This window comes from Gadus chalcogrammus, chromosome 9 (genome assembly GCF_026213295.1).
Source record: "Gadus chalcogrammus isolate NIFS_2021 chromosome 9, NIFS_Gcha_1.0, whole genome shotgun sequence".
In the NCBI taxonomy this organism is placed as follows: domain Eukaryota; kingdom Metazoa; phylum Chordata; class Actinopteri; order Gadiformes; family Gadidae; genus Gadus; species Gadus chalcogrammus.
The window spans coordinates 5404678-5548140 of NC_079420.1; the positions used below are offsets into that span (position 1 = coordinate 5404678).

General features: G+C 44.6%; 8 protein-coding genes across 12 annotated transcripts in view; 2 read left to right on the forward strand and 6 right to left on the reverse strand.

Annotated features, from left to right (window-relative positions):
- The window catches only part of LOC130388688 (transmembrane protein 168-like), a 6039-nt gene extending 5959 nt beyond the window's left edge, over positions 1-80 (reverse strand). The window contains exon 1 of the mRNA XM_056598154.1: positions 1-80. This exon is cut by the window's left edge and continues 1216 nt beyond it. The gene's annotated coding sequence lies outside the window, so the exon portion shown is untranslated.
- Positions 81-2130: 2050 nt separating this feature from the next.
- LOC130388689 (transmembrane protein 168-like) lies at positions 2131-7743 on the reverse strand. Its single transcript, XM_056598155.1, has 4 exons — positions 6592-7743; positions 6148-6290; positions 4148-4425; positions 2131-3443 (listed from the first exon to the last, which is right to left on the reverse strand). Exons 1-4 carry the CDS (start codon positions 7669-7671, stop codon positions 2893-2895), a joined length of 2052 nt encoding a protein of 683 aa, XP_056454130.1. The 5' UTR covers positions 7672-7743; the 3' UTR covers positions 2131-2892.
- Positions 7744-17533: 9790 nt separating this feature from the next.
- LOC130388687 (transmembrane protein 168-like) lies at positions 17534-24879 on the reverse strand. Its single transcript, XM_056598153.1, has 4 exons — positions 23382-24879; positions 22937-23079; positions 22288-22562; positions 17534-20954 (listed from the first exon to the last, which is right to left on the reverse strand). Exons 1-4 carry the CDS (start codon positions 24510-24512, stop codon positions 20389-20391), a joined length of 2115 nt encoding a protein of 704 aa, XP_056454128.1. The 5' UTR covers positions 24513-24879; the 3' UTR covers positions 17534-20388.
- Positions 24880-25547: 668 nt separating this feature from the next.
- Positions 25548-34506, reverse strand: bmt2 (base methyltransferase of 25S rRNA 2 homolog). Its single transcript, XM_056598162.1, has 5 exons — positions 34256-34506; positions 30968-31109; positions 30230-30358; positions 29352-29466; positions 25548-28328 (listed from the first exon to the last, which is right to left on the reverse strand). The coding sequence occupies exons 1-5, from the start codon at positions 34413-34415 to the stop codon at positions 27675-27677; spliced, it is 1200 nt and encodes a 399-aa protein (XP_056454137.1). The 5' UTR covers positions 34416-34506; the 3' UTR covers positions 25548-27674.
- A 781-nt stretch (positions 34507-35287) lies between these two features.
- Positions 35288-51425, reverse strand: ppp1r3ab (protein phosphatase 1, regulatory subunit 3Ab). The gene is made up of 4 exons (XM_056598148.1): positions 50422-51425; positions 40833-40903; positions 40666-40745; positions 35288-40126 (listed from the first exon to the last, which is right to left on the reverse strand). The coding sequence occupies exons 1-4, from the start codon at positions 51225-51227 to the stop codon at positions 36992-36994; spliced, it is 4092 nt and encodes a 1363-aa protein (XP_056454123.1). The 5' UTR covers positions 51228-51425; the 3' UTR covers positions 35288-36991.
- Positions 41755-49144, forward strand: LOC130388686 (uncharacterized). Of its 4 annotated transcripts, XM_056598152.1 has the most exons (6): positions 41755-42600; positions 44155-44287; positions 45855-46090; positions 46189-47265; positions 47374-47542; positions 48062-49144. In XM_056598152.1, exons 3-6 carry the CDS (start codon positions 45880-45882, stop codon positions 48192-48194), a joined length of 1590 nt encoding a protein of 529 aa, XP_056454127.1. In that variant the 5' UTR covers positions 41755-42600; positions 44155-44287; positions 45855-45879; the 3' UTR covers positions 48195-49144. The 4 variants fall into 4 exon arrangements, 3 of the variants coding, with proteins under 3 accessions (XP_056454127.1, XP_056454124.1, XP_056454125.1); XM_056598149.1 differs by having other exon boundaries at positions 44155-46090; XM_056598150.1 differs by lacking the exon at positions 44155-44287.
- Positions 51426-54031: 2606 nt separating the features above from the next.
- LOC130389278 (forkhead box protein P2-like) lies at positions 54032-64761 on the forward strand. Of its 2 annotated transcripts, XM_056598983.1 has the most exons (15): positions 54032-54115; positions 57250-57334; positions 57539-57598; positions 58296-58404; positions 58867-59017; positions 59603-59698; positions 59922-60009; positions 60976-61113; positions 61923-62100; positions 62285-62355; positions 62467-62568; positions 62811-62932; positions 63696-63765; positions 64200-64306; positions 64429-64761. In XM_056598983.1, the coding sequence occupies exons 2-15, from the start codon at positions 57251-57253 to the stop codon at positions 64505-64507; spliced, it is 1455 nt and encodes a 484-aa protein (XP_056454958.1). In that variant the 5' UTR covers positions 54032-54115; position 57250; the 3' UTR covers positions 64508-64761. The 2 variants fall into 2 exon arrangements, with proteins under 2 accessions (XP_056454958.1, XP_056454959.1); XM_056598984.1 differs by lacking the exon at positions 57539-57598.
- A 10553-nt stretch (positions 64762-75314) lies between these two features.
- si:ch211-272n13.3 (protein piccolo) lies at positions 75315-110068 on the reverse strand. The gene is made up of 43 exons (XM_056598731.1): positions 110003-110068; positions 108530-108842; positions 107703-107817; positions 107072-107245; positions 106697-106803; positions 106013-106150; positions 105635-105795; positions 104851-104887; positions 104676-104748; positions 104501-104558; positions 104214-104398; positions 101288-101477; positions 100722-100783; positions 100538-100628; positions 100172-100480; positions 99185-99252; positions 99036-99102; positions 98896-98940; positions 97614-98171; positions 97365-97466; positions 97111-97274; positions 95931-97058; positions 93922-94145; positions 93366-93575; positions 92944-92974; positions 92150-92297; positions 91722-91935; positions 91043-91226; positions 89756-89902; positions 88258-88723; positions 87296-87801; positions 86447-86599; positions 85135-85310; positions 84502-84595; positions 83270-83347; positions 82526-82660; positions 81918-82030; positions 81107-81215; positions 79955-80230; positions 78875-79110; positions 78325-78565; positions 75885-75930; positions 75315-75457 (listed from the first exon to the last, which is right to left on the reverse strand). Exons 2-43 carry the CDS (start codon positions 108730-108732, stop codon positions 75315-75317), a joined length of 7965 nt encoding a protein of 2654 aa, XP_056454706.1. The 5' UTR covers positions 108733-108842; positions 110003-110068.
- Between the last annotated feature and the right edge of the window lie 33395 nt (positions 110069-143463).

Genomic DNA, 143463 nt, shown 5'->3' on the forward strand with positions numbered 1-143463 from the left:
TCTTACTAGGTTATGTGAGCAACCATACCATGGCCAGCCGTTAGATCTGACAGCTCATTGGTTATCATAACCTAACTCGAATGTTGGGTTTCGTTTTTGTCGAAGGACGGAGCTATCTGATGGGACGCGCCGTGTCATTTGTGCATGTCGGGAAATTCCCCAAACCCATTTCATCATCTTTGGCAAAGTGTAATTTGTGAAGTTATATCGTGTCCTAAAGTAACTTAGGAGTACCGAAAGCTTTGGTCTGACGACATCCTTCAGGTTGGCTACAGCAAGAACGTGGAGTCAATGTTTGTCCCAAAACGTTATAACACACACGCATTAGGTTTCATAGGACACAAGCCCTGCTCTCCAGAATTGATAACGAAAAACTCTCTCAGATGCGCTCACGAGACGGCCGTGTATGATGTTACCATAAGTTATTCTTGACTATTGAAAGTGTCTTCCCAAGGAGACAGCTCTCCCCTGGCCTCTTCCCATTTGCAACACTAAGAGCTCGTTGATATTTGGTCGGTGGCAAGATTATATGAAAAAGGAGGCATAAAAGCACCGTTACAGCTAATTATTAGAAAATGCTTCAGTAAAAAGACTTCAATCACCACAAAGGTATTGACACGTTGAAGAACAGAGGGAGGTTAGAAAACAATTTGTTTAGATTTTTTTGTATAACTTTCGTTTTATTCAAAAACGGGTCAGGACTTGGTCAGAAACGAAAACGAAAGAAAGCGTGTGCAGATGGCGTGCTCCCTGCGTTGTTTAGGCAGAACCGATTTTCCGGTATGGTTCGGACGGGCAGTATGACTCACACATGCGGATTTATTAGTTCTTACTGCAGTCAGGCCAGAGGCTTGACACGCAAACGGCTTCTCCGGTGCTGCAGCTAGATAGTAGGCTACTCATTCAAACCTGCGCCACCAAGTTGAATTAATTAGTTAGGGTGGCCTGACCTGAGCCAAAGGCAAGCTCCACCACAGTTTGTGTTGGTTGTTTTTTTGTTGCAGACAAGTGTCGGATGTAGAAACAAATAGCCTATGATCTAAATAATTTTCCATCATGTAGGCTATTTCTTTTTTCTTTGATATGCCTCAAATCGGAATCGGGCCTGCTCAATCTGCAATGTGAATTGCCTTGGATAGTGGTTCTAATGCAGATGGAGGAGACAACTAATGAGACACATGACATGTAACATACTTTCTAAAAATGGAACCATTAGCACACCTTGTTCTGCAATGTCAAAATACTTTGTAAAGCATTGTTGTAATGCAAGCGGACCAATGTCAACACTGGAAGACAAATGCAACCACAAAAAAAACCCAAATAAGATCACTTTTTTTCTCGCCAGTACAGTGATAATACAGGTGATATCAGCAGATAAATTCGTATTTGCTTGCGAAAGACCAGAGGGAATGCAGTAGTTATTAAATGTGTAAAACCTATCCTGTTAACCATGCACCACCTGCGGTCATCCAAAGCTTGGAGCTCATTCTTAAGCCATACGTGATACAGGAGCCATCTTTTAACAATGAGCTGTTTTTCATTTGGATTCTTCGGTTGTGTTAAAACAAACTCATTATTAGGGTGAACGGACAGGGACTATTGGCATAATCCTTGTCAAAGCAAAATGTAAGATTACAAGAAGGTATGCCCTGACATTAGGCCTAGGCCTAAAAACACGAGTGGAACTAGGCATCGCTTGAATGTGTACAGTTGCATTAATCAGTCTGGTTAATCCCATGATTAGATTTAGAAGTCTAAAAAAGGAACCTAATAACTTGATGTCAACTGGTTTTAAATTGGAAAAATTTGATAAAATGGATAAATCGTGTACACAAAACAAAGCCCTGGTCCCGTCTCCTTGGCGATCAGACAAGCTTAAGCTTTTCTTTTTTTTTTTCACTTGGTTAGTTACAAGTGACTGTCCTAGATGGAGATACAAATATGAAATGCTGCTGTACCTTATTTTATAATGTTTTCAATAAAATAAAGGATAAATTGCCTGTGGTGCCTGGACTGAAAAAGTAAGTAGGCCTATTTAGCCTACTGCTTTTATGCCACATGGTGGCAGTTTATCCCACTGTATTAGGGGCCGATTGGATAAATAATTGCAGAGATTTTCAAATCAGTTTTTTATTGCATTGCGGTCTCAATTTAGTAAATGTCATTTTGAATATGCATGCAAGCCAATTACAAATAACACCCTTTAAAAAAAAAAAAAGACACTCATGTGAATATAAGTCTTAGAACTGCGTCTAGCGCCAATCTCAATTCGCGAATCCCCTTCTTAAATTAACAACCAAACGTTCTGTACTCCAAGTAATAAAGCATACTCATTCATTCTGTTTGAGTTTTCTTTACAAACACTATAATCTCCCTGACTCGGAAGATCCATGCCTTTAACCGAGTGCAGGGGGCTAGGACCATAGACATAGCAATGCATAGACGGAGCATTGGCTGCTGGGACGCAAGAAATACGGCCGCCATCTTGGAGTGGTCAACCGGGAGCAGCAACAGCAGCAGAAACAGGATGCCGGGCTGTTGTTCAGCGTATTCCTGCTCAAATCGGCGGACCATCCACAATAGGAATCGGGGGATTACTTTTCACAAGTAAGATTTGACATTACCGTACTATTGCTATAATTGGTATTGAATAATAAAACACGCCAAACCATGTGGCCTTTATCATAGCTACACGTATGACAAAAAACCGCATGAAAATCAGTGGTATTCAGTGAGGTATGATTAATTAAATGCGCTGACAGTTCATTGCTCCAGCCAAACGGATTACACTGAGTGGAGCGGATGACCACTCCAAGATGGCGGCCCCGCGTCTCGTCGGCGCCAGTAGGCGGTAGCATTCGATGCTCCGTCTATCATATAAGATGTCTATGGCTAGGACCTGACCAGCTTGAAGCCCTGGCCCGTGTCTAGGATAGCGGGCGGGAACCATTTCAGCTTGAGCCTCCTTAGGTATCGTTGGAAGAAGCCGCCGCCCCAAAACAAGTTCAGGTCTGCGTCAGGTGACTCTTGGGTTCTTGACCAGTTGCATCTGGGGAAGTAGGTCTGCCAGTGTCTGTTAATGTCACCCCCAGTAGGCAGTTGCAGCGAGTAGTCGCCCCAGTGGGGGGACAGGCCGTAGACGGCCGACACGCGGCGGCCCGGCTCCGACCAGCGAATGTCGGCGCCGGGGTTGGAGTTGAACTCCACCCAGCGGTGGGTGAAGTCCCCGAGCTGGCCGGCGTCCTGCACCTCTGGGTCGGAGGCGGGCGAGAGCGTGGCGCCCTGCACCGCCACATAGAGGCCGGAGTCCTCGACACGGCCCACCTCCTTGGTCCAGGGAAGGGCGTTTTCCACGTCAAGAACCAGGATGAGACGGGAGCAGGCCCCGGCGTTCTTCTCCCGCCACCACTTGACGATCTGGTCCAGCTGCAGGGTGTCACCGCCTGGTGGATGTGACACAGGATGAGACAACGGCACGTTACGGTCTAATGAACCTCGACCTAAATACAACTACACAACAAGTGAGTGTAAGAGCTAAGGTACAAAACATGTATGGTCATTTCAAACGCCATTGATAATAAATAATGGATATCGTTGATACTAATGTAAAATAGTTGTGAATAGCCGAGCTCTGGCACGTAGGCTATACACAAATGCTCATACAACTGGTAAAATCAGCTGAATAAGTCGATGGCCCGATTTTTTTTTCAAAATGTATATTGATAATCAAAGCCATTTATCAAACATTTGGTGCTTAATGTTGCAGTTGAACTATCATATTTGGTTCATAGATCATTATAAAGGGAAATTTGGGAAAAGTTTACTTTTTCTTGGTCGGTAGTAGTAAGATAAAGCCATCACATTTAGGGAACCACTTTGGACCTGTAAGTTTGATGGCATTTGCTATGGTGACAGTTTATAGTCTAAAATGATTATGTGCAAAAATAACCATTTGAGTAATCAACTATGAAAATAAACGTTACTAGTTGCAGCGCTGCAATCATTTCACCAAACCACCATGATTTGGAAAAATCTTTCGGCAATTAACTTTGGAATTTAAGGAACGCAAATAAGCAAACAATATACTTTATAGATCCACCAGCACCACAGGGCGCCTCCAATGCGTGTGGGCTTCAGTCCTGCTCACCTGCCAGAGCCCACACTCCGGTGCGGTGCGTGTGTCCGCTGTAGTACACCACGTAGGTGTCGTAGCGCCGGCCGTCGGCCGCCGTCCGCTGCTCCAGGAACCTGTGCAGCTTGGCCTGCATGGCCTCCAGGCTCAGCCCGCTGGTGGAGTAGTCGCAGCCGAAGTTCTTGATCATGTGGTGGGCGAAGAAGAATTGTATCTTGTTGAACATTTCCGTGGAGCGCTGGTTGAGCTGCTGCACCTGGTCCGGGGGCAGCAGCATGGGCTGGCCGTCGAGGCTGGATGGGGAGGGGGACGGCAGGGGGGGGGGGGAGACGGTGAGCTGAGGGAGGAGGCTGAGTTGAACTCATCAGTTCAGTCCATTGTTACAGGATATCAATGAAATGTTGTTGGAGCAAAACACAGAAAGGCATAAAGTTTTAGTTGTACACCCATGTATACATCATTAAAATCTCCATGAATCAGTCACCCATTAATTTACACATAACTCCCCATAAATACCGCATAGACTCCCCTCAAATACCCCACAGTCTCCCCATAATTACCCCATAAAGTGCTTAGTGCAATAAATAGATACATCTGGGGCCGTATTCACAAAGCATTTTATCTTACCGCTAGGAGTGCTCCTAACTCGTGCTAAAACATTTTACGTAGGAGATTTTTCTTAAAAGTTATTCACAAAGCCGCTGAGACCTACTCTTACTAAGGATAAATCACAAAGAGTGAACTAAGAGTGACGCGCCGTTGCTATGGATTACGTCAATTCTCGTGCACGAATTTAGAAACGGTCATTCGGTGATTGGTTGTTCAGACGAGCCCACTGAATCACCGAAAAACAAGGAAATAGCCTAGGCTAGAAATGAATTCCTATTAAGTAGTTATAGTGCAGTTAGCAGAATACACGCATGATGACAATTTTGTGCAGACCACGATAATGACGTTGTAGCCTGCACGTTCAAGAGAGAGAGAAAGCAAACAATAAAAATACGTAAAATCTAAAAGAAAATAAATGTTAGAGTCACTGTCACCCAGCAAGTAGTCTCGCAAAGCCAGACCAAACTACAGCAAGTGACACCCAACTGGTACATCTCAAAAAGCTGCCTCAGACCGCTCACCATTAAAATGCGCGAATCATGGGTAGCTGAAGATCCAGGCCACTTTGCAACAACGTCCAGTAGGCTATGTTAACATTTGCATCAAAAACAACCTGCGTGTTGATGGAATGCACTTTCTTCCTATTGACGAACACGTCTTTTGATGGCGCAATTATTTGTATTTTTTATAAGTTATATATATTTTTTTATAACTTATAATTTTTATAACATTTTATTTCGGGACTAATCGGATTATTCCTGTTAGTCGGGGATGTTATTGCATCGCGCATTAACTCCACATAAATTGAATACCCTAACATTTCGTCTCGCAGGCATTTTAAGATTCTTTGTGAATAGGTCTTACTGAGTTAGGAGTCCTCTTGAGGACTTTTAAGCTCTCCTAGACTTAGGTGCTACTTTTAGTCCTAAAATACTTTGTGAATTGCTCTTAGTGAAAAAAGTTAGGAGTCCTAAATTTAAGAGTGACACGCCCATTATTTTTAGGAGTTACTCCTAAATTCGCCAGTTAGGACCTACTTTTAGCCCTAAGATCCTTTGTGAATACGGCCCCTGATGGGGGTAGGGTTGTTGGAGTGTTTTGCAGCAATGCTCATGGCTGCTCAGTTGGATTTGGGCAGCCATGAGCTCTTGCGTTCTCGCATGATGCACCCCAAAATGTATATTCATAGTGTGAATCTCCAGAACACAAAATAATCATATTAAGTTAAGATATTTAAGCAAATCAATATAGCACCAGTATGTTGGAAATAGCTAAAGAAGAATGAGATGATGTAAAATCTTCTATGAACCAATCCTTCAACTGCTTTTTCCTATACTGTTCATAGATGAAGTCATTGGCTGGCTTTCTAAAAGGTGTAGGACAGCTTATGTGTGGGCACCGACTACCTAGAGTAATTAGTGGGGATGACCACAGCGTAGCCCACGCAGGTTCCCCTCAGACTGTTGCCCAACTCGTGGAATAGCCCGTGGAAGAGGGACTCCAAGAGCAGCACCAGCAGGGACACACTGATGGAGAGGCTGCAGACCGACTGGGGAGAAAGACGGGGAGTCACTTTCAAGTCAGGGCAACTTCAGGCTAAAACCAAATGTGCAAAAAGGGCCCCTATTTTACCGCCAAATGTGAGATATCAGATGTATTGACTAAGGACCTTGTGGACTGTATCAACTGGTTGATTGGAGCCACCCATCCCACATCCGGCTGACACTCCAATTTCTGATGTCCCCAACGTTTTAAAATGTAGTCGCTTTAAATGACTCAGTGACTAACCTCACAACTGGTTGTAAAATGGGGGCAAAATGCATTATATTCTATGCAATAATTCAGCCTACCATCCATGCCAGAACTGCCATCATGAAGGTGGACAGCAGCGTCAATTCAACGAAGAATTGTGAGATGAGGCAGAAGTGTCGCACGCCTTTGGATGCCATGACCTTGTCTAGACTGTTGAACCCTGAGACCAAGCACACTCTCTGGCAGTCGCTGATTTTGGTGTGAAAGCCCCATAAGGTAATAAAGAACACCAGGTGGATGATGCCCCAGAAGAGCATGCAGACCACGAAGGCTGGAATCATCAGGTACAACTGGCCCCCGTCCGACAGCTTAGACGCGGCCAGAACGAGGAACGTCACCTCAACCACCAGCAGTAGGGGAAGGAGGGACAGCCGTCGCCAGCCTCCAGCCGCCAGGAACGGCTGCCAGCGCTCGTTCACAGACGAGACGCTGGAGAAATGGTCTAGCAGAGGGTCGCACATGAGTTGGCTCAAGAAACACGCCAAGGCAAACTGGTTGGTGGACACGTCCAGGCCCTTGATGAACAGGAAGAAGGCGAAGCCGACTAGGTTGGGAAATGTGAGGACAGCTTTCACCCGAAGAACGACCATCAGTACCGCCAACGCACCGACAAACACCGCCACACTCGGAGAGCTGCTGACCACAAATGACACGATGCCAAAGCCGACCAGTTCCATCCGCTCCGCCGTGGTGAGGAAAGCCGGACGGTACTTTGCGCTTCCGCATATCCGCTCCAGCAGAGCCCAGAGAGTTCTGAGAACCATACTAGTCAAGAGCAAGTAGTTGGTGGTCTGCTCCTTCACGCTGTGGTCGAGGGCAGGACTACCCACGAAGCACAGGAGACCCAACAGAGACCCCCGCCACGGGTGGATCAGACATTGGCTGACTTTCTCCATGTGGAAGTAACAGTGGAGTACAATCGCTAATCCAAGGACAACGAGGGCCAAAAAAAAGATGATGAGCATGTTGGCCTCTTGGCTGATTTCCCATCGTGAATATATCCCGAGGAAGATCGCCACCAGCAGACTCACGCGGGACAGATAGTCCAGGGCCCGCATGGAGGAGCAGATGGTCGCCTCTCCACGGACCTCCTGCAGCCGGGCCATGGCTGCGCGCATGGCAGTGGCTGGCACCGTAGCGTATAAAGCGGCAGATGCCCTCTCCGTGCACACGACCTAGGAGAAACGCCGGCTCACTGTGGCATTTCAAAGTAATTCTCTCGATTCTCACTAGGTTATGTGAGCAACCATGGCCAGCCTTATGGAGTTAGATCTGAAAGCTCATTGGTTAGCAGGAGTAACCTAACTCGAATGTTGGGTTTTTGACGGAGCTATCGGATGTGATGCGCTGTGTCATTCGTGAATGACGGGTAATGCCCCAAACCCGTTTCAACATCTTTGGCAACATGTCATTTGTGAAGTAATATCGCGCCCTAAAGTAACTTAGGAGTGCCGATAGTTTTGGTCAGACGACATTCTTCAGGTTGGCTACAGCAAGAACGTGGAGTCAAGTTATGCTTGTCCCAAAAGGTTATAACACACGTGCATTAGGTTTCATGGGACACAAGCCCTGCTCTCCAGAATTGATCACGAAAAACTCTCTCAGATGTGCTTACGAGACGGTCATGTATGATGGCAAGATTATAAGGGGTGAAAAAAGAGGCATAAAAGCACCGTTACAGCTAATTATTAGAAAATGCTGCAGTAAAAAGACTTCAATCACCACAAAGGTATTGACCTGTAGGGAGGTTTGTAGAAAACCATTTTAGATTTTTGTATATCTTCGTTTTCGTTTTTGTCAAAAACCGGTCAGGGCTTTGTAAGAAACGAAAACGAAAATACTTTCTAAAAATGGAACCATAAGCACACCTTGTTCTGCAATGTCAAAATACTTTGTAAAGCATTGTTGTAATGCAAGCGGACCAATATCAACACTGGAAGCCAAATGCAACCACTTATCACAAAATAAGATCACTTTTTTTCTCGTCAGTACAGTGAAAATACAGGTGATATCAGCAGAGAAATTCGTATTTGGTGGCTAAAGACCAGAGGGAATGCAGTAGTAGTTATTAAATGCGGAAAACCTATCCTGTTAACCAACAATATATTTATAAACATAAATACTCCTCAGAAGATTGGTTATTTTATAATGAACACAGTCATGTTTACGACATGGAGAAGATCAGCCTGATAGTACCCTTGTAGATATTAAAAGTGAAGTGCTATCAGCATATTCAAAATTCAACAATCACTCTTATTTAACACACACAACTTCAGCCACTCGTTGCCTGTTAAAGGGAACACAGTAGGCCTTCCATTAGCGGTACACGACACAACGTTTTTTTTATATAAAAGATTAAACTTTGTTGGCTATTGCTAACATAAATTTGCCCGTACTACTGGTAACAGGTCAATTGGGACTCTTTACAAAATAAATTCACTTTAAAGTTTGTTCCAAATCAAATAAAATTGTGTGTTGGATTCCCAAGAGGTATAGCCTACACATCGGGTATTAAATAAGCAAAAGCTGTGGAGGTGTGCTTTGGGAGAAGGTATGAACTGTTAGACTAGTATCTTTACAAGGAGTATGGCGTCACAAGGCCATCGAATGACTTTAGTCCAAAAGCAAGTTTGTTACTAGTTCTTTGGTGATACTACAGTAGCCTACAAAATATTTATCTTGCATGTGCGCAAACATAAAACCAAAACAATAAGATAAGTGAACACACTAAAACCCCAATAAGTAGCATCCATTCTGTTTAGGTTTTCTTTACAAACGCTCTGATCTCCCTGACTCTGAAGATCCATGCCTTTAACCGAGTGCAGGGGGCTAGGACCTGACCAGCTTGAAGCCCTGGCCCGTGTCTAGGATAGCGGGCGGGAACCAGTTTAGCTTGAGCCTCCGCAGGTACCGTTGGAAGACGCCGCAGCCCCAAAACACGTCCAGGCCGCAGGCCCACAGCGCCAGCCGGACCACGGGGTAGGTGACTCTGGGGAAGGGCGAGAGCGGGTATTACACTTTGTCATGCACCACCTGCGGTCAACCAAAGCTTGGAGCTCATTCTTAAGCCATACGTGATACAGGAGCCATCTTTTAACAATGAGCTGTTTTTCATTTGGATTCTTCGGTCGTGTTAAAACAAACTCATTATTACGGTGAACGGACAGGGACTATTGGCATAATCCTTGTCAAAGCAAAATGTAAGATTATAAGAAGGTATGCCCTGACATTGCACCTAGCTTTAAAAACACAAGTGGAACTATAGGCATCGCTTGAATGTGTACAGTTGGATTAAATGGGCAGTCTGGTTAATCCCATGATTAGATTTAGAAGTCTAAAAAAGGAACGTAATAACTTGATGTCAACTGGTTTTAAATTGGAAGATTAGCAAATAGGCAAATATGAATAAAGAAGCAGCACTAACGTAGGCATTTGATTGGAACTTTGATTCAATGTATGCGTGGTTCAATTGCAAATTTGTCAGAATAAAAAGAAAAAACATTGTTTTCCAAAGATTTAAAAAGATAGGCCGTTCTACAGCACGTTTCGCCATTGAGTTATCCGTTGTGAGCTAGTAGGGGAGAGCCGGGTCTGTTGAAACACTTTTCAGTTAAACGTATTTTTCAAAGATGACGTTACGTATACAAATAATTTCAACATGTGATCAACAACTCCCATGTGTGTTCTCTTAGTTACAAGTGTAATTTAATACATATGTTGGATGATCGAGCTATTTTTTAACTTTGAACGTAAGTTGACATCTGTTTCAAACGCCCCGCCTAGTCGGGACGAATGAAACAGCATATTATAAAAATAAACTAGTTATTTACCTTACTCTTGTTTTTATGCAACATACCGGACAACATAGTAGTGTACTCGTCAATGCTAAAATTTCACATAATTCCGCATAATTTAAATAGGTTAAAATATATTTTTGGCCCGTGCGTAATTGTGCGTAATTGTCAAGATGCACATTTCGATTAAAACTCGCCTTTCTTCTTTTGGACTACAAAATTTGCATTAAATTTGTTTATTTCCCTGTCCTAAGTCATGTTTAGGGATACTCAGTTGAACATCCTTTTATTTATTTTAAACAAAAACGTCCACGTCAACCGGATAACATGACTCCTGTTGCGTTGGAAACAAGTGTTTCAATCGTCCCGACAGCGACTACTGAAACTTAAACCTTTTTTACCTCTAAACTTCAAAACTCTGACATTGCACACTTTAGCACAGGTTTAAGTACGAATTCATCTGTTGTATAGTCATATTGCTGGCTTCTCACCGCCGCAGGGAGGAGGAGAGCCTGGGGGTCTACGCTGCTGACGTCCAGCTCTTGACTCGACGCGGCTACCCGGAATTCTCCGCGGCTACACGAGAGGCCCTGGCGCTCCACGCCTTCCTGCGGGGACTGCAGCCGGAGTGTCTGGGGCAGCATGTCCGCCGCACCGAGCCCCAGACCCTCGATGCAGCTCTGGACCAGGCCGAACGGGCTGAAGAAGTGGAGCTCTGCCGCCGTCGCGGTGGTGCATCCGTGGACGCGGCTGGGGCAGCCCTCCCCCCGGCACAAAGAACGTGGGGGTCAAGTCCCGGCAGCGGAAGGGCCGGATCCGGATGGCCACCCTTCCCGCCACCGAGACGGCTGAGGCTTCCCGTGCGCAGTTTCGGCAGCTGGGGCTGGTCGAGGACTGCGGGTGGACGGGGCAGCGTGCCACTCATCCTCGGCCAGACATCGGAGGGCGGCGGAGGATGGGGTGCCCGAACGGCGCTCCAGAGGCCCCCTACAGCGGTACCTGGTGGGGGCCCCGATGGAGGTGGTCCCCGACCACACCCCCAGGACCTCTACAGACTATTGGAGACGGGCGTCCAAACCCGAGGGGAAGGCTGCACCGCAACGGGGCCGCTACTGGCCGGGGCCAAGGCGGCGGCGCCGGCCCCCTGAACACTCGGGACTGTGCATTGGGTGTTGGGGTCGTCTGACCCCTAATGTGGGGTCTGTGTGGCGACTCCTACCCCCCGGGGAGTCTGGGTATTCATGTTGTTTGGGGAAAAGGGGTTTTATTGCCTTTGGATAACTTGTTTCTGTTATTAGGTTAAGTGGGGTTAACGGGTTTGGGGTCTTTATTGTTTGTGTGTTTATTGAGTGTAGTGTTGCCGCCACCGTTACCGAGATGTGCATGTCCGTTGGTTGGTTGTGCGGTGCACTGTGTGTTGTGTGTGTGTTTAAATAAAGGCAGCTCTCGGGGTCGTGCGGTGTATCGAGGCACGAGAGTTGCGTCACCGTTTAAACCTGGGCTCCCGTCTCGTCCTTCCCGCACTGCTCACCACAATATTTAAAAGATAATCTCCCCAGAAAGTAGGCTACTATAAAATAACAAGTTCGGCGCTTTTATTTAATTTTTAGTCGACCCTGGCTTGCATCTTCCTTTGAGTTCGTCTGGAGGTGCAAGAGGGGCTCTTGCCCCACCGGTGTATTGGACTGGAAACATTGAAATGCGCATGCTCAGAGTGTTTCTCTGTTGAAGTGAACGGAGATAATCTTTCTTTCTGGTGGGGCTAGCCCAATGTGTCCATGGTGTGGACTTGGAACTGTTAAATGCGTTTCGCATTTCGCATTCCTGTTTTAAAATATCAGCGTGTAAGCTATAAAATAGGCTATATAGGAACATTTAAAAAGTATAACAAAGATGGAGGCCTATTCAAAATATTGGCATACTATTATTTTAAAATGAAAGAGGGGTTTTGTTTTACATAATTCGTTTTTTGTATAAGTCGCTGATGGAGGAAACCCATCGCAACGGAAATCCCGGTCGGATCCATCTGATTATGTGTGTGTGTGTATGTGTGTGTGCGTGTGTGTGTTTCTATTCTATTCTATACAGTGTTACCCTTTACGTTTCATTTGATAAAAACGACAGTGTTACCCCTAATTTTTTTTCCCATGATGACTGATGAAAAACAACAGTGGACCAGGCCGAACGGGCTGTGTGTTTTTTTTTTTATATAAGGAGTAACAACAGTGTTACCCCTTATATTTTATTTGACAAGGACAATTATCTATTTTTTTTCAAACATGTTTTTTTTTTCATAACGACCAATAAAATACGACAGTGTTACCCCTTATGTTTTTCTTTCATGACGACCAATAAAAAACGACAGTGTTACCCCTTATGTTATTTCATGACGACCGATAAAAAAAAACAGGGTTACCCCTTACGTTTTTTTTCATGACGACCAATAAAAAACGACAGTGTTGTCCCTTATGTTTTTTTCATGAAGACCAATAAAAAACAACTGTGTCACCTCTTATGTTTTTTTTCCTGACAACGAAAGAAAAATGACAGTGTCACCCCTCATGTTTCATTTGATAAAAACGACAGTGTTACCCTTTACGTTTCATTTGATAAGAACGACAGTGTTACCCCTTATGTTTTTTTCCCATGATGACTGATGAAAAACAACAGTGTTACCCCTTATATTTTATTTGACAAGGACAATTATTTATTTTTTTTCAAACATTTTTTTTCTCCCTTATATTTTATATATATATATATTTTTGACAAAGACAACAGTGTTACCCCTTATGTTTTTTTTCATGACCAATAAAAAACAACAGTGTTACCCCTTATGTTTTTCTTTCATGACGACCGATAAAAAACAACAGTGTTACCCCTTATGTTTTTCTTTCATGACGACCAATAAAAAACGCCAGTGTTACCCCTTATGTTTTTTTCATGACGACCGATAAAAAACAACAGTGTTACCCCTTATGTTTTTTTTTATGAAGACCGATAAAAAACGACAGTGTTGTCCCTTATGTTTTTTTTCATGACGACCAATAAAAAACAACATTGTTACCCCCAATGTTTTTTTTCATGACGACCAAAGAAAAACGACAGTGTCACCCCTCATGTTTCATTTGATAAAAACGACAGTGTTACCCTTTACGTTTTATTTGATTAAAACGACACTGTTACCCCTTATTGTTTTTTTCATGACGACCGATAAAAAACAACAGTGTTACCCCTTTTGTTTTTTTTTATGACGACCGATAAAAAACGACAGTGTTGTCCCTTTTGTTTTTTTTCATGACGACCAATAAAAAACAACATTGTTACCCCCAATGTTTTTTTTCATGATGACCAATAAAAAACAACAGTGTTACCCCTTATGTTTTTCTTTCATGACGACCGATAAAAAACAACAGTGTTACCCCTTATGTTTTTCTTTCATGACGACCAATAAAAAACGCCAGTGATACCCCTTATGTTTTTTTCATGACGACCGATAAAAAACAACAGTGTTACCCCTTATGTTTTTTTTTATGACGACCGATAAAAAACGACAGTGTTGTCCCTTATGTTTTTTTTCATGACGACCAATAAAAAACAACATTGTTACCCCCAATGTTTTTTTTCATGACGACCAAAGAAAAACGACAGTGTCACCCCTCATGTTTCATTTGATAAAAACGACAGTGTTACCCTTTACGTTTTATTTGATTAAAACGACACTGTTACCCCTTATTTATTTTTCCCATGATGACTGATGAAAAACAACAGTGTTACCACTTATACTTATTTGACAAGGATTTTTTTTTTTTTTCCAATGTTTTTTTTTTCATGACGACCAATAAAAAACGAAAGTTGTAGGCCTACCCCTGTCAACGTTTTTGCGTGGATCCGAACCTGAGCTGTTTAAAGTGTTAACCTCCGATCTTATCAATGCACCATCAACACACCGAATAAAGACATCACAATGGTCATACTTGACTTTATAATTACGTTTAAAATTAAAGATATTGTGTTTTCCTCAGAAATTGAGCCGCGGTCTCCAGTGGGTTAGGCAGAGTGCACTCCACTGCACCACTGAGGCGATGACCATACACAATAATCAATCATCAATAAAGAGGATATACATGACATTAAAATGTATGTGTTTTTTTCCCTTATGTTTTTTTTCATGACGACCAATAAAATACGACAGTGTTACCCCTTATATTTTATTTGACAAAGACAACAGTGTTACCCCTTATGTTATTTTTCATGATGACCAATAAAAAACAACAGTGTTACCCCTTATGTTTTTCTTTCATGACGACCAATAAAAAACGACAGTGTTACCCCTTATGTTATTTCATGACGACCGATAAAAAAAAACAGTGTTACCCCTTACGTTTTTTTTCATGACGACCAATAAAAAACGACAGTGTTACCCCTTATGGTTTTTTTCCTGACGACCAAAGAAAAACGACAGTGTCACCCCTCATGTCTCATTTGATAAAAACGACAGTGTTACCCCTTATGTTTTTTTCCCCTGATGACTGATGAAAAACAACAGTGTTACCCCTTATATTTGATTAGACAAGGACAATTATCTATTTTTTTTCAAACATGTATTTTTTCATGACGACCAATAAAATACGACAGTGTTACCCCTTATATTTTATTTGACAAAGACAACAGTGTTACCCCTTATATTTTATTTGACAAAGACAACAGTGTTACCCCTTATGTTTTTTTTCATGATGACCAATAAAAAAGAACAGTGTTACCCCTTATTTTTTTCTTTCATGACGACCAATAAAAAACAACAGTGTTACCCCTTAGGTTTTTCTTTCATGACGACCAATAAAAAACAACAGTGTTACCCCTTATGTTTTTTTCATGACGACCGATAAAAAACAACAGTGTTACCCCTTATGTTTTTTTTTATGACGACCAATAAAAAACAACATTGTTACCCCTTATGGTTTTTTTCATGACGACCAAAGAAAAACGACAGTGTCACCCCTCATGTTTCATTTGATAAAAACGACAGTGTTACCCTTTACGTTTTATTTGATTAAAACGACACTGTTACCGTTTATGTTTTTTTCCCATGATGACTGATGAAAAACAATAGTGTTACACCTTATACTTTATTTGACAAGGATTTTTTTTTTTTCCCAATGTTTTTTTTTTCATGACGACCAATAAAAAACGGAAGTTGTAGGCCTACCCCTGTCAACGTTTTTGCGTGGATCCGAACCTGAGCTGTTTAAAGTGTTAACCTCCGATCTTATCAATGCACCATCAACACACCGAATAAAGTCATCACAATGGTTATACTTGACTTTATAATTTGCATGAAATAGAAATAAGAGTCTTCCAAGAGAGGACATCAACCGGACTTGAAACCCGGTCTCCAGGGGGTTAGTTCACAGCTCTCTCCACTTCCCACTGAAATGTATAGTTTAATTATCTCTGAGGTTATATTTGACAATGCAATAGACATGATAGCATTACGTTTAAAATTAAAGAAATTGTGTTTTCCTCAGAAATTGGGTTAGGGTTACGACAGTGTTACCGTTTACGTTTCATTTGATAAAAACGACAGTGTAACCCCTTATATTTTATTTGACAAGGACACATTTTTTTTTTTCAAATATGTTTATTTTCATGACAACTAATAAAATACGACAGTGTTACCCCTTATATTTTATTCGACAAAGACAACAGTGTTAGACCTTATGTTTTTATTCATGACGACCAATAAAAAAACAACAGTGTTACCCATTATGTTTTTTTTCATGACGACCAATAAAAAACAACAGTGGTACCCCTTATGTTTTTTTTTGCATGACGAACATAAAAAACAACAGTGTTACCCCTTATGGTTTTTTTCATGACGACCAAAAAAAAACGACAGTGTCACCCCTCATATTTCATTTGATAAAAACGACAGTGTTACCCCCTATGTTTTAATTGATAAATATCGACAGTTTTACCCCTTATATATGTAATAGACATGTTACCCCTTATGTTTATTTCATGACGGCCGATAAAAAACAACACTGTTACCCCTTATGTTTTTATTCATGACGACCAATAAAAAAACAACAGTGTTACCCATTATGTTTTTTTTCATGACGACCAATAAAAAACAACAGTGTTACCCATTATGTTTTTTTCATGACGACCAAAAAAAAACGACAGTGTCACCCCTCATATTTCATTTGATAAAAACGACAGTGTTACCCCCTATGTTTTAATTGATAAATATCGACAGTGTTACCCCTTATATATCCAATATATATATATGCAATAGACATGTTACCCCTTATGTTTATTTCATGACGGCCGATAAAAAACGACAGAGTTACCCCTTATGTTTTTTTTTCATGACGACCAATAAAAAACGACAGTGTTACCCCTTGTGTTTTTTTTCCTGACGACCAATAAAAATAGAACAGTGTTACCCCTTATGGTTTTTTTCATGACGACCAAAGAAAAACGACAGTGTCACCCCTCATATTTCATTTGATAAAAACGACAGTGTTACCCCCTATGTTTTAATTGATAAATATCGACAGTGTTACCCCTTATATATCCAATATATATGTATGCAATAGACATGTTACCCCTTATGTTTATTTCATGACGGCCGATAAAAAACGACAGAGTTACCCCTTATGTTTTTTTTTCATGACGACCAATAAAAAACGACAGTGTTACCCCTTGTGTTTTTTTTCCTGACGACCAATAAAAATAGAACAGTGTTACCCCTTATGTTTTTTTTCATGACGAACATAAAAAATAACAGTGTTACCCCTTATGGTTTTTTTCATGACGACCAAAAAAAAACGACAGTGTCACCCCTCATATTTCATTTGATAAAAACGACAGTGTTACCCCCTATGTTTTAATTGATAAATATCGACAGTTTTACCCCTTATATATGTAATAGACATGTTACCCCTTATGTTTATTTCATGACGGCCGATAAAAAACAACACTGTTACCCCTTATGTTTTTATTCATGACGACCAATAAAAAAACAACAGTGTTACCCATTATGTTTTTTTTCATGACGACCAATAAAAAACAACAGTGTTACCCATTATGTTTTTTTCATGACGACCAAAAAAAAAAGACAGTGTCACCCCTCATATTTCATTTGATAAAAACGACAGTGTTACCCCCTATGTTTTAATTGATAAATATCGACAGTGTTACCCCTTATATATCCAATATATATATATGCAATAGACATGTTACCCCTTATGTTTATTTCATGACGGCCGATAAAAAACGACAGAGTTACCCCTTATGTTTTTTTTTCATGACGACCAATAAAAAACGACAGTGTTACCCCTTGTGTTTTTTTTCCTGACGACCAATAAAAATAGAACAGTGTTACCCCTTATGTTTTTTTTCATGACGAACATAAAAAATAACAGTGTTACCCCTTATGTTTTTTTTCATGACGACCAAAGAAAAACGACAGTGTCACCCCTCGTATTTCATTTGATAAAAACGACAGTGTTACCCCCTATGTTTTAATTGATAAATATCGACAGTGTTACCCCTTATGTTTTTTTTCATGACGACCAATAAAAAACGACAGTGTTACCCCTTATTTTTCATTTGATAAAAACAACAGTGTTACCCCTTTTTTTTTTTTTCATGACGACCAAAGAAAAACAAAAGTGTTCACCCGTTATGTTTTATTTGATAAATATCGACAGTGTTACCCCTTATGTTTATTTCATGCAGCCAATAAAAAATGACAGTGGTACCCCTGTCGACGTTTTCGCAGGGATCCGTACCTGAGCTGTTTAGAGTGTCCGAACTTTTCAATGCACCTTCAATACACAGAATAAAGACATCAGAATGGTTATACTTGACTTTATAATACGCATGAAATTGAAATAAGAGACTTCCAACAGTGGACATCAACCGGACTTGAACCCCGGTCTCCAGGGGGTTAGCTCACAGCTCTCTCAACTTCCCACTGAGATTAGTAAGCATTTTTTTTAAGTTTACACTGGCCAAAGAAAGAGCTGCACTGTATATATTGCCTAGCCATTTATTCATTACATATTTGGCCCCCTTTTTCTTTTAATAATGTGTAACTAAATACAGTTTCTAAATATCTGAAGTGTCAGTCTGTGGTCGTTCTACTGTGCTGTGTAATTCTGTCCAATTGAGAATTTACAATGTTCTAATGAGTAGACTTGGGACTGGGGATTAATTATTGAGGAATATTCCAAATTGCACTCAATATTTACTCTGATTGTCTCTTCATTGTTAGTGACTTTAAAACAGCAATCATCTGCACTTCGTGTAATGCAACTAACTATATAGAAATGGCAATCGTGTACACAAAACAAATCCCTGGTCCCATCTCCTTGATGATCAGACAAGCTTAAGCTTTTTTTTTTTTGGATTTGTTACAAGTGACTGTCCTAGATGGAAATACAAATATGAAATGCTGCTGTACCTTATTTTATAATGTTTTCAATAAAATAAACAAAAACTTGGATAAATTGCCTGTGGTGCCTGGACTGAAAAAATAAGTATTTACTGCTTTTATGCCACATGGTGGCAGTGTATCCCACTTTATTAGGGGCCGATTGGATAAATAATTGCACAGGTTTTGAAATCGGTTCTTTATTGCATAGCGGTCTCAATTTAGCAAATGTCATTTTGAATAGCATGCAAGCCAATTAAAAATAACACCCCTTTTTAAAAAAAAAAACGACACTCACGTGAATATAAGTCTTACAACAACTACGTCTAGTGCAATTATTAAAGGTTTTCCTGGAATTCCCTGAAGTTGGAATAGTTATAAAAGGTATCCCCAAAAGCATAAAATATATTTATGAAGTATTTAATTGGAGAAAATAGATCGGGTGTATTTTCATTAACCCATTGCACTTATTATATACTGGTAACAGGGATTCTTGGACTCTTTACAAAATACATTCACTGTAAAGTTTGTTCCAAATAGAAGAATCGGTTGTTGGATTCCCAAGAGGAATCTATACACATATTATACACGTATTAAATAAGCATAAGCTGTGCAGGTGTGCCTTTGGAGAAGCTATAAACTGTTACAGAACAGTGTGTTTGCAAGGAGTATGGCGTCACAAGGCCGTTGTATGCTTTAGTCAAAGCAAGTTTGTTACTAGTTCTTTGGTGATACTACAGTACAAAAGAAGGCACTGGTCTAAGTGAATGCCAGCGATAACCGATCATGTCGAATACAACATTGCAATTCAATTGAAGAGCCCATATTATAACCAACATGTGTATGCTCTTCTTTAGTCGGTGGCGACATCAAGATCCCAAACAATGACGTCTAACTGGCATGTGCGCAAACATAAAACCAAAACAATGAAATAAGTGAACACACTAAAACCCCAATCAGTAACTTTGTAAATTAACGACTTAACCAAACGGTCTGTACTCTATAAGTAATAAAAACACACTCATCCATTCTGTTGGGTTTTCTTTACAAACACTCTAATCTCCCTGACTCTTAGGGTGCACTCACACTAGGCCATCTGGCCGTGGCCGTGGCCGTTTACACACCTAACCGTGCTCAAATCTGCCAGTGTGAGTGTGGCCAGTCTGGCCAGGCCAATTTGGCCACTTGGGAGAGGTGTGCTGCTACGGTACGGGCCGCTACGGTACAGATGCTAATGAGCCGACACGCGCGCACGCACGGCTACGCAGCCTGAGCTGGATGACGTATAGTCCATGCGACGACCACGGACATAATAAAGGCGACGAGCCTTCTTTCCCATTAAACGGTAAACATCGCGTCAAGCGGTTCAACTGTTGGTGTGTTCTCTGTGTTGTTGTCCATTGTTGTTAAAACTCTGACTGGCGGCAGACTTTATTATGGTCCATGCAGCGGACGCTTGGTGATGACGTGTTAAGACGTGATGACGTATGTACAAGAGCCTACCTTGGCCCAGGCCACAGTTGCGACGGCCAACGGCCACGGCCAGATGGCCTAGTGTGAGTGCAGCCTTAAGATCCATGCCTTTAACCGAGTGCAGGGGGCTAGGACCTGACCAGCTTGAAGCCCTGGCCCGTGTCTAGGATAGCGGGCGGGAACCAGTTTAGCTTGAGCCTCCGCAGGTACCGTTGGAAGACGCCGCAGCCCCAAAACACGTCCAGGCCGCAGGCCCACAGCGCCAGCCGGACCACGGGGTAGGTGACTCTGGGGAAGTAGGTCTGCCAGTGTCTGTTGACGTCGCCCTCAGTGGGCAGGTGCAGCGAGTAGTCGCCCCAGTGGTGGGACACGCCGTAGACGGCCGACACGGGGCGGCCCGGCTCCGACCAGCGAATGTCGGCGCCGGGGTTGCAGTTGAACTCCACCCAGCGGTGGGTGAAGTCCCCGAGCTGACCCGCGTCCTGCACCTCTGGGTCGGAGGCGGGCGAGAGAGTGGCGCCCTGCACCGCCACATAGAGGCCGGAGTACTCGCGGCCCGCCTCGACACGGCCCACCTCCTTGGTCCAGGGAAGGGCGTTTTCCACGTCAAGAACCAGGATGAGACGGGAGCAGGCCCCGGCGTTCTTCTCCCGCCACCACTTGACGATCTGGTCCAGCTGCAGGGTGTCACCGCCTGGTGGATGTGACACAGGAGGAGACGACGACACGTTACGGTCTAATGAACCTCGACCTAAATACAACTACACAACAAGTGAGTGTAAGAGCTAAGGTACAAAACATGTATGGTCATTTGAAATGCTATTGATCAATTATGTGCATCGTTGATAAATAAATAGGAAAGGTTGTCAGGGTTACAAACTAATGTCAAATAATTGAATAGCTCAGCTCAGGCACGTATACAAATAAGTGCTCATACTACTCGTAGGTTAAGATACTGTAGCACTAAGTTATCAGAGCTGAATACTGTAAGATTCAATGTCGATCGACCAAAAATTAATTGTTTATTTTGATAAGCTATTAAGCCATTTATCAAACATTTGGTGGTTAATGTTGCAGTTGGATTTACATTAGTGGTGGGCATAGATTTTTTTTTTTTTAAATAGATTAATCTAGATACATTTTGGAATTAATCTAGATTAAAATGGCAAACAGCAAAAAATCCTTTTGTTTACCTTGACAGCTGTCAATTATATGGCAACGGTGAATTATCAAATATAATTCACAGCCGTAAGTTGTGAAGTGCCCATGCAAGTGAACGGAGCATAAACAAAAATAGTTGACAGCTGAACGTTGGGAAGGCCCATGCAAGTGAATGGAGCAGTCTACAGCAATGAGAAGATCCGTGTAATAATCCATAATAATGTAAGGTTTAGAAGTTAAATATTTGAAAGTTGTAGAATGAATTAATATAATTTATATTGGAGTTAATTTGCTAGAAATGTACTTACAATGTTTAGTCAGTTAATCATTTACATATTAATGTCACAATTATTACTTAGATATTTACATGTTTACATATTTAACACAGTCAGGATATTCTGTTGAATCTGCCGATTCCCTCACGTTTACCTCAGTCTAAATTCTAGCTTCTGATTGGTTAGTTCGGTCACGTGATGGGTCCGAACAAGGAAATGTTTGAAAATAGATTAACCGCGATATTTTTTTTTATCGCCCGATAAAAGTTTTGCGTTAACGCCGATAACGGCCCACCACTAATTTACATATTTGCTTCAGATAATTATAAAAGGAAATGTTCACCTTTTCTTAAAGCAAGCACATTTAATGAACCACTTTGGACCTGTAAGTTTGAGGTCATTTGCTATAGTCTAAAATTATTAAGTGCAATATAACCATTCGAGTAATCAATCCAAAAAAATCGTTACTAGTTGCAGCACTACAATCATTTCGCCCAAAAAATAATAATCTTTCGGCAATTAATGTCAGACTTTATAGAGTCACCAGCACCACAGGGCACCTCCAATGCGTCTGAGCTTCAGCCTGCTCACCTGCCAGAGCCCACTCCCCGGTGCGGTGCGTGTGTCCGCTGTAGTACACCACGTAGGTGTCGTGGCGCGGGCCGTCGGCCGTCCGCTGCTCCAGGAAGCTGCGCAGCTTGGCCTGCATGGCCTCCAGGCTCTGCCCGCTGGTGGAGTAGTCGCAGCCGAAGTTCTCGATCATGTGGTGGGCGAAGAAGAGCTGCACCTTGTTCAGCATGTCCGTGGAGCGCTGGTTGAGCTGCTGCACCTGGTCCGGGGGCAGCAGCATGGGCTGGCCGTCGAGGCTGGATGGGAGGGGGAGGGCGGGGGAGACGGTGAGCTGAGGGAGGAGGCTGAGGCAATCCCTTTACTCAACTCATGGCTGCTCACTTGGTTTTGAGCCCTTGCGTTCTCGCATGATGCACATCAAAATGGTATATAATATTCATAGTGCGAGTCTCCAAAAAATGTGATTAAGATGAGATATTTTAAGCAAATTAATTTCCAGATGTTTGCCTACAGGAGTTGAAGTTTTTTAGAGGAATGAGATAATGTCCAATATTATTTTCTACCAATCCTAAAATACCTTTTTACTGCTTTTTCCTATACTGTTAATAGATGAAGTAATTGGCTGGCTTACTAAAAGGTGTAGGACAGCTTATGTGTGGGCAACGACTACCTGCAGTAATTAGTGGGGATGACCACAGCGTAGCCCACGAGGGTTCCCCCCAGACTGTTGCCCAACTCGTGGAATAGCCCGTGGAAGAGGGACTCCAAGAGCAGCACCAGCAGGGACACACTGATGGAGAGGCTGCAGACCGACTGGGGAGAAAGAGGGGGAGGCACTTTCAAGTCAGGGCAACTTCAGGCTGAAACCAAATGTGCAAAAAGGGCCCCTATTTTACCACCAAATGCGAGATATCAGATGTATTGACTAAGGACCTTATGGACTGTATCAACATGTTGATTCGAGCCACCCATCCCACATCCGGCTGGACACTCCAATTTGTGATGTCCCCAACATTTTGAAATGTAGACGCTTTAAATGACTCAGTGACTAACCTCACAACTGGTTGTAAAATGGGGGCAAAATGCATGATATTGTATGCAATAATTCAGCCTACCATCCATGCCAGAGCTGCCAAAATGAGGGTGGACAGCAGCGTCAATAGAACGAGGCGTTGTGAGATGAGGCAGAAGTGTCGCACGCCTTTGGATGCCATGACCTTGTCTAGACTGTTGAACCCTGACCCCTGGGCCAAGCACACTCTCTGACAGGCGCTGATTTTGGTGTTGAAGCCCCATAAGGTGATTAAGAACACCAGGTGGATGATGCCCCAGAAGAGCATGCAGACCACGAAGGCTGGAATCATCAGGTACAACTGGCCCCCGTCCGACAGCTTAGACGCGGCCAGAACGAGGAACGTCACCTCAACCACCAGCAGTAGGGGAAGGAGGGACAGCCGTCGCCAGCCTCCAGCCGCCAGGAACGGCTGCCAGCGCTCGGTCACAGACGAGCCGCTGAAGTAGTAGTCGAGTAGAGGGTCGCACATGAGTTGGCTCAAGAAACACGCCAAGGCAAACTTGTTGGTGGACACGTCCAGGCCCTTGATGAACAGGAATTCACCGAAGAAGGCGAAGCCGACTAGGTTGGGAATTGTGAGGACAGCTTTCACCCGAAGAACGACCATCAGTACCGCCAACGCACCGACAAACACCGCCACACTCGGAGAGCTGCTGACCACGAATGACACGATGCCAAAGCCGACCAGTTCCATCCGCTCCGCCGTGGTGAGGAAAGCCGGACGGTACTTTGCGCATCCGCATATCCGCTCCACCAGAGCCCAGAGAGTTCTGAGAACCATACTAGTCAAGAGCAAGTAGTTGGTGGTCTGCTCCTTCACGCCGTGGTCGAGGGCAGGACTACCGACGAAGCACAGGAGACCCAACAGAGACCCCTGCCACAGGTGGATCAGACTTTGGCTGACTTTCTCCATGTGGAAGTAACAGTGAAGTACAATCGCTAATCCAAGGACAACGAGGGCCAAAACGAAGATGATGAGCATGTTGGCCTCTTGGCTGAGTTCCCATCGTGCATATATCCCGAGGCAGATCGCCACCAGCAGACTGATGCGGGACAGATAGTCCAGGGCCCGCATGGAGGAGCGGATGGTCGCCTCTCCACGGAGCTCCTGCAGCCGGGCCATGGCTGCGCGCATGCAGTGGGTGACGCCGTAGCGCATAAAGCGGCACATGCCCTCTCCGTGTAGCACACGACCTCGAAGAAAACGCCGGCTCACCGTGTCATTTTAAAGTAATTGTCTTGATTCTCCGTCTGTTAGGTGAGCCATGGCCAGCCTTTATGGAGTTAGATCTGACAGGTCATCGGTTAGCATGAGTAGCTAACCTAACTTTTAATGTTGGGTATTTGACGGAGGACGGAGCCATCTGGTGTGACGCGAGTGGCCGTTTCATATTCGTGCATGATGGGTAATGCCCCAAAGCAGTTTCATCAATTTTAGCAAAGTGTCATTCGTAAAGTAATGTCGCTTCCTGAAGTAAGTTAAGTGCGCCGAAAGTTTTGGTCAGATGACATCCGTCAGAGTTACTACGGCAAGAGCGTAGAGTCAAGTTTAGTTCGGCTCAAAACGTAATAACGCACACATTGGGTTTCATTGGACACAAACCCTGCTCTACATTTATAACGACAAACTTTCTCAGATGCGCTCACGAGACGGCCGTGTATGATGTTGTCAGAAGTGAACCTTGACGTCTATTGAAAGTGTCTTCCCACGGAGACAGCTCTCCCCTGGACTTTCCATTGCAACACCAAGTATTTGTTGATATTTGGTCGGTGGTCACACTTGTAGATTATGAGTGGTGAAAAAAGAGGCATAAGGCACTTTTAACTGCTTATTATTACAAAATGCTGCAATAAAAACACTTCTATCAGCACAGAGGTATGGACATGTTGAACACATGGAGGGTTGTGGAAAATAATTTCATTTTTTTTCCCTATACTGTTAATAGATGAAGTCATTGGCTGGCTTTCTAAAAGGTGTAGGACAGCTTATGTGTGGGCACCGACTACATGATGACCGGTTTTTAAAAAAAAAAAACGGTCATCATGACTGTCAAAAACGAAAAAGAAAGCAGATTGCATATGCTCGCTGCGTTGTGTTTAGGTAGAACCTGTTTTCCGCTATGGCTCGGGCAATATGACATTCACACATGCGGATTTATTAATTCTTTACTGCAGTCATACCAGATGCTTGACACGCAAACGGGTTCTCCGGTGGTGCATAGCAGCAGCAGTCGAACCTATGCTACCAAGTTGAATGAATGAGTTGGGGGTGGGGGTCAAGGGTCAAGCTCCGCTCAAGTTTGACTGTGTTGGGTTGGGTATTAGTTGCAGAAGTGTCGAATGAGGAACTGATTATGATCCAAATAATTTACCATCATGTATTATTTATTTTTTTATCTGATAGCCTGGTCTCAAATTGGAATCGGGACCACTCAATCTACAATGTGAATTTAACCCTGGATAGTGGTTCTTATGTAGATGGAGGAGACAACTAATGAGACACGGACACATGACATGTACAATACTTTATAAAAATGGAACCATAAGCACACCTTGTTCTGCAATGTCAAAATACTTTGTAAAGCATTGTTGTAATGCAAGCGGACCAATGTCAACACTGGAAGACAAATGCAACCACTTATCACAAAATAAGATCACTTTTTTTCTCGTCAGTACAGTGAAAATACAGGTGATATCAGCAGAGAAATTCGTATTTGCTGGCGAAAGACCAGAGGGAATGCAGTAGTAGTTATTAAATGAGGAAAACCTATCCTGTAAACCAACAATATATTTTAACAATCAACTTTGGACAATGTAGAATTTCACAAAGGGTGTTCATATATTCATAAATACTTTTCAAGGGGGTGTGAATAGTCTCCCAACACAAACATGGAGAAGGCACCTCAGAAGATTGGATATTCTATAATGAACACGGTCATGATTAGGACACGGAGATGAATCGGCCTCAAAGTACCCTTGTAGATATTAAAAGTAAAGCGCCATCAGCAAGCTGTGACAGCATGTATTCAAAATTCAACAATCACTCTTATTTAACACACACAACTTCAGCCACTCGTTGCCTGTTAAAGGGAACACAGTACAGGCCTTCACACGACATTTCAAGCTAGTGTTTTTTTTCTATCAAAGATTAGATTTTGTTGGCTATTGCTAACATAAATTTGCCTCTAAGGCTTGTTTATGACTAAGAAATATTACGAAACAAGCTAATTGGCACATATCCCACCACTACTATGAAGTACTTTGAATTTACAAAGTTCTGATCAAAAGGTTATAACCTAAGGCATGAGCAAGAATTTCCACATTAGGTTATGAAATAGTCTCAAAGAATATACCGTTTACATCTATAGATACTGATTTGAAGTAATGTGCTTCTCTTTTACTTGACTACACAAAAGTTATTAAATTCTACTAGGAAACTATTTTATATTGTTACTATTTCTAAGAACAGCAAGAAAGTGGAAGGTTAGTAGAGATTCTCGTACCTTCGCCACAGAGTAAAATACATTTGCAGTTTCACAATAGTACATCTAGAACACAATCCTAGCGCGTGGTTCTGAAACTTTAAAAAATGCTACAAACACAGCTTTATTGTAAAACATACAAATTCAGACATAAAATGAATGCCACATTAAATAAAACGGTGTTCCATTTTATACTGCACAACACGCAATGCGTCGGGTCTTTGAGATTCTCATACTTTTAGCAAAGCACACACTTTTTTTCGATGCACACAAGACATTTTTTGAATTTCAAGAAAATCTAGGTGCAGGAATGACACTGTGATAAAGATTCTATCATCAGTCACTCATCTATAGCCTCCATTACAATCTCACACTGAAAGCTTTTTTTGTTGGACTCTTGCACTAGTGAAGTCTGCCCTATAAGCTTGTTAAACGTTTTGTTTTTTTTCTAAAACAAGCGCATGTGCAATAGGACTTGAAATGGCAACAACAATGGGAGTGGGGCAGCTCAATATCTCGACGCTCTTAAAAAACCTAGCTATTTATTAAAATATATCAATCTCATCATATGTAATGTATAGTATGTGTGTGTGTGCGTGTTTGCATATGTGTGTGTGTTTGTGTTCATGTCTTGATATGACAAAATAATTTGTAAACTTCTTTCTTTCGTTCTGTGCAAACTGCATTGTTTCAGGGGGGAGGGTGACATGGGAGAAGATAAAATGCAGCAGTTTTCATTTGGCAGCGCAGCAGTAGAAGACACGCTTCAGAGACAAGGGGGGAGGGGGGGGGGAGACGACACCTTGTGGTGGTGGTGGTGGTGGTGGTGGTCGTGGTCACTTCAACCCAGCCTAGCTCTGCAGCAGGATGGGGTCTTCCAGCTCGTGGAAGCCCGGCACCGAGCCGCTCTGGCTGTCCCCCGAGGAGTCAGAGTCGCAGGGCGCGTCGGGCAGCTCGGCGAAGCCCCACGCCAGCTGGTCGTCCTCCAGCTCCGAGCGGGGCAGCGGCGGCGGCGGAGGCTCCGCCTCCCCGCCGCCGCCGTCGTCCTCGTCGGCGGCGTTGAAGTCCTGCGGGATGTAGAGCATCTCCGGGTAGTTCTGCGACACCAGGTCGCTGCTGGTGGCCAGCGACACCTTGCGGAACGCCAGCAGGTGCATGTGGGCGAACTTGACGTACTTGCAGCGCCGGAAGCCCAGCGACTCCACCGCCACGCGCCAGCTGCGCATCATGAGGGCGTGGCGGTTCTGGTGGGAGGAGTCGGGCGTGATGATCAGCAGCAGGCCGTGCAGCGCCAGCAGCTCGTGGGCCTTCTTGCAGCAGATCCAGCGCTGGTAGGGCGAGGGGAAGTAGGAGAGGAGCAGGGAGAAGACCACCACGTGGAACAGCTGCGCCGGCAGGGCGTCGATGGGGCTGTGGAGCAGGCGGAGGAAGGCCTCCACTGCGTCGCCCGCCAGCTCGAGGGGCTGCTGGAGCTGCAGGTTGAGGAAGTCGCACTTGTACACACTCTGGGGCGCGGCCGGGAGAACCGGGCGGGTCAGGGGAGGACAAGTGCAAATGAATACCGTTAGGCTTCTGCTGTAGTGACGTCAGATACATGCTGTTAAAGGGGAACTGTCACGACCTGATATTTTCTTATATCAGAGAGTACTTCCCTTTTTTCTTTGCGGACACAGTGTTAAACGTGTGTTTTACCAAGAAGCAGTACTCTGATATTTTGGTAAAGAGCCAAGCGTGACGGTTCCCCTTTAAATAGAAGGTAGGCCTCTAAAGGCCTGATTCCACCGGACGCGTTACGGCAGCGTTACGGCTGCGGCACGTCTTGGCCACGTCACCGCAGCAGATAGGTTCCACTCTAATCAATGAGACCATTTCCACCGGGCGCGGCTGCGGAACGTCTCAGCAGCGTCCCGGGAGCAGCTCGCCGTGCCGCAGCGCTATCATTCCGTAGCATTTCTATTTTTGCCGCAAGTCGTTGCTGAACCCCGTCAATTTCAACAGAGCAGATCGATCAGGGCAGGAAGTGAAAAAGTAAAAGCCAGAGAGCATCCGGTCAATTTTCAAAATAAAACACAATACTCGGCTCATGTAGCCTATCACAACGTCATTTATGTACCCAATCATCCTTTTTATAAGGGTAATGGCCGGAAGGTCAAAGCGTGGCATTTAATTGCAGTCGTTTTGGGAGTTGAAGTTGAGCACATTAGGTTTAGGATTATCGCGTGATCTCATGATCTCGTGATCTCGCGTGAATACGGCTGGCTCGCAACGCACGTTGCGCTGCCGTAACGCGCCCGGTGGAAATGCAAGCAGGGCAGAGTCGCAGCCGTTCCGTGCCGCAGCCGTAACGTTGCCGTAACGCGTCCGGTGGAATCCCCGGGTCAAGGATGCCTACAGGTGAGACCTCGGGAGACATTCGGGGGTGAACCCACAGGACCGCAGACCCGGCGCTAGAACACCCCAGCCACTTCACTACCCGGCCTAACGATAACATGCGTGAATTCTCCGACCAGCATGGCGGTGATTCGTACCTCGACTGCAGGCACGATGTCTATACCGACCGTCAGGAACTCGTCAAACTCCAGGAAGGGGTTGAAGCAGCTTCCCACGTCCAGCAGGCGCATCTTCCCCCTGTGAGGCACAGAACTGAAGGGAACACATTCACACTGGATTAAACACCGAACTGCAGATAACACATTCACACTGGATTAAACACCGAACTGCAGATAACACATTCACACACATTCACACTGGATTAAACACCGAACTGCAGATAACACATTCACACTGGATTAAACACAGAACTGCAGATAACACATTCACACTGGATTAAACACCAAACATTCAAACTGGATTAAACACTGAATTGAAGGGAACACATTCACACTGGATTAAACACCGAACTGCAGATAACACATTCCCACTGGATTAAACACAGAATTGAAGAGAACACCATCACACTGGATTAAACACAGAATTGAAGAGAACACCATCACACTGGATTAAACACCGGTGATACACAGAATTGAAGAGAAAACATTCACACTGGATTAAAAACAGAACTGAAGAAAACGCATTCCCACTGGATTAAACACGGAACTGCAGATAACACATTCACACTGGATTAAAAACAGAACTGAAGAAAACACATTCATTTCACACTGGATTAAACACCGAACTGCAGAAAACACATTCACACTGGATTAAACACCGTCGAGACACCGATCAGCAGAGAAGACATTCACACTTGATTCAACACCGGTAACCTTCAAATTAGATTAAACACAGATGAGTAGAGCATGATACTTTATAATAAACATTGTGTTAGGGTAGACAAGTTGAAGACTAACGTTGCTGACGTTACTACGGCCAGGGCTAACGATTAGCAGGCTGGGCTGGATCAACTCACCTGGGTAAAGGGGCGCTAGGCTGAGCACTGAGAGAACCTGCGGCCTGCACCGCAGCCAGTCGGGCGTTCTTTTCATCCTTCTCAAGCATTCTCTTCATCCCACCGTCCAGGAAATACTCCTGGCAAACCCTGAGAACCAACCAGAACAGAGCCTCACTCCTTCTCTCCACTGTGACGATGGAGAAGAACCCGAACCCCCTGGTGGCAGGTGAGTGTGTTCACAATGAGGACAAGGAGGGCTGTCCCAATCTGTAACCATTTACTCATTTAGTGATCAAAAGCGACTTACAGGGAATGCAGATACAGGCGATTGAGAAGCATGTAAGGGATAAGAATATACATTGCAAGAAAAGGGAGTCAATCGAACCGAGGACCTTGCAGCTGGAAGTTGAGCAGCCGGTAGCCCACCCTTAAGGGCTGATTATGGTCCAACGTTCACACAAACCAAGGACCACGCAGACGCTTTGACGCAGTCGTGAACTGGTTTTGGTTCTGCGTGGGGTTTTAGTCAGCGGACCAATCACAGCCCTTGCTGCTGCATCGCGTCGACAGAAGGTTAAAAAATTTTGGAAGGCGCACGTCAGGCCCTTGCGGTGGACGCAAGGAGGGTCACGCAAGGACGTAACGTGTCTATAACCCCCTTGCGTTGCATCAACCTGGAACCAAAATCAGCCCTTTACACTATCCTGCCTCTTAGCGTTGGTCCAAGGGGTTCCCCTTACGGGGCGCGAGTCGTACCTGCGACACCACTCGATGCGTCCTTCGCCCTCGCACTTGTTGGCCCAGTGGTGGTCCGCCAGGTTCTTCATGGCCAGTGCGTACTCGCTGAGGGTGCGCTCATCCTCGCAGTGCTCCCGCCAAATCTTCTCAAAGTCCCCCACTGCCGACATAAAGAGAGACGGTGACGGAAGACATTAGTTTGCCAGGAAAACCTCAAGTGCTACCGGTGCTACCGAGTGCATAATAACAACGGCTAATGCTGTAATAACTGGTGAACAAGACAATCAAGTGATGGGATCGGCGGCGGCGCGTTGACAACAAACTAAAGTTGCGTACTGAAGGTCCGAACAGCTGAGCTTGGCGTCGGCCGCGATCCTCTTTGGGTTTCAGAAATATGGAAGTAGTCCTTTTGAGTATGAAGAGAAAAGGAGAGCAGAGGCTGGGAAGTCAGCGGCGTGCTGTTGCTTAACCATTCCCCCACCCCCACCCCTAGAGCTCCCTCCTCCCTCCTTCTTCAGCTGAGGGCAACAGAAGTGCAACTGTTTCCCCGTGGGGCAAAAACAAATCCACAAATGATTCACTCTGCGTATGCGAATAACGAAAAACAAAAACAAGGTGTACCGAATCCCGTCGGGCAGTGGCTCCTAACGTGTTGAGCAACGGACGGACAACATCTCATGACCGTAGAATTTACGAGCCGATTTGCAGAAATGAAAAGACAACGAGAAGCGCAATGGCGGCAGTGTCCTTATAGCCTGACCACTAGGTCTGTATCTGGTCATGGCCCTACTGGATCACGCTTTACCCATTAGCCTATCATGAGGTCTCCTGCCGAGGCTTGGGCTGCACGATATTAAGGCTGATTGTGGAGGAAACTGCATGGACTTGTTGTTGTAGCGCGACCATTTCAGTGAAAAAGTAGGATATGTAGGCTAGGGTTAGGGGTAGGGACAAATCAAGGCCGGTGAAAATAGTGGCCCACAAAGCAGTCCTCAGAGTAGGAGGAACTGCCTGGTACAGTCACCTAGCTCTCTGCTCAACACTGCTGGCTTCTTGGATGTTTGAAGGATAACAAACGTGAATTGTATTTTGAGTCGCAATAAGGGTCAAGTCCAAAACATACAGGCCTTTTTATCTTCTCTGCATTCCTCGACCTGACGCTGAGCGTACTTTTTATCTAAAAATGAGAGTGCGGTGAAGCGTCTCTTGCCCGGTTTCACCCCTTGGCAGTGCCTTTACTTACAACCAAATTATTCTCTGAGTATGCAGCCCTGTACGAGGCCGTAAACAACCAAAATGAGATTAGTGGAGGGACAAAGATTCTTTGCAACTGGCCAGACCAAAGCCGTTTAGCTCAGCCTCTTCTAATATCTGCTCTGAATGCTGAGGGGCTTTTTGTTTCCCAACTGTCCAATTCAATTCACCTTTATTGCCATTAACACCATAGGCCATCACATGATATTTAAACGAAAGGAGGGCTGTAGCTTTGACAAGAATGAAATAAACAGATTGAATTAGGTTGTATACAAGTTGTTTGTGATAGACTGCTGTGCAAATGGCACTGTAAACATTGCAGCAGTGCAAAAAAGCTGTGGTGGTTGTTTTTTCTTGATTGTTACATCATATGAGTGTATGTGGTGGAATCTTGTTTCCCTCTAAAGGATTAATAAAGTATTGTGTGTTGTTGGTAAGCACAATGGTAGACATTCTGTCTTCATAGTGACATGAATAACACCCTTCAGTTACCAAAGCACAAAGTAAACCCTCAAATGAATAAGGTCAGCGAAAAATGGCCATCTTAAGATCAGCGAAGGATGTTTGGTATTTTTCCTCATTCCTTAGCTTTTTCCCCGTCGTGAAGGAGATAATAGTGTTTCAAACCTGCTACACTGATCGGCCAAGTCGGAAGGAACGAGCATTCCCTGTAGAAATTATGTCTGTGTGCAATTAACAGAAGCTTAATGCGTCCGTGTGGATGAGCACTGAATCTGTTTAGGAATGTAAGCTGTCAGCTGACAGCACACTGAAACACCACCGCAGAAATATCAGTTGGTAACAACGTCATGGTTAAAAAAAATACATACAAAGTACACACATGTATTCTAAGCTTTTCAAAAAAGCAATCACAGGGACAAAGACAGACCTCTACTTTTTTTTTAATGTACATTACCTACTTGTATCCTATCCTACAACATTGAACTACAATGCCCAGATTCCCATGATGTATTTAAACAGTTGTCACTAACATAGGGACAAAACAAAACACATCATAGGGTCCAGTCCAGCTCAACTGTATACGCAAATTTTAATCCAAGTTTTAGATCATTCAATTAAATGGATTAAATGTTTGAAGCAAGCGCTCTGAGTATAACATGGGCTGTTTTCCTGAAAGCTCACAAATTATTCTGCCCAGTTTGTTGTTTCTGGTCGTGTTGTTTTGCCACTTGTTTACACCGAGGGACCGATCTGCTTATCTAGAGCCGTTTCCTGCTTGCATCATAGGTGTTTGTCTGAATACCCCCCTCCTCCCTCCATCTCTGACCTGCTCCAGGCACCCTGAGTACTTTGACCGAGAACGGAGTTGGATGGTCCCTACGGTGCCTTTATAATAACAGAGGGATCGGTAATGGAAGACCAGGCACACAGTGAAGAGAGGGTGAGCTTGAACAAGTCACTGGCTTCATCCTGACTTTTTGTTAACAACGTTTACCAACATCAACATCTCATGCCATGGCGCACTGTGTTTTCAGGTGATGTGAGATCAGAACAGAACATTTTTAACAACTTCATTATAAACAAAAGTGTTGTGATACTGTGTTACTATTAAGAGCAAGCTCCCAACAGCTCTTCAACTATCAATGGCGAACATGCTAGGGCAACATATCAATGTTTTGGTTCCTCATTTTGGGCCTGTGAGGGGGGAATGGATACGTCGTTTCGCTACTAGGCCCTCTATCTTGTAATCATTTTTCTTGTACTGTTACAGCAGCGGCATAACATTTTAGGATCACGTTCAGGCTGAGTTTATCCTAGGCCCTGTCTGATCGCAACCCACGCTGTTCTCCTGTCTGCTTTGCCTCTGAAAAGGTTAAGCTGTGCTGCTGTGGCGAGCCACTGCTAGTGTACATCAAAACTGCACTTATGCTACAACATGCTACACCATTAGCACCAACCTAAACATAATCTTCGATAACTCAGCGATCTAAAAAATAGTCCCTTCCATTGTGTCTGGTTGGTTAATCAACACCAGCTCGCCGAGTCCCGCATGTGCCAGAGCCAGTCGGCTATATATGTGGACTCGTTTACCTTCCTTGTATTTCCTCCGCAGTTTTCTGTGGACGTTCTTCACCACCCCGGACAGCTTCTCCTGCTCCCTCTTGCACGGCGTGTCTTGTGGGATCGGCATGGACAGCGGCTCCAGGTGGTTTTCTATATCTCCTGTCTCGACATTGCTCGTAAGGTCCATAGCACTGCACAAGCGTTGCTGCCTCTCCTTCCCCTGTCCCGGCTGAAATCCAGTCAGACACCGGCGGCAAACCGGCGCACCGGCCAACAACGCGCAAGGTGATTGCTTGGTTTTCAGAACACGCTGCCAAATTGACAGCCCTACAACCAATCAGCGAGCGGAGAGAGGACACCGCCCCTGTCAGATGAACAGCTGTTTGTGCGGCCTCCATCAAATCTCAGCACCAACCGTTGAATGTATTTTTTACCCCGTTGGTCCCATATTATATTGAATGTAAAAGTTAAGAGTTTTAATTCCCTGAGAAGCAACCTTGCCGCCCTCACACTTTCCACCGTCACATTTTTATATTAATTCATTTGAAGTTTAAAACACAAAGCAAAAAGCATTTTCTGAATTTAAATAGGGACGTTGTTCAAGCTCAAACATATTCATCAAACTTCAACATATTCTTTATTTATTGGCTTCGAGCGATGTTCGTCCGCTTTGCAACATCGAGGTACGTGCGGCCCTCTATTGGTTTAGCATGACTAATTTAAGTGATACACACTTGTTGTAACACTTTTTAGGACTTCTGCTCTTTATTTAACCTTTAAGCTGCCGTATTTGAAGTCTTTAGGCTATATCTGAAGATATTCTATTTCCACAAATCCTTTTCAACTTTTCGACAGCATTTGACGCCATGTCAACACATGGCAGGCTGTTTATAGACTGGCAAAGTGGCTCAAAATAATATAGAGTTTGAGTCATCATGGTGGGATGTTAATGAAGTTGGGCCTTTTATAACTAAGTGTCATTAAAAACGGTGTAATCAAAGTAATTATATGTAACAACTCCATGCAGTCAACAACAAAAAGCAGAATCTCATTTAGCCAGACTGAAAAACATGTTTTTCACTTGATGTTGCTCGAAATAGCCATTTTATTTAAAATTTGTTTGCATACTTTAGTTGACTTGTGGGAGTGATGATTCTTTCCAGAATTGGTTGGAGGTCCCTAGAGACTACAGATCTTTTTCCAGCAGTCCAGCTGCAGCCCATATCATTGTAAATTAATTTGAACAAAAATATATAAAACAAAGGATCTAAATCGCAACAAACATTGTTTATTTCAAGGGACATTCTTTGAGATGCCTTGAATCTTGTGGGGTCATTCAAGGTAAATTGCTTATGTATATGAAACAGCTTAGATATATATCAATATTACACTTCTTCCAAGCCTGAAAAGGGATGCCAGAAATGCACATACTTGGCTAAGATCCAAAGTTTGTGATGGAAACCCGCTTATTCTTGCTTTCTTTCTGTCCAATTATTTCCCAGGGAAGGAATAAGGATTGAGGTAGTTGAGGGTTTAAAATATATATATATTCCTAGTTTCCTGACTATTTTATCCAGAAAGCCAACATAATAGAGAATATTAAAAATGTGGTGGTTTAGCTTCCTCACAACCACAAATAAACACAGAGCACAAAATGCCATGAAAAAACTTTTTGCCAATACTCTATTGAACTGTTATTTGCCGTAAACAATAATAAAATGAATTTGTTAACTACATGTACCATTTGCTTGATAGTGGCGGAACGTACCTGTCTTTATGACAATGGTCACACAGATTATTGGCGTATGTGGTTTAATTAGCTAAACCTGGATTTCCCCTTTCCATCATTAGCTTATCTTGTGTTTCTTTGTTGTAGGTATATTTGTAGCACAAATCTTTTTTGTAGCATTTATTCATAATGTAGATATTAAAACAAAGACTTACATAAATAATTGTATATATATAGATACATATAAATCTATATATATATAAACTAGGGAGATACAATCTCATATACTAGTACATCTATATATATCTATACATCTCCATTTACATTGCATTGTACCCAACTCTGTTATGCTGATAATTTCAAAATGGTCCACAGTGTTTGCTTTGTTGACACAGGAATTACCTTTACGGTTCATCATACCACTAATTGCTATGCTAACTACAGAAGGGGTATGAGTTATGTGTCATGATTTTAACAAACTGCATTTTGACAAAATTGCATGGATTCATGTTTTTCCACAGGGAATATATAGCACGTTAAAATAACCTGTTGGACATTCACTTCCAGATCAAAGCCTCAAAGTTAAATTCAAAGTTAAATTGAAGTAATCAGGTATACACGAAGTGAAATATATCTTACGTAAATCATGATCAGGATTAGGCTTCTTTTTATATTCATGGATTATGAAAAAGTTATTAAATGAAAGTCAGTGATTAAAGCTGCAGTATGTAACATAAACAAAATAGGCGGAGCCTCGTTGTGAAACGTTAGAATGGAATAACCCTGCACGGCTGCTTAACGGGTGAAGGAAATGTATTGTACAATGTACTGTGAGGGATTGTGGATGGGGATGTGTCTACACTCCAAGAAAAAAATCATACCTACTGCAGCTTTAACATAGGGATGTAAACAAACACAGCTCTACAGTAGTGATCTGACCTTTGTAAAATTCATTGTTTCGCCGATAAGCTCAGAATATATATGTATGACCTCTGATAAAAATTATATCTTCATGTTGCACCCTATAATCTAGTTTAGAACATTGTTGTTTCCGACTGACTGTCTGCTCGGCAATACAGCCAAAATATGGACAACAAGTAAAGAGCAAAACACGCAAGGAAATCATAATGGTATCCGACAACTACAAATAAAGCACACATGGTGATGCATAAAAGTGCCTTTAAGATATTACTGCAAGATAATTTGGACGTCCACTGGGCAGTGTTTACGCCTCCATATTCCTGATTGTCCTGTGTTGGAAATTGTCCAGAGTCGGCCTGGAAGTTCTCTACTTCCTTCTTTTCTGGCTTGTCCGGGATCTTTGTGAGCTGTTCCTCATTCACAGATTCACTGATGGATGGCATGGACGAAGACAGGAGCTTTGGTCCGTCTATCGAGAGTCTTTTACCCGTACGTGAGCCACGATCTCTGGGGAAGCTTCTGAACGTTTGGGGGGATGGCGCTGCCCGCAGGCGGTGCATGTACAACTCCATCTCTTCATCCGACGGAGAGTCACTGGAGTTGCTGTCCACCTCCCGCTCCTCGGCCGTTACATCCCATTCCGGCTCGTCGGTCGAGGCGCGTGACCCTTTGTCTGCGGCCCACGAATCACTTCCACATCGGGACGATTCAGAAAGTGCTTTTGATTGGCCGCTTGCAAGGTGTAACCTGTAAGTGATGCTTCGCACCTCTTCTTCTGAGATAAACTCCATTTCAGTCTGGAGATTTGTGGTTTCATTTTTCGGGGAGTTTTCTTTGTCTATTACCCTTTCTACCTCACACTCATGCACATTGCTCACTGGCGTAGATGGATCGCTCTCCACTTGCCTTTGACCAGCGTGTGACCCCATCTCTGGCCTCTCCGTCTCTTCGTTTCTCTCTTCTTTCGCTGTTCCGACCACAATCTCCTCAACCGTCTCCACCGCCACCCCTCCTTTCCCTGCTCCATGAACCTCCTCAGTGGCTGAAATTCGCTCTGCCTGAGCTTCTACTTCTACCTGAGTTTCTATGTCGGTTTCAGCTAGGTTTTCCTTCTCTTTGCTCCTTATTTCCTGCTGGTTATCTGTGTCATGATCAACATCTTTCTCAACCTTTTCCTCTTCCACTTCCTGTTCCTCCAAAACGAGGGGTTCCTTCACAGTTTCAACTTCAACTTGACTTTTCACTTCTGTCAAATCAAAACTTTTTTGTCCATCAGACCCTGTATTAGTTGGCTCTCTCTTTTCACAGCCCACCGCATTCTCCAAAGGTTGTTGCTCTGTGATCGTTTGCTTTTCTTTCAGCTTGTCGTTGTCTCTCTCACCATTTTCGTCAACCTCTTTCCTCATGACCTCTTTGCCTAATGCATTGTTTTCCTCTTCTTTGACCATCATTTCCCAGTTTCTGTCCTCGGCTTTCTCTTCATCTGGCCTGAGGTAGTCCTTTTTTGTGGCTGCGTCTTCACTTACGCAGCGTTCAGCCTCTGATTGCATAAAAACAGTTTCTTCTACCAGAGTTAGTCCAATTTCTTCAGCCAACATGTCTGGGTGTGTACAAGGGGTTTTATTCACTTTGATAAACTCAGATACATCCACACTGTCCTCATGTTCAACTGTAGGGGTTATATCCCCTTCCTCTATATTGTTTGTTGATTCATTTCCTCCGTTGTCCGGTTCTTCACCATCCTCCAGTGATGCTTTCAGGGTCTCTTGGCTGAGATCGATAGCAGAACCTCCATGCCCAGCTTCCAACTCTGGGATACTTTTATCCCCGACCGATATATCAGCGGCCTCAAACGTAACAGGACGCATAAAACATTTAGGATCCAGCTCCTCCAGTTGCTCTCTTTCTCTGCCCTGTTCCGGGTACACAGGAGTTGTTGACACAGCCTCAGTGGGCGGAACACCATCCTGTTCATTCGACTCGCCTGTGCAAATGAAGTCTACCGCCGCCACCTCACAGCAGAGCTGTTGCTCCAGCGCTTTGTTTTCACACGCTGACACCAACGGAGGCAAGTGCGGCAGTGGCGCGCGATGACTGGTTTCCTGCAGGACTTTCGGTTGTGAAGGTGGCTGCGATGGGTTCAATTGCGTCTGAATATATGAAAACACTTCCTCTGCTTCTGTTTCAGCCTCTGCTGTATCTTCCATTATTTGCTTTTCATACAGAATCTGCAGTTGACACCCAAGGGCCTGAGGGCCTTCGTCAGCGTTCCCCTGGTGATTTAAACCCGCTCTGGTGGTGCATGCGTTCGACTTCTCATTGTTTTCATCTGAAGGAGTCATGTCTTCATCCGTGGTCGGCTGGGGATAATTTGGTGCCTCTGTGCATTCATGCTCTGATTCCTGACAGTCGACATCTGTAGGGTTTGTGCTTGAGTCTGCAACCACGCTTACACACAATTTTCCCTCTATCGGAACAGTTCTATCGGTATCATTCAGAGGAGGCTTGAACGGATCTGGGCGGATCCCAGAAGACTCCTCGTCGTTTTTAGTCGAATCCGTCAACATGCTGTTCTCCATTGAGGCTCCCATCTGTGAAGGTCCTCTCAATGATTTCAATTGATCAGCCAGGATGCGATCCTCACTTTTCAGCTGGCCACACACCAGGGGGTAGAGGGGAGCCAGCACGGTCCCGAACGTAAAGCTACCGGGTGCGTTAACAGGGCCTTCTGGGTGCTCTGTCAAACGGACATCGCTATGTGATTCCTCTCCTGTGTTGTGGACAATACAGACTCTATCATCTCTTCGTCTCATACTCTGCAATGGCCTATGTCCATTTTCCCCTGTTATAAATGCAGCAGAATGCTGCTTCTGTTCCAGTTTCTCCTCTAAATGTGGTTGTCTGGCATGTGTCGCTGCTGTCACCTCGCTCCTTTTTGCACTCAGAGGATGGACAGTATCGATGCTCTCTGATTTTTCTGCCTCGGAAGATTCTCCGCTCTGTGCTGGTGAGATGTCACCTTTTGGATCGGCGGAAGAGCCTTCGGAACACGACGGAGAGCCCAAAAACGATTTCCCCAGGGGTTCGCCCTGCTTCGTACTGTCTGATGGTGGCTCCAAAGGCGACGCTTCCTTATCGTGAGCCTGATCTGGTTTGGGATCTTTCGTAGAGAAGAGGTCCTTCAGCTTTGCCTGCCGTGCTGCCCTGCGTCGACTCTTTCTGCTGGCCTTCTTCTGGCTGCTCTCCATCTGTACGTCAAAGAGATTGATGGATTTAGTTTTGTTTTAGTTGATATGTTATGCTTTGTCAAAAGGGATGATATTTAGAAGCTTCTGCCGAGTGCGTGAACTGTTGTGTTACGTTTGAACATCATGACATGATCATTACATTTTATTTTGATACACAAAGCTTTTATTTAAAATTGTTATGGGTAGTTAAGTCATTAATCAGTCAATCACTATGAACCTGAAGCTTTTCCGTACACTTCAGACTGCAATCGTTGCAACAAGACTTGCTCCAGTGTCATCATGATTCAGCTGGTATGCTTTGATTTACTGCTCTAAATATAAGGCGTGTGGCATTCTGCCTAGGAGTCTACCGCCCTACTCCCCTTATAATCCCGGGCCACCTTCTCTCCCGTATGTTTGAATGTGTGAAACCACAGATAGGTAACGGCAGATGGAATGATGGCACGCCATTAAAAAAATCCACAAATAATTTCCCACTTATGCCTTAATCAACAACCGTTTCATTTTAAAATCAAAGGAGAGACTCTATTTTAACTCACCTTTAACTTTTGACCCTCCTCCTCTGCGGTGGCTGAATGGGAGTCAGGAACTTGAGTGACACCTACATGTTTCGACACAACTGGAAAATAGCCAGATAGTGGTATGACGATAGTTAGAGTCGGACAAGGACATAGACTAGTTTACCAAATGAGTCCCAGTGAATTACCTGGAATAGTTTTTTCTATTGATTGCACTTTGTCCTCCAACGATGAATTGTCAACAGTGGTGAAGTGTTGTCTGTGAATGAAATTATTAAATAAGGTCAAGAACGCATTGTACTTATTCACATATGATCCCATATGTATGTTATAAATGATGATTAAATGATCCATCGATTGATGGGGCATTATGAAACTAAAACAGCAAAAATGTGCTCATCATATATCACATTACAAAATAGAATATCTAAATCATAATTTGGTATTGGTTAAATTAAATGAATTACAATGACACATTTTTGAATGTATTTGTCCCTTGAGCTCACTGTGTGTGTGTGTGTGTGTGTGTGTGTGTGTGTGTGTGTGTGTGTGTGTGTGTGTGTGTGTGTGTGTGTGTGTGTGTGTGTGTGTGTGTGTGTGTGTGTGTGTGTGTGTGCGCGTGTGTGTGTGTGTGTGTAAATACAATACCTAAACCCTAAAAGCAAGACCTAAATGTAATAGGAAACCCTAAAACCTTAAAACACTAAAACCTTATCCTCAGAATAACCCTAAAACTAAAAACGACCCTAAACATTAACCCCCAGAGGAAACCTTAACCCTAGAACCAAAAACCGATCCCTTAAACAGAATCTAGAAATGAAACCCTAACCCTAAAACAAACCCTAAAAAGTAATCCAAATAGGAAACACAAACACTTTACCTAAACACTAGCACCAAAATCATAACCCTAAACCCTAACCCAGATAAGAAACCCGAACCCTGAAACAATTTGTTCGAACCTGTAACCGAACCCTCAAACCTAATCCTCAACATGGGGTTGCTACACTGTAAAAAATGGTTGTAAAATTTACATAAAAACTATGTAAAATCCCTACAGAAGAGTATAGTAAACCCAAAAATATATATTTTTCGTTTAAATCACAGTGAACTTTTGTAAACTATTAAACAAAATGTTTTTGTTATATTTACAATAACAATATGTGATTATAATCAAATGTATTTGTTAAAACTACAAATATTGGTAACAAAAACAGCGAAATACTGTAATACTCTTAACAAAACAATTATGTTAATTTGACATGCAAATATTGTAGAAACTACAGTTTTAGCCAGTTGATTTAAAAATACAAAACATATATGTAATCATATATACAAGTCTATGCTGTACTTTTAACATGATCTTGATGAAACTATGCAAATTGAGATAGGCCTAATAAAAATTCTCACTGTGAAAAAAATGTCATTGTGAACCTCGAGGTTGCCTATCTATTTATAGGATATATAAAAATATACAATTATAATTCCAATGTTTTTTTTTATCATGGCTATTTGTAGCCAATCTGGTGCTGATCTTCATGATGCAGGTTTTATATTGGTGATATTGAGATTTGGTGAGTGAGATTGGTGAGCCAGATAAAAACATCCATGAATATTGGGTCATTTACGGAGGAACTGCACCTGTTTTTTTTCGTAAGCTTGATAAATGAGCACTGAGTCCGCCTAACTTAGAATTTAAAAGTGTGCAGCTCGTCTCTGATTGGATAATGACGTTAGGGCGGGAGGAGAAGCACGAGCTCCTCGTTCACGGCTTCAGCTGACGTCACCAACGAGCCAGTAGTAGCGCCGCCGCGTCTGCAGAGTGGAGAACGCATCAGAAATCTTCGGACTACCGGACTACTTTGTACTACTTTCATAAAACTTATTTTGGACAAATCTACGATTGGAAGATCCGTGGCTATTCAATCGATCCGTGGCTATTGCAACAAAGTTTGCAAGGTAAGCTTAAAATGTCGGCTACTTCTCCTACTTTTTGCTGAAAGCACATGGTGTAAGCTAGCACCAGTTGATATTTAGCAGGCGCTAGCAACAGTTGATATGTAGCAGGCTAAAGACCAATCGATTGATGACTATAAAAATGATCACCTGCGTCTTTTGTAGAAAGATATTGGTTACATTAAGAGGCTATGTACTACATTGCAGAGTGCATAGGAATGAGCCTCGTTGTCTTTTCAAATGTGTTGGCGCCAACTGTAGTCAAACATTTACCACTTATGCAGCTTTCAAGGGGCATTTTTATCGCGTGCACAATATACCTGAACCGCAAGCCACTCCTAGAGCTGTTGTTGCAGATTTAAAATGCGCAGTTTCATTATGTGCCCGCCATTTTCACACAGTGAAAGAGCTAGTGTCTCACTTAAATGATCATATTGGAGAGGGCAGGTCTGTGTCATGTCCAGTAAGTGGTTGTAAGCACATGTTTACAAAAAAGTCATCATTTACTTCTCACATGTGTAGGAAGCATAAAGCATGCTCCCCTGATGGTATTGATGACATGTACAGGGAAACTCGCCCTCAGCCCCCAAATTGCATTGCCAGTACAGATGATTCAGAAAACACACATGATGCTATGCCAACAGCCAGTGCTGCCAGTGATATGCCAGAGGTTGATAGTCATTCTTATCTCAGAAACATGTGTCTATTTTATCTTAAACTGCAAGGACAGCTGCTTGTACCTGCCTCTACTATACAGACTATTGTAGAGGAAATGCAAAATGTGCATGACTTAGGTCAAGCCTACACAATAAATAAAGTAAGTTCTTTATTAAAAAATGATATGAGTCTATCAGATGAAGCAGTCACTAAAATTTGTGACTGCATTAAAGAGTCAGATTTGTTCTCTTCCTGTCATCAGGGACAATTAAGAACAACATACACCAGAAATCAGACATTCAAAAAAATGTTTAAATACACGGAACCCCGAAAAGTGGCATTGGGAATTGATGAAAACATGACACAAAAATTCGCATACTACATACCAGTTGCAGAAAGTCTGAAGAGCTTTCTACAGTCAGATTTATGGAGGAATACACAGGCACAACAGTTTGGTGATCCTGATGTAGAGGTTTTTACCGATTTATATGACGGACAAAATTTCAAATGCCACCAGTTCTTTAATGAAAACCCTGAAAGCCTCAAACTGATTTTGTACCAAGATTCATTTGAAGTGGTGAATCCCCTGGGTTCTGGTAAAAAGACGCACAAAGTGCTTGCAGTCTATCTTTCATTAGCAAATTTACCCATCCATTTGCGTTCCAATACTGATAATATGTTTTTGGTCTTGTTATGTGTTGAGAATGACTTTAAGCGTTTTGGAATAGCCAAAGTTTTCTCAGAGTTGTTAGCAGATCTGAAATCCTTGGAGACGGATGGAATAAATGTAGATGGGGAAACAGTAAAAGCGGGTCTTTACTGCATTGCTGGGGATAACTTGGGTTCTCATTGTGTAGGTGGGTTTACAGAAAACTTCAGCACCTCTCAATATTTTTGCAGATACTGTGAAATCACAAGAACTGAGTTTCATGCTGATCCGAATGCCTGTGGTCCTCCACGCACCCCAGAGACGTATGCCACGGCTGTGGAGGGTCTCCAGGCTGAAGACATCCAATGTGTCAGAGGAATAAAGGCAAACTCTGTCTTTAATACCCTTGAGTCTTTTCACGTCTCCCAGCCTGGTCTCCCTCCTTGTTTAGGTCATGACCTCTTTGAAGGAGTCTTGTCATATGATCTAGCACTGTACCTGAAGAACATTATAAAAAAGAAAAAATGGTTCACATACAACCTCTTAAACAGGCGCATCAAGCAGTTTAAGTATAAAGGATCTGAAGCGCTCACAAAGCCATGTGCTGTCAAACCTGACGGAGCAAAGTTATCAGGGCAAGCCGTTCAAAACTGGAACCTTTTGAGATTGCTACCAGTTTTGATTGGTGACAAAGTTCAAAACCATCAGGATGAAGTATGGCAGTTAGCTCTCCAGTTAAAAGACATTGCAGATCTTATTTGTGCTCAGAAAATTTCCTTGTCGCAGATAGCATATGTTGACATTTTGATCCAAGAATATTTGGAGATGAGAAAGTTGTTGTTTCCTGAAATTCAACTAAAACCCAAGCACCACTATTTGCGCCATTATTCAGCACTGTTGTTGAAATTTGGTCCATTGATGAGGTTATGGACCCTTAGGTTTGAAAGTAAACACAGTTATTTCAAAAGATGTGCCAGACACTTGAAAAATTTCAAAAACATTTGTCAAACTTTGTCAGAGCGTCATCAGATGTATCAGGCATATCTTTTAGCTGGGCAAGAATGCGGTACACTACTGCAAGTGAAGGAGAGCTGTGCGTTTTATCCCAACCTCTACAGTGACACTATCAAACATGCAGTCAGGGAGTTAGCCTTTTCAGAAAACGATACCAAAGTTACCACAGACATTCAGTATAAGGGCACTGCATATAAAAAAGGACAGTTTCTTGTGTACAGAAATGATGAGTATATGGACTTTGGTGAACTTCTACTCATCTTGATTCAAAATGACACATCTGTGTATATTTTGATGGATATCCACAAAGGCACCTTCCTCTCAGAATACCATCTGTATTCTGTGACAAAGGACAGTCTTGGGTTACAGTGTATCAACATTGATGACCTGCCCGATTTCTATCCTTTGGTATCCTACATTCTGGATGGATACCAAGTCATTCCACTAAAACACAGTATTGTGGAAAAATAAAGTCCAATTAAAGCGGACTTACTTCTCATTGTAAATAGTTTGACATTAATATAAGTGTTGGCTGATGCATGTCCTTGCTCTGTTAAAGGTTCACTAAGCAGAATAGTCAGTTTAGCTAACTTCCTGTCACTGACTGCAGTTAGCAGTCCCCTCCCTCGTCCCTACGTCACCACATTAATGCACTGCGGTCTTCAAGCAGCGAGTTATCTAGCATAATTTCAGATCCATAAGTGTGATAAAAACATAATAAAAACCATCAATACAGGCATTGGGATCCCCGAAAAGTTGATTTGGCGATTACATGCAGAGGGAGTGACTGAGAGATCGGCTTTATGAAACGTGCACACTATTTAAATGATCACTGTATTAATAAAGAGCGGTTTAACACTTATATTAGCATCAATAAATAGCTTACTTCACCTTTAAGTGTATAAACTGTATATAATCTTTTCTGTTCTGTTTGAAGGTGGCATTTGTTCTTCAGTGCAAATATGTGTGACGCAGAGCGAACCTTCCTAGATGTCGCCATCACTGAATTCCTACCAGAACTTCCAGCAGTAATCAAAACCATCCTGGAAGAGCACTTGCAGTCCCTTGGTGTGGAGATGGCTGATGATCTACGCTTCATAACGGAGGCTGATTTGATGACAGCGTTAAGACCTGTACAAGCCAGAAAGCTTCTTTCTGCTTGGAAACGGAAATGTAAGTAAAACCACAACACCACAACTAATCAAAAACAAAAACAGACATTTTGTAATATTGTACAGTGTGTCATGATATTATTTTTTGGTAATTTACAGACCAGACTCCCGAGAACAGCTCACCATCATCTGAGGCAGCCTCATCTACCCAATTGCTGTCATATCTCTCAGTTTCACCCGGAAGTTCATCGTCAACCTCCAACAGCAGCCGAGTACTTGAAAAACAGTGGGACGACAACTTTGAAATTCCATGGAGTAAGTTTCCTGAGGAAGTGATGCATTATCTTGAGAGGGGAAAAAGGCCAGGCCCAAAACGGAGGAGGCAAATGGTCCGGATTGTTGTGACTGAGATGATGGAAAAATGCCCTCATGTAGGCAAAAAGCATTCAACCGACGTTGCAAAAAAAATGGTCGCAAAATATCCACATTCTCTGCAAGATGTAATAGAGGGCGATATTGTTGGAGCAGGCTACCTTTCCCTTGTCAAGCAGTTGCAAAATAGAATTGAAAATGCGAGGCGCACATCAACACCCAAAATAAGAAAAAGAAAACATCAGACTGATGACTCAGTCGACACAGACGAGATCCCATTGGAAGAGAGAGCAGCAATGCAGGACACGTATGGATGCATTAAATGGAATGTAGAATTTCTGCCCCGTGAAGAAACTCCAGAGAGCCAGCAGCAAAAGATGGAAAAACTCAAGGTGATGTTCCAACACTCTGATGCCAATCCAGAGGAGGTAAAATGTTTAATGAAGTCCACTTTTTACACACAGAGACAACATGTCAACCTGGGAAAAAGTATCAAAAGCCTTAGAGAGGAGTGGCCGTTTTGCTTTGATGAACTCGGCATGTCAGTTCACTTCAAGGAACTGACTGGGATTAACCTCAAAGAGACATTCACACAAAATTTGGATTTGAAGGGAAAAAGGCTTCTCGACTACATGGCCACAGTTTGTGTCAGCAAGAGCAAGTTTCTTCAGACTTATGCAAGGCTTCAGAGAATGCGGGGACAGCAGAGTGGCTGTTCAGATGACGTGAAAGAGATGCTCCTGCTTCTGCTCAGCTACTTTGATGAGAATGAGGAGTCCATGTTCTTCCATGTAGAAGATACATGTCTGGCAGAAGAAGTCCAACTGGAACAAGTGCCTCTGACACCCACTGTCATTGTCTGTGGTAAGTGTTTCATATCTCTTTTTTTTAATTACACTGTTTATAAATTATAAATGTTGTCATGTGAGTGCAGTGCTTGTTAATAAAACCTGTTAAATAATTTGTTCATAGGACAGTCCTGCTATTCCTCAACAAGGTACATGCTGAGTCTGGATCGGAACCTCGTCAACACAAACATCTCCTCCTTCATTTCTGCATTGTGCCTCATGTTCGGGAGCTACTACATTTTCAACATCCATTATCCATCTGAGCTGGCTTCAACTCTGGAGTTCCTTCAAAGGTGAGTAATCATGGCTTACTAATTTCTCAGACCGTGGGACCTGGAGTCTGGCTCAGAGGTTCCCGTCTTAAAGGAGAATGCCGGCCATTTGTAATCAATAGCCCTGTTGATTTGAGGCTACAAGTGCTGCAGTAGGAAAAATAACGTGAACATTTGGCTCAATATTTACCGAGTATCAGAACGACAGCTAAAGCAAACCTATTGGGCCAAGCTCCATTAAGATTTACTTTTGGTTTGCTTGCCCCCATAGGTTTGCTTTAGCTGCCGTTCTGATACTCTGTCAATATTGTGCCAAATGTTCTCGATATTTTTTCCTACTGACGGCACTCGGTAACAGGGCTATGGGTTAAAAACGGCACGCATTCTCCTTTTTAATCCAGACTTTAACTAACTGGGTCTGCCTCGGCCTTGGCTCTATAGGTGTGGCCTGAGTCTTGGTCTTGGTTCTTCTTGTACTTCTTTTTTTAAATGATCAATTAAAATGCTTAATATGCTTTAATATGCTTTTTTTTTTTACAGGTGTTTCTTCTCGATAAACCCAGAAAAAGGAACCAAAGTAGAGAGTAAGAACAACAAGCGTCGTCTCAACCTGAACCCTCGAGTCCTCACCCTGATACAGGATCTCTCCGATCACGAGTGGCGTCAAGCCTAAATATGGACTCTATGTGGACTCTGACTGTTTGTTTGAGAAGAGGTACTTTTAGTTTTCGCTTTGTTAATCCAAAATGTGTATTATGGTAATTAAGGCACACTAACTTTTCCTGGTAGAGGGTCCGCCACATGCTTTTTTCATAGTGTTATTGCTTTGTAGTTATGTTCCATGTTGTTGTTTTTTACGGTGAAGAACTGTCTTACTGCTGTGTTTCTAGATGGCTTGTTTAGGTTTGTTTCCTTACAGGTGGTTTTCCCCCGATGTGTTCTATGTCCCACGGGCACGGACGTGGTGACATCCTATACAGCAGGGTGCATATTGTATGGGGACGATTCCGAAACATAAATATATTATGTAGCTATCTCAAGTTAATACACACACACACACACACACACACACACACACACACACACACACACACACACACACACACACACACACACACACACACACACACACACACACACACTCCCAGTGTGTTAGTCGGGACACTTCCAGTGCTATAAGGCACTGATCATTTTCGGCACATTAGGCCACGTTTTAGAGGGATTTAAGCCTAAATGTGGACTCTGTTTGTTTGAGAAGAGGTACTGTTAGGTTTCGCTTTGTTAAATCCACAATTTTTATTATTGTTAAGGCAAAATATGTCATTTCTGTTTTAAAGTCTTGCAATATGTACAGGTGCACTATGTCATTTTTATCTGACACCTGCTTGTTTCCATTTTGTATATGTTGGAAAAAAAAAATCATCCAATTGTTTATTGCCGATGGCTGGTAAATAAATTTCCCAAAAGGGATATTTTCCTCTCTTGTCTTTTTTCAAAATTTAATTTTTGCATGTTTTGCAGTAGGAGTATTGGTAATAATTTTACAGGTGTATAAGTAAATTTTACATTATAACTTGATTATTAAAACATAAAAATACAGCATATTATAAATAGATTTTATGTATAATATACAGAACAGCACCATTTAAAATACAAAGTTTTACTGCTGTTCTACCAGTTTAAATTTGTTTTTTTGTATGATATTTCCCTGTTAAATTGACCATTTATTTATGCATAAGCAATTATTGGATGTAAAAAATACAGGAAATATTCTTTCTATATACAACACTGTAATGCAAAATTAACAAAACATTTTTGTAGAATAAACAGTTTTTTAATGTGATTCAGCCGTGATTTATTTCACTGTAAATCAATTTACATATTCCGTTGGTTAAGTTATCTACTGTGCTGCTGTATTTTTTACAGGAATTCTCTGGTAACCACAGCTGCCAGCGATTCCCTGTAAAAAATACGATTTTTTTTTTACAGTGTACCCCATGGGGGTGAGGCGCCCTGTTGAACATAAAGCAATGCATCAGTCAAAGTAATAATGGATAAAGTGATGAACTGAGTGGTTCCCCTCACTGGGCGACCCAGGAAGGCCTTTATTAATAACACTGACAGGAAGTCAATCCTGGCCGGTGTTCTGTCGATTCATGCTACAGAGAACTGCTAACATTGCGTGAATTGTAAGTAAGAAAATGCCGGGATCGATTGCCTTTAGTGATAATTGCAATAAAAAAATGGATAAAAAAAGAGGCCATTGAAAAAACCCAAAGTTTAAAATGTCACTGATTCTCATATCTAGTTGCAATGTGCTTCTCCTTACAGTCCCATTTAAGCCCCAGTCAAATTTTGCCCACATATACACTTACATGGTCTTAATAAAAACACTTATCCTACAAACTATTTAATAAAGCAACCAAAGTAATCTAACGAGCTGATACATAGCGCAAGGTTGTTGGTCTTGTGTGACAGTCTGCATGCGCAGAACTAATATGTAACACCTGAATCCAATCAGACCCCCCCCCAACATGATAGGAGGGCTTGTGCCTGGCATCTGTGGGGTGGGGAGGGGGCAAAAGAAGCACACAACGTCCTGCTCTCCATCAAATCTGTCTTGCCTCTTGACGCCCCCCCAGCCAACACACTCACAAATACAAATGAGCACACACATACACACACTCGCATTCACACACACTCGCATACACACAAACCCATGCACACACAAACACACAGATACAAACACAAGCACACATAAATACACACTTTACCCCCTCCCATCCTCACCCCCCCCACTGACCACCTCCTCCCATTCACATTAGGGACTGAATGTTATACAGCAAAAAGCCAGCAACTGATACAATCGATTGAGGCAATGCTTCAGCAACAGCACTCACCTTGCGGCCTTAAGACAACTTTTTCTGCACACACATTCTTCCTGCAGCCTACTTTCCTCTTCTTTCTCTCTCTGGTGGCAGAACAGCACATAGTTCTTGGCGTCGTTGTTGGCCCAGAAGGTCCCCACCAGAGTCTCGTATCGCAGGCAGAAGTCCACCCTGGCCCCCAGCTCGTCGAACGGCGGAACCAGGGTCAGCTTGAATGAAAAACAGTCTGTCACTCCATCGCCGGAGCCTTCCATGTACTCCGCCAGCAGGTCAAAGTGGCTGGCCCAGGCGTCTAAGCTCGTGCGGACAAACACCGTCTTGTCGAAGGAGACGTTGAGGACGCGCGCCACCCCTCTCAGGGCCGTGGTCCCGGGGAGGAGCTCGATGGACTCCAGCTCTATCTTCTGTTCCCTCACCCTCTTTCCCAGCTCCTCCAGAGCGCCGGGGAGAGGGCTGGGGAAGGACAGGTCGTAGGAGTATCGCTCCACCTCTTGCCCTTCCGCCTGCCTCTCGTCATAGCCCGGGGGCTTAGGGAAGTCCCGGCTGTCGAATTCCTTGACCAGCTCCAAACGGAGACCCTTGGCGTCCGCGAAGCTCACCCTCCGGGTGCCCGGCAACGGGGGTTCCCGCTGGACCTCGTCACACTCGTCCTCGGACGAGGACGACTTTCTCCGCGGGAGAGGGGAGGACTTGGGCCTGATGCCGATGACCTCCTCCCAGTAATCTTCGTCTGAGTCCAGCGTTCTGAAGCCCGGGCCCGGCACCCCTAAGAGGTTAGCGGGCCTAAAGGTTCTCGGTTCCACCAGTGCAGACTCCATGAAGGCCAGGCTCTCAGAGAGAGAGGGAGTCAGAGTGCAGCGCCTCTACTTCTGGCAGATGACATTCAGCATGCAGTGACTTAATACACGGAGTCCAGTTACAGATGGCATTGTAGCGTGGGCCAACACTATATATAGGACAGAGAGGGCTGGAGCTGTGAACACTAGTGTCCGGGTTTTGTGGAGACAACGGAGATCTTTTTCGTTGCATATATCTTAGCACTGAACTCATATTTTACGATGTTGGAAGACTAGACGTGATGTTTTTACCTCTGGGACTCCGGGGGACCACATACTTGAGATAGTTCTGTGATCTGTCTATAAACTCGAGTTGTCGCCTCTTGAATCCGGCCTATTTTTAACAGTCACGGGATCAAGTATGAAAGGGCATTGAAATTCCGGAACATTCAATGCAGTTTTTAGAGAGGAGAAGGTTCACGGCGACTTTAAGGTTGGCCTCGTATATATCAGATAAATAAACTAGATTGACAAATAAATAAACGGTAATGCAAAGGTCGGTAAATTAGAAATTACCATAAGCAAGACCGTCGATGAGGGACATTGCACTCACAGTCCAGCCGTCAAATAACACAACACAAAAGAAAGTTTATTATAAGAACGGAGAATAACTAATTGTTCTCCACAGCCTGTCAGTCAACACCTGTTGCAGGGAGGTGAACGACAGTGTGAAGAGCTACAGGGCTCCCTGCTGGCCTGTTCTCCTCATAAATATGGAATTATTCTCTGCTTCACTTGTACGTCACTTCGGATCAAAGTGTCTGCTAAATTACTAAATTCAACCCGAGAGATGGGAGGAAGGGGGGAAGATATGGCAGGAGACAGAGAGAGCGAGCTAGGGCCAGAGAGAGAGAGAGAGCGAGCTAGGGCCAGAGAGAGAGAGAGAGAGAGAGAGAGAGAGAGAGAGAGAGAGAGAGAGAGAGAGAGAGAGAGAGAGAGAGAGAGAGAGGGAGGGAGGTATGATGGCATGATAGGGCTCTGAACATAGAGCCGATACCTTCCTCCGGGGACATACTGTCAGAACCCACTGGTCCTCTGAAGGAATCTAGAGTCTAAAGAAGATCGGCATCCTGGACCGTGAACACCCCCTGGGATCACTGTGGTGGCAGGGTTGGTGGTACACCCTATAATGTTCTGGCCGTCAGCCTGAGACGTCACGCGACCCGCTCACATGACTCGGCTGCATTTGAGTGCTTAGCCGTCATGCTTGACCTCTGACCTCAGCAGATTGTGAGGTTGAGGGACGCATAGCTCCGGTTGAGGGGGTCACCTGAAACACGACCCCCGACACCACGGTCGCCCTTCTCTCTTCTGCCTGTCTGCTGTCGTCACTGACCCGTCTTCAAGAAGTTTCGTAATATAGCTAGATACAAAGCTGGATAAAGAGGGCAATCAGTGTTTAAGCCTCTAAAAAACATAAACAATGTCACTCAACATTTTGTGTTAAATTAGATGGTATATGTTCAAGTCAGTGTGGGAAGTATCACTGAATGTTGCTTGATTTGATTTTTGACACATCATAAGTGCAGATGAACACCTCGCCAGTAGGTGGCAGAGTTACCTTTGTAACACACGCTAAAGCAACTCATCCTATTTGAAGAAAGGTATATAAAAATAACGATTACATTCTATATTATTTCATAATGACATCAGAAGAGTACATTGAATGAGTCAGAATGTTTACATTGTATTCAGAGCTTACTGAGACAGAGCTTATTATGCTTCAGAAAACCTTCCCAAACAGGTTGCTTGTGTCGCCTCTCCTACATGAAAACTAAGGCCTTCCTTGGACTCAACTTTAGTTTTATAACTCAAGTTGTAGTCCACATTTTCACTAAAATACAATGTGGGCCTTCCCTTTAACATCTCCTTTACGCAAATGTTTTGACAGAAAGGCAGTCGCGCAGTTCCTTTTATGCTGTTTTCTGAAATGATGTTATCTCCCCAAACTCCAGGGTATGTAAATACAGTGCATCTAAATAAAGTCACAAAGCGCCACACTTGTCAACACATTTAAAACTCCTCGGTCTAGATAGGGATTAAGTTGTGCCTGTTTAGGCAGGTGCATCAGTTTGTCTTCTAAAGTGTCCTTTGGGCTTTGTGCCGGTTGCGTCGCCTGTTTTTTTGCACTAAGAATAGATAGTTTGCAGATCGTTGTTTATAATAAAAATCATCAGCGTCAGTGAACACTTCTTCAACACATCAATATGTGTGAACTGTGTTGGAGAAATGAAATCAACACAACAGTTTAAGTTGCATGTACAATACACTTTAGACCCATGATTTAATCGTAGCTACTGTTTAATAAGGATTTGTATTTAATTGCCAGAGAGAGTGAAAATGTGTTCCTCTTAGACCTTTGTTCTAAATTATATTATGTATCTGTATTTATACTGTATTATTGTATCAACGATTGCTTGTCTATGCCTTTTTGAATTGAAAGCACTTTGAAATTAATTTATTGCATGAAAGGTGATAGATAAGTATTGTTGTTATTTATGTATTTACTAAAAAATCTTTTTTTACAAATATAAAACACATTCAATTGGGGAGCACTGGTTAAAAATGTGAATCAAAATTCCCAACTTGTCTGTTCTCGAAGTCACCTGGCGACTAGTTACCTAGTTAGTGGTAACGGGCTGAAAACGTGGAGCCTCCTCATTAAACGGTTGTCTTTCTGCGCTTATCAGCTGTCACTCTGGACTCAGTGGCTCCGCCCCCTCAGGTGCATGCACATCTAATGTCAGCCCGTAACTCTTCCTCACTGAGAAGAACCCACGTAAGGAGGGAGAGACACACACACACACAGAGAGAAAGAGAGAGAGCAGCACACAATTTACTGCCTGCAAAGACTTCTATTCATCAACAAGGTTAGTGTTTTAATAATTTACTTCTTATGACAGGCAGAGGGGCTGTAAGGGCTGCAGAAAAGTTTATTTTATTATGCTGATTGTGTTCTGTGGTCATTTTGAAAAGTTTTCTACCTTCAGTGAAGTTGTTTATGTCTGTGTATTTGTTTGTCGGTTCTCACGTTTTTGTGAAATGTGCGCAATATGTGGTGCATACTCATTGTGTGTATACGTTGTAATGCTGCTTTTGTATGTGTAGCATACACGTTACCTCACACACCACTTTAAACTCGAAGGTTGTGTTTGACAAACACCATGCATACATGGGTAATTATTTACAGACAAAAACTAGCATTGCAAGTCTTGTATCAGCCACAAATGGCATGCAGCATGAAGGCACCTTTTATTTATAGTTAACCACAAATGCATGCATAGTATATTCTGCTGTATAACAATTATTTACAGCCCATGAATTGTTCTTATCCGTGGGAAGACTGTGGAAAGTCTGAAACTGTACACATGTTGGTTGTTCCAGTGTATTGATTGGTTGCCTGTTTATTGGTTACCTGTTCGTTGTTTTTTAACCTTGAGTGAGTTAATTAGTGTTTTGTCTCTTATGCCCATGAAATTGTCGCTATTAACCCTCTCATGATTTGCCACCTCATATCTGGTGTTTTTTCTCTTCTCTTTTTTTATCAGGAAATACTTTAGCAGACTCTGGGCTCTGTCTTTACCCTCTTCTGAGTCCTATGGGTGGAAATGGAGGGATAAATAAAAATAGTCTTCTAAGTCACACATGCAAGAAGAGAGAGAAGCCGAATAAGGAGAGAGGGAAAGAGAGAGAGAGAGGGAGAGAGAGAGAGAGAGAGAGAGAGAGAGAGAGAGAGAGAGAGAGAGAGAGAGAGAGAGAGAGAGAGAGAGAGAGAGAGAGGCAGAGAGAGAGAGAGAGAGAGAGAGAGAGAGAGAGAGAGAGAGAGAGAGAGAGAGAGAGAGAGAGAGAGAGAGAGAGAAATAGATGGATGTAAGAAGTAGTGAGTGAGGGAGATAAAGTGATAGTAAGAGAAAGAGAGAGAGAGAGAGAGAGAGAGAGTGAGAGAAAGAGTGAGTGAGGGAGATAAAGTGATAGTAAGAGAAAGAGAGAGAGAGAGAGAGAGAGAGAGAGAGTGAGAGAAAGAGTGTGAGAGGGAAAGAGAGTAGCTAATGGGGACGCGTGACAAAGTGAACACCAACACTGGCATAAGCAGTTACAGTATCTTCTTCATTTTCCACTTCCTCCTCCTCCTCCTCTTCCTCCCGTTCACGAGTGCAGAAAATAGAAGGGGCGTCGGGGAGACAGATGTCGGGGGAGGAAGCCCCTCCTAGCGACGGAGGGGGGGGGGGGGGTGGTTTGCGTGACGGGACGCAGGCATGGCAGACTCTGGTGACAGAGGATGGGTGGGGGGGGGGGGCTGGTGACACATAGAGCTCTTGTTTGTCTTTCGTTATCAGTAGGTGGAAAGGGGGGGGGGGGTGAGGGGGGGGGTGGGTGAGGAAGAGGAGGAGGAGAAGGAATAATTGTGCCAAGTTGATGAGTGTGTAAGAGGGGAATAACCACGACCCCGACATTATTTTATGGTTGTCTGTCACGATTCTGTGCTGGGTGATCTTAATCGGGGGGGGGGGGGGGGGGGGGAACGAGCGCACCTCAGAGAGGATGGACAGACAGTCACCCACGACGCCCCCCCCCCGGCCGTCTGTCTCCTCTGTCCGTCTCCTTCTCTTGTCACTTGTATTCCCTTCTCCGTTCTCCATCGTACGTTGGTGGGTGTGGTCCTCACCAGCCCGTGAAGCCATGTCAACATGGAGACAACATCACCTTAAGTGGTGTGTTGTACAATGGTTAACCATGGTGGAGTGTGGCTTTGGCCGAAGTAAGATTTTTTGTTTTAAATATTCAAAATATTCAACAATAATTATATCATCATTAAGTAATGGTTGTTATATTTTTATAATAATATAATTCCATCCATTTTATTGGAAAAAGAGTAAATCAATATGGCATTTTTTTTTCTCCTGAAAGCAGATAATAATAATAATAATACCAATAATAATACACACAAGGGTTTGCCCTAACCCTATAATGATAATGCTTTGCAAAGAATGGAACGTGTTAAGAGTCCACCTGTGATTTTCTCTGTGTCAATTCCCCGGAGTTGTCTCAGACTCAACAGAATGGTCAACGTCCTCCTGTGTTAAAGAGATTGGCGTCTGGCTTGGGGAACCGTGGTCATTATTAGCAATGCACATGGTTTCATATTCTGTGGGTGGTTGCATTAATACCCATAAACTTCAATTAGGAGTCACAACAAGCATGTAATTGTGGTGCTAATTAACTGCTCGGCCAATCGCGTGTCTCGTCCGGGGTCAATGACACAACCTCCCCTGGCTGTGGATACAATCGCTCGACAACGCTCGCTTGTAATTGGACGGCGGGCATCTGCAGTCGAGGGTTTAATGCAGGTGTTTGTGTGTGTGTCGTTGTGTGTGTATGCATGTGTGTGTCTGTGTGGTGTCTTTAATTTAGTACTCTGTGCATGGCTAATATTTCCTCACCCAGACCTCCGCCATGGTTCATTCTTTCCAATAATTAGAAAGAAAGAAAGGAAGAGATAAAAAAAATGCATTCTTCACCTTCTGATACGGCTACTCTGAACTCTCTCCAGTGTAGCCGAAAAGATCTAATTTCATGCTAGTAGGGGTTTATTCAGTCTGATTTGATTTAATACCATTTGTTATCTGATTTTGCATTTATCAGATTTATTCATTTAAAGTTGCTATCGGTAAGAGTTTGAAAGAGATGGAGAGCATAAACATGGAGCTAAACAACCAAAAAAACTCAATCCTTTCCTTGCCATTGATAAGTGTTGTACCTCACATACTTGTGATTCGCAGGTGCAGTGTAAAATCGAACCAGGTGCAATTTTACAAATAATAACTCTTTAATCTTACCTACAGCACCTTTAAACAGTGCCAGAGACTGTGCCTACAGTGACTTCATTATCATGAAGACACAACTAGGTTAGGCTTCTAACTCCAGGATGAGGGATTAAACCCAGTGTATTTTGACTGAGTGTCGAAAACTTACCCCTGTCTCACCTGGTTGTCTGTGTCTACAGGATGTCTCCGCAGCCAGCGCAGCCGACTCTCTCTGCCTCTCAGCTGCAGTCTCTGCTCCAACATCAAGCCCTTCTCCTCCAACAGGTAATCCCCCTGACGCCGCCATCGGTGTGTGCATGAATGGGTGAATGTCAAGCAATATTGTACAGCACTTTGGCTGGCCTCTGGTTACAAAAAAGCATTATATAAATGCAGTCAATTTACCATTGTGTTTCGACGCCCACACTGTTTTCTGTTATATTGACTTACATTTTACATTTTGCGGTCAACACTCTTTTTTTTTTTTAGCTTTACAAGAAACAACAACTTCAGCTACAACTTCAGCTGCCGCACAAGAAGGTTAAGGAGGTATGACATCACTTTGGTGACCTCTCAAATAGGTATTCATTGTAACTAGTGTTACTAGTAGTGCATTGTTGTCCAATATTGACGGTATATAGATAACCAAAGAGGCAGCCATGTAGGGATACTCAGGTGGCTGCGGTCACAGGGGATGGAACCTACCAGCTGGGGGTCAAACACCATCACCTCTCACACTATTGTGCAGCTTTTAGTCTTTGACTTGGTCTCAATGGAAGGGTTGATGCCACAGCACTGCTGTTTGAACTTTGCAGATCGGAGAGAGAGAGGGCTAGATTGAGAGGGAATGGGAAAAGAGAGAGGGAGGGAAAGAGATGGGGAAAGAGGGAGCGAAGGAGACAGATTCCATATCCCTGACCTCTCTCTCTCTCCCCCTCCCTCTCTCCCCCTCCCTCTCTTTCTCTCTCTCCCCCTCCCTCTCTCTCTCTCTCTCTCTCTCTCTCTCTCTCTCTCTCTCTCTCTCTCTCTCTCTCTCTCCCCCTCTCTCTCTCTCTCTCTCTCTCTCTCTCTCTCTCTCTCTCTCTCTCTCTCTCTCTCTCTCTCTCTCTCTCTCTCTCTCTCTCTCTCTCTCTCTCTCTCTCTCTCTCTCTCTCTCTCTCTCTCTCTCTCTCTCTCTCTCTCTCTCTCTCTCTCTCTCTCTCTCTCTCTCTCTCTCTCTCTCTCTCTCTCTCTCTCTCTCTCTCAGGTTGCTTCACCCCAGCTGATGTTCCAGCAGCTCTTCCGACTCCAGCAGTACCAGCAGCAGCTCCTGAGTCTACAGCGGCCGACGCCCCCTTGTCCAGCAGCCCCACAAGGTCTGCCTCTCCTCTCCCCGTTCATCCCAGACCTTGATTCTAGTGATGTCTGAATGACATTGATGTCCGCATATAAAGCATCAAGTGTGAATCACCCTCAGGGTCAAATCTCCTGATATACGAATGTGGCAAAAATGCGGAGGACATGTGTGAAAACGTCTATATACTCACACAGGACTGGGCCCTGGCAATGGAAAGTAGTGAAGGGAAAAAATTACTTTTGATTTTTCTTTGCTATATACGATTAAGCAGATGTTGCGGCTTTCTTCTTTCTTGCTTACGTATTGACATTGAACATTAGCTTCATGTCATTAAGGAGCTGGTTGAGGTTATTTAGGCAGGTTATCATGGATGCCTTCAGGAAGGTGGACGTAATAATATAATATAATAAAGAATAAAAAATAATAAGAGATATTACATTAGTATTATGGTGGTGTTAAAGATTGCATTTCTTTTCCACAGAGGTCCACCAGATATGGAATGAGTTGATCAACGGCCTACGAGAAGATAAAAGCACAAAGAAGGACAGGACCACATTCCCCGCATACCCAATCAAAATCCCAGCGACTGAGATCAACAACCCGCGATCTCCCTCCCCACTCCCTACAGAATGGTACGTTCCGCGTGTTCTCAGTGTTAAAGGGATCTCAAGCACGCAGCTGTTGTCCTTTCCTAAACATCAAAGATGTGTCACTCTTTATGAACAAAAGATGGTTCCTCCAATTCTTTGAAAAGCCAGAGGTGTTTGTTTGCTATTATGGTAGACTACGTATTTAATTCCCCTTGGGACGATGTTTTGTTTTGTTGTGTTTTGTTTTCCACTTTTCCACCAACAAGGCAAAGGAGAAAAGTTTAGTACCAAATCAAATGATACACGGTTTGTAATAATCCTTCACGATTTCCCTCCAACTCCAAGTAGCGTCTTAAACCCTTTTTCTTGTATTTCGTAATTTGAAGGACTTACAGTTCATTAAGGAGAGGTAAGGGTTAGACTTCTGGCTCATGGATGCCCTCTCTACGGGCATGGGGATCAAACCCTGGAGTTGAACCCCATATGAGTATTGGGTATGTTGATGTCAATGCAATGTGGGGGATGTCTTTTGTTCCTTCCTTTTGTTCCTATAAGTTGTGTAGGTTAACCCTCATTCAGATTTCTCCCTCATTTCCACGACACGTCCTTTCCCTCTCCTCCTCTCAGCGTCGGTGAAACAGCTTCACACCATCTCTACGCTCACGGCCTGTGCAACTGGCCTGGCTGTGAGCTTGTGTGTGAGAGCATCAGCCACTTTCTCAAGTAGGTTCATTGGTGTTCGTTCAACATTATCCCCATTAATACCTAATTTCTTACTTGTAGTTTTCATTTGAATTCTGACAGCTGTTTTTATTTTTTTCAGTTCATTTGTTGTTTGTCCTTTGCTTGGTACAAAGCTTTGTGCAGCGAACAGTTGGTCTGTATCGGTACTCTCCATTGTACTGTGCTGCTCACGTAGACCCCCCCCCCCATGTTGTGTTCCCAGGCACCTTGTGAGTGAACACACCCTGGACGACCGGACCAGCGCCCAGTGTCGAGTCCAGATGCAAGTGGTCCAGCAGTTAGACCTCCAGGTCAGCTGGTCTGGCATTCATCTGCCCATCAGGCCCATCATAACCTCAAATCAACCCTGTCCCTCCCGACGTCCGTCTGTCCGTCATGTCTAACCTCCATCAAACCTTTCCCTCCCTACGTCCGTCTGTCTGTCCAGCCTAACCTCCATCAAACCTGTCCCTCACTACGTCCGTCTGTCTGTCCAGCCTAACCTCCATCAATCCTGTCCCTCCCTACGTCCGTCTGTCTGTCTGTCCAGCCTAACCTCCATCAATCCTGTCCCTTCCTACGTCCGTCTGTCTGTCCAGCCTAACCTCCATCAATCCTGCTCATCCCTATGTCCGTCTGTCCGTCATGCCTAACCTCCATCAATCCTGCTCCTCCCTATGTCCATCTGTCCGTCTGTCCCTCTTTCTGCAATCAGTTAATTACATACATTTGCATAGCCTGGCCCAATCTTTGAATATTTCAATATATTGTACAATTTTGAATAAACTTTTAAATGAATCTCTAGAGATACCCATAGAGAAGAAGATTTCAGGATCCACCGTCATTGGACGGAGAAAGGTGTTATCAGGCGTTATCCGAAAATTATGGGATGCCTTAGATATCGACGAAGATGCAGTGTGCATCTAAAACATTGAAATATGAGTATGTTCGTACGCAGTTTGACAGGAAAAGCAGTGTTCCAATCCATGCTCGGCTGCCTCAGTTTATAGACCAAGAATACTAAATACTAAAGTGCGGAACGCTATCAAAGTGCTCAAATGATGTTCATGACTCGAACAACAATCACAAAGTCTTATTTGATTTATCAGCCCCTAACTGTCACCGCTTGTTTTGACAAAATTAAATCAAAAGGCTGTGAAGAAGTCTTCTCACGTTTGGTCCATTGAATGAAGATCTCCCCCACATGATTTCTGAGGAATATTTTATAGCTAAAGGGTGTCAACTTGCCCCCGACCCTTCTTGTCTACCATCTACAGCTCTCTAAAGAACGGGAACGACTCCAGGCAATGATGGCTCACCTCCACCTGCCACCTTTGGGTGCCCCCTCTCTGGCAGCACCTATGGGTGTTCTTCCGCCTCGACCTGAAACGTCCGATGACCCGTTCAGTCCACAGGTAGAGCTGGGACAGGGTGTTCAGGAGTTCTGATGGACAACAGAACTTGGGGAAAGCAAAAAGCAAATTGGCCATGAATTGAATTCCATGCTTCTTCGGAGATGAGGCTTATTTTTGTGATAAACACACCCCACTGAAATAATACCTATTTTCTTCCACCATGTACACCACACCACCTGAACACATAGGGCTCGTGTTCCTCTCACAGTTCGATGACTCGTGTGAAATAGGCCACATGATGGATGTTGTTGCTGTGACCACACACACATGCATGAAATGAGGGTCACAAACATTTTAAATTTTTCAGCTATTGCTTTTAAAATCAGCACTTTGCGTCTTTGTGACACTGAACCATACCTCGTGAACATACACGCAGATACTCACGGCTCCATCGCACTTTGAGGACGATGTAGGATGTCTTCAAAGTGCCACTGCCATGGTTTCCAGCTGTTGTGGCCAGATGTTTTGCGGATGTGTGTGTGTTCAGACAGGACACAAAAAACCCAGCAGGATAATGGGATAACTGATGATCGGTTAATCTACCAAATACTGCTCCATAATCAAAAACTCGCCAAACAATTTCACCCTGTAATTAGCCATGATTGGCTTCTCTCTTCCAAGCAAATTAGTGGACTCACACTCCGAGGCGGATCCAATCGCTGCGTTACACGCTGTTGACAATCACCCTGTTTCTCCGTCTGGTTCACCGACGGCATCTTTAGCACGAAACTGTTCTTTAAAACAAATCTGGGAATGACCGTCTCTTCCCCTTCACTGCCCTCTGTTCTCTTTTCTTTGTGTTCATTCAGCCCAGAACCGTCGTCTCCAGCAGCTCGCCCTGCCCCAGCCTCCAGGAGACGGCCCCCCCTGTCGGAGCTCCGTCCCGGGGGGGGGCCGGTTCAGGTTTGGGGTCCCCCACACGGACACTGGGGGGCTGGGGGGCCATGAGGAGATTGCATCGGCCGTCTCTCTCATCTTTGTCCTCTGGTAAAAAATGCATTCTCCGAAATGTTGTCGCTTGTATGATTATAACTGTCTGTGTCTTGTTATGTAAAGTGGCTTTGAGTATTTAGAAAAGCTCTTATCATTATATAATAAATGTATTCGTTCTAAGAGAAATATACATTGGATTATTTTTCAATCAAACTTCCAATTATTTCTGCCTTTTCAGAGGATGAGTTTGAGCTGTACAGGCATACTGACATCAGACCACCTTTTACCTACGCAACCCTGATAAGACAGGTAGATATTAATATAATATACTGTCAATCACAACTAATAAACCTTGACGAGTGCACATGACCTACGGTCATACCGGGAGCTTTATCTGATCTCAAACTTTATTTCTTCCAGGCTATAATGACGGCATCAGAAAAGCAGTTAACACTCAACGAGATATACAACTGGTTCACGAGCACGTTTGCGTATTTCCGGCGAAACGCTGCGACGTGGAAGGTAGCTGAAACCTTCAAAAAAACCTGAGGATCTAACTGTGATCAACCTCATGATCCGAATTAAATTGTATATGCTTGTTTAAATTGTATTTGCCTTTCTTAACTGCAAGGCGACCTTTAGAGTTTTGAAAGGTGCCCTGAAATAAAATGTATTATTATTATTTTTATTAGTTGGATAACTCTTGATGATTTCACGACTTTAACTCATCTTTTCGAATGGTCGCTTTTATTGGATTTTCCCAGAATGCTGTGCGACACAATCTGAGCCTCCACAAATGCTTTGTGCGGGTGGAGAACGTGAAGGGGGCCGTTTGGACGGTGGACGAGGTGGAGTTCCAGAGGAGGAGGTCCCAGAAGCTGACAGGGTAACGCTCCATGGACTTCATTTACCTTTGCTCCTTTAGCAGAGGCTGTTACACTGAAGTGACCTACAGTGAATTTAGATGAACGTCTCCAAGGAGATGGTAAGGGTTAGGAATCTGGCTTAAAGGTGTCGTGGCAATTCCCTTTGTGGGATATTGGGTCTAGGACGGATACGACTTTGAAACGCAAAAACGTTTCAGATAATAATCCTTTTAAACAATGCATACACTAGTCTCCTCTCTAGCAGACTGAGCCCAGAATACCATTTCACAGACCCTTCTACCACAGCTTCAACCAATCCCCGCAATGAAATTGTCCATACATCAAGGAGGAGGGAGGTGTTGCCCTTAAGGACAGAAAAGCCTGTGTTCTCATCAAGTAGACGTATGCAACAGGGAGTCACTGCTTTCTTTGTTATAAGTTTTTGCCTTCTGACCGGGTCACACTAGGAAGAAGGTGAACAAAACCAACAACAACAACAAAAAAAAAGGGGGGATGCTAGATAACCCAACAGGAAGTAAACAAAGCTCAAATAATCTAAAGTAAACGTATGGATTTTCCATCCCAAAGGGGAACCATTAACCATTCTTACATCACAAAATCTCCCGAAAAAATATCACAAATTACCTTTGTAATTTGGTCCACATTTTCTGGGATTTCTTCTTGGAATCAGATTCGATGTTAAGAATGTGTTGATTAACGTGTACATTCAAATTTGCGAGCACCACTGTCCTATTCTCCAATGTTGTTTTTTTCTCCGGGCAGAAGCCCCTCTGCGATGAAACCCGTGCCGTCCAGTCGGGCCGTGGGGTCGACCTCAGGTGTGGGTCTACAGGTGAGTGGGTGCCGTGCATGTCCCCCCTGGTCCATGGGCTTCAGCCACTCACTGCGTTGCATTGGACTCCACTGCACTCTATCCTTCTCTTGTCCACATCACCATTATCAGCTGACCCTGCTCTACTCTGCACCACTCTACTATTATGTACCCTATACTGTGCTGTCCTCTGCCTACCCTACCCTTTTCTACTCTACTCTACCCTATTCCATTCTACACTATACTATTCTATCATATACCCTGCTGTACTCTGGCTACCCTACCCTGTTCTACTCTACTGTACCCTATTCTCCTCTACCCTATGTCTACCCCTGTTCTATAGTAATCTACTTCTACTTTGAATGATTGTACCCTATTCTACTGTTCTCTACCTTGATCTACTCTACTCCCCGTCTCTACTGTACCCTACCCAACTCTACTCTCACTCGTTGCAGACGGCCGTTGTTGAGACGACCGTTCCTGGATTGCAGTGTATCCGAGGTTCAGGGGCACACAGTGAGAGGGACAGAGAGACGACACGCTGCCCCTCACAAGGCCAGCAGTAAGAGCCTGCAGTCCTGTGGAAACACCCTGCATACTCACAGTATAGGAGCGCTGTGTGCAGCTGCAGCTGACCCTAACCCCGGATTGATTTAAAACATGTCCCACTGTGGTGTTTTGCAGACCCCGCTTCATGAAGGAGGAGGTGCTGAGTTCAGAAGAGGATCTGGGGTCACCCAGCCCCCCGTTCGTCCCTGAATGACCCCTGACCCCTTGCAATGTTAAAACAAAGACAACAAAGTGAACAAAATACGTTGACGGTCAGCAGGGGATGCAGTTTTTAATCATCGATATTATTTGTATTCTTCTGGAGGATTTTGATGACTTTAATTTGACCTTTGAACTGGATGTGCTTGTTACCAGTTTGATGGCAGTAATCACAGCGAGAACGTCTCATGGATCACAGCGTGTATATTCAGTTGGCTAAACTAGGGTGACCAGATTTGAGTTTGTGAAAAAGAGGACACTTCGTCGCGGGGGGGGGGGGGGGGGGTATTTTTTCTTTAGTTCGTCCGTGAACTTACATTTACGTTTAGGCATGGCTGCAGACAGTGGCGATCCTAGGTCCAATTGCGCTCCGGGCAAGATTGTTGACGGGGGGGGGGGGGGGGGGGGGGGAGGGGGTTTGTATCGTCAGCCTACGTACTTCAGTGGGGGTTTCATTCCGTCTATACACGGCACCTTCTCAACGAGCACATGAGATCGGTCGCCCAATGACAGACTCTCTCTACAGCTCGCGCAAGAAGGTGGAACGTAAGGGAGATACCATTTCCAGAACTTGGAAGGCCGTAATAACCATAGACATATACAATGGTAATAACTAGTAGGTTATGTGAAAGACCCAGAAACACAAATATGCGACGAGGCAAAAAAAAAAAAAGATAATAATAACAATAATATATATATTTATTTTTTTTTGCGACGAGGCAAAATACCGGACGTTTTTGGAATCCCTGCCGGACGCATTTTTTAGGTCTCGAAAAGAGGACATGTCCGGGAAAAAGAGGACGTCTGGTCACCCTAGCTAAACACTTGATAATATATTCTGTAATGTTGTGAAGTTTCAGATAGAAACAGTTATCTGAAGATATGTACAGTGTGCTGTAATGTTCTTATCATGTATTTGTATCTAGAAACCAATGTGGAGATGTTTCAAACTAACTAATTAATCAACTCTGCTCTACGGGGAGTAGGGTAGAGTAGAGCAGTGTGTATCTGTCACACACAGCCGTTGTAAACTGTTTTAAGATTGTACAATGCATTTAAATTAATTTATTGTTCCTCAATTCAAAAGTTAATTTGTATTTACGAAGATTTTTTCTGTTTTTTTGTACATGCAAAGTTGGTTATTCAATTGTAATCAATATATAAATGTATTTGCTACACATTAAAGTGGTTGTTTGATTTTTGCAAAACATATTGTGTGTAAAACATTAAAATATCACAAGCTTAAAATATAAAAGGCTGTTGTATTACAATATGGTGCCTATCTATGTGCTATAAAGACTAATAATGTAAATGTAAGTATAAAGTTATCATATATGATAACTACATTTTTTTGCTGCTGTTTATAAGAGTTCGCCATCCCCCTCCCAACACGATTCTCCCCCTATCTTGTCTCCCATCATGTGAAGGAAACCAAAAGATCTTTCACCAGCAAACAACGCAACAAAGCACCCGACATTTCAAGCGACTAAATCTTATTTTCTTCAGCCTCTTGTTGAGCATCAGTGTCAGTAATTGTCTGGGCTGATAAAGAGTTAGACTTAGGGTCTCTTTGATACCTTGTCAGCCTATTTAGGTGACATTTTCTGATTACCTCTCCCGGGCGTCGCCGTGTTTACCCGCTGAAAGTTAGCGCGCCGAGCGACAACTTGAACAGCTTCACTTAACGCGGGGCTTTGATGTGCCACAGACTCATCGCGAGACGCGCGAGTCAACATGTTTTCAACACAGCGCGGTGACAACATTTAGTCAACATCCCTGCCAAGAGGGTCACTCTGTTCATCTTCCCATCAGGATATCATAACAACAATGAAGTCGTCTGCGTCTAATGTATTCATAACGTCCTAACTGAACAATCAGATATTTGCAACGCTGCTTGATTTTTGTCTTTCATGGGCTATAGCTGCCCAATGTAGGTCTTTAAGGATGTTACTACTTCTGGTATTGTTAAAGATAATATTGAGGGAATATTAAAAAACTCCCAATTTATAATTGGAGTGCTGTCTTTACTTTAAAACTTTACAAATACTTACAAAAAATACCCCCAAAAAATATTTAGCAATGTAAAAAGTTTTATTTGCACACTAGTACGTTAGATGAGTCACTGGTGACCTGCTGCCTGTGAATTGTGCTGCGTCCAGGAAGGAGCTTGGCTCACCTTGAGTCCACATGTTGTATTCAACTTGATGTTGATCGTGTGTGTGTGCGTGTGTGTTTGAGTGTGTGCATAGGCATTCATGTTTGCATGCATGTTATGGATATGTGTGTGTGTGTGTGTGCGTTTATAGACATTCATGTGTGCATGCATGTCATGGATTGGATATGTGTGTGTGTGTGTGTGTGCGTGCATGCATGTGTGTGTACGGATGTGTGTTATGTATGTGCTTTCATGTTTGCGTGTATATGAGTGAGTGTGTGTGTGTGTGTGTGTGTGTGTGTGTGTGTGTGTGTGTGTGTGTGTGTGTGTGTGTGTGTGTGTGTGTGTGTGTGTGTGTGGTGGGTATGTCCCCACAACGCATGTGTTAAACTGTGTATAAGTGCGCAAAAGACTTCCCTGCGTGCGTCTGAGCGTGTGAGTGCACCGTGACGGCACACGTGCGCGTCCTGCTGACAGCCTCATGGGGTATGTGTCTCCATTGTGTTAGGGGACTAATATCAGAACAAGGGGAGGAAGGAGGAGGAGGAGGAAGGAGGCGTACCTCCTCTCACCCCACCCTGGCCCTCTCCGGCCCTCCCCAGGGCTGACGGGGGTTTGAGGGCCCCCTGGGCTGTGCTGATGAATCACCGGACCGAGTCGCCTCTTAACCAGGCCGGCTTTATCCAGCATGAGGACACGGCCCAGCGCTCTAGGTGTAGAGGACGCGTGCGCTGGCCGTCAGGATGTTTCCATGGAGACGGAGGGGTGGGTGACGGCGTGAACCGGGGAGACATGTTACCGAGGGAACCCTCTTCAGAGGTCGCCGACCACCCAGGGGAGGGAGGGAGCGACTCTACCCGAGGTCAGTGTTGTGCCGGGGTTCAAAATACTTTTGGAAAGCGAGGGGTGTATCTTGAATAGAGCATAGATTGTGTTTTTCTTCAGTCCTATGGGTTTCATATAATATAATACATAGTACATATTATGTACTAATTCAATGATTTGTACACAATAGAATCCCTGAGTGTGACTCCGACAGAGGGAAATAGCTAGACACTTGGATGCTGGGATACTCATTTCTCAAGATCAAGTTCTTCTAGATTCACAGCAATACCAACAATGGGTCCCTTCCTTCAAATTGAAGGAAGGGTTATCGTTGTGTCGTTGTGTGTTGTCTTTCTAATCAGTTCCCCTCTCTAAGCGCTATTTATAATAATGTGTTTGATGCTTTACAATCTATCAACAAAAGTCTGCATTAGAAGCCCCCTGGCCTTGATATCATAAGAGAGAACCCTCACATGAGACATGAAGCAATACGATTGATTGAGACGTCACCCGTGAATATGATATATATACTGTATATATATATATATATATATACACACACACACACTTGAGAACACCTCAGCAACCGTCAGCAATGACTCATCAGTAGCATACGGTGGGATGACAGCTCGGTGGCACTGTCTTTTAATAAAACAAACTGCCAGACATCTCTCACGTTCCTGTGCGTGTCACAGTCAAAACCTAACTCCTGGGTGCGAGGTTCATCAAAGGGGAACCAAGCATTTCATGAGGGTAAATAATGAGTTTGAAGAAAGGTGCTCGAGTAAAAGAAAGTAACCTAGCCATGGTGTTCAAAAACACACAGAGCGAGAGACCATGAGTGAAGGGAATGTCTGGAAGATGTTGCGATGATGTGAAGGACAAGAGTAGGAGCAATACACCAACGGATAAAACGAGAGCCTTGAAGATAAGGAAACCCAAATCAAATACAACATCGAAGTAAACATCTGTTATTATTTATGTTTTTTTATAAACGCAGGTTTGAGCTAACACTATGGGAATAAGTGAAGTGAAGTCACTTTACTTAAGAGTTCTAACAAAGACCAAAAAATTTGAACATATTACACCAATTCTTAAATCGTTACATTGGCTTCCTGTAGGTCAGAGAATTGATTTTAAAATCATGTTGCTAACCTATAAATCCCTACATGGTTTAGGCCCAAAATATTTTACTGATATGCTTCCACTACATAGACCACTAAGATCCTCTGAGACCAATCTGTTAATTATCCCCAGAGTAAACACGAAACATGGGAAGGCAGGATTTAGTTACTATGCAACAAATAGCTGGAATAAACTCCCTGAGGATTTAAGACTTGCCCCAACTCTGAGCACCTTTAAAACAAAACTGAAGACTTTTATGTTTGCTTTAGCTTTCTGCTAAATCTTAAATACAATGCACTTTCTAAAAAGCTTTTTTAACTTTGCCTTTATTTCCTATTTTAATGCTAAAATTTTACTCATTTCTTTGCATACGTTTTCTTTACTTATCCATTATTTTATTTTATTGTATGACAATGTTTATATCTGAAGCACGAGTCTGCCTTGTGTATGAAAAGTGCTAGATAAATAAAGTGGCCTTGCCTTACCTTGCCTTAAGTAAAGTGAAGTCATTAATTTCCACAGTGTTAAAGCTCAAACCAGCAGTTATGACCAATTTTGTTATGGTCCTCCCAGAGCCCTGTACACACTGCGGACAACCGGTACCCCCCACGACTACAGCGCCCCGGCCTTCTGGACCCCCGACCTCAACGCTACACGGCTCAAACCAATCGCTGAGCAGCAAGAGGGGCCAGGGTGGGGACAGTCAGTCCCCATCCACCGCTGAGGCTACGGACAACGGTGAGGAAGACCAGAAGAATCTTTGTGCGGTAAAACAGAGAAATATAATTATCATTGGCGATCACTCAGGGGTCAAGTATGTCCTCTCTCTCTCTCTCTCTCTCTCTCTCTCTCTCTCTCTCTCTCTCTCTCTCTCTCTCTCTCTCTCTCTCTCTCTCTCTCTCTCTCTCTCTCTCTCTCTCTCTCTCTCTCTCTCTCTCTCTCTCTCTCTCGTGCTCTTTCTCTCACACATACACAAAACAAAACAAACAACGCGCAAGCAAATCCAAGGATGACACCCAGACTAGAAATGTAGAAATGTAAACAATATACCAAAACTCTTTTGAACAAGCCCAGGCGATGTTTCAAGGGACCATTAAAGCACTGCCAAGCAGTGTAGAGATATGCTAAAACCTTGTTGTGCACTATGCAATTCAAGCTTCGCTTCAGAGTTCAGTCTCATAAGCATATAGTGAGTAAATTGAGACACACATACTTGAATGCTCCGTTATCACATAGATTTGCCTAATGTTATGTTTGGGCCCGTAATTGTATCAACTGAACAGAAATAAAAAGCTCAACTCACCACCCTGGGGAATCCTCACATCCTTGTAAACAGGATAAAACGTCTTGATTTGCATGAGCTCTCTCACTCTCCAGCCCTGGAGAGGATGAAAAAAAAAAGACGACTATAAATCAAACACAATAACAATGCGGACCCTTTATTATTATCTATTGGATAGGCCATAGCAAAAGAGGCGTGCATGAAAGACGAGGGGTTAATGTATGCAATCACATGCGCTCACACACCAAATTGAACTGCGGAGCAATTATCATGCGGATGACAGCTTCTTTGGTGATGCTGTTGATGTCTGGCAGACTCCCAGCCAACCCAGCCTTGCTGAAGTGATCTTCGCTGTGATTAAACAAACACAATCACACTTGATCTCTCTTTCAAGTCCAACACAGGCATAACGAGAGAAAACAAATCACAAACATGCCTGAGATTAATTTTGGGGTTAATGGTTGTTTTGTTAATCTCCTGTAGGCCATGACAGCAGTTGGGAAAACATGTGACGCCTGTATTTTATCTACATTAGCTTCACTTAAGATCCACAGCCTCTTTGGGATGGGAGGGGTCATCACTGCCAAAATTATGACATAGGTGAAGCAATCAAACGCAATGATAGACATCTTAATTTTTGCACATACACAACAAGTAGTAGTAGTTTGTTGCCAACACATTCCTCTTTAAAGGGCCTGTTGTACCACCAGGTCTGGTTTGATGCTCATTACAAATGACCCATTAGTGACATCACAAGTGGGAGTGTCCACCATATATATAATGGATATTTCAACAGCCTACCAATTGTTAGTCCACTTAGGCAGGGCAGTCATTCGAAATCATTTATTGTTGACCTGTGAAGATCAACTCCCTCTGTGTTGTGATGTCAGTAACGGGGGCGATCTTGAAGCGCCTTGTATTTCTTTTTATAAATAATAATCGTCCTACTCCTTCCCGAAGCCTCCTTCCTGGGCCTGCTGCTGGCCTGCCTCTCGTGCCAGTGCTCCGTGGTGCTGCTGGGTCTTCTGGAGGCGTGCTCCGCCTGCCTGCACCACCTCTGCGCCTGCTGCTGCCACTGCTGCGCCCAGTGCTGCGCCGAGGCGTGCGACGCGTCGGCCGAGACGTTCAGCTGCCACGCCCACTGCCACGCCGTGGTGTTCGAGTCCTGCTGCGAGTCCACCGAGTGCCTGGAGTTCTGCCTGGACTGCTGCCTCATCTGCCATCACAGCTGACCCCCCCCGTCCCGTGGCAATCGGAGCCTTAGGGCTTTACGTCCACGTTGGGGACCATGTCGTGGCTCCTCCCACACAGAGGCGTCGCCTAAAATGTGGCTCCGCCCACGTGACTGTTCTTCTTACAACATTGTGAAATTTTTCGATGGAAAATGTATGGGGATTTCACCGGGATATGTATTTTGTTGATTTAATTGCGCTGTTGAGTCTAACTTGAAATTACAAAATAGCTGATGAATGAGTGCCATTGTCATATGGTCCCTTTCATAGTCCATTCCCTAGAAAATCTTCAATGAAATGGAAAAAGAAACTACAATAACCAAGCAGTATATTTATAATTGTCGTTGTCACTCTTTGACTTAACCTACATTTTAAACACCAACAATTTTAGGGTAGAGATCAATTACACTAAAAAGTGATTATTACTATTAATTATAACCACCGATCACCCTCCTACAGTACAACAGTCCTACAGAATGAACTGAAACCCAGCTGTTGTTAACCAAAGTGTGCAGGGCTTTCTTATACAAACACAAAACAAGACACTGAAGTTACACGTTTAATATTTGAATTTACTGATTCATTAGGCGCGGACACAGATTTAGTCAGGGTCAGTTTTGCGCACCATATTAAATATTTCTGAGTAAACAGCAGTAGCCATAACACAGTGGGATTCATTAGCGCCACAATGAAGCTGCTCTCGTTCCAAAACAAACAACCTCCAGCCGATTCCTCCGAGTCATTTCATAGTAGTCAGAGAAACATGAACCCATGTATAGAAGCTATTTGTTAGATATGGAGGATTCCCTGCCGAATATATTGTGGTATGTGCTAAGAAACACATTCTCCACACATCAATTAAAGCTCTTCCAAATCAAAAGAGAGGATGGTATACAATCTTATTTATTTAGCGAGTTTTGGGGAAAATATAAAATTCAGTGTTTTCTACTCAAGGTTTTGCGTTGATTTATTAATCAGTAGCTCTTTGTCAAGGACATTTTCTGTCTCTCTCCAGATCATAGGATAACATCTTTCACCGCAATGTGAGAAATAATTCAACAATGATGTATAATTAACTCATTGCACCCTGCAGTGCCAACGAAACCCTACTTCTCCACTCTGTCGAGTAATCACATCTGGCACAACAAAAGATTTTGTCCTCACCAAACCCCCCAAAGAATACATCGGCCCACACATCAGTTTAATGTCGGTGCATGTTAACTTTGTACATGAAATAGCCATGCACAGATTGAACTCTGACCTCTGTGTGTCTCTTGATGAAGGGGGGCATGCTTTGGGCTCTACGTTCAGATGAGGGTTTCTTATGTCGTGTAGAAAGACTCCTGCTTTGAATGGCTCCTGCATCGCTCTTTGCAGCTGAAGAACGGGGTGATGTGAAACTTGTCAGTCGCTTCTTAACTCCCCATCCTCCTCCACCTCCTTCCTCCTCCTCCTCCTCCTCCTCCTCCTCCTCCTCCTCCTGAATCGCTTGCTTGCTTCTCTCGTAACATGAAAGGACCACGTGCCGTTTATTCTCCCCAGATCTCCGGAGTCGGCCCTTCTGAGCTCTCATTGTTTTCTCCGCGCGTGATGACAGTGAAGATAGCCAAAAATAAAACAAAGGCGTGCACTTACAAGACAACACTAAACTGTCAATCTGCACGACGCAAATGAAGAGGCTCGTTTAAAGTGTGTCATCACAACGGAATCGAATCAAAGGGTTTACTTTACCAACAACGGCTTGGGATTCTGCTGCTGCCGGTGACATGAGGCCGTGGTGACATCTGATTTGGAGTAGCGACCACAGCACAGCGAATGTTACACACGTTTTGTTCCGTTTGTCCCGCTCAATTTGTTACAGCGGTACCGTAACACTCGAGGCCATAATGTGTGCAGAGGAAATAATAGCCCCATAGCACAGAAACAATGAATGCTTAATCTGTAGGTGTAGAGAAGGCCTGACAAATCAGGATTATTAGTGTGTCTGAATGTGAAGGCTTGCAGTAGTGTTGGACAGTAGGCCTAGATGTGGTCGATCAGTAAAACAAACAGAATAATTAATAATCTGTACACACTGCATTAGGCCTAGAACTATCATGTCCAGGTATGCATACGATTTGTGTTGCGTTTAACAGTGATTGTTCACATTGCCCAAATGTGGCACTATTTGAAGTGAAAATAATTTGAAAAACTAAAAGTATTTTCTTACACAACCACACAGACACACGCACATAATGAGGGGATATGGTGACGGTTGTCCGCGGTGAGTAACGGTGAGTGGACTACACATAAAAGATGACCCACTGGTGAACAGAAGGCTATGTTTTAAAACTCGAGTCGTTTCTTTTCTTCTTCCAAAAACCAAAAACCTTTGAGCACATTTGCAGAAGACCGTGTGTCTATTTGTATTCCTCCACGCCACCCTAAAGCTCAGTGACAATGTTTGTAACCTTCTCAATCAAAACAAAGGTTTGCGTGTTGCGTGTGTGTGTGAAGTAGCGTCTTTAAAAACAAAGAATAAAAAGAAAAACCATAACAGCTAATAGTCAGTCTGTCATGTGTACCCACTTGCTGTAAACGAAACAAAAATAAACGTAACAGGATTTGAATATCTAACATTTGAGCCTGACAGAGAGGGCAGATCAAAGCGGGGAGAGACACGCGTGTGGGAACGAATCGTCAACACATTGTCTCGTTTTTAATAAATGAGGGGAATGTTTTCCGTCAAGCCCCTGCGCGCCATGCGAATTTGTGCGGGGTACGAGTAGGCGTATCAAACCTTAAGATAATGAGGGTTAGGCAATCGGTCTGCATGAATTATTGATGCTTTTCTTACCTCATTTCATCTAGGAATGGGAGGCCTTGGACGCGCCGGGAAAAGCATGCAGCGTAATTGCGTCGGGGCGTTTTCCGAGGATTGATCCCGGAGTAACGGAGGTAAATATATTAAATATAATATAACAAAGATTTATTTACCATGTTAACGCGGTTGCTAATGAGTGCCGTCGTCATTTATTCATCGACTATGAAAACAAAAACAAAGATGCTTGAATACAATAAGAGCATGCTAATGTGACATGATTGGAATACAAATGTTGGTCACTAAATAAATGTTCTGACTTTTTTATACATTCATAAGTAACAAACCTTTTTTCATCTTATTTTAAAGACTTTATTTACAACTGTAGGTTCTTCTGTAATGTACAGGCGTTTAAAATGTTCCCTTCTCAGATTGTACGCTACAAATGTCATGAAAGTACGAGGACAAAAAGGAAATACTGATACATTTCCACTTTTTTGGTGAAAGATAACACAAAACCTGAAATAACTGAAAAGCAAAACCTAATGACTGTTGACAACGTAAACTGCTTGAGGGTATCCAGATTATTCTGTTTTTTGTCTCATTCCAAATACAGTACAGTAACTTTACAAAAAACAACCAATCAAAACCATCAAAAATATCAGTCGTATACCAAATGATCTGGATTTCAGTAATCACACCACTGGATGGCAAGCATCAAACGGTATCTCTAGTTGGCACCACTGGCGCACAACAAATAATAACAATTACAAAGATAAATCTTTGTAATTCCAAATAAACACAAATAAAAACCCAAACCGTACACAGTATATACACACCGTTCCCAAAACATACAGCACGAGTTGCAGCACAAGCAGCCAATTCAGGAGGATCAACCTCACCCTTCGTACCCACCGATAATAAGGGTGTTAAAACCATGGCATAGCATACGCCTTTAAAAAGGAGAACATTAATAACAACATTAAAACCCTGCCATTTTGCTCCTGAGTGGATAAGTGCAATGTGCGTCCGTGAGGGAGACAGACAGACAGACAGACAGACAAAGAGGGAGAAAGAGGGAGAAAGAGAGAGAGAGCGAGCGAGGGAGCTTCAGACTACCGACGGTGGTGATGATAAATATCTTGATGGTGGTGATGGCGCCGCCCGCTTTGCCGATTAGCCTCTTTACAAAACCCAGTCTTACCCGCCCTTCAATACTGGCGTTGATTGTCACGAACTGATTAAATATCGATGCCTTGTTGCGGCAGAAGCTCCGTCCGGCCATATAAGGTCGTAGTGTTCTTTAGTCGCAGGCATGGTGGCACAGAATGGGGGGGGGGGGGGGGGGGGGGGTCCGTGAGAGGCTGTCCCCTCCGCCCCCCCTCAGATCATGTAGTTCCTCTTCAGGACGTCCAGGTACTGCTGCGTGGCGCGGCTTCCCGGGTCGTCCAGGGGGTCCGCTGCCGAGGCAGAGCCCAGCGGGGACAGCCGGGCCGAGCCCCCACTACCCTCCAGCTCCACCGTGGCTGGGGGGGGGGGGGGGTTAGGAGTGACAGGGGGGAGATTGGAGATGGGACGTTATTATGGGGAAAATCGTCCCCATAATAATAACCTCCCATACACTATCAACCCCATTCCCCCTCTGTTCTCATGCGGGGGTCCAAACTGGACCCCCGCATGAGAACAGAAGGGGAATGGTGTATGGGAGGTTATTATGGGGTGTGATGGGGACTCACCGAACCCCGCGTGAGAACGGAGATCCGCCTTGTGGTCTGTCGTTCGTTTTTTTACTGTTTTGTGTTTGTTCGATTTATTTGCTGCATTTTGTATTTTAGTTGCATAATGTTTTACTTTGCAAAACCTTGTATCAAAAAGGGGGATGTAAACACAATCTAAATGACGGCACAATGGTTGTGTGTTTTGTGTGTGTGGAGAGGACCCCGGATCACGCACCATGGCTCAGCTCCTTGGTCACGTTTCTCTCCAACTCACTCTGCATCTGGAGGAGGCAGGCGGGAGTAGATTTAACTAGATCATATAATAATGTGATAGTAATATAATTATTATAAACAAATATTCAGATGACCAATTGATGCATACACTCCAAACGGGAAAAAAGAATACCAAGGGGTGTTTCAAAAATAACGACACACATTTTACACACACACACACACACACACACACACACACACACACACACACACACACACACACACACACACACACACACACACACACACACACACACACACACACACACACACACACAGGGGGCACTTGTAAGAGGTCAGCAGGTCTGCACGGCACAACATGCACACATGCAGGGTAAAAACATGGGCCCGTGCTTTCATATTCTGACGGTTTAAGCGGCTGCTTGAAAACACTGAACCGTGCAACACACACAATTGTGCTCCTCTGAGTGCTAGTTAAATAAAGGGACAAACTTAAAAAAAATGTGACTGCTGACATATCTTTAGATACGGCCATTGACTTCCTTTTGAAAATACGGGTTGTCAATTTGAGGCGCTCTCCCCCTTATGTGAACAAGAAATCCCCCCAGCTTCATCACGGTACCACTGTGAAATAAAATTCCTTTTGATCGTGATTTAGACTTTCGGGTCAAACGATCTCCAAACTAACATAATCAACCAAAAAAAAAAAAAGGTTTATATATATATAATATTTATTTTTCCTCCTCCTCATCATCGTCATCCGCTTATCCGGGGTCGGGTCGCGGGGAGAGCAGCTCAAGCAGGGGGCCCCAGACTTCCCTTTATTTTTCTATTCTAGATAAATATTTTTACATTGTTTGATTTTGACATTTTCGATTTATGCATTTGTATTTTTCAAAATTCTCAGTTACGAAGGTTTTTTTGGAGAGAAATGCTTTACGCATCATGTTTTAAACTCAAAAATCATCGTTTGAATAATCGTGACTTCAAAATTGACCAAAATAATCGTGATTATGATTTCTTTGCATAACCGAGCAGCCTTACATCACGTTACTCCTGCCAAGCTCAGGGTGCACTTTAATGAAGTCCAATCAGTGGCAACAACGACAAAGTGTGTATTCTGAGAGGACCTCCACTCTCACATGAACACCCTATAGAAAGAGTATTACCCAAATGGCAGCTGCTCACAATCAAATAAAAACAATTCCCATGAGCTCCCTTGCATCTTCTCTCTCCCGACAGCTACTCCACATTTTGAGTGGATTTACTTTGTAGCGTGATTGAGCTGGCTGGATAAAGAAATTAAATGATGTGAGGTACAGTCCCTTAATATATATAGCTTTCTGATCTGAATGCAAAATAACTGCTCTGTTGTTTTGCAAATCCAATCTAGAAGACCCTCTAACACAAGAGTGACGGAGGGAGGGTCAAAGGGAAAAACCGAGGGGCCTGATTGGCTTACATCTAGGCGCCCTGACAGCTCATCCAGCCAGCCGGCGAATAAGAAGCCCGGGGTTGCTACTCCTCTGCCTCCAAGATGGCAGCCGTCTTCAACATGTTTTTATTGTGTACCAACGTATCGAGCAATATATGCACGGTCGGACCGTTTCCCCGATTGGTTTGACGCCAAATTCCCGCCAAAGTGATGCTAACCGTAGGAACCCCGTTGACACAGGTCCCTGGAGGAGGGTCTACCGGTCCGGGGGGAGGGGGGGGGGGGCACAAAGCGACAGGGAAGCAAGCAGAGGTACGCCAGCCAAATCAACCCAGGGGGGACTCAACTCACAGCTTGCTACACACCTGCTCATGTGTCTGGCTGGAGAGGGGAGAGGTGAGAGACAGATTTCTGAGCTAGAAGCTGAAAGGAGTGAGACGAAGAGGTAGAGGAAGAAGAGGAAGAAGAAGAAGAGGAGACGTTAGGCACGCGGCCAACCACCGTGCTACGACAGAGAGAACGTCACAGACACAGGCTCAGAAACACACGGACACGGAGACATGGATCAGTGCCGACTGCAGCTGGTTTCGTTGCCGTGTGGTGAGAGTGGGAACAGAGTGACTCAAAGGGCAGCCCCACTGCAAGGCAACATCCGTCCTCTTGTCCAAACAAAGAATCGAGCAATAAGTAAATCAATTAAAATAAATATGTTACTTTCTACACAATCTACCGTTTGAGTAGAAACACAAACTAGCTTTACTTGATTAACGGTTATTTTTATAAGCCCAGTTAGAATTCCAAAAGACATTCCGGTCAAAGCGCGCGCCTCCAGATCTACACCTGGTACGGCCACCCCCCCTACCTGCGCACCGTTCCCGACACGTGACGGCGAAGGAAATACAAACAAAGAAAAAACAAACACAACAACAGCAAAAAATCAGTAACATCCCGCAAAGGAAGACAAAAACAACCACCCCGGAAACACCACCGCCGCCGCGCTGCTCACCTTGGCCAGGTAATCCTCCACTCTGCTGCCCTGCCGGCTGCCCAGGGGGCTGCCCCCGTGCCCCAGGCCCAGGCCCAGGCCCCCCAGGGAGGCCCCGTAGGCGGGCAGCGAGCCCAGGGAGCCCAGGTCCAGCGGGGGGCCCACCAGGCTGCCGTTGGCCATACTGCTGGCGATCAGCGACTTGCTGCGGTGACGCTCGCCCAGGAGCTTGGCGTTGGCCTCCGCCAGACGGTCGTTGGCCCTGAGAGGGAGGGAGAGGTCAAGGGTCACCCCGGGCAAGCCCCTGCAAGGCTGGTGCAGAGGTGTTCAGAGAGACCACGGTGGACCCTAACATGTTAAGAGAGACCACGGTGAACCCTTACATGTTAAGAGCGACCACGGTGAACCCTAACATGTTAGGAGAGACCCCGGTGAACCCTAACATGTTGAGAGATAGACCACGGTGAACCCTAACATGTTGAGATAGACCACGGTGAACCCTAACATGTTAAGAGACCACGGTGAACCCTAACATGTTAAGAGACCACAGTGAACCCCAACATGTGCTCACCGGTCCAGCTTGGCCGCCAGGGCCTTGCGGAGGCGCAGCTCGTCGGTGTAGAGCTCCCGGTAGCGGTCCAGCTCGCTGCGTGCCGACTCCCTCAGGCTGAGGCTGTCCTGCTGGCCGGACCGCGCCCGGCCCAGCTCCGCCTCCAGCTCCCGGATCCGCTGCTCCAGCTGGGCGCGCACGCTGGCCTCGTTGGCCGACTTGATGTGGTCCAGAGCGTCCTGAGACGCCGCCTGGTTCTGATGGAGGGGGGGCGGGGGGGGGGGGGGCACACACAAACAGTCACACACACGGTCACAAAGACACACACACACACACACACACACACACTCACACACACACAAACAGTCACACAGACACACACAAACAGTCACACAGACACAGTCACAGTCACAGACACAGACACACACACACACACACACACACACACACACACACACACACACACACACACACACACACACACACACACAAACAGTCACACAGACACAAACAGTCACAGTCACACACACACACACACACACACACACAAACAGTCACACACACAGTCACACAGACACAGACACGATGCCTTTTCCATCTTTTGCAGCAGTTTTTATCTATATAAATTGTCTATTCAGCAGCTTAGAATGAATTTAGACACAGGCCCTGTTGCTCAAGGACACCTGTGGCCTTTGGGACTCAAACTCAGTACTTTTCAGCTGGGAGGGGTGCATCACCCCATGCACTGTCCTACCACACCCACACACTACCTACTGGGCATGAATGGAAACAAACGTTGCGTTCAAAGTTTTGGTGATTGATAAGTTATTGTGTGTGTGTGTCTCTCTGTGTGTCTGTGTGTGTGTGTGTGTGTGTGTGTGTGTGTGTGTGTGTGTGTGTGTGTGTGTCTCTCTGTGTGTCTGTGTGTGTGTGTGTGTGTGTGTGTGTGTGTGTGTGTGTGTGTGTGTGTGTGTGTGTGTGTGTGTGTGTGTGTGTGTGTGTGTGTGTGAGTGTGTGTGTGTGTGTGTGCATGTGTGTGTGTGTGTGTGTGTGTGTGAGTGTGTGTGTGTGTGTGTGCATGCGCCCATCTCCTCCCACTACCTGCAGGAAGACGTTGACCTCCTCCAGCTTCTGGCGGATCTGCAGGCTGGCCCGGTCCTCGGCCTCCCTCCGGTACCTCTCCGCCTGGCCGGGGTCGGCGGGGCCGGCCTCCTGGGCCCTCCGCCGCGCCTCCTCCAGCTGCTCCTCCAGCCGCTGGTGGCTGCGGCCCAGGCCCTGCATGGAGGCCAGCCGCTCCTTCAGCTCCGCGTTGGCCGCCTCCAGCTGCCCGACGCGGGACGCCTCCCTCTCCAGCTGCCCCGCCATGTCCTCCGTCGCCTGTAGGGGGGGCGACGTCGCGGGTCAGACAGGGGGCATTGTCGTTTAAAAGGTCCCATCATGGCATGCCACCCGGTGTGAGTGCGACAAGCCGTTTTGAAAACCTGCCCCTTATGACATCACAGGTGGGCGTGGCTAGCTGGATCTGTGCTGGATAGATCAGTCTACCAGACTACCCAGTGGACTGTAGGATGCGTAGCTCATCTATCCGTCATACATCTAGGTGGACACGCCCACCTGTGATGTCATAAGGTACAGATTTCCAAAACGGCCTGTACGGCTAATCACACCCCACCTGGTGGCATGCCATGGGACCTTTAATTGTAGAATTATGTGCAATAAATAGGTTAGCACTTTAGCACATAGCCCTTGAGCACTAAGCACTTTACAACATTGCACTTTATCCACAAGTTCTAGTGCAATAGGGCAATACAATATAATGTTAACACTTTACTTTAACACTTTTAATATAATGTTAACCCATACTGTAGATTTCTGTGCAATACAGCAAAGCGCTATTTAACTTACAGTCTATCAAGCGCCACGTTGGCGATGTTAAAATGTTGGTTTGTCTGTTTGTTTTTATTTTATTGTACTCTCTGTTTATGTTATGAAAGCAATGATGCACTGTGCCCAAGACTAATTTCCCCATGGGGACAATGAAGTTGAACCTTACCTAGGTTCAACTTCATTGAGACTGATTCACATTTCTTTACTGATGTTTTCTCAGGTAATGTGTTGCTGTGTTGTAGAAATGTTTGGATCATGATGATGGAAGATATCATAAGTGTGAGTGAGTGAGTGAGTGAGTGAGTGAGTGAGTGAGTGAGTGAGTGAGTGAGTGAGTGAGTGAGTGAGCGTGCGCGCGAGTGAGACCTTGTCTCTCATGCTGAGCCTCAGGGTGTCCATCCTCTGGCTGCCCGTGGGAGAGCCGCCCTCTTGCTCCCTCAGCCTCTTCTTGGCCGTCTTCAGCAGAGTCCGCAGCCTTCATCACACAACAAACAAACAGGGGAAAACGGAGAAGAACATAAACACCCTGCCTTCACTTTTCCAAACCCAACAACGAGTCATATAATGACGATACTATGTGCTGTGTGAGAGATCATATCAAATAGTGTGCTTAAGTGAATGCAAAACGAAATATTAAATATATACAGAGATGTTTATCAGCTAGTTAGTGTGTGCATGACTTTATTTCTGACTAGATTAATGCCATTATCTCGTCGAACAAACTCTTCCTTAATCTAATATCCAAGTGTACGCAACACAATGAAAGGTGGGTCTAGTGTCTAGTCCAGTACACATGCAAGCCAGGAGTCAGCAGGGATGAGATCGGGACCAGTTCACCGCTCAGCACTCCGATAGGGACGGGAACCAATCAGAGCCCTGCAGCAGCTACACCAGGAGGAGGATGGATGAGAAGACCACATATATATATATATATATATATATATATATATATATATACACACACAGACGCCGCATTGACAGCTTCGGCCGGTTTTGTTTTGTAAAAATGAATCCCTATGAATCATCAATAGTGTGTATATATTAGTCTGTGTATATATGAGGTCTCTGAGGCAGACCGCTGCTTTCTACTGGGGGGTCCGTTACACGGGATGAACAGCAGGAGATCCAGGGGTCAGAGGTCGGGAGGCGGGAGGCGGGGGGGGGTACAGTTTGTCACCTGTACATTTCTTTCTGTAAGTCCGTGTTCCTCTTCATCTCCTGGTCCAGCCGGCCGTCCACCGCCTTCTTCTGCTCCGCCATCTTCCTGGCTCTCTTCTTCTCCGTCTCCATCTAGAGGGGAGGGGTGGTACCGCGGGTTAACGACCGCTCCCAAGTCGATAGCTTGGGCTCCTTTCGGGGGGGATGTCACACGACATCGGGAAAAAATACCAAAAACACGTTTCTAATCCTGGGCATGAAAAAAACGCTGAATAATCATGAGCGTCTCAACACATAAGTGTCACTGCGGGTGTACGAACACTTTTATGCACATTCGGTGACTACAGTCGGCTTCTAGTCGAGTCAAAGACGGAGATAAAGACAATGATTGAGGCTTAAGGGCTGATTATGGTCGCAGTTCACCAATGACAGCCCTAGCTGCCACGTCGCCTCGAAGGAAGGTTAACATTTTTGGGAGGCGCACGTCAGGCCCTTGCGGTGGACGCAAGGAGGGTCCGCAAGGACGCAAGGGGTCCGTAACCCCCTTGTGTTGCGTTACCGTGGGACCACACTCAGCCCTTAAGGTCCAGAGCCAGAGGGAAAGGGGGACGGCGGGGGGGGGAGCACCTGGCTGCCGAGCTCGGACCGCTCCTTCTCCAGCTCGGCCAGCCTCAGGCCCAGCTTGGAGCGGCTCTTCAGCTCCTCCTCCCACAGGGCCTGGGAGTCCTGGGCTGTGTGGGACAGCTGGCTCTGCCTCTGAGTCTGGGGAGGGAGAGGGAGAGGGAGAGGGAGAGGGAGAGAGAGAGAGAGAGAGAGAGAGAGAGAGAGAGCGAGAGAGAGAGACACACAGAGAGAGAGAGACAGAGAGAGAGACACAGAGAGAGACACAGAGAGAGAGAGAGAGAGAGAGAGAGAGAGAGAGAGAGAGAGGGAGAGAGAGAGAGAGAGAGAGAGAGAGAGAGACATAGATAGAGAGCGAGAGAGAGAGACACACAGAGAGAGAGAGACAGAGAGAGAGACACAGAGAGAGAGAGAGAGAGAGAGAGAGAGAGAGAGAGAGAGAGAGAGAGAGAGAGAGAGAGAGAGAGAGAGAGACACACAGAGAGAGAGAGACAGAGAGACACACAGAGAGAGAGAGAGACAGAGACAGAGACAGAGACAGAGACAGAGACAGAGACAGAGAGAGACACACAGAGAGAGAGAGAGACAGAGACAGAGACAGAGACAGAGACAGAGAGAGAGAGAGAGAGAGAGAGAGAGAGAGAGATTAGAGCCCAGCACAAGCAGGGCCAGAAGATAATGAGTGTTGTTGGAGTTCAACGCAGGCCAGTGCAGAGGTCTTTGAGGGAGAAGTGTGCCGTGGTCTCTCACCTCTCTGTTGAGTTGGTCCTCCAGGGTCATCTTACTGCCTTGAAGGTTGGTCACCAAGTCCTCCAGCCGACCTCTGACCTGGAGAAATAGAATAGCACCAGGAAGGGCATCAGGAGACACTCCGGAAGATGCTTGAAATGTCGACTTGTATATTATTATGGATTAGGCCTGCACGATTCGGGGAGAAATATGAATCACAATTTTTTTTTGCTAAGAATTAATATTACGATTCTCTGCCATGGTTTTTTTTCTCACGAAATGCAATTTTTATTGCAAACATGAACCATGTCAAAAATAAAATGGCAGTAGCAAACATAGTTTTTTGGCACCTCTAGCACGTTGCGTTTCATATGGCCCTTTATAACTGATTAAAGTGGAGTCTCAAAAACCGAATGATTAATTTTGTACATATAGCAGCACATTGTCTTTAATTGCTGGCCTTTTATAACTACTGAACCAACTCCACACACCTGTAAATTAAGGCGTAAAAAAAAAAAAAGTAATAAAATCAAGATTGCGATTTATAACGATTTATCGTGCAGGCCTATTATGGATAAGTGTACATTTAATCCAATCGGGTGAACACCAAAAGCCACTAAGCCCCTCAACAGTCAAGGAAAAAAACAAGAACCACAAGTCTTGGTGGCATAAGAAAGAAACCTTCTAGGCCCTAAATGGTAAAAACAAAAAACTTCATGCAGCTTGAGAAGGAACCAAAAAGCAGAGCCCAAGACGATTGATGTTACATTCAGGAAAACCAGATCCCATCACCCAGAGAACCCTGAAACCAGCAGTGAGATAGAAAGTCCATGTATCTATATCCACTTTCTATGGAGGTTTCATGGATCTCTAAAATCGAGGTGCACCCACACAGGAGACTAAGCTTAGAAACCAAAATACCAACCGCGCCTTCGGGACTGTCAGATGGCTGTGGGAATGAATTCAACACGTCATCAACACACAGATGGAAACACGGGAATGCTGCCACGCCTTTATTTGACTTCATTTTATCTTATCGGACTTGGTTAGAAGGCATGCTTCTGATTAAACTATTCTACTAATCTTTGTATACTGATTCCTTTAACTGGTCAGCCGTTCTTCATAACTGGAATTATTTGATGATTCCTTCGCCTTCATTGTTCATGGCCTGACTTCTATGCTGTTCGTCTGCTGAATGATTTAACTCATGTAAATGTGGCGCACCACTGTTAGCCGTTGGTTGGCGTCCTTACCACGGTAGCCTCGTGCACTCCCTTCTGCAGCGCCTCGATCTTGTTCGCCTGCTGCTTAGCCGCAGCCTCCAGTCGGGCGTTCTCTATCTCCAGCCTGAATATACATCATCAAAGAGCATCATCAAGCCCCTGCCAGGACCACCACCGGGAATACAATGAAACAAACCAATGTTTTCAGAATCATGGGGAGGTTTCTGTCCAGGAAATCGGGACTCCGTATAGCTACTTTACACTCCTGTATGTGTGTGTGTGTGTGAGAATGTGTATATGAGAGAGAGAGAGAGAGAGAGAGAGAGAGAGAGAGAGAGAGAGAGAGAGAGAGAGAGAGAGAGAGAGAGAGAGAGAGAGAGAGAGAGAGAGAGAGAGAGAGAGAGAGAGAGAGAGAGAGAGAGAGAGAGAGAGAGAGAGAGAGAGAGAGAGTTTGTGAGTGAGAGTTGGTGAGTGAGTGAGAGTGGGTGTGTGAGTGGGTGTGTGAGTGAGTGAGTGAGTGAGTGAGTGAGTGAGTGAGTGAGTGAGTGAGTCAGCGAGTGAGAGTGGGTGAGTGAGAGAGTGAACACCTGACTGAGTGAGTGAGTTAGTGAGTGAGTGAGCGAGTGAGTGAGCGTCTACGTGCGTGCGTGTGTGTGTGCGTACCTCTGCACAGCCTCCTCCAGCAGCTTGATGGTGGCGTCCGAGCCAGCCGAGGTGGCCAGCGCCTCCCGGAGCTTCTGATTGGCCGCGGCCAGCTCTCGCTCGCGGTCGTCCAGTGTGGCCTTCAGAGCGTTGACGCGTCGCTCCGCCTGCACGTACTGGTCCTCGCTCTCGTCCAGCTGCAGGTGGTCAGAGGTCACAGGGTTAAATCTCTGTTTGTGTGCTAGGGCTGCAAAAATGTGTAGATGGATCCATCGACCGTATATGAATCAAATCTATTTTTGATATTAGATCAATCGTTTAAGTTGTTGTCGATTACAACTGGACAAACAAACAGTTCCTGCTTAATGTTGCAGTTAAAGCTATACTGTACGATGTGAGAGAGCTAGCATGATTTGAAATTAGCTTCTCTTCGGAGTTCCGTTTAACTCCTCCCCCAACCTTCAGGACTCCCTGCCCCCACCCCTCGACAGAGCCGTGCACGAGCGCTAATGCTGCTTACGGCTTACTTCAACGGCAACCATTGCGCCACTTTTCAGGCCATGCAACTCCCTCAGCTGTCGCCATCGCTGAAAAGCGAATCCAATATTTATTCTCGTTTTTCCTCGAGCATTCTCCAACTTTTTTTTTTGCTGCCTTTTCATTTTCTGTCTTTCTTTTTCTTGCCTTTTTAAAAGGATGAACCGGGGCAAGTAACGGTGGCAGTGGTAACTTCTGTTTTTTTTCTTCCATCGTGTTAACGTTGTAGGCTCACTAGGTCTAGTCCACTGTCATGAACTACTATGACAACAACGCTTTCTTTGCCCTCCGTGAACGCGCTCAGGCCGGCTCAGGCTCGTACACAGAGGGGAGAGAACGCGCAGGCTTGTGATTGGTTCTTTAGATTCGGGCACAGTGTCTCAGATTGGTAAGCATTTTAACAGGTTTATAGCAGATACAGAATTCGTTTTTTTTTCGCTTCTTTTTCATTGCCCATATGTTATTTATTGCTGTCAGGATGTAAAAACCAATTTCAACAACATATTAAAAAGTGCATATCACTGGATCCCGTACAATATGCCTTTAAATTAAAACATTTGCTGCATGGATCATTCGAAAATTATCAGTTCGGACTCTGCCATTATTTATGACATTTTAAATACTAAATGATTAATCAAAAAATAATCATATGTTGAATAGACTTTGATAATAATTGATAGTGCAGTTCTTCTTTTTACTACTCTCCTGTACTTTCTCCTGTTATTAAACCTCCCTCCTGGAATCCATACAGCGCCGCAGTGAGCGTGGACGTCCAGCAGGTGGTGCCGTTTCCTACCTTCCCCTTGAGCCGGTCCAGGTCCTTGAAGAGGCGGGCCTTCTCCTCCTCCAGGTCGTTGCGGTATCGCGTATTCACCTCCAGCGACGCCTCGCTCATGGACAGCTTCTTCAGGGAGTCGGCCAGCTCCTGCTGAAGCTGCCTCACACTGGACTGCTCAGAGAGAGAGAGAGAGAGAGAGAGAGAGAGAGAGAGAGAGAGAGAGAGAGAGAGAGAGAGAGAGAGAGAGAGAGAGAGAGAGAGAGAGAGAGAGAGAGAGAGAGAGAGAGAGAGAGAGAGAGAGAGAGAGAGAGAGAGAGAGAGAGACATAGGGACAGAGAGGTAGAGAGACAGCCAGAGAGACAAAGGGAGCAAAAGAAAGAGAGTGAGGGACATAGACACAGTGCATGTCCTGGTCAGACAGGAGGGGAGAAAGCTCTTGAACAGGACAGTAGCATTTGGACGCTATGCTAAAAGGTGGCCGTTTGTGGAGGAGAGGGTCCGAGACGCAGGTTATAGGCTCTCTCTCGCCCTCCATCTTCTCACCCTCCAGCTTTATACGTGCTCGCACACCTCTCTCCCCCCCCCCCTGCCCCCTCACCTCTCCCCCCCCCCCCCCTGCTCCCTCAACTCTCTCCCCCCCCCCCGCCCCCTCACCCCTCTCTCTCCCCCCCTGTTCCCTCACCTCTCTCTCCCCCCCCTGCTTCCTCACCTCTCTCTCCCCCCCTACTCCCTCACCTCTCTCTCCCCCCCCTGCCCCCTCACCCCACCGCCCCGCCCCCTCACCTCTCCCCCCTCACCTCTCCCCCCTCACCTCTCTCTCCCCCCCCTGCCCCCTCACCTCTCCCCCCCTCACCTCTCCCCCCTCACCTCTCTCTCCGCCCTCTCCTCCTCCGTCTTGTACACCTGCTCCCGGAGGTCGGCCGCCTTGCCCGCCAGCTCGCGGCTGCGTTCCTCCGCCACCTGGACGCGGGCCTCGGCGTCGGCCCGCAGCTGGGCCACCAGCTGGCCGAAGCGCTCCTGGGCGTCGCCGACGGCGCGCTCCGTGGCCACGCCCTTGTTCTGGGCCTGCTCCAGCTGCTGCCGCAGCAGGGCGCCGTCGCTCTGCGCCTGGCCCAGCCGCTCCTGGGTGGCCTCCAGTCGGGCCGAGGCGCGCCCGCCCAGCTCCCGCTCCGCCCGCAGCGCCTCCTCCAGCTCCCGGGCGCGGGCGGCGGCCGCCTGGCCCTCCCGCTGGCCAGCGTCCAGCAGCAGGCTCTTCTCCGTCAGCTGCAGGGCGGCGCGGTGCACCTCGTTCTCCAGGCCGTTGGCCCGGGCCTCCGCCGCCGCCAGCCGCTGGGAGAGACCGCCCACCTCGTCGCGCTGGCCCGCCACCTCGCCTGCACGCCATCACAGACAGGGGACAACATGAGTTAGGGCTGCAGGCCATCACGCCCAGGGGACAACATGAGTCAGGGCTGCACGCCATCACGGCCAGGGGACAACATGAGTTAGGGCTGCACGCCATCACGCCCAGGGGACAACATGAGTTAGGGCTGCAGGTCATCACGCCCAGGGGACAACATGAGTTAGGGCTGCACGATTAATCGCATTTTGATCGTGATTTCCTTTTTTACGTCAAACTAATATAAATGAGTTTTATCCGATTATATGCTACGTTTCATCGTGATTTATTTATTATTTATTTATATATTTATTTTATCAGTTTGGTGTCTTCATTAAATGTTTTATAGAAATCGCAGAACGGCTGGCTACATATTTTACAAAATTAACGAAGCAATCATTCGATAATTAAGAGAGGCTGGCAGTGAGCGACGACACACAGAGAGCCCTACTCGTGTTCTTGTCCCTCAGCCGCTGGCTCTCGTCCCGCTGGCGGAGCAGGCTCTTCTCCGCGTCGGCGAGCGCCGCCTGGCACCGCTCCGCCTCCTGCAGCGCGCCGGCCAGCCGCGTGCGCGCCGAGACCGCCTCCGCCTCCGCCGCCTCCCGGCCCTGCCGCTCGTGCTCCAGCCGGCCCGCGGCGGCGGCGGCGAGCTCCGCCTTCGCGGCGCCCAGCTGCCCGTTGTACTGGACCACCGTCTGGGTCAGCGCCTCCTCGTTGAGCCGCAGGTCGCGCCGCGCATCCTGCAGGCGCTCCGTCAGCGCCTCCCGCTCCTCCTCCCGGCGGCCGTCCTCCTGGGCGGCGGCGGCGCGGGCGCGCTCCAGCTCACCGCGCGCCGCCGACAGCTCCTCGTGGAGCGACGCCGTCTGCTGGAGGAGGTCCTTCTCCCGGTCGCTGGCCTCCGTCAGCTGGGACAGCGCCTGGTGGGACAGGCGGAGGGAGCGGTTGTTGTGTTTTAGTACATGCTACACGTGAACCTCCTAGGACGGAACAATTTGATTGGTTCGCTTTTTCGGGATATTGGGCGATATCCCGGGATTGAGACCTCAAACTTTTTTTTATTGTTCTCATCCCAAAATGTCCGTCTCTTCATGCTAATAAAAACAAAAGAAACTCAAAAAGAAAAAAGAATCCCGGCAAAAAGTGTTATCTTCTTTATTTTGGGAGGGTGCACGTGCTACTACGTGCATACTAACACAATTATTCACCTCACTTCGCCTTCGGCGAATAATTGCTACATTTATTTATTTTAAACATTTATTTTTGTGTCCAAATGCTTTATGATGGAGTGAGACTGAGTGGAAGGTATGGGAGATAGAGGGGATGACCACGGGCAGGAATCGAACCCGGGTCGCTGCGTTCAGGACTTAGTCTATATGGTACCGACTATAGAATTGTTTTGATGAGATCCAGCAATTCTATTAATATGGGGAGAGAAACTCAATGGATGTATCTGCATCGGTCTGATGTTTTGTTATAAAATTGTTTTAAAGAACTCAAGCAATTCTATTAAGGGCTGTGGTATTAGACCACCAGGTGAGAGTGTGATTCGCCGCTACAAGCCTTTTGGAAAATCTGCCTCTTCTGACATCATAGGTGGGCGTGTCTACCTATGATGTATGACGGATAGATGAGCAACGATTGCTATAGTCCACTGGGTAGGCTGGTAGACTGAACTATCCGGCACAGATCTAGGTGGTCACGCCCACTTGTGATGTCAGAAGAGGCCGATTTGCAAAACAGCTTGTAACGGCTAATCACACTCACACCTGGTGGTATAATCTGTCACCTTTAATAAGGGGAGAGCGTCTCAATGGATCTGTTTGTCTTTTAAACTGTGGACGGTGGTTAGGCAGGGGCGAAACATCAAAACACCGTTCACGGAACACGTGCCGCCCAATCACCAGCCCCCGAGCGTTACATCATCAGGCCGCCGCGCAGGGTCGCCGTACCTCGTTGCTCCTGCTCACGCTCCTGCGGCTCTGCTCCTCGATCTCCTGCTGCTTACGGAGGTGGCTGCTGAGCAGGCTCTCCTGCAGGGCCCGGGCGCCGCGCTCCTTGGCCAGCAGCCTCTGGGTCTCGCTGAGGTCCTCTTCCAGCTGGAATAACGTTTAAAACAAAAACACATCTATTGGTTCAGAGGCTCCTCAGACCACGGAGCCCAGGCCAGGCGGATCTCTGGATGGTTAAGATCCTGGGGTATGATTGTGGAACTGAAACCGTAACTTCCAAACTATTCATTGGAAATTCAAATCTAAACACTAAAGAAAGGTGGTCCAGGATTGGACGGGCATTGGAAATGAGCAAACGCTATAAATGCTATGATGCTTCCTGCTGGATTGTGCACCATCCACATGAGTTGTATCCGTCCCTTAGCCTGGAAATCCAGACCACCTTCTAAGCATGCATTTGCAAATATCACTGCGAGCAATTCGATAATAATCCATAAGACTTGCCGTATATAGACGGTAAAACAGCAACGCTTTTGGCCCGCATATATCAGATACACTGATGTGATTGGTTAACGTTCTGGGCCAGGGGAAAGGGGGAGTGAGTATATTGCTCGTTCCCAGAGTGGCTCGCTGAGGAAATTCAAATTGTGTTCTCGCGTGAACTCTGGATTTCCAGGGTATCTGTCAACCCTAACTAACTCACTAACTAGGCTCTGCCTGTATGACGACGGGGCGTGGGGTGCGGACTAGGGTTGTGCACGGGTACACACGTGTACACGTGTAACCGGTTAGTAAATCATAACCGTTTAGGAAAAATCTGCAAACGAAAACCATAAAAAAGGAAAATGAAATCACCGCGCCATTGTTTCAATGGGAATGGCGACGGACGGTCCATACTTGCAACATAAAGTTTACATATTTATAATTTGAAATTCGTCCCAGCCTTTATACCACAGAGAGTAGTGGGACTATACTAGCATATAACCGCGTTTTCTGATCACAGTTTAATGTAACAGTAAGCTGACAACATCCTAATTAACACCGCAACTGCAAATTAACCACACAGAGATAACCAAGGCAACCGGTCAAACAAATGTTCATTCTGCTCGCGCATCCGCCGTGTTAAAAAACAAATAATCCCCCTATAGCGCGACTGCGGTCCACTTTAAAAAAAACAAAAAAAAACATTAGTAATAAAAAAACGTTAACCGTGTACACGAAAAAAAAAAAAAGGGGTTGTGTAATCGTTTACAATTGTTTGTAACCGTTGACACCCCTAGTGCGGACCTGCTTCATGTTGTTCAGCAGGGTCCTCCTCTCCAGCTCCAGGCTCCGGAGGGCCAGGTCCACCTTCTGCCGCTCCTCCACCTCCGCCTGCTGCTGCTCCTCGGCCCGCCGCAGCTTGTCCCGGCTGCCGTCGTACAGCATGGAGGCGTTACGCCGGTTCTCCTGCTCCTGCTTCAGCTTGAACCTGCAGCGGAGGAGCCAGGGGTTCGATACCAGCCGGGCCTCAGTGGACCTTGTGTTGGCACCGCACAGTAGGGCTGGGCGATTCATCGAAATTGTATTTTGGCGTCAAACGATCACAAAATTAACATAATCAACTTTTTCGATTATTATTATGATTATTTATTTTTATAGAAAGGGCATAACAGCTGGATACTTATCTTTACATTATTTTAGATTGGAACATTTTCTTTTTGACCATTTTGTGTATTTTTTTAAGACGAAACTTCAAAGTTCTCAGCTGCAAAGTTTTTTATGGGAGAGAAACACTGAATAAATAAAACATGTTTTCAAACTCAAAAAATAATCGTTTGAATAATCGTGATTTCAATATTGACCAAAATAATCGTGATTAGGATTTTTCCCCATAATGGAGCAGCCCTAGTCAAGGTGGAACCATAACTAAGCCTCAACTCCCCCGTACACCTCGTCAGCGTGCCTCACGGCTCTCGGGTCCTACCTGAGGTTGTCCACCTCCGTCTGCAGCTCCAGCTGCTGGCGCTCCAGGGCCGACTTGGCCTCCCTGAAGTCCTCCAGGGTGGCGCGGAGCTCGCGCCTCTCGCCCTCCAGCTGGCCCACCTTGTCGCTCAGGTGCCCGTGGCGACTGCGCGCCTTCTGGATGGAGTTCTCGTACTCGTGGAAGATGTTCTGCAGCTTCATCATGCTGCTAGAGTCTGTTGGGGGGGAGGGGGGAGGGGGAGTTATTAGCTGTTCACAAAAATGTTCCCCTCCTAGTCTCAAGACATTACAAGCCAACATTACTTCACCAGCAAAGTATCTTGGAAGGTATATACTTCTTAAAGGTGTCACATTGTACCACCAGGTGTGAGTGTGATTAGCCGTCAGCGGGTCAAGAGCCAGGTGTTTGGGAGACGGTGGCCTGCGTACCCAGCGTGGTGTTGTCTAACTTCTGGATGAGCATGGCTGCGTGGCGGTAGCCCGAGGCCGGGGACTCGATGTCGTCCGTGTGGCTGTCCGACGACTGTGTGAGCTCGTCTAGGTCCTCAGCCAGCTCCATCTCCCCTCCCACCGTGTTCTGCCCACACACACAGTTTAAATGAATGACATTGAAAAACTGAAAACTCAATGCAGTAAAAAAATCGACTCTATGCTTGTCTAGACTTGTTCAACAATGCTTCATGATACACATCACATTGAGTATTACCACTCTATAACAATGTTGATAATGGTGATGATGATGAAGGTTGTTATTCTCATTATGGATATCATCATTATTAAGGATACTTTCCAACTTAAGGTGGAAATGTACTGTATATAAGTATTGACCCTTTTGTATGTATGTATGTATGTATGTATGTATGTATGTATGTATGTATGTATGTATGTATGTATGTATGTATGTATGTATGTATGTATGTATGTATGTATGTATGTATGCATGTATGCATATACGTAGTTAAGTGTATGGTGCATGTATTTGCGAACACAATGTATGCATAACATTTATTTGTTACTCTTAAAAATGTGAGAAGGGGGGGGGGCTTGATATAAGCTCAAGCTTCTGCCCCTACTCCTTGGTTACGACCAATAAAATGCATTCATCCATCACTGGCTGTTTTCTTAGGATAACATTTCAGGAGGGGGGTTAGCAATAGCATCAAAAAGACACGAGGTACCAAGCTGTACAGAGACCGCCGAGGCAGCGACGACGGGGACCTTACCTCGTCTAGCCGGTGGCATGCTGGTGGGGACCTGGAGCGAGACCGACACGGGACAGAACAAACAGAAAGGAAACATGGGTGTGTTGAACATCAACGCCGCTATCCACCTGTGGGGGGGGGGGGGTCCCCACTCCTGTATCCGCTTGTAGGGAGGGGAGTTGGACGTGCAGTGGGATAAACATAAACGCAGCATGCTACGTTCCATCGGTTAGAAAAGCCTGGCCATGCAAACGTATTCGAGAGGAAGACGGAACAGAGCTTGAAGAATGAATGAGCTCCCGGGTTATTTCCCCCCCCCCCCCCCTGGTTTCCAAATGGTGTTCCCACGTGTTGGGAGACAGTAGGAAAGTAGAGTGACAATCGACAGAGGCGGGAGAAGCAGTGGGCGACCAGGGAGCCAGGAGACACATGGATGTATATACCTTCCTTCACTGTCCGAAAGGTCACTTAAGGTGCTATCGTCAAACACAGAGAGAGGGTCTCCGTTAAGGTGGGCCGCAGTCCGAGGGGTACTGCTCAACCTGGGGGCCACCGTGGGCCTCTTTGAGGGGACCTGCAGAGACATGGCGTCTCTGTTGCTGAGGGTGTTCTGCTGGACTGGCACTCGAAGCGGAACCGGTCGCCTGTCGACGCTACGGAGAGCAGCAATATGTCTGGCGGTGAGTGGAGAGGGCCAATCACGAGACCGCACCTCAGCACATGGTGGCACTCGGAAACACTCAAGACATTGCTCCCGCCTGTATTTGTATTAACGACAGTGCCACAGGCAACAAGGGAAACCCTGTACGATCAGGGCAGCATTTTGGATTAGAATTGTTATATTTCTGCGTTCCTCAATTGAGAGATAATCATACACGCCTAAGTCTACTTTTGGTTCTACTTCCATCTCATAAGAATACAAATCAACATCTCTTAAAAAAAACGTTGCAGCCTATGAATGCAACAATAAAAATAAAGAGCTACATAAAGCACTCCTACCCCTTTGGGCTTTTCCCCGGCGGCCTTTGGACAGAACTCTCAGGGGGAGCTTGACGTCCTTCTCCCCTAGGACTCGGGCCGTTCGCCCTGGCCTGCCGTCCCGACTCTGGCTCGGGTTTCTGGGCTCCTTGCTCTTCCTCCTCCTCCTCCTCGTCCTCTCCCCCGGCGTCCCAGGAAGCGCCGGAACCCTGCGCCGGCATGGCGGCTCGCGAATATTTGGAAAACTACAAACCACAAAAAAATACAATCAAACAAAGAGAAAAAAGGTGTAAAAGTTTTCCCTAAGGTGTAAACTGGAGTAACTCAAGCTTAAAGGCCAGCCTTAAAAAAGGTGCTTGGAGCAAGTACACTCTGCCATCCATAATTCAGTGGCTCATTGCTTTTCTCGGGAGACCGAACACCTTTGCTTGCAGCACTGCATGTCGGCTAATTAGCTTCACATCACTAGCATGCATTGATGCACTCAAACAACCCTTGTAGTATTTGGTGAGCTTAAAAGAAGGGGAAAAAAGCTATGCGACACATATTACTACTATAATAGCAGGCCTGTCACACCAGTTACTCAAGTTACTCAAGTGCGCATGTGCCAAGCGCGAACGCATATATATGCCGCAAGCACGCACACAAACCGCACGTCAACTCAAAGGCAGCGACACATACACGGAAGCACGCACACACACACACACACACAAACACACGCACACACACAGACACACACAGATAAGACGTTTAACAGCTCCACCATCGGCACAAGCGCAGGTAAGATTACACGCAAGCACGCACATGTGCACGAACATACACGGAAACGCACAAACATTCGCACACACTACATATTTGCGGTAGATTGATGGTTAAATATTGTCACACCACGATAGGTCATACTTGCAGGCACTAATTTGCAAGTGCACTGATTGCGTGTCCGATAGGCTATACCTGGCATTTATTCAGTTGATTGCTCTTCTAATTGCGCCAGATTGGTGCCAATTATTGTCGTGCACAACTTTGCCTCTCCATGTTATAAATCAATGTGCAACACGCGCGGGAAAACTCTAGTTTTACTTAATCATGAACATATTGCACAAATGATTACAACATAAAAATATGTGCAACATTTAAAAGGCTGGCCGAACTGTTAAAGGGCCCCTGTCTTACCACCAGGGGTGAGAGTAATTAGCCGTTACAACCAACCGGGCAGGGCAGATTGCAATTAATGGCTAATCACACAGACACACCGGTCATCAGGGGCTTGTTAATGATGAGAGAACATAAATGGCATGCAGGAAAAGGATCACAACGATGACAACAACAACAAAAACAACAACAACAACATAAAGCCACTCCACAGGGCTTCTTTTCAGGGGAAAAGAAGTGTTTCGGCACACTAAGTCCACCCCACACACTACTGCATCTGGGTAGATGTGGTGGGCTACGTGTCCAACTCATGCATGATACACAGAACACAACGCAGACGCAGGAGACGATGAGAGATGGTCCTAGGCTTCAAACATAAACAGTAGGCCGAATGGAACATAGCTAAGAAATAGTAAGAGAGGCCAAAAGCCATCTCTAGTAATTCTTAATATCTAAATATTAATGTCCTAGTTGTATTGAGAGTGGATACAGGAACTTAGTCGCTTCTGAGGTTTGGGTCAATATCACCTGATCACTCACTAGCACAGAGAACACTTTCGTGCCAGGACAGACGCGTCCAAAATAGAGTCCATAAATACAGTCCTATGTGAAGCGTGCCACGTTCATGCTCTGCTCCTTTAAAATCGATATGATTGTAGTTATTATTTGGGGTTGCGTTACAAAATCTGATATATATCACTATTCGTGCTCCGTGTGCTTTGGGCAATTAGACGAAGATTTTTGTCGAACATTTGCTAACATTAAAATACCCTGGTTTCGGCCTGGTCGCACCCTCAAAAGATCAGACTATGAAAAGCGTGAAGAGAAAAAAACAGGCATTCTAGAAGGCACTACAGTGGGTGGCGACCGCCCTCTACCTCTTCCTCAAGCCTGAGCTCATCTGTCCTCACGGAGCCCGCGCACGCTCCTATCGGCATCCGTACACCTGCCTCCACCTCCTGCGTGTCCCATTCCTGACGTCCCTCCGGCACACTCGCTGTGGTGGGAGGACGCCCGGAAGGATGCGTGGCGGTCGTTTGAGAGAGCGCCGGCTCGTCCAGATCACTCTCTGAGTCGGCGTGGCTCCGCCCCTCAGGCTCGGCCCCCTGGGTTCGGCTGTCCTGGCAGGACGGCGGTTCGATCTCAGAACCGGGGTTCGGCGCGGTTGCCGCCGTCGGCAACGGCCCGTCTCTGCAGTCTCCGTGATCCATGGCGTGAGATCCTTCGGAGGGTCGTGGCGACGGAGAACGGCTGCTCTCGGAAATATCCGGATCTCCACTCAGGATGCCTGGAGCAGCACCTCCCTGGTTGAGGTGGTCGCCATCAGGGGGTTTGGAGGCCTTAGTGCTGGCCTCGCTCAGGGAGTCCTCCTGGCCTGACTCCCTCTGTTCCGGTATGGTGCGAAGGGCCGCGCTCCGGGCCATCGCCAAGGGCCTCATTATAGGCTCCCCTCCCTCATCTTCCTCCTCTTCGTCGTCGTCACTCGACGTCTCATCCGCCGCGGGGAACTCCAGGCCGGTCGACCCCTGTCCTGGGTCGGGAGGGTCTTCGGGATGGTCTTCGGCAGGAGGAAGACTGCCCTGCCGAGGTAGCTCTCCAAACTTCTGCCTCAGCTCGGCGGCCACGTCCCTGAAGGTGGCTTTCACCTCTTTCGTCTCCACCTCCACCCACAGTTTCTCGAATCGGTTTTCCCACGGGTATTCCCCGGTGGATCCACGTGGTTCCCGGTGGGGCTCTGGGCTTTCCTGAGGTGGGATTTCCTCTGCGGTTTCCCTCCGTTCGCAGTCCGACGACATGTCAGGGACTATCTTGGATGGGCTTTCTCTCTCCTTTGATGAGCAAGTGAAGTTAGGCGGCAAAAACGCAATGCACAAACAAAGACAAGACGATAATGCATAGACTAAGAAACAATAGCTTTGTATAAAAGACACACATGCACTTATATTCACTTTCATGAGATTGCAGAGACACTGAGCTTCATACACATAATAAACAACTGATTGTTGCTAGGAAAATCCCCCCGTAATTGCTTTGATTTGTAAAAGTCTGTAAGGGCATAATGGTATGTAATATGGGTTGATCATGCCCATCAAACTGTAACAGTGGCACAGGGGAATCACAAGAGCTTGAGTCAATGCTTTTACAATGAGTCACCTGCTTAGCTTGCTCCTCTGGCTGTGGGCTGCCCTCCGGATCTGAAGGAGACTCATCGCCTGACATACCTGTAGGGACACCATGGGGACAGATTTAACCAGAGTGGAGGACTTGTACACAAAAATAGCAAGTGCTTAAAGCACCCCGGGGTGCCTCACCTGCTACGCCGGAGGAGGTCTTAATCTCAAGTAGATTTGGCCGCTGCCTTTCGGATTTAACCGGCGAAGGAGAGGTCCCGTTGTCCGAGTCCCAGTCCGACTCTATGAGAGGGGAGGGATGGAATACGAGGTGTCATACCAGTATCTCTTTGTCCCAGTGAAAGTCAACGGTGATTATATTTTGATAAGGTTGGATTATCTAGTGCTAGCTCCTCATGCAACTTCGCTAAAAAACAGCAGGGGGCTTACCTTCATCACTGTCCAATTTCAGGGGGAGCAGCTTCCTGGCTCTAGGTTGAGGTTTGGGTTGTGGCTGGGTCTGGGGTTCTGACTGGGTCTGCGGTTCAGTTTGGATCTGGGGTTCCGGGTTGGTTTGGGGTTCTCTCTGGTTCTGGGGTTCTGGCTGGGTCTTGGGTTCTGTCTGGGTCTTGGGTTCCGTTTGGGTCTTGGGTTCCGTCTGGGTCTTGGGTTCCGTCTGGGTCTGGGGTTCCGTCTGGGTCTTGGGTTCCGTCTGGGTCTGGGGTTCCGTCTGGGTCTGGGGTTCCGTCTGTGTCTTGGGTTCCGTCTGGGTCTTGGGTTCCGTCTGGGTCTGGGGTTGGGGTTGGGGCCGGGCTTGGGACTGGAATGAAGACGAGGGGGACCGGGTCAGGGGACTGGGTGGAGACGTCCTCACGGCGGCGGCGGCAGCCACCTTGTGGAGGACCAGGGGGTCAGCGGCGGAGGGTGCGGGGTGGCCGGGGGACGGCACCCTGCGCCCGGGGAGTGTCCTCCTGCTGGCCGTACTGGTGGAGTCCCAGTCCGAGGCGTCTGGAGTGGGGACACGGTGTGAACTGTGAGTGGGGGACGTCTCGCAAGCTATCTCAGTGTTTCTAGGTGCACTGGGATACAGGATATACTACTATACTACTACTACTTGTTGTTTGCCAATAAAGGTGTGGATATCAATTCTCCCTGGTTTAGATTTTATTTTGTTAACGATGAAATGCTGCTTAGCATAGGGGGGGGGAAAGATTTACATTTTCCACAGGGTTCTATTCCTACTGAGGGGTCAGTCATGCTTAGAATATATGCTCTCATGGTATTGTGAGATGCTTTGGATTAAAGCATCTACCATGTAGCAGATATTCTAACTATAACTACTAATGAAGGGGTGAACTCTAGAGCTGACCCAGGGAACCGTTTTCTTCACTGACCTTTATTTTGAGCTTCATCGGAGTTCAATGAAAAGGACAACACAAATGTTTTCACTAGAGAGTAACAAGCTTTGCAGTCCATCGTCTTCGTCATCAATCATTTGGGGTTTAATTAAAAGTGAGGAATGGATGCTATGTTTAGCAGTGATATACTGTACTTAGCTTCATCAGTGAATCTGACATGCGGTGTCAAGCCATGTATGGATCTTGCCAGTCTTTATACCTTGTGGTCTCATTAAATGCATGTACAACAAGCAGACTTTTGATGGCCGTATTAAGCTTCTCAAAGCCTGAAACACAAGAAGAAGGAAGAGGTGACCTGTTTTTGTGTCATTTACCTTCGAGGTCATCAACGTCTCCCAGCCCCAGCTCCTCCATCAGATCTGTGTAGAAATGAAGTGCATCTCGAGTTGAAGTGGAAATAAAGATTGGGAGCAACTGATCAATTCAAAATCAGAATGAAAGGTTTTCAAAGTACCCGTTTTCATATTTCCGGCTTCCAGTTTATTGAGGACAGACAGTGGCTCCCACTTTGCCCTGTCAATCTGGAAAAACAAATAAATAAGTAAATAAAATATTTTTTTAATAGATTTATTCCTTTTATAGAAGTGTACATATTGGTCCTACCTCGTTCTGTGGAGCCACCTCGTCCTGCTGTGCTTTGACCTCGTTGCCATCACCGGTGGCACTGACAACTGTGGAACAAGAGAAAGATACTTCAAATGGTTCAAAGGGTTCTGCGGTTTGGATGCGAAGGCACGAGAGCCTTTACAAAGACGTCAGAAATACAATGTTTTAGTCAAACGAGTGCAGTGCAGGGGGATACGCAGCGCAGCTGATGTTATGAAGCCGAGGCCGTGGTTATGTGATGGAGATCCAGGTTAATGTGCCAAAGAAGAATGGAAATGAAAACGAGCGTGAATGGCTGAGAGGCGTATGGTTAAAGGGCCCCTGTTTTACAACCAGGTGTGATGTCGATAAGGGATTACAAGGCATCAATACCAACCCTTTAGTGACCTCACACATGGTTGTGTGTCCCATGTTGTATGAAAGATAGATCAGCTTACCAGCCTACCAAGTGGACAGTAATTAATGCCAGGTCAGAATTGAAGGTGCTACTGCTTACCTATACCATCCTGCCTGAAGAACCTTAGATTCCCCATTGTCCCTCTTCAAGTTCACTAGATACTTGTCCACCCTGCCCCATAATACGGCGTATAGACCCTTTAAGACAGTTTAAAATTGACTTGACTATAAACTGGTAGGCTGATCATCCATCGGGGAGGACACTCGTGTGCGGAAGAACAGTCGACAATAAAAAGAAGACAACATAATGCTAGTTCAAATAATGATAAAAAACAACAACGATCCCACCCAAATCAACAGCAAGCTGAATGATCTAGAATACGACTATCCCGGTTGTGTTTGGTTACAAAACATCCTCACAGACACAGGAAGTGAAGGACGATGGCATTCCGGATGCACAGCGGATGCGTCATGCGACTGGGGTCAATGCGGTGGTTCATGTATCAGGGAGGTTAATGACGGCTCACAGGGGATGCGACAGGACATGCTTCTCCTTGGCAAGCTCTGAGACAAGACAGTCATTCATACCCGCGCCCTGGCTGTCTCTTTGCCTGTCTACACCTCTCCAAGGCTCTAGAAAAGTCCCCTTACTGCTCACTTCCCCACTCAAGTAAGAGGGGATATAAAAGACGTCTACAAAAAGGAAATGTAACGTACTGTTAAAAGTTGGGCAACTTAATAAGAAAGAGTTAGTTAATAAGTCAATACACGTGTTGCTGTGCCCCATTAATGGTATTTTGCTATCATTGTCGGCATTTAAATACATACATACATACATACATAAGGTCACCATTTTCTGCAGCATGGAATGATGACTGGAATGATTGTAAAAAAAAGCAAAGCCAGTGGCACAAATCTGTCATTTTCAAACTGAGAAACAGAAAGTGAAACTACCTTCTCCGTTGTTCGTTCCAAGAGCAGAAATCGCTGCTCGCTCTTTAGGACGAGGAAGACTTTTTCCAGCACGAGAGTTTTCAGAGTGGGACTGGAAGTATTGTACAAATCGGTAAGTCTCTGAAACAATATGAACCTCAAACTACTTACAGGGCCGAGATCATCCAAACCCTTCCTGACGTACCTCAGAATCCCAAGAATCGTCTTCCTCCGCTTCCTTTTCCAAGCCCAACTCTGAGAGAAAATCTGTGGGTAAGGTAAAGGTTGAAGGAGAAATCCGGTGCAAAATGGATCTGGGTCAATCTACCTATCGAGTCTTAAAAACAAGATGGCGTCGACGGGTGATCTACTGATGGTATTGTGTGTATAAAATGTCCTCTTTAATAAACAATCTGTACACTTAAAAAGTAAAAAATGCAGCGTTTTATATGTTAAGACCCTTGTTATACTACCAAAGAGTGTCGGGCTACTTCTAGCCTTTTAAGTGGTTTAAAATAGCGATTTAGTTTTTACCATAACACATGCCCCTATCGTTCCAAGTTTATAGTGTTTTGTTAGACTCAGCTAAAAGCAGCCAACTGAAGAATGCGTCTATGTGCGTTTTTTGTGCTCCAAAACGAACGCTCCAACTCGTTATCATACCAAACATATCCCAAATCCATTTTACACCGGATTTGTCCTTTAAGCGACATCAAGTCACATTGACACATTGACATTAAACAGCATAGAATAGAGCGGTCAGAAACTCACCCCTTCGACTATCCTTTGAGACTCCGGGTTCTTGAGAGGGGGCTGCTACAGCCGGGGGGGTGTCTTTCACCTCCTCATCCTGGTCATTTTCTGATGTGAGACCTTCTTCCTCTTCCTCCTCATCATCTTCCTCATCTTCTTCCTCCTCATCACCAGTTTCCTCCTCTCCATCATCGCTTAAGTCTTCATTCTGTGTAAGGATGGGAACAAAAATATTTGTATTTATGAAGATTCTTCCAAATACCTACACTTATACACTCCAATACACTGTATTTACATTTAGCAAATTAACATAATAAACCATGTTACATGAACATAAACTCCAGAGAGACAAGAACACAACTACCTGCTTCCTTTCACATGACACATGTCAGTTGTACCTGTTTGACAAGATTTGCCGTCTTTCCGATTCGGGGACTTCCTTTGATCAAGTCCTCTGCCTCGTGTGGAGAGTCAACATCCACGTCGTCGATGTCAGTCGTAGGTAGCTCCTCATCAGAGAAGCCGTGGCTGTCGGACTCGGCAGCTTTCTGCACTTTAGCGGAAGCATAACCGCATGAGTCCACCTTCTCATGGTCTACATCGTGGTGTTCCCCCAGCCCTGATATGTTCTCGCGGATGGGGTCATCCTCACCGCCTAGTGCTGCATAGGATGTTAACCGGGGCTCGCACACCTCGTAGGCCCTCTCTCCGGGAGCTTCGTCCTCCGGACCTTCGCCCACAGTACTGTCGGAGTCGTCGCCGCACGGCACGGCCCCTTGGACTGTGGCACTGGCGAAATCGTACTTCAGCTGCTTGGCCCGGCTGTCGGAATCCTCACTTTCTTCCTCTGCTTTGGGAGAGCCTTTGGTGGTCCCGCAGAGCGGGTCTTCAGGATCGCCGCTGAAGTCCTCGTCGGATTCGTTTCCCTCGATCATGGAGACCGGGGGCGACTCGTCACCGTCATATTCATCTTCTTTATCCCCATCGTTCTCGGGGAGGACAGCTGCAGGGGTTACTATTGGGGAGACTGAGTTTCTTTGTGTGGCGGACCCGCTCTCCACATCTTCATCATGCTGATCATCTTTGTCTTGCCCATCATTTTCGTCTTGCCCATAATTTTCGTCTTGCCGATCATCTTTGTCTTGCCCATCATTTTCGTCTTGCCCATCATCTTCGTCTTGCCCATCATCTTCGTCTTGCCCATCATCTTCGTCTTGCCCTAACTTGAGTGGAGGGGGACTTACACTAAGTTCCTTTTCTTTTGTTTGCGGCGAGTTTTCACTCCTATCTTGAGTCGGCGAAACGGGTCCATCTACCTCATTATTTGAATTATCTGCACCGTCATCCCAGCTATTATCATCATCGTGGTCATTTTGATTGCCCGGGCCGTCCTCAACTTCTGGAGACATGGTGGCTATTTCAACGTTACCGTCTAATGCTTGGGAGTTAGGCCTCTCTTCGTCCTGAGGCTCTGGTGACACCAGAGGGAAGACATCATGAGTAACCCTGTTCCTTTCTTCATTTAATTCTGCATCTTCGGTGCACGAGGGTTCCTTTTTTTGGTCGCCTTCGTCATCGTCTGAGGATGAATCCCACTCGGACTTTGTTTCCTTCAGCTTTGATTCTGGTCTTTGCTGCGAGTCGGGGCAGCTTGGTAACGGGGAATCCACGGGACACGTTGGTTCCCCCAACTGGGATTTGGGGGAATTGCATTTTGAGGGAGCCTCCGGTTGGGATGAAGAATCCCACAAGGATGCCTCATTTGGCAATGGAGACGCGCTTTGAGCAGGTACTACCTCTGATTCCACACCTGGTCCATCCAGATCAGGAGGGTCCTGCTCTCGCTCACCGCCGTCGCTATGTATCGAAGAGCCCCATGACGAGCGCCGCCGTTCCACTTTGGTCAGAGGTATTTCCGAGTCTGCAGCGTCACATGTCTCCTCCCTCATCCCCTCTACCGACATGTGGCTTCGTTGAGAGAGGACCGTGTTGCGGCCATGCTTCACGGCCTCCTGATCACCTAGGGCATCATCATCACTGTCCTTCCAAGAACCATCTCCGCTGTGCCCTTTACTTGTCAAGGACCAATCTTCACCATCGCCGTTGTCCTCTTGAACTAATTCCACATTCTGAGCGGCGGGCGGAATTGGTGGGCTATGACTGGGTTCAATGCCGCCTGTAGCACCTTCGCCTGGTTGTATATTTGGATCTGCGGACTGAACACTTTCTTCTTCATCTGAGAAATTGGACTCTACTCTGATTGCTGAAACAACACAGTCTCCCGCTATATCTAGGTTCGCTGGCATCCTATAGTTTGGTATCCCCGGAGAACGAGTCTCACCGACACCTTCTACCTCTGAAAACGCTTTCTCATTATCTGGAAGCCCCGCACTCTCAACACCAGACTCGGTTACTTTGATATCAGAAAAGCAATTCTCAGGCTGATTTTGGCCACCATCACCTGTTAGGTCTAGGTTACCTTTACCAGAATGTTCTGTCTCGATACCGATGGACTCATCTTGTACCGAGGCCGCACTTTTGTCCTCCTCCTCCTCTTCTCCCTCACACTCTTCCTCGCTCTCCACATCCTCCTCCTCCTCTTCACTTTCCTCATCGTCTTCATCTTCTTCTTCTTCCTCCTCCTCCTCATCGTCATCCTCCTCCTCTTCTTCTTCATCGTCGTCGTCATTATCATCATCGCCCTCCTCGTCTTCATCATCCTCTTCGTCCTCATTTTCCCCTTCAGAGTCGACCGCCTCGGGACTTCCATCGGGTCCTCCTTGTCCAGGAGATCTGGGCCTACTACCCGAAGCCTGCTCCGACAACTCACCCTCTCCCGGCTCCCCTCCGCCCCCTCCTCGTTCGGTACGATAACAGAAAGGGAGGAGAGGAGAGGAGAGATGCAACGTCAAAGTTACGACACGGTTCACATGCAAACATTTACCTTGGAGGGATTCGGGACAAAGGAGGATGGCTTCAAGGGGGTTTTGGAGAAGGGAGCCGGGACTGGGACTACTGGGTGCTGGGGTACTCTGGGAGTCAACCCCTGAGGGAGGGGTGAGGGCCTCTGGTGTCTAGCATCGGCCTCGGGCTCAGACTCGCCGCCACTCAGGGATCTGTTGAGCTGGGCTAAAGGTGAGGGCAGGGATGGGAAGGGAGAAGGTTACTACGACCACAAGCTAGTCTGGCAGGAGGTATATACAAGAAGGTAAAAGATGGTTCGATATTTACCAGCGGTCCCGCCCTTCTTAGAGGCAATCAATTTCTTCAGGTTTAGCTTTGGCTGTTTCTGGGTAAAGAAATAAATAGAAGACGGATAAGGGGAATAGTGTAGCAACAATGTCATCGATTAAAATCTCCAAGGATAAATCATTGCATATGATGACGATTGAATGGGTGAAATTACCTTTGGTATCAAATCCAATTCATCATCGTCCCCGTCCGACGATGGCCAGTCGTCCGCCGCACTCACTGAAGGCCTGGACAATTTGAAGTGTGATTAAACAGGGGGTTAGTGTCAGCATGGGGTAAAACTGTCGGGGGCTCCGATATGCACACAAAGACAATGAAAACTGCGTTACCTGCTGACTGACTCCGACTGAGAATTATCCTCTGCATCTGAAATGAAGCACAAATAACATGTCGGTCGACCTCTTCTCATATTCTCACTCACATTGCATTCAAGGGCTTGACCGTTTGAAATGACACCTAAACACAAACTATTGAAACACTGGATGCTTTCCCGTGAACTCCGAAATCAGAACTCATCATGACAACGAAGAGTACACTGAACAACACAGAGACAACGGTGTAAGCCAAGTCATAGCCACACATAATACCTCTCCCTGATGCATGCGCTCCATGCTCTAGATCCATTGAAGGGGTATAGCATGAGGGATAAACAAAACAACCACGGTCAACAAGAAATAACTTCTCAGAGTCCCTACACAATAGGGCTGGGCGATTAATCGAATTTCGATCTCGATTTCGATTTTAGCGTCAAACGATCACAAAACTAATTTAATCGAGTTTTCGTTTGTTTTTTTTCATATGTTTTTCCTTAATTTTTTTATAGAAAGTGCAGAAGAACAGCTGGATACATATCTGTGGCTTATTTTAGATTTGAACCCTTTCCTTTTGACAATTTTGTGTATTTTTTTTAAGGCCGAATTTCAAAGTTCTCAGTTACAAAGTGTTTTTGGAAGAGTCATTCTGAATAAATACATCATGTCTTGAAACTCAAAAATAATCGTATGAATAATCGTGATTTCAATATTGACCAAAATAATCGTGATTATGATTTTTTCCCCATAATCGAGCAGCCCTTCTACAACATATGAATCGGCTAGAGAAACGCCTGCCTACCGTCTTTGTCGATGGCTGGTCCCCCTAGAGAGAAGCCTGCTTCTGCCCCGTGGGAAGGACCTCCCAGCCCACCTTTCTTCTTCCTTTTGCTGGGGGCTTGGTGCGATGGAGAGGGCCCGCCGTTCCTCATGGTGCCGTGCTCGATGATGAGGTGGGAACAACTGAAAACGCAAACATAAGACGTACTTTAATAATCCTACGCGGTTCTTAAGCGTAAATTTCAACGTTTGCCTATGACAAATTTAAAATTGCAAATTATATTTTAGCTGAAATCCAATTTGTGGAAAATACACTTTAAGAAGGGAAAGGAAGGACCAAAGCTTACACCTGGCTGATGCGTGTAAAAGTGAAATACACTAAATAGGGGCCGTGGCTTACGCATGATGTCCGTTGATGACGGCGTGGTCGTCGGCGGACCAGCCCTTGCTGTCCTTCAGTGAGATTTCTGCGTCGTACTGCAGGAGCAGTCGCACCATGCTGATCTGGCCGTTCCCTGCGGCGATCATCAACGGCGACCTAGCGGTCCAAACCAGTGACGACAAAAAACAACAGCGTGAAAAAAAAATCAAGCAAGGTATAGACCAATGCTGTGTTCCAATATCCATACTGCCATGAGTACACTTAAACGTAGTACACAGTATCCGCACTCACTATTGTGCGCTGATTTTCATTTTCAGTGTTGTTCCCGAATCGAATTCGTGGTGCCCTAACCGGAAATTACGAGCACGACAGCTATAAAAGCTATAAAAACTACAAAATGACTATTAATGCAGGCTATGTGGAGAATGCGCAGACGTTGGCTCAGCCTGGCTCCGCCGTCTTCCGCTATGTAGCTAAGATGGCTGCCGTTGAGAACGAAAAGTGTACATCAATCCAAACATGGGGTTTGACCGTTTTGAGTACACCATCCGGGTCCTCTCAGTACACTTAATTTCGCCCGATCTGAATCGGAACGCCCTACGTACTCAAACTAAGTATAGCAAGTATGAATATTGGAGCACAGCAGAAGGCTGGCTTTTTCCAAAAAGTGTAGAAGCGTAGCTAGAGGCTAGTTGTTGTGACCTTTGACCCTGCTCTGTGATGTTCAAATCGGAGCCCTCTTTGAGGAGGAACTCGGCCATCTCCACGTGGTTCTCCCGGATGGTCACAGCCAAGGGTGTGAAGCCCTCCTGAAAACACACCATCCGTGTTAAAACGCTGGAAACACAATCCGGGCAAACCCATTCAAATAAATAAACGCATTCCAAAAAATCAATGTACAGTACATTATTAAAATCACTACGATACAGGGGTATATAAAGCCCCCCAAAAACAGATTTGCTAAGCGCATGGGTGCAGCACGTTCTCCGGGTCGACCGATTCCGGTCGGATGAGACGAGCCGGGGAACGAGGACCTCAGCCCGGGTTCGGTGCGGTGCATAAAGAGAGCGGCCTCGCCTTGTTCTGGGCGTTGATGCTGGCCTCGTGCTCCAGCAGCAGGGCCGCGGTGGAGCTGGACGGGATGTTGGCGGCCAGGTGCATCGCCGTGTTCCCGTTGATGTCCACCAGGTTGGGGTCGGCGTGGCCCTCCAGCAACGTGCTCACACAGCGCTCGTGCTGGCATTGCACCGCCTGCCGCCGCCACGCAGGAAGGGGAACACGGGGAGTTTGTTAGGCAGGGAATAGGAAGGAAAACATGGGCTTGAGTCCGACTGTTCAGTGCATTTATGTATATGTTATGGGTCTTATGTTGCCGTAAAGTGAGGACGAAGGCAGAAAAGAGGGCTAAAAGTGAGACAACACGTCGGTACGAAGCTGGGTAGCTACAAGGCATGTTGCCCGCTTAAGTTAAGTTATCCTTTATTGTCCCTTTTTGTGGGAAATTCTTTCGCTGCTTTTTGACCCATCCGGGAGCCAGTGAACACATACACACTTGCACATACATACACACACACACACACACACACAGAGGAGTGACCATGTCAGAGGTCCACACATTAGGGGGCACAGTGGCACACCCTGTTCTATGTATATAAAATAGGGGGATATCAATCGACCATTAATCATCTACTTGATATTTAGTGCTTACCTTCATCAAGGCGGATCGGTTTTGATTGTCACATAGGTTGAGTTTGACTTTGCTGTCCAGGAGGAACTGGACCACCTCGACATGCCCGCTGGCACACGCGATATGGAGAGGTGTTCTGTGAACGGCAGAAAGGGAAGGAGACGTCAGGAGACGTCAGGAGGAGTTCTGATCCGGTCTAGCTCAGCTCGTAGAGACGGGACGCACTGCCACTACGTTAGGGGTTCGATTCCCACTGGAGCAACCCATGCTAAGAATGTATGCGCACACTGTATTGTAAGGATGTATTGTACGGATAAAAACGTCCAGTTTCCATCAAATGATATATGTTCTATTACACACTTATTTTGATTAACTTTAGGACATCATTATGGCATTAAGAGCCGCCTAGATTCATGTTCATTTGGGGTTGATGAAAAAAAACCTGTAGGCTGATTAAAATACAGTATATATTACTGTTGTACTTATTGTTAGATTGAATGTGAACCCTTGGATAAGCGATCCTCATATAGGTTTAGATTACTATAACTACTATGACTATGAGCTATGAGAAAAAATAAATAAAGTGTAATTTTATACTAATTACTTATTAGTATACAATTCATAAAGTAGTTCCAACTGTTCCGGTAATCCCAACAATTACCCCTGTCACATTCTATTGGTCAAGGGTAACAAAATCCTTTTCTGGAAACCTAAGTAAGTGGCAACACATGATGAGCGTAATGTGAACTAGGCTCAAACTCAAATGAAAGGTCATGCAACTGAATGCATTAATGCAGGTCAGTCAGTCACCACAACAATCCCATGGCATTAATTTAGGTGCGCCTTACCTGTTCTCCTTGTCCAGCTGATTAATGTCATTCTTCTTGGCGAGTTGCACCAGCTTTGGGACGTCACCGAGCAGGGCCGCCTTGTGCAGCTTTCCCAGGTCCTTTTCTTTTAAATCATATCCACCCCCGGAAGTCGTGCTTCCGTTGTCAGAAGTGTTGGACGGGAACTTTTTTTTCTTGGTGAAGTTAAATATCTTCTTCATTGTACAACTCGGAGCGGCTGAAAGCTAGACGACCTCATCGCCTTTGCAGCGTCACGGCCCGCTCCTCAGGGGCTGCTCCTTCTCAGAGATCACTACAGGCGTTCCCATCCCTATAAATAAGACGTGCAAAGCGGATTAACCACTGAATTAAAACCCTCGTCGACAGCGCCTCGCTGTTGCACGAAGAGGGGCAGCGCATCCGATACAAACATTGTCGCCTCCTTTGATAAGGCGTTTGGCAAAAAACAATGTAGAGCAGGTCACAGCACATCTACAGGGGCTGGCAGGGATACACCAAGACCGAGCATGGCTTGTATGATGTTTATCCGTCAACATCGGGCCAGGATATGCTTATTAAAGGGGGTTCTTTTGTGTTTTATTCACCTGAATTAATGCATTGATCGCATATCTAGTGGGCACTCACTCGTGCAATATCTGACGCGCGACGCAGACGATCACCGTACTCTCGAATCCGACTGCTAAAATAAGTTGAACTTTATGCAACTTTATTCAAATGAGCAGTATTGGACAATCGACCATCAGAGAGGACTGGACTCGTGGGAAATTAAAGGTCCTGGTTTTAAGCACCTCCATCGATATAGTGGCTCCGCCAAGCAGTCATGGAGATATTGCGTTGCCATGCGTTACCACGCGTTTGACGGGGCGAGCAGCAGCAGCAGCAACGTTATTACACTATTCGCGGCGCGCACCTGAGCGTGTACCCGGCAGATTGTTGCCATGGCAACCGACGGCATACATAATCCATCATGATATGCCGTCGTAGCAGACCTACATTCGCTAGCTGTATGATTGCCGTTATTCACCGATTCACGTTTGAACCTGGTCCATATGTCAACTTTGACCATATAATAGACCCTATTATTATAGCTCATACAAACTCGGCCGTCTGTGTAGTGGATTGTTGCCAGGCAACCCTGCTGGCGGGCTGTTCGTGTCGTCGTCCCTCAAGATCATGCTAACGTTAGGTGAGATTTCGATCATCGCATTTTGATGATTGAAAAGACATGCACCATTGAAAGGCCCTAATCACCTCGTTGGACATCAACCACGAGCTAACGTGGCTAAACAAGCCATTTTAATTCAATGGTATTCAGCAGGAAATGTATTCAAAACGCCCGAAAAAGTGATTTATTACGATAGTTAGCTAAAAATGTAATGACCAACTCCTACTGTGTGCAATAAGACTCATAAGGTTACGTCAGCACCCATAAATAACACTCAACATTCAATGTAAAGTATGTACACAAACCTGTTGATTATGAAGATACAGCCAGTAGTATCAGAAGGAAAAAACATACGAACATGCTGGCTACTGTCGGCGCTTCAAACCAATCAGAAGGTCGTATGAGATACTCTGATCTCCGTTGACCAATGAGCAGCAAGCGTACAAAAGGTTGGTTGAGTTTTAAAAACCAGCCTCAGCGGGGAACGTATGCATTAACGACTCGCCACCACTTGGTGGGGATATTTGCTATTAAATGGAAAGTTTACTTATAACTTTCACATCTCTGGTTCAGGACTAGGATACCATCCATATCATATTATGGAAATTATACATTGATTGAAGACAAGACTCACACTTTAATTTACATCATCGTGTGTTGTTAAAAGTGTTATTGAACAACAATATTTAACTGGTATGGTTTATGTGTTAAGGTTTATTTATTAGACTACTTTTTATTTGGTTTGTAATTCTAGGCCAACAACATAATGTTTAATCATAGACTGTAAAAAAAAAATTCAGCATCTTCAAAGCAGTATATGAACAGAGTCAGATAGCCCAAGAGGCCTAAACAAAGTGTTTTTTATTTGTTTATAGGGACAGAGCACATTAATAAACACCAGTGAAAGAAACATAAAAGAAGTATGACAGATTGCAAAAATGCTAGATTACATCCGTAGTCCTTATGCAGATAACAAAGCAAAACTATTACAGTGACAGTATACCAAAGCAAAAACATAAAAAAAAAAAAAAAAAGTGATCACAATTCTGGTCCGCCGTAAGCCATTGTTTGAGATGGATCTTAAAAGTGAGTTATGAAGGGTACTCTCTTATTGCAGGTGGTGGGCTATTCCAGTATTTACTTCCCTTTAAGGACAGCACAGTTTGTCCAAATGCGTTGCACCTATGTGGCACCTCACGGTCTGTTGGCCCCAATGCCACTGTTAGCCATCTGTTTAATAAATTCAGTTAAATGGGCCAAGCCCTTGATCAGAATGAATACAATGCAAAACAGGCCACAAGATAGGCCCCTACACTATAAACAAGTGTAATGGAACCAATATAAATGCTGCACATTTGATGTTGACGTGTAGTGCACCATGCATTCTTCTTTGAGCACCTGAATCGACGCTTAACAATTTGAGAAGATTGCAACCAGAGAGCTGCATTTCTCCCAAGTGAGCACATCCTCTCTGGGATTATATTCACACCATATAAGTGTCTGTGGGTGAAGTCAAATGGCAAGCTATTTTGTGTTTATGAATTCTGACAAGGAACAAAAAGATTTAAGCTCTTTCACTGCCGCACATGAGCCCACTTTCTCACCTCTCAAACAACACAAGTGTTTTGCTCTCCTGTCGTGCTAACGTATACAATGGGTTGTTTACGTCTAAATCCGAACACACCATATTAAACAGATCATGATTTCCTTTACGACTGTATACATACATACATATCCTTGGATACCACGTCAGCTGTAGGCCTATTTCTATCATCATTTAGTATTTCCTATTCAAGTTACCATAATTGGACATTTATGGTTGTGTTATTAATCTGAGCTGTATATCCAGATCTGATAAAACACACAGGAGATCAAGTTTATGTGCAGCACAGAGATTACAGTTTGCCACATAATACCTCTGTGTTAAACTCCGCCCCACCACAATACTGTCTCCAACTATGGATGTGATCTGTAAAAATGTGCAATAAAAAAAATGAATAGCTGCAAAATATTTTCATGAGAAGCTCGATGTGACTACAGATTGTGGCAGGTACACGTTTTAGTAGAAATTTGAGATGACATTTACAATGCCTTTGTGCCTCAGTGTACAGCCTCAAAGGAATCTAACGAGAAGTACTTCCCAGATAGACCTCTGTGATAATGTTCAGACTAGAAGACTAGACTCATGATTTAAGTCTGCGTGTGAAGGTGCTTATTATCAAGACAGCCGCTGATCCAATCATAAGCAGTGGGAACATTCAAAACGATGGTGGCCAACATTAATAAAAACGTTATGTGACTAAAAAGTATGACCCTTTCTTGATCTGAGGAAAATGTTCGGTGGATGCAAATAAATACAGTTATGATGTGTTTATTTGGAATTTAAATAAATGATGAAGGTTAAGATGGCTTGGAGAGAAAAATAAGGAACAATAATTAATTGATAGAGGAATTTTGAGGTCTGAGTGAATGTCTAAAAAAGTGCATGACTGTGACAACTCCGTAGGTTAAGTTTAAAAGGACTCATATCTTGCCTGCCACATTTCTGAAGAAAAAATCGAAATTAACTCAATGGATAATAATACAACTTGGTAAGCATAGGTTAAAATAGAATAGAATAGAATGAGAGGAAATTGTCTAATCACTCTGACCACGGTTAAGGCCTATAAATACAACAACATTGTTTTGAAGTGTGTGGGCACAATTCTCTCATTGTTTTGTACTTTACACATGTATTCATCATACGAGCACAACAGGGAACCCTATAGGGTTCATCGTAGGGGTATTAAATTATTTATGATGTTTTTTTTTGAGTACACAGTAGCCCTCTCAATCAACGAGTGTCTTCACACTAAGACACCCTGGGTCAATGTAGAGGACCCATTAGATTCAATGATAAGCTATTCAAGCCAAAGTAGACTCATTTTGCGGCATCTTGATAGAGACATGCTATGGACTATACAGATTTATCATGTCATGTCTTAGTCCCAAGATAAAAAAGATAAGATGAAATGAGGACTAGAGCGAATTACGTTTCCCTAATACTGTTTTAATAGTGTTTAATCAAGACATTTCCTGTGAGCTTCATGGAACGTCACCTATGCTTTCTTGTACGTATTTCTGTAAGTTATTAGAAGCTTAGTTACATTTCAGCATCTATTATTTGATCTCTAGCATCATTTGTTCGTCTATGACTAACTGGTTCATGTTGTGTGCATTGAATACAGTAGGCCAACATATTTCAAGATTGATTTGTTGCATGATTCATGTTGGGGGAAGAAATCTGAGTAAATAAATTATGCATGCGTTTAGAAGGCCGGCGTTTAAAAAATAAACACTTGCCATTAGTGAGCAAATTCAAAAATGTTATGCTTTTATAGCAACTGCAAATCAGTATGCTTCTATTCAGGTGAAAGTGTCTTGTGGATATGGGTACGTGATTTGCATGTAAACTACCTTATTGAGCGTTGTGTTTTACAGGTGCGTAAACACAATGCAAATCACCATGGGCATGCAAAGCATGAATATCAGGTAAAATATATTTTCAAACTGACCACATTAAGGAAGCCATAGCTTCTTTATGGATTCAGACATAGCCTTCACAAGCAGGTAAGAAAACACAAGACACTTGGCTTATTCCTTGAAGAAATGATTAATCGCACAGGAAGTTAATTCTTGGATGTTTATTTTGTGTACGGAAGCAGGAGGTGCAAACAAGTTGTGAAAGTTATATTTTCACATCATACAGGATCCATTTCATAGGATCGATACAAAACAATGTTTTACAAAGTATTACAATTTTGTATACATGAATTAGGCCATATAAACAAGTGTAAAACTAAGAAATGACCACAACTTCGATTTTTCCCATTGTGATTCCACTTAGTGTTTTTTAACATTTCATGAGCAACTTCATCCTTAATGTGGTGCTGGATGATTACACCATATTCCCCTGGTCTGATGTTTTGGCCTTGGGCAATTTGGTCTGAAGAAGCAAGTCAATACTCCTCCTTATCTGAGCCATCTGATGTCTTCCCACGGGGCGTCTGATTTTGTATGTGTATGGTGTCGTATGGTGACTTTCATTACATTAGCAGCTGTGGCACTTGAGCTAAGTGCCTGCCACTTCTGGAGCAGGATGAAGGCTCGGATTTGAAGCAAGGTCTTGCATTGCAGACATTTCCCCTTCCTCGGATTGTCTTTATTCTCGCTCCTTCTCAGCCACAAGATTCCTAGCGTCATGAGAGGATGTACCTTTTCTTAGGACACACATGGTGCATTTCAAGGCGCACCACAAAAGTCTCTTTTTGAGCCGTTTGGGTGGAGGTTGTTATTGTCAGTGCTAATTTGGTTTCCATCGCCCCGGGGGGAGAGATGGCAGGTCTATGTGCACCTCCACATGGGGTCCCCGACAACCTATGGCTGATCGCTTGAACCAGCATTCCTGCATGTGCCTGTCTTCATAGGGACCCGGACAGGTTTGGCTTCAATATTTAACCACTTGTTGGCTAAATTAACATAATGACGCTCTCTGGTCTGACATTTCGGTTCTTGGGTACTTTTTCTCCAAAAAGTCAGCTTCAAGCATTAGGTGGACCGCTGCTGGCTCGCGGGTCGATAAGTAATAGGCCTACACTGTAATAATCGAAGAAGTCCTCCTTATTATATCCTTATTATTTCCCATTGTGTGGCCCTGCAGACATACACTGGAGATCGACGATGTTGATAATGGTGCAATGTTTTATTCAGATTAAATAATAATCATCCCTTCTTTTACTCCCAAAAGGTTTACACGTGGCAAGATGTCAATGTTTGTCTTAACTCCTGAATAAATATGGTGTTCCAAAACCAAGAAAAGTTCTCCAACGTGCTGACTCTAAGCAATGATTTATTGTGGCTTTTTTAGGGTTCACTGCTCTGTCAGTTGAACGTTGATGATTATGAATGAATCTATCAGGATGTATTTGTTTGGTTACTTAACAAGTGAGAAATTGTGTTCGTCCATCATTAAATACGTTGCAATGATTTGATACGTTTATATTGTTTTGGGGTTTATAAACATGAATGGTTTCCCTCATTTGCAAGAATAAATATAGTTTTGCCATCAATATTAACTAATTATGAATGCCGGGTGAAGGTGTTATTAACTACATAGAGTTATATCAATAAATAATAGGCTTTTTTTAGGCCAATTTTGTCAATCAAATTCTGAGACAAAAATGGGGAAAGAAAGAGAGTAAGAAAGAAAGTTAAATATTTATACAATATCTGCTTGGAAGAACAAACATGCACTGAGCAAGCAGAATTTTTATGGGGAAATGAGCAAAGGTGTTTACAATATGTTGGGCTATTGCTGTTGTCGGTTGTCAAAGAGTGACATTCACTGTCAGATATTGGCTGGAGATGGTTAAAGTTCCTTCCAAGCTCTTTGAGCCTTGATGAACGAATTCATCAAACTAAGGCAGAGCCATTGGGGCTTCTTCCACTCACTGTTTGGTGAGGCTTATGAGTTTAAATAAATGTTGTTCCTTGTAATGCTGAAGAGGATGTGTGATGAAGACCCCTTGATTCTAAACTGTAATAAATCTGACATTGTTGTAAATGCCTGTTTAGGACACATTTCCCAGAGGCCAATGCCTCAGGGAAATGCTCTCTGGTGGCTCATCCATTTCCTTGGAAGAGAAATCAAATTAAAATCAAATTAAACAATCCTTGGCGATGCGGTTTTCAGTGGGTACGTGGGGCTATTGTGGCCTTTCCCGGCTGTGGGCCATTCTTCATGTGAAATCAATTCAGGGGCCACTCACACCAGGGCCGTTTGCCTGTCTCCATGTGATATTAGCCCAGTAGCGACATTTTCCACCATTTTTATAGCTTATCGGATGTTGTCATTTAAGTGCGTCAGACAAATTGTGGTTTCAAACTTTGACATTTTATTATTGATGACTCTGTATGTTTTTTTTTGAGTGAAAGTTATTTTTCAACTTGCTTGCCTTTCCCACCGATTCTATTGGACAAATTCAAACTTCAGAATAAAAGTGGCCTACTTGCATGTTCCATAGCACCACTTACATTAAATTATTTGTATTTTCATAATTCAGATTACATACTGTATAGTATAAGTGAGAGTGGCAGTACATTTTCTGTAAGAAGAAAGTAACAGCTGTAAATCTATACTATATCTTTCTTATTCCTCACATGTCAGATGGATTCAGGAGATGGAACATAGCTAGGGAATGCAGTGAAAGAAGAAGACAGAAGATCATGTTCCATGTTTCATGGCAAAATATTGATGTTTCTCTTATGAAATAAAAGGAAACATACATTCATAAATGAACTTCAAATCTTTATAAAAAATATGAAAAAAATGAAAGAAACTTCTCTGGAAGGAAATTAAAGCAAAATAAAATGAAGTGAATTGAAATCTGAAATTCAAAAACCCAAAATATAAAAAATTGTCCCAGACAATTAGATAAAATAAGGTTTGAGGACACAGGATATCGAAACATGAGCAAAGACAGGGGTGAAGACATCTGCGTCCACAACCAGCTCCACAAAGTCTCAGCGAGGAATGTCTGTGATGAGGCTTTTGTTTGCACACACATTAAATTACCACCTCACATTCTTTCCGAGGCATTAAAAACGTTTACCCCGATTGTCTGCCAGGCTTGGTTATCCTCATTTGGTCCCGTGTTGAGGGGTTTCAATGTGTTTTTAGATGGTTGATATTGTCCGCTGATGAAATATATTCAAGAGGCCATTTGGATATTGTTAGGGAGAAGTTATTTCAACTCATCAAAAGGTCCATAGGCTTAGGAGGATTTAGTGTGGATCTAAGCTTGCGTGTTTATTTGCACAACCAACTGCCAACAGCATGGGACTTACGCTTCTGCCGGAGAAAAAACGTCACCCACGTTTTATCTATTTCCGACGTTTTCGCTTTTTTTCAAGGCTCCCAGTCAATATTTGGAGGCTCCTTGCATAGAAACATCTGGAGGTTATTTAACTGTTTCTCAGCATCTGCTTGGCTTGGAGCGTCTGCTTCCAGGCATGAGAATAAGCGAGTGACAACCAAGGTCAGGGCAACTGAGAAGGGCCGAGGTGGAAAAGTCTCAGAGCCACCATTACTCTAATGCCATTTCCCTTTTTTAATGAGTCAGCGAGGACCATGGGAAAACACGAACAGAGGTTGTCAAAAAAATAACAAACAATGAATTTTTTTCTATGGCCGTGACAGTAGTAGTAAGCATGCTTTTGTTGAAACATTGTTAGAAGTGTGATGAGATAAAAAAGGAGGAATCTGCGATAAATACTTGGCAATAGAGTTGTTGAAAGCTGAACCAGATAAAAAAATAGTACTACCAAAGACATTTAGGAAGTATCGAGTAAAGGTTATAGGTTGTATACACATTTAGGAAAATGATTTATGCACCATACACAAGTTTCACATCTCCTTCAGTAAAAGTGTCTGTTTTTATTGTATTTTTCTTAACAATAAAGTCAATCTCTTTTTTTTGATATAGTTACATTTTCTTTAAAATAAAGTAAATCTTTCTTTAATATGAAGTTCATTTTCTCTCAAATAAAGGAATGAATATTGCTCAGCCTGATCCAGAAACAGAGTACCCTGGTGTTTCATTTCACCCTGCTCATCAGCTGTTCCCATGGGGATAGAGAGTCAAAAGAGATTTCGGTAGTGTTAGATTACTGTTAAAACGCCATGGTAATGGCTGCATGAGGCAAGCAGAAGGCATAAGCCTTGCGCTGACTTAAGTAGGCCCACGACATGACATCCCGAAATCGAGGCTGAGGTGTAGAAGCATACCTTTGGCCCGGGGCCTGCTTGCTCAAATCCCCACAGATATCAAACAGATATCAAAGACACGCTCCAAACCACGTCACATTGAGTTTGTGGAACTTACCGACTATTTTTTCAAATGTCCTTGAATCGATCCAATAAATGCCGTGATAATAATGATAAAAGGTAGGGATTATGTGTGCTATCTTTTTTCTGACTTTGTGCACAGCCTATTCATTCTTAAGTCTTCCTGTCTTTACTGCTTTCTTTCCATCTTTCTTGTTATAGTGGCAACCTTCCCCATGCCCAGACAGTGAATCAATCACAGGAAACCTCTGTCACAATGTTTTGACTCTTTATGATGATTTTTCAAGTCCACTCAAGTTTACCACAGAATCAGTTTTTGTTGCGTCCAATCAAGAACTGCTCCTAGTTTGGCCATCGGCATGCAGTCACCACTCCCTGTGGAGCGGTTGGGCGGCAGTGGAATCCTTACTTAATGGTTTCCTATACATCAGTCAAGTCCGCGATCAACACACAACAAGGACCAGAATAAAAGGTCCACATGTGAGACGGAATTAAAGCAAACAGTTAGATGGAGAACATGTATATGAGTAATGGTGTTTTCTCAAAGGGCGCTACCCAGTAATTCTTAATCTTTCAATGCCAGGAAAAGAACCAAAAGGCACAAAAGGTGCCTTGTGCCAAAAGGGGATTTAAGGGAAAGAAAGTATATCACTCATATGAAGTCAACTTTGACGTTTCCTATACAAGGGCAGGGACAATAGTGAGATACATTTGCTGAATTTCACTAAGCGGTTAGAACAGAAAAAGTGTAATTTTATGTTAAGGCAAGTCAAGTCACTTTAATTTATAGAGCCAATCATCACAGTTACATTCTCAAAAGGCTAATTATGATTTGTTTCCAAAGAAAATTGCCTTCCCTCGATCAATAGCTGAAAATAATAATTTCTTAACACTTACCACATTACCACAAATTAATACATTAGTGACTCTCCTTCATTTGTTTTGGCCTCCATCCCAGTTTACGCTAAAATGTAAAAACTCTTTTTTGGCCAACTCCAAGTGCCATTAAAATAAATCTTTTATTTTGTTGATGGAATTTGTGTCTGTGTACTACTCATCTTAATGTAACATAGATTGTGAATTATGCAAACTAACCACTATCTGTGAGCCACTCACGCATGCATATGTATGAAATAAACAAGTGAAGTGCTTTCGGTGCCAAGACTGTATGGTTTTCCATACAGCCTCCATTAAGTTAGCCGGTTTGATTGGAGCCAACTGTAGCCTTTTAGGTTAAGGAAAATAAACAGACCGATGTGACTTGGCTTCATTGACGAAGTTGGCACTTGGCTACATCACACATATAATACTCCAATGGCCCTCTCTTACTCTGCCCGCAACACAATGAAAGAGAATATCATGCAGCCTCTTGTGCTTAGAGCCAGCAACACCGTTTACTATACAACCATCAAAGGATTGGGCATCTGCAAAGCAGAGTCGACCTGGCATAGGTTGGGTTAAGGGAGGGAAAATAGACTGGGTAAACACTTCCACACTGGCTCTTATCGATATTGACATTATAAATATTTGTGTTTGGGGAAGTTGGTCGAAGTTTTATTTTGAGAAACAACAACATGGAACCTTTAATTCTATCGAATTGGAAATATAATTCTCTCTCTTTATATTTGCTGGATCATAGCTTCACATGTGGCAGGTAAAACTGCAGACTGAATAATAATAATAAAGCTTTTCAACACAGATCCTTTTTTGCCGTACTACTCGCTTGCATAATCATTCCAGAGCAGCTTGCTCAGGCTCTGCAGACCACGGCTGGGAACGGCTGTGACTCTCTGATTACTGCTGCCTGCTTGCATATAACTCTAAATGTATGAATAATGCTCACTTTCTTGCTTTCAGACAAACAGCCCAAGAAATTCCTGCAGCTTTCTCAGTCGCTTGCTGAAGTTGACGGGAAAAAAGATGTGGACGCATGGGATTGGAATGTAACAATATCTGAACACCATAATCCACAGATTGTCATCTTCAATTTTTTTTTATTATTATTATTATAATATTATTATTCACTGCACGCCACGGTCTTCTCATGTGGGGTGGGGGTGGAGGGGGGTGGTGGGGGAGTGGAGAGATCACGCAGCCCACCTGACTGGCCTAACGAGGAGCCAACCATACGCTCCTCGTCAACACTTTTTCAAAGTGACATATTATACCAGCAGGTGTGAGTGTGATTAGCCGTAACAAGCCCATTTGAAAAGCTGCCTCTTCTGACATCACAAGTGGGCGGGTCCAACTAGATGTACATGTATGACGAATAGATTAGCAACCTTTGCTACCGTCCACTGGGTAGGCTGGTAAGACAGACTGGTATCTATCCAGCACACATCTAGGTGGAAACACGCCCACTTGTGATGTCAGAAGAGGCAGATTTTCAAAACGGCTTGTAATGGCTAATCACACTCACACTTGGTGGAAAAATATATCACCTTTATAGCACCAGGTGGGCGAACAAGAACCTACGGACGTTTCCTCAGAGCCCATCACCCAACGACCACAAGCGATTTCCGAGCCTTACCGTAAAACAACCACAACAACAACCGGGCCATGGAGACCAGCAACGCGTTAACAGTGGAGAGAAGGCAAACGTGTTGACTCCATCGTCTATTGTGCTGCTTGTTATTTAGGAAGACGGCGGTGACGACAACTATGGAATCTGAGAGAGTGAGCCAAAGCCTGGAGTATTTCTACTGTTGGCCGCTAATGGATCCCTCCTGCCGCTCCCGGTGTCCGCCACTGGCGGGCTTGGGTCACACGCACACACTATTACAACAACAACAACACATCATCCACGGCGGAGCAGTGAGGGAACTCAAACAGTGGATTCTGGTGGGAAAGTTCCTCAATTGTCTTTTTGCGTTCTTTACTCTGTTGCTTTGAAGGTGTTGTCTGAAAAATCGAATGCAATGAAACATTGTGTGCGGTTCGTCACATTCTCTAATGGCAATGAATGGGTGAACCCACTTAAAATGACATCATAACTCATAACACCTGTTTCACTCCAATGTCTGCAATCTACATGTTTGCTTTTATTGAGCAAGATAACCCCTAGTGTCACTTTGGATAAAGAACAACATGAATGGCTAATATTTTATGTATATGCGTTTATTTATTTTGTATTTATTTATGCATATGATAAACTGCGCCACCTCTTCTACAGAGATTTATATTTATCGTTTTTGTATCCGTTCTCCAACCTAATGGAGAAGATGGACCAGAAGATGCATTGTGTCTCTGTCCTCCTCCTCCCAGAGTCCTCCTGGGCCCCGACGGCCCCTCAGGTTAGATATCTACAAAACATTCCAGCCACACGGTTTGAGGTTTTCAGCACAAGGGAATCGAGTGCTGAAACCAAATTGCCTCCCCAATTTGGTTATCTTCTCATTGTCAACGCCCCGCCGTCAATCCTGCCCCACCTCAACTAAAAAGGCTTGTCTCTTGTGTGTGTGCCGGTGGAAAAGGTCAGTGGAAAATACTGCCAACACATTGGACCACAAGTGATCCACTAATCTGCAGCTGAGGTACCACCGCCAAGTCCTTTTCATCAAGGTGATCTTCAACATCAAGATACATTCTTTCTGCTTTAGATCACATTTCACTATACATTATTCTTACTCTGTAAGCCTCTCTAGCGCCACGTTTTTAAACTCAGATGATTTCTCCAAGGGACCGTTTGTAGACAGAGGTGGGACCTCTATGACGGTGACTGATGGAGATTGAACTGTGAAGCACTGACTTCAAAAGAGCGCTGGGGAGACACCTGAGAGAGAGAGAAAGAGAGAGAGAGAGAGAGAGAGAGAGAGAGAGAGAGAGAGAGAGAGAGAGAGAGAGAGAGAGAGAGAGAGAGAGAGAGAGAGAGAGAGAGAGAGAGAGAGAGAGAGAGAGAGAGAGAAATGGGCACACCGACCCAGTCACAGAGAGCAGTGGCTTCAATGAGTCCCCTCTCGGTATAGACTGTGTGGAATGACTTGTTCCATCCCTTTCTACTACACTGCGCTGTGCTGTGCATATATGTTTTCCAGAGGTCCGGTCGAGACAGTAGGGCACTTCAGCAGTCTCCACTCAGCTCCCTGTGAGTGTAAAACCTGGCTGGAAACGAGTCCCCTGATGAAGAATGAAAGCCGCAGCAGTGAACGTTGGCCTCTGGCCATGTGGCTTGTTTTGAGTGACCTAACCTTTATTTACACAGGGTCGGGTTTTGTTTTTGCGGTTTTTATACGAAGTGTGCTTCACATTCATGCCTGTGGAGGCGAGGGGAAACCGCACCAGGGGGAAGAACACGTGAACACGGAAAGAACATGTGATTGCGAAGCAGAAAGGCCCCACTCAGGTCCTCCTTGCTGGGAGGCAGTTTTAGAAAACAGAGAACAGGTGGAAAGTTTGAGCTACATTGACACATGCGGGCACTTACGCGCACACACACACACACACACACACACACACACACACACACACACACACACACACACACACACACACACACACACACACACACACACACACACACACACACACACGCACACACACGCATATCATAATCCCTCATGTACAGTATGTCTGGTTGAGTTTAAAAGAGAAAGAGTATGTGCCCACACATGTACATATTCATCCATAAATACATTCTCAAACACACACACACTTGTGATTGGTGTGTGAGATGTGTCCATCTTAAGCTTCACATAACCTCTAATACAACATTTTGGACGTTCAAGAAGAAGCAATTTACATTAGAAGGGACTGATACTTCTCGGAGTCAGCTGACTTAATTAATTAGCAGTAATTCTAACAGGCCACAGCTAAGGTGAACTCATTTGGGTTATACAAGAGCCATCTTGAGGACAGAATTCAAAAATGTAATTTGTTATTTCGGGTTTATCTTGCATAACTTTCCAGCACACATCTAGGTGCATAATTACTCTCTCTATGTACTAGTACTACATGTACTCTTGTCAAGACCTTTGTCAAAAGAATTGTATTTTCACTCCAAAAATATATAAATTAAAATAGATCAATACAAACAAATCCAAACCTAAAATATGAAGTACCTGTCCATGTTTTAAATACCAAACAGTAGATGTCATGTTCACCAAATAGCAATTAATATCTGTAATATACAAACTGTAACTTTAGGAAAGGGAGAATATCTCAAGTTTTCAAATATGTGTGCGAATGTATCCAAGGGAATTCTAGGGGATTTAAAGACATTCCATGGCTCGGAAATGTCATATCAATGTGGGAAAAACTTCCTCATAAAACCATAATACTTTAGTTTAGACCGTTGGCACTGGAAAAGAATTAAGTTATATGAAATGAGGTGTGAGTAATGAATTTGAAACGAAATGTAACACGCCACGACATCACATGACACCCCTGCTTAGTGGAGGGCACTGAAGCGTGGACCAATAGGGGCACAGGGTCATGTCCCTACCCCTACCCCCCCCACCCCCCCACCCCCCGGGTGAACCCACAACCTTTTAAATCCATAGAAACCACCGGGTTTCACCACCTGTTGAATCCATGGAAACAACAGGGTATCAAAGTTTGACACGGGTCTAACACAGACACACACACTTGCACACACATACATACATGTACACACCCCAGCTGGGTTCACAGCTGGGGTAGCAACACACATGCCTAACATGTTTATGCAGTTGATTCATGCCAGACACGAGTGGAAAACAGTAAGGGGAGACAATAAACCAGTGATCGCTTCTGGGCAAGACTTGTGTTTCCCACAACTTCATCACACTATCGACCAAAACAAATAGAGCACCAGTCCACCACCAATGCCGAAAAAATGGAGCATGTTAAAGACTCTACACTTTCGGACATGTTCCATGTGAGATGATCTGACATGATCGATATTGTTGTCATGACAAGATGCAATCAAGCAGCCCTCGCCTTTTCATGTTTTCTGTGGTAAGATCGACCGAGCGGCAGTGGTAAGCAGAGGCACCTCAGGCACATTGCTTGGAAGATCGATTCTTCACAGCTTCACTCCCTGATTCCATTATCCTTTTTCAAATATTTTCATTGGCTTTTTTTGTGCCTTCATGGGCACAAAGAGACTGTGACAACTGGCAAACAGACGAGAGGGAATGAAATACATCCCGGACTGCAGGACAAAATCGATCAAGGGTCACCACAGAGTGTATGATGTACCATGTGGGATACCTACTCTTTTGTTATCCATTTTATTCAGTGCCTCTCAGGTCGTCGTCAGTGTGAAACGCTTGCAGCGCACCGAAGATTCGTTCACACATCAGCCACACAAATAGCCGACAATCACTAAACAAATTCACCAGGGAGGCGTGGTTTCGGTCCCCCTCGTTATATTTTGATTAATAATGGTGTTGTGGTGATCTCTGTGATAATGGATGTGATTTTGGGCCAGCGGATTGTGTCGCAGTTCGCATAAGACTCAGAGAGTGCTGTGGTAAAAACACACAAAAAAATGTCTTTATTTGTTTAATGTTATGTGAACTGAAAGTGGTTGTTTCATAGTGGAGGAATGATGTTCCAAATGTTGGCAAGGCCTTATCACTTCTCTCGTTGTGTGTGTGTGTGTGTGTGTGTGCGTGTGCGTGTGCATGTGTGTGTGTGTGTGCCCGCGTGCCTTTAGCCCTTCTGTCAATAACACAAAGCCTAGGCTGAAATAGGCTGTTCAAGGAGAGAATATTTCCGTTCAGTCTCCAAACAAACATGACTTGATTGGCGGTCAGCATCCAATCACAAATGGAATCTGTTCAGTGTTGTTTTTAACCAGCTTTTACAAGTGTCTCTATGTGTGTGTATGTGAATGTGAATTTATGATGAATGCCAATAGAAACACATGATTTATTCCTGATTAGCTTCTGCTTTGAGGATTTCAAGTAGCAGCGGCGATACAAATGTTTAAACTCTGGAAAATCCTTTTTTCTTTTTTAAACCTATGAATCTGTCCAGCAAGCCACTTAAAGCAAACGCTCAAAAAAGCTATGCAAAAAAAAAAAACAACGCCACACGTGAGCGATTGTCACCATCGTTTTCCCTGCAGACCTTCTGGCATCTCTCGCTAATAGCTGTGTGTGTGATTATCGCTAATGACAGCGTCCTAAGGCATCAGTTGAGCTGAACCGTAACACTCCGGTCCCCTTCGGACCTGTCAAAAGGGATGCTTTGCTCCCCGCTTCGGTGCCATGGGGCTTCGTCTGGGATGGCACGCACTGATCGGCGATGCAGCCAGCAGTCAGATAGCCAGGGGTCGGTTATTAAGTCCAGGGGATGGGGGTGGAGCAAGTGGAGGGAGGCGGAGAGGGGGATTATGGGTCGAGGGGAGCACGCTCCGCCGGCTTGGTGTATGTTTCATCTGAGGCGTGCCTTAACTCGGCACCCCCTTTCATCTCCCTGTAAACCCCGTCTCTGACTCCCAGCAAATCATCCGTGCTCGCATGTGAGTGGTGATCAGGGGAGAGGAGCATGGGGGGAGGGGGGGGGGCAGGTGGTTAGGAGGTTGAGGGATGAGGGGGGGGCTGAGTTCAGGGGTCACCATGACACATTGCATAACAGGAAGGTTTTTGAACGCGGTCATTCCAAAGGCATCCTCACTTGATTCATTTCTGTGGAAATATTCAAAGATTCTCGTCTGAAATGATTGTTATCAGATGTGTGCCGCTGAACTGTAGATAATTAATGTGATATTTCTGAAAACATTGGAAAGCCATATGGAAGTTGGAAGGAATGGAATGGTGCCTGGCCTATATGTAGGAGGGGGTCTCGTGTGAGGTTAGGCAATCCACGCAGGCCTCCTTTTAGGTCCGATGGCACCGGTGAAGCGAACCAGGGAAAGAAAGACGCTGAGTGCAGAATATCAGAATGATCAGACTGAAGATAGTAAATCTGTCACACACACACACAGAGTTATGGCTGCACTTCAGAGATTTTCCCCAAAAATGTTTTCCATTCTTTCCTTCTCCGTTTCGTTTTGTTGTTAAATCTGTCAGTGGTTAAAACGAAATGAAATGCTTCAGACGGTTAACCTTTTTGGGGGGATTTTTCACGGATACTCTCAGGTATCGCAAGCTTTCAGCCGGTTATAAATTCTCCATTTGAGATGACTGTCGTTATGGTTTTATAAGTGCACATAAAAGAAAGTTCTATCTGAAACTGTGGTGTGTCTTCAGGCTTTAACAGAGAGACAGGGATTTTCCGGCTGTACCTTGGATGCAATCACAACACAGTATTGATGACAAGAGAGAAAAAGCCAACACAAAACGTAATGTCAAGGGCCAGGGCAGGCTGAGGTCCCAACCGTCCACACAAAATAATTCCCTTTAAGGAAAATAATATAAAAAAAGTTAACAGTACAGAGAAAGTGCCATTTGAATACCGTTTGCCATTTGAAATCCCATGGCCTGGTGTAGTCCAGAGCAGACACATTGAACGGGCTGATCTGACTGGCCAGGGTGTTTACTACTGCACCATCGTTCCCGCTGAAGAATTATGCATGCAAACCTTGGCATGCACCGCAAGCCGGGGTTTGCCTCCCAGAATGTGACAGACTTGAAATGAATGTGGAGGGAGGAAAAAGTATCCAACCCAAGACCCCCAGACATAAAAATAAACAATTATTCCATCCAAACTTTTTATGAAACGCAAAGTGTGAGTTGTATTCTCCTCAGCACTCATTATGAGGCCATGCTTTCAGCGCCTTAACGACACACTGGGGGGGGGGCACGATTTGGGTCTTCCTTCGCTCACTGCTCATTTTTTCCTGGCCATCGTTGAGCCATCAACCCTTGATTATACACCACGACAGCTGCGGGGAGCTAATGAGCGTGTGCAACAACATAACATGAATCAAAGCCCTATCAGAACCCCCTGTGACAGTGACCCCTCTCTGGACAATCGGCCGTGGCGTGCAATGTGACACAGCAGAGTCACGACCAGTTTAAATAAACCACCCTGATTGGACGCCGAGTCTTGTGGGGGCGGTCCTACCCCCGTGTCTGACATTGTTTCGACAGACACGCCAACAACTGACTCAGCTAACAAACACATAAATACATGCATTTGGTTTATAAGTAAAAAAAGAATTATAGGGAGTCTGTTATAGTTGGTTCCTGAGTGCTAGGGCCTGAAGAAAAGCACTGCTCTGTGAAACATACCCTGGGGCCAGGGCTCCAAATCCAGTTAAGCGTTGAGCTACTGGTAGCGCTCCAGATGCCTCGGCTGCTGCTGCACTTGAGATTTATTTGTTTTTATCATCCGCACCGGCTAAACCTTTAATAGTCTACGGGTCGAAACGCAATCCCAGTAAAACATAGGCAATTTTCCATGACATGTTTAGATTCTCCCTGCACAGTCAATTAGAGCCCGACGATGATATATATGTGCTTTGGGTCTGTGCCACGCGCTTCGCTCGACGTGCAGTAGCTATGGACATTGGGTGCATGTCAAGAAAAGCAGCGCCTCGGCAGAAAGAAAGGATGTGTTTTATGTTATAGAGCATAAGGGCACCCTCCGGACTGCTGTACATAATAGATGGATCATGTGTTTCTGTTGTGTGTGTGTGTGTCTGCACCACTACACATCTGTCTTACTTTCCAGAGATGAGTAGCAGCACTGGTAGCAGCATCTCAGTGGCTGCCGGGTGAACATGTCCTGCGTTGTTTCTGTGGTTTGTCTCCTCTGGTCTGTCAAAGCTTTTATTTGACTTCACGTGTACTGCTTCACATGACCCTCTTTCCTCCACGCGCGCGCGCGCACACACGCACACACACACACACACACACACACACACACACACACACACACACACACACACACACACACACACACACACACACACACACACACACACACACACACACACACACACACACACACACACACACACACACACACACACACACACACACACACCCTAATCAGTGAGGAAGTATCCATTCTGCTTCCCCACACCTCCCCCATGACCCCATGTACAAATACACCGCTATTTGAAGTTCAAAGATAACCCCGCTGAGCTTACAAATGCCACGTCGAACCCCTTTTACAATCAGCATGTGTTTTCAGTTCCCTACAGTAGTTGCATGAGGAGGTCTTGTTGTAGAATAACACAGGCGTTTCACTAGAGATGTCACGGTCTTAAGTGTTTTCATTGAGCATCACCGCTGTTACGGCAGCTCTTCTGAGACTCCGCAGCCTATATGACTAGTGTGGGTTTAACACGTCGATAGGTATTGGACCGAGTCCCAGAAGAAGTCTTACAATTAAACATGAGCTCTCTTGGCTAAACTGTATACATCTGTGATTGGATACGTCATAAGATGTAAATCCAGTCCCCTGGATACAGAACAGCGCAAAGCCCTTTTAAGGTTTACAAGGGTCGTAGTTATTTATGGACTACGGTGAAAGCTGATCACAAAATGTACGAAACAAAGGAAGAAACATCGGTGTGTGTTGCGCTGGCTTGCTTAGCATTGTGAGCTTTCCACGTGAGTTGTCTTGTGTGGTGCTGGGCTGCTCCTCTTGGCGCTGTGACCAGCATTGCTGTGTTGCGAGCATGGCTGTGTAATGTATGTTAGCTATAACAAAAGCGAGGTGAGGTCGTGTGTTTTATTGTGTTCCTATGATGATGTCACACACTTCCATCCTGCCGCTGCCCACTAATGAGACGCTGATCGGTCTGCACATGTTCCACCACACATTCCCGTGATCAGATTATAAAGAGGCCAAGACACAGTATCACAGCAGGTACGCACAGTAAATCACTCTGGTGTAGCTGACTTACAGCACGTACAGACACTAAATGACCCATGTGTAGCCACTCCCAGAGCAGCCAAGCTGGGGAATGCAACAGCTCCTGGCCTGGACGTTGGCCTTGCCTCGCACCAAAGCACCTCTCCTGACACCTAGACGGATGTGTTCCATATCAAAGTGCACCAGAAGTGACGTTTCCTGGACGGATATCCGTAACGCTGACCAGGGACTTCTGTGGGGACAACTAGAAACCGGAGGGCATGACTCTCCGTCACACCATTGCTCACTGAGAGAGAGAGAGTAAACAGGCAAGGGAATGTGTTCCGAGGTGATGTGTTTAGTATCCCCCTAATTCCTGTCGCGCCGTCAGAGTGGATCCTGGTGAGGCTGGTGGGGAAGACTTTATGTTCAGGAGCTTTAAATGTCCACGCGAGGCTACGCAGGGAAATGGTTCAACCTTCGTTGGCCACAGAGTTGGAAAGGTTTTGACGTTGATAAGGGCACATTCTATAGGGGACATATTATACCACCAGGTGTGAGTGTGATTAGCCGTTACAAGCCATTTTGAAAATCTGCCTCTTCTGACATCACAAGTGGACAATCACAAGCCGATTTTCAAAATGGCTTGTAACAGCTAATCACACTCACAGCTGGTTGCATAATATGTCACATATTAAATGTGTTTGAGGACATCTACTACGTGTCTATAGCACTGCAAAGGGCCGCACTTGAGAAAACGGCCGTCCCCAGGATCGAAGGCGAACGCACGCTCCGATGAACCATATGTCCGCAGCACAATTTGAGTTGACTCAAATTGGACCAATGTTAAAAAAAGTCAGGCACAGGCACAAACACATTTGCCCCATGAGTTCACATCAGCGGTTATGGCGTTTACCCGGGATGACTGTTGGCACTCTGTGACATGGTACGTGCAATACACTATGCGCCAGAGATAGGTTTCAAACAGGTTGGGTGAATGTCAGTCCCCGAGCAGGAGGTTGAGGCGTGTGGGGAGTAGACATAGATATTCTAACAAGGTTGAATGTCCGCTGGGAGTGACAGAGTGGTCTGCTGTTTGGGACCGAAGAGGCGGTTAACTGTGGTCATGTTTATTTAAGCAATAATCCCTGAGAGGTTTTCCGGGGTTCAGAGTCATTTTAGAGCAGCTAGGGTTTAAAAGCCTTTTAGAAAACGGTTAGTAAAATGGTTACTATAGACAACCTGGTAAGAACTCACAAAACATAAAAAGAGCAACATAAAAAAAGGCATAATTTATTGGAAAGAAATTATTATTTTTATTATGGTATCCTATGTGACATCTCGTTTAAGCTATTTTGTTTACTATTAAACATCCTTCCATCAATAAATATTATAAATAAGGTCCATAAATAATTCAATGCAATACATAATGTTACATAACACATACTTAGAGAATAAAGGAAAACCTCAGCTCAAACATGCAACAAATATTTGTCATGGTAGCAAAGGCAAAGGATGAGAGCGTATACAGCATGAGTACAGCCTGGGAAGAGATAATTAATCAATCAATAATCAAAAGAAATTATGGAATATGTCCACCTGCATAATTCATGATGGCAGACATGGACAGAGTCAACCAAAAGGGTTGACTGCTTCAGCTTCATGTGACAGCTTCAGCCCATCATTCCTCACATGGCCGGGACATCAGTGTCTGGTAACAGCCCATCTTACTTTACCTTTAAAACACATCTATGGGTTATGCATCATGTAATAGCACATGATGCCGGTCCATGTGTGCAAATATTGAAGACACATGTTCCAGTTTACCGGCTGTTTCCTTCGAAATATTCGCAGGTGAAGACGGCAATCACAAATAAAGCACCAGTCGCTGAAAGGCACTGTGAAGACAAACATAACACATTCCAGTAATGCTTGTTTCTGAATCCAAACAGCTGAGCTCTTACTGGCAGTTTATAAACAAGTACAAAATATATATATTTTATAATAAACTCAATCCAAGTCACTCAAAGTTCGCCACAACTATATTGGTTGAAATGAAGTGGTTCTAATAACTGCTTGAATTGTGTTTCACTGAAGGACAAACCAAATTAATTGGATGGCTTCTCTGTTGGGGCCTCTATACACATATTGCAGCCCCCCCCACCCAGGGCAAGTGGGGGGGGCTCAGCACCAGGGCGAGTTAGCGAGCTAGCATGTAATCATGCCATCGAATCATGGCAGCGACATTAACTTGGAAGACGTTTGTTGATTTTTATGTTCCATTAAAGTCGATAATGGTGTTTAGGCTCTCGTATAATTTTGCCTTAGCCTAGAAATCTAGTCGCCCCTAGCGGCAGCAAATTAATTTGCAGGTCTAGCCTTCTGTCGTCGTTTTTCGCTGCTGGAAAAAGAAAATGGGACAGGCCAATCAGATCGTGAGGGGCGGTATAGAGCCGAATGACGACAGTGCTGCGACGGTTCTGTGTTAAAGGTAAACAATAATGGCTGCTGCTGCCGGCGAACAGCTGTCTTTCGACTCGGCTTTGGCCGCGACTCTTCAAGACTTGAAGTTAGCATTTTCTTTGAGAAATGAAAAAAGAACTGCACTGAAGTCTTTCCTGGTAAAATAAATATGTATTCTGAGTTTTGCAGACCGGATACGGTAAAAGTTTCGTCGTTGGTCTCCATTCTCTCAATCCACCATTCGCAACACTTCCCCATGGAAATTTCCGTCGCTCTGACTACGTCACCTTCTTCGTTGCTCTGATTGGTTGTAGCGCTATCCTATTGCGTGCAGAGGGATCTTGAAAGACAACCGTTTATCCCGCCCACACTGCCACCGTACGAGACCAGACCCAATATCTTTCCGATATGGGTCTGGCTTGCCAGGCTAGTTTTGCCTGTTATCTATCAAAGACTGGCTTCCAGCCATGGACATGAACAACTTTTAACCATTGAGGAATAATTGCACCCATCATGCCCACTCTCAGTATTAATCATCTCAATATTATTTCAATGGTAATGCTGCTAATGGGTCAAAATGGAGCATTAGATAATTCTGGTAAACATGTCTTTGTTCAATTGAGAGGGAGAGGAGAATGGACTGGGCTTGTGTTTGAGTTGCGGGTTTCGTGTGGTTGCCCCATCGTGGGGGATGGGTTTGGGCTAACATTAGCATGAGGTGTGAGGATAGAGAGAGAGTGCTGTGTTCTGAACACGATGGGATACTCTGTCTGAATGAGTCTGGGAATTAGCCATGAAGCATGCAGGGCTCAACTCCTTTGGACTCAAATTGGACCAATGTTTTATGATTGCAACCACATTGATTTCAGTTCATCTCAAGGATATAATTTGAACGTGAACAACACCTTTAAATTTGATACATTTAGGGGATGTCCAAGTTCAACAATAGAGATGGGAATGTCGCAGATTTACAGGGGCTTTTATTTTGATACTGTCAAGAATGTCTTGGGTTGATGCGTGTAAACATTCACGCTGCTTTGACCGGGTCACAGGTGAGGCCTTGTTGAAATATAAGACACTTTACACTTTTAAAAACAATAAATTATCCAGATATATTCAGCAGCAATATCCGTTCTGTCAGGAATTATCTCACACATTCCATGCACAACGGACAGCTTGCACGTGTCTTAGTGTCTGCACATACGCAGACACTAAGACACACACAAACATGCACACGCACACATTGATGTTAAGTGCAAAGTGGTTAGAAGTTGAGCCATGCGCATTCCTACCCAACACATTCTCAAACACAACACACACACACACACACACACACACACTTACACATTTCTGTCAGTCTATCTGTCCTCATATTGTCTGAACCATTTAATAGTCTTATGAGTGGCAGCTCAACTCAAACCGCAATAATTATGGTCATTTGAATCCATGGGTGGTATTTCCACAAATGGGAAATGTTACCCTTGAGTGATTTTCGAAGGGCTGTTATCCTTCGCCTAGTTTATATTGGATTACCTTAAAGTGGACATAATTTCGCAGAAATTACCTTGAAAACAGCAGACTTTTTATTTTATTCAAAGACTTTTCTTTCTCTTTTCTGTCTATTCCCTTGTATAAGCATAAGTCAACCACATGGATGTTTTGCATCCAATGAATAAATCGCCTGGCAACCATTGATACATAGCTCTTCCATCTCTAAAATACAATTGAACCATCTTCCCTTGCTAGATTGGAACAAATACAGACTCCATAGTCGTGATGGTACGAGTCCACCCGTCCGTTCTTCCATCGGTTCATTTCTCCAACCTTCTCTCTCCATCCATACATTCAGCCATCGTCCCATCCATCCATCCATTCATATGAGGCCCATCTATCCATCCATCCATCCAGCCTCCCTTCCACCTGTCTGTCCATCCCTCCGTCCATTCATTATCCACACGCCCACCTGTTCATCCTTCAATCCTATCCATCACTTCCTCCATCAACATGTCCCTTATCAACCCACTGACCCACCCCTCCCCTCCCTCCATCCCTTTCTCCATCGTTCTACACATCCATCACTCTATATCCATCCAGCCAACACGTCCTAATCCACCTATCTATTCGACTTCCCAATCACGTGAGCCCCCCCTCCCCCTCCTTCCTTAGTCAAGGCAGCATGGTTCTGACGGTGGGAGAAACTCCTGGGGGAGCACATGGAGAACACGACGTAGGGGATTTGAAACCGTACACAATGTAGAAACCAACGGGGGCTACTGTGTCGCTCACGTTTAATCTGTGGCATAGTTTAAAGCTGGGGTAGGCAACTTTGGGGAAACCAGCCACAGTAAACTAGGATTTAAAAGTATCTAACCGAGAGAATGCCACCCCTTCCTTCAGTCCTCCATCTAAAACCACTAAAAAACACATTAACGCACACTGCCTGGCCACTGCTGGAGGATTAGACCACGAGAGAGCGTTACAGAGCGGAGCTCAGACTAGCTCGCTAATAACTTATTGTGATTTTTGGCCGTGCCCTCAAAAATATATTAAAAGTTTCACTTTGTGATTGGATAAATCCATAGACGGTCATTTTTTAAAGTAGGAATTATCTTATACCCTGTACTTTCTACATACTTGCTATTTTACTGCACAGCATATTTTGGATTTAAGTGGAGTTGCAAGTGTCGTTTACATTCATCATTCAACAGCCATCTAAAAGCTTCGACTGAGAACACAGAGTTCCTGTTCCCATGATGCCCATTTCCTGTGATGCGTCATCATGATTAAATTACTAATAATAACAGTCATTTGTAAGACATATAACAGACGGTTAGTTAAGGACGGGCTAAAGGAGACGATTACTTATGACATTACGAATAATTTAATCTGATTTGTTCCTTGTTAGTTATGAAGTTAGCTTAACATAGCCTATGTATTTGTAATAATGAAGGAGTACAAGAGCTAAGGCTTAATTCATTTGGGCATCGGCTCATGAAAAGCTAGGCTAGGGGTCTGAACCTTTTCAGTTGCAGAGCCATAGAAAAGAGGATTACCTGAAAGGGATCTTTGAAGAGCTTGATAAAAGCCTGACAACAATTTAACATTATTCCCTTTTATGGTATTTAGTTATCGAATCATTCCGTTTCATTGATTCAATAATGGTTTTATGGTAAATAAATGGACCTGCAAATGACACCAGTTGGTAGCTTAGAAACCAGAAAGAGATTTGACAATATTTAGAGTTAAATTACATTTTCTTTTGGCAACATAATCTATTTTCACCCTTGTTGGTCTGCCATATTCAATCACTTAAAGTGCCAAGGATGGATCTTCTCGAGGATAATGGCCCATCATTTAGATCCTTAGATGGATCTTAAAAGACTTGCAATGTCAGACTCCCAGCGGATTACTGGGTAGAAGTACTGGGTTCGATCCCTAGTGTCTGCAGCCTACCGGTGCACCAGTGCAACATATAGCCTATTCCTATTTCCGGCTCAACTCATAGGGTTTAGGGGACCAGGTCCCAAAATCGGTAATAGGAATGGGTTACATCACATATGTGTTAATTATTATCAGATACGCAAAGTGTTACATTAGCATTCTTCTAACTTTAGCAAACCTTTTGAGAGAAACATTTTCTGCCAGAAAATATAAATACTATCAATTTTATGTAAAGGGCAAAAATAAGGTCTTATATAAATGGCAGCCTGTCTAGGAGACCTGGATAATTAAAATTCTCAAAGGTTTTCGATACCTCTCTGATATTGAAACGCCTGCAGGTCACTGACTCCAAAATGCCAACTCATTTTTAGGAGCGTCTATATGAAGGGCAGCCTTCTCTTAGTATATTGGCCCTCAGAACGTTGTTCAACCAAGATTAAAACTCTGTGCCCTAAGAACTTCTGTTATTATCCTGTGCACGTTTATCCTCGGCGGTCGTATAGGCACATCGACCTGCTGTAGACCTGCCTCCCCTAGGAAGGAACGTGAACCTAATAAGGCTACCATCAGTAAGTGATTCCTCTGTACATCCTAGGCCTCCCGCACAAAGGTCCCCTGCTATCGGCACAAACTCACTGGTAAATTGGAATGTGCAGGAGCATATGAGGGCTGTTAATGAGGAGGTGGGCAAGGAGAGGCTGACGAGAGAAGGGGAAGGAGGAGGAGGATGAGGAAGAGAAAGCTTAGAAGACCCTCCCTCCGTCTATTTTTCTTTCTTTTCTTATCAACAGAGCCTCTACAGTTGAAAGTTCATTATGAAATCCATGTTGAGGCAAGTGTGCTGTGCCTCGTGATTGGCCGTTTTGAACACTGGATGTGAATGAGTACATCTACGTCTGCTGCTACTGCCGAGTGTGTGTGCGGCACGTGGGGGCATGCTGTGGTTCACCGACTAAGAATTAATGAAATTCGTTGTTTTAGATCTCTACTGCTTTCAAACAGCCATTGCCAATATGGAACAGTACACAACATGGAGCAAAGAGTGACGTGATGTCTAGAGCTCTGTATATTCAATGCACACGCAGACACATGCACACACGCGCGCGCGCGCGCGCACACACACACACACACACACACACACACACACACACACACACAATGCAGGACAGCAATTATGGGATGTGGACTTTGGCGTCTTGCCTGAGTGCACCTGAACAGCCGCTGTCTGGAGGTTAACACGACAACCCTGGCTTCGGTACACAGGATGTCCTTTGTGGACCGGGGTCATGTGGCATGCCATCAAGTTCAATTCAATCCGAATTCAAATTAAACAACTTTTATTTTTTTCGATAAGAACTTTGCTCGCGGGTTACGAGTTACAGTGCATTAGGACCTGTGGGACGGACGACATACGAGTACAAGATGACGAGCAAGTGCATGATAAAAGCAGTGATAACTGTCCGAATCGGTTCTAAGATGTGGCGTCCACTAAGTGATTAAGAAATCGTTTTAATAGCTCTAGTCCCGACGAGGAGTTGAGTGGTCTGATTGAGGCGGGGATGACACACTTTGTTCTGGATTGGAGTGAGCGGTATTTGCGTAGGCAGGCAAGGTGGTTGTCAAGGTGGTGCACGGTGTGTGTGTTGTGTCTGAGGCTGTGTGCGATCCATTAACCATTGTCCGTCTGCTGTGGAGGCTGCAGAGTGATTCTGGGTGCAGTCCATTGATTTGGCCGCTCATGAAAATTATTTCGTTAGGGGGGGGGGGGGGGGGGGGGGGGGGTGAGATGGCTGTGGATCACCGAACCAAACGAGGGGATACCGTCGAATGTGATGACGGACTCAAAGAATATTACATTTTACATTTTACATTTGCAGGTATCCTAATCGTCGTACTCAGTGATGCCTAAAGGTAGACTGTAGGGGGTTGAACATGAGAGAACATTGAGGTTCGAACACAGAACCTTTCAGCTGAGAGTAAAGCACTGTAAACACGAGACCTGATCCATCAAATAAACAATAAAAAATATGTTTTTAATTTACAAAAAGTGACCGCCACTTGCCTATCAGTGCTGGACTATCGTGATCTGTGTGCTGGGTGTCTGCATATGGTTGACACAGCTTAACTAGCTTCCTTGAGGTTTACCACCCATTGTGAAGCTCTTACTCACCATTGTGAGCTCCTCTCTCGGGCAGGAGGGTCTGCTCAGTCTGCTCTAACCCTAACCAGTAGGCCCAGTAGGATCATTGGTGCACCTTTATTTAAATGGCAATTCTTGCCAAAAAAGTGCCGCAAAAAAAAACGTTGGTGTGCTCAGGAACTTTTTTATGCTCTCCGGTCAAAGTTCAAGTTCTTGGAAATATTGAGTCCTTAAGAAGTAAATGTTTTGAATTGACCTACTTATGAGGCTGACTCTTTCATATTTGTCTTTTTAGAAATATGAGTTTGAATGCTTGTTTTTCGTTTGTTTCCTTCATTTTTAAAAATGTCTGTCTGTATTTAGGCGTTTGTTGCCTATCTTACTGCCAGTCTTGGCCAGATATCTTATGTAAAGGAGATCCTTTACATAAGAATATGAGATCCTGTATGCGGCGGTCTGAAGTTCATCACCAGATGTTTGAAAGAACATGGAGAATGTGGTGTTGGCTTGATGTCTCCGGTACACCAAAATATTATTCCTGTAATACTAATATTCATTCTTGGCATACAGACACAGAAATAAAACAGAAACTACCTCAAACCATTAAACAAGTCTGTACACTGAAACACAGCCACACAAGTGTATGGAAATATCAACATTGATGGACTTGCTTAATAAAATCCCGTAAAATACAAAAAAATGATCTCCACGAAAGCATCAGTGGCTGGCCCCGGTCCGACACCAAGACCCATGTTATTCTCCGAAAAGATCCGGCCCGGTCTTTGCGTAAAATGTTTCCTGGACAGTTTGGAGGAGACTTTTGGTCAGGATACACCTGCTGTGCCTGGCCAGTCTTTGCCATCCTTCTCCTGGCTGGAGACACCTGGAGGGAGCCACCGCCCTCATCTCAACCAGCGACTGAGCCACGTGCACTGGGCACAACCTGGGAGAAAACCCCACAACCTCTTGAGGTCGACCGACTGCCTTGTTACTCTGTCAGAGCGATTGTGGAGAAAAGTGTGGGCTGCCTTTCTACTTTTTCTTGCCCCTATTTGATTGCAGCTGTGATTTCTCAGCCACAAGCCAGAGAGTTTTGTTTTCTGGAGGATGGAGGTGCTTTCGGGAAAGACGTGGACCAAAGCTGGAATCAAAAAGAAGGAATGTTTTTCTGAATGTTCCTCGTGTGGTTCTCAACCTTTGTGCGTGTTATCGGGGAGGCATCAGATGTTTCCTGGCCCCGTCCAAATAAGGAATTAATTTAAACTCATAATCTGTCTCTAATCCATGAGTGATGAATACCCATATGGTCGTTAAGAAATCCTGTGTGGAGCCTGGACTTGCAGACACCTCATAAAACTGAGGTTGTACTTTTATTTTTGCCATTGTTCAATCATTTCGTTTGCATATATTTCACAACGAGCCGTAGTTGCATAACACTGCAGGTTTGAACATAACATCTTGGCTTGCTTTGGGCTAAAAACAGTGACAACCAAAGACTAAAAAGGACAATTTAAAGGACAAATTCTGCTCTGGGTGTTTGAATCATCACTTTCTATCTCCCCTGGTTTCACTCAAACATCTCTCACCGATGCAATGGGTCACACTTACTTTGGATTCTGCTGCAGAGCGTTCAGCGTGTGGGCCCTCTCACCACAAACGTAAACAAGGAAATATAAGACACGGTTATGGAGTTTGTGAAAATTTGGAAAAAGAAAACTGATTCGCCAGACACTTTACTAAATGTCCTATCATTGAGATCAAAGTGCATCTGCTTGTTAACTATTTTACCAATTTCTTTGCATATGTTTTCTTTTACTTATCTATTATTTTATTTTATTGTATGACAATGTTTATATGTGAAGCACTTTGAGTCTGCCTTGTGGATGAAAAGTGCGATCTCCTACACTATAGAAATAAAGTTGCCTTGCCTTGCCTTGCCTTAACGTCATGGTAGCCACGCTTAAACTAAACGTACTCAGGCAGAAGAAGTACAACAAATACATTTTTGAGAAATTATATTTCTAAATGTTTTAGTGAGGCGAGGGGAAACCGTTTCAACTGTTGAATCACCGAGACAGTTACGGTCCTTTAAAGCTATTGCCGCGGCAATTTAAACCCTGTGTTGTATAATTCTTCCATCAGCACTTCAATATACTTACATTTCCCTATCACTTTTTTCTCCTTCTGACAAATACTAATGATCTTGTTCATTAATGCATTTGTTTCAGAAACCTTGTGCTTTCGGGATCATAGCCCTAGCCGACATCTTACGTAAAGGATAAATATTTGCTGTTCTTTTACTGCAGCGGATGGCGTCGCCTCAGGATATTAGATGTGCCATGGTTGTCTGAGACTCTGTAAAGAATAGGGCCAAACAGGTGGTAAAATAAAGAGCAAATGAGTTGATCTGAACCTCACTAGGGAGACGGTTCGCACACAGGCTTTGATTGATAATTCCTATAAAGAAAATATATTTTGCTCTTTGCAGAACACAATGATTTTAAAGAGAATACATGAGTATACTCTCAACAACATTTATCTTGCATGTAGAGAACTCTTCATAAGCGGTGTTTATATTAACTAAAAACAGATGTTTGAAAGAGTTTCTCAGCATTTAGGATCACATTCTGTCCTTAAAGCGATCCCCAGCCGATATTAATTTATGCCAATTGTTGCTTTCTTCCAAATTTCCCTGAGAATCTGGTCATATCCTGTCTGCAGTTCTTGTTTTTCTTGACGATGGATGTCGAGACGCTGCCAGCTTCGTATCAGTGTGTGATGTTGAGGGGACAGAGTAAGCCGAACATCAGGAGCCGAAGTGAGGAGAAGATAAGACGCCATGATGCATTTCTTCAATAACAATGTGACGCAGCACAGACTTAAAAAAGTTAATTTGTAGATCTGTTGTGCGTTTCCTGTAAGGTTAAGGTTGAATTGTAGAATATAGTCGTCACTATCACTATCAATTCATTAATCAATCAATTAGTGTTTTATTTAATCCATGCCTTAATTGCATAATGGGTTTAGGGATAAATTGATTCATTTGTTCATAATAAGGTTAAGTGATGAATGCCCGTTTTGTAGACTCATTAGCCATAATTGACAATGTTTACCTATTGCATACTACTGACTACATCTATCATTATGAAAGCAATAATTTCCTGACTTTCATCTCAAAACAGCCTATCATATCACTGATTCTACTTTCAAACCCCTTTATTGTCGTGATTTGTGACTGACCTGAGTGAGCGTGTGAGTGCGGCACATATTGTGTGCCCTATGGAATACTGATCCAAGGGCGACTCAGTGAAACAATGTGCCTTTCACAATCCGTTCTAAGCCACTTGTGAAAGTTAATACCTATTACGACATTCATTGATTAGATAAAACCTGATCTCCACATTAACACTCAATGCAGATTATCAAAAGGTGGCATCAGGGAATTACAATGACAGAAGATACATATATATATATATAAAAACTTTGCACATTGCTGTGATAAACATAAATAAAAAGCATGAAGGGAATGATTTGACATGATTTAGACTGGGATTATTTGCAATATCAGACATTCCAACACACATACTCCCTCATACCTCGGACTCCTCATAAAACTTCTTGAAACATCACATTGCTCTCCGAAATGCTCAGGTTAGGCTGTCAGGTTTAATTTAGCCCCCTTCAGTTATACAGCTTTATAGTCCAGTGGTGGAGCAGGGTTAAACTAGGTAAAAGTAAAGAGCATTGAAATATAAATGGGTCAAAAATAAAAGTCCTACATTTTTTGATTTTTTTTCTTCTCAATAAGGACATTTAGAACAATTGCATCATTAAATGCAAGTAAAGTATAAGAATTTAAATGAAACATACTCATATGCTGGTATGGATCAAAGTAATTACCTAATATTTGATTGCACTGTATACTTCCGTTATTCCCTTTAAGCAGTGTCATCAAACGGGGGAACCAACTAAATCAAACGCAATTTACATTGACATCGATAAAAGTACCGAGGTCACATCCATCCTGTCACCCTTTATGAGGAGTACATCTGGAAACAAAAAACATCAATAAGTTTGAGCTATCTCATCTCAACAGGAATTCAGTTCCAAATCTATGGATGCATTAGATTGAAATGTCACCGTATGGATTTCTATTAGCATTTGCAAATGCTAATCTAAAAAAATATTTAGTTTTTTAATTGAGACTTTCGATCTGGATATGTAACTTTACTATACCTTACGGAGTGATTGGTCAGGATGGGATCAATAGAAGATGTGCTGTAGATATCATTCAATTTGAGTGAAATGATTGACAGTCCCTTCAGTTATTACTAATTAACCAACTTTGGAACCATAGACAGTCATGGAAGAATTATTGCAATCAGAAACAGGTTTACTGTAAATGTCCTCACCTTTGGGTTACGCAAGAATTTTGCATAGTGTAATCAACCTGGGGGAAACGTCAATTTGTCATATGTAGGCGGCATTACAATAACCCTTGCAATATATAGAATTGGGTATTCTAATGTCCTTTTTCGGTAAATTGCAAGTAAACACTGAATAAGTAAAAGGCCGTTCACACACAAATAACAATTATGCTAACGGCCTTATGAACTTCGAATGGAGTCACTCGGCTTAAACGTTAGGGGACCCGACTAAAATGGAACAATTTCAGTTTTCAGAGTGAAGGGGTTTGTTTTCATAGACTTTCAATGGAACCTTCGTTTCATGCCGGCTTCAGTCTATCAGGTACCTTAATTCGGTCATCACTGACACGCACCTTACAGGATGTTCAATAAGCCACGAGAGAGACTTCCCTCACAGCAGCACCGTCCATTGCTCCGCCGTCGCACGCTACGAGTACATTGTACATCATCAGCTTCCAATGAGCCTTTTACCGAAAGCATACTTTGAGATGGAGGTCATTAATGAGCAGGTAGTAGCAGCAGAACTTGAACGACAACAAGGGCGCTGGCGGCGCAATTTCTGCCTGTACGGCGTCGGTGTTTGTCAGTTGGTCGCCTAGGAAACCATACATTAATTGACCTTCTGCGGTTACCTCGTCCTGTCGGCGAAGACAAGGGGAGAACCAAATCTTCCTGACCTTTCCGTATCACGGATCAACCTGCCGCAAAGTGAGCCGTCCACTGGTCATATCACTCCTCAAGTTTAGCATTGAGGTCGCTCTATGCAATGAGTAAACTACGCGTGCGCGCGCGCGTGCGTGCGTGCGTGCGTGCGTGTGTGTGTGTGTGTGATTCTTTGGGTGAGAGATTGGTTCGTCTAATCACATAGACAGAATAAATCCACTGTAATCTCACCATAATTATTCTGCGCAAACAAATGAAGAACAAATACCATCATTTTCTCCACACTAATAATTCTCTATCATTACGTCTAATGTCTAAAGAGTCATTCAAGACACACATTTGTCAGCACTGTGAAGCTCTAGAAAGAAAAATTCTCTCTCTCTCTCTCTCTCTCTCTCTCTCTCTCTCTCTCTCTCTCTCTCTCTCTCTCTCTCTCTCTCTCTCTCTCTCTCTCTCTCTCTCTCTCTCTCTCTCTCTCTCTCTCTCTCTCTCTCTCTCTCTCTCTCTCTCTCTCTCTCTCTCTCTCTCTCATTGTTGGTGTTATGTCTGTGCTATGTTGGTGTTATATAATGTTATTATGTTGTTTTGCCCTCCAGGTATCCGCACGACAAACTATGAATACCAATCTTGGTCCAAGTCCTGTCAGCCCCGCTCAACAAAATTCTGCTCATTCATAATGCAGGACTGTATTCGACAGTCAGTGCTTGATGGCTGTCATTATGGCCGGTCGTTAGTCATTCCTGGGCAGGGCAGCACCCAGAGAAACGGAGACGGTGTGCTTGTTCGCCATTGGCCCTTGGTTCGTCATGGTATGTGTTTTTAAAAGGAAATAACATCACATCTGGATCTCACAAACTGCGTTCAGGGCAAATGCACTGGAATCATTATTTCTGCAAAAGGACTTTTTCTGTTAAAGTCGGTTTGGTTGAAATGTTCTGCTAAAGGACAAAATAACACATGGTTCTTATGAATGGAGGTAAATACATTTTTGAGTCGCAATGTGTAAGATGGAGCACCTCACAGTTAGGAGGCGTGAGACTTTCAGGAGTGCAGAAACCATATGATACTGTTCGGCCCACTCTAACTATCTGTGCAACTGTGTGACACTAACTAGCCTAACTTGGCTGGCTGGGATGTGAGATTGGGAGGGTTTTGGGTGTCTGTAGTAAGATAGTTGTTAAAAAAAATGGCAATATTTTCTAATTGTGGAATATATCAGTTATAGGATGTGATTTAATTGATACCATTATCGTAATCACAATCGACTTTGATGTATTTTGCGCACCTTTTTTTCAGGGTGATCCAGCGAACCCTCTTGAACAGTAATAGAATCCAGGCAGAAGAACCCGAGTCTGGCCTCGTCTCCCAACACGTGCCTAAGTGCACCACTTGGAATCCACTTCACCGGACCCCGTTTAAAATAACCCTACCACAACTCTCCTGAATTGCTCTCATATATGATCCAAAAGTTTCACAGAGCTATCGTTTCGGATACTCTGTCAGTGATTATTAGCAGTGCTTGAAAAACAAAACAAATTTCGATGAGCTAGTGCCCAGGTGCTGAATCGTGATTTATTTTCCTATGGTGAGTTACCTAATAGCAGTTACGTAATATATCCCGGGGTCGGTTTAACTTTGTCCTTTCAAGACAAGAGTCACATATCGAAAGCGCAGACATGACACTATCAGGGAAAATCTTGAGCTCGTCTGATAAACAATGAAGAAACGGCGCAAACCATATGGCTTCTGGAACCTTCCTGTGCCACACAATGTCGCTTCTATGCTTAGAAAATGACGTTGTTACCCCTCATTCTTAAAACGAGATCAAGATCAAAATGTGTTTACGAATAAGATGACAGCTATCATGAGGTAAAACCGCATGCACGCAACACACTCACTCACACACTCACTCACACGCAAACAGTTCAGTGAGTTTATAAGTTTTCCTTTCATGGTCATCAAACAAAAACTGCCTTCCACCCAGAATGACGTCACCAAACAAATATAATTTCG

Coding starts and splice junctions, on each gene's coding strand:
- LOC130388689 (XM_056598155.1), bottom strand. CDS start 7,671: ATGCGCGCAGCCATGGCCCGGCTGCAGGAGGTCCGTGGAGAGGCGACC. Junction 6,291..6,591: donor TGGCAGTTCTGGCATGGATG/GTAGGCTGAATT, acceptor CTTTCTCCCCAG/TCGGTCTGCAGCCTCTCCAT. Junction 4,426..6,147: donor ATCCCCACTAATTACTCTAG/GTAGTCGGTGCC, acceptor CTCCCCATCCAG/CCTCGACGGCCAGCCCATGC.
- LOC130388687 (XM_056598153.1), bottom strand. CDS start 24,512: ATGTGCCGCTTTATGCGCTACGGCGTCACCCACTGCATGCGCGCAGCC. Junction 23,080..23,381: donor TGGCAGCTCTGGCATGGATG/GTAGGCTGAATT, acceptor CTTTCTCCCCAG/TCGGTCTGCAGCCTCTCCAT. Junction 22,563..22,936: donor ATCCCCACTAATTACTGCAG/GTAGTCGTTGCC, acceptor CCTCCCATCCAG/CCTCGACGGCCAGCCCATGC.
- bmt2 (XM_056598162.1), bottom strand. CDS start 34,415: ATGGACCTTACGAGCAATGTCGAGACAGGAGATATAGAAAACCACCTG. Junction 31,110..34,255: donor GCGGAGGAAATACAAGGAAG/GTAAACGAGTCC, acceptor TTATGTCGGCAG/TGGGGGACTTTGAGAAGATT. Junction 28,329..29,351: donor ACATCGTGCCTGCAGTCGAG/GTACGAATCACC, acceptor GCCGCGCCCCAG/AGTGTGTACAAGTGCGACTT.
- LOC130388686 (XM_056598149.1), top strand. CDS start 45,880: ATGTGTGACGCAGAGCGAACCTTCCTAGATGTCGCCATCACTGAATTC. Junction 46,091..46,188: donor TTCTGCTTGGAAACGGAAAT/GTAAGTAAAACC, acceptor GGTAATTTACAG/ACCAGACTCCCGAGAACAGC. Junction 47,543..48,061: donor ACTCTGGAGTTCCTTCAAAG/GTGAGTAATCAT, acceptor TTTTTTTTACAG/GTGTTTCTTCTCGATAAACC.
- ppp1r3ab (XM_056598148.1), bottom strand. CDS start 51,227: ATGGAGTCTGCACTGGTGGAACCGAGAACCTTTAGGCCCGCTAACCTC. Junction 40,746..40,832: donor AATAGAAAAAACTATTCCAG/GTAATTCACTGG, acceptor GCTATTTTCCAG/TTGTGTCGAAACATGTAGGT. Junction 40,127..40,665: donor AGGAGGGTCAAAAGTTAAAG/GTGAGTTAAAAT, acceptor TTTGACGTACAG/ATGGAGAGCAGCCAGAAGAA.
- LOC130389278 (XM_056598983.1), top strand. CDS start 57,251: ATGTCTCCGCAGCCAGCGCAGCCGACTCTCTCTGCCTCTCAGCTGCAG. Junction 57,335..57,538: donor AAGCCCTTCTCCTCCAACAG/GTAATCCCCCTG, acceptor TTTTTTTTTTAG/CTTTACAAGAAACAACAACT. Junction 62,356..62,466: donor ACGCAACCCTGATAAGACAG/GTAGATATTAAT, acceptor TATTTCTTCCAG/GCTATAATGACGGCATCAGA.
- si:ch211-272n13.3 (XM_056598731.1), bottom strand. CDS start 108,732: ATGAAGAAGATATTTAACTTCACCAAGAAAAAAAAGTTCCCGTCCAAC. Junction 101,478..104,213: donor TTGTCCCGAATCCCTCCAAG/GTAAATGTTTGC, acceptor ATCCTTACACAG/AATGAAGACTTAAGCGATGA. Junction 97,275..97,364: donor GACCTCCTCCGGCGTAGCAG/GTGAGGCACCCC, acceptor GTGTCCCTACAG/GTATGTCAGGCGATGAGTCT.